The 144,179-nt window shown below is 43.5% G+C and overlaps 3 protein-coding genes and 1 long non-coding RNA gene across 10 annotated transcripts; 3 read left to right on the forward strand and 1 right to left on the reverse strand.

Annotated features, from left to right (window-relative positions):
* Positions 1-14,589: 14,589 nt before the first annotated feature.
* LOC139560273 (anion exchange protein 2-like) lies at positions 14,590-70,044 on the forward strand. Of its 2 annotated transcripts, XM_071376905.1 has the most exons (24): positions 14,590-14,967; positions 30,322-30,493; positions 41,813-41,975; positions 42,482-42,735; positions 43,326-43,471; positions 43,614-43,882; positions 51,145-51,285; positions 52,085-52,161; positions 55,295-55,475; positions 55,798-55,933; positions 56,133-56,331; positions 56,553-56,658; positions 56,947-57,131; positions 57,995-58,214; positions 58,387-58,590; positions 58,778-58,926; positions 59,265-59,459; positions 60,078-60,284; positions 60,412-60,501; positions 60,599-60,765; positions 64,939-65,192; positions 65,485-65,654; positions 66,592-66,765; positions 66,950-70,044. In XM_071376905.1, the coding sequence occupies exons 2-24, from the start codon at positions 30,425-30,427 to the stop codon at positions 67,028-67,030; spliced, it is 3,837 nt and encodes a 1,278-aa protein (XP_071233006.1). In that variant the 5' UTR covers positions 14,590-14,967; positions 30,322-30,424; the 3' UTR covers positions 67,031-70,044. The 2 variants fall into 2 exon arrangements, with proteins under 2 accessions (XP_071233006.1, XP_071233005.1); XM_071376904.1 differs by lacking the exon at positions 52,085-52,161 and having other exon boundaries at positions 14,591-14,967; positions 51,145-51,281.
* A 938-nt stretch (positions 70,045-70,982) lies between these two features.
* Positions 70,983-90,323, forward strand: LOC139560275 (nucleolar transcription factor 1-A-like). 6 transcript variants are annotated; one of them, XM_071376910.1, is made up of 20 exons: positions 70,983-71,106; positions 74,198-74,305; positions 74,693-74,874; positions 75,105-75,188; positions 75,310-75,465; positions 75,895-75,959; positions 76,161-76,281; positions 76,446-76,556; positions 77,030-77,151; positions 77,485-77,626; positions 77,879-77,920; positions 78,039-78,176; positions 79,956-80,120; positions 80,439-80,567; positions 82,043-82,128; positions 82,728-82,917; positions 83,193-83,240; positions 85,135-85,275; positions 88,504-88,599; positions 89,724-90,323. In XM_071376910.1, exons 2-20 carry the CDS (start codon positions 74,245-74,247, stop codon positions 89,808-89,810), a joined length of 2,166 nt encoding a protein of 721 aa, XP_071233011.1. In that variant the 5' UTR covers positions 70,983-71,106; positions 74,198-74,244; the 3' UTR covers positions 89,811-90,323. The 6 variants fall into 6 exon arrangements, with proteins under 6 accessions (XP_071233011.1, XP_071233009.1, XP_071233008.1 ...); XM_071376908.1 differs by having other exon boundaries at positions 71,080-71,355; XM_071376907.1 differs by lacking the exon at positions 70,983-71,106 and adding an exon at positions 71,364-71,838.
* A 441-nt stretch (positions 90,324-90,764) lies between these two features.
* Positions 90,765-119,840, reverse strand: LOC139560274 (uncharacterized). The gene is made up of 11 exons (XM_071376906.1): positions 118,948-119,840; positions 106,965-107,892; positions 105,732-106,047; positions 103,197-103,384; positions 102,930-103,078; positions 101,168-101,384; positions 96,859-97,018; positions 96,642-96,733; positions 93,756-94,380; positions 93,390-93,504; positions 90,765-92,968 (listed from the first exon to the last, which is right to left on the reverse strand). Exons 2-11 carry the CDS (start codon positions 107,848-107,850, stop codon positions 92,882-92,884), a joined length of 2,835 nt encoding a protein of 944 aa, XP_071233007.1. The 5' UTR covers positions 107,851-107,892; positions 118,948-119,840; the 3' UTR covers positions 90,765-92,881.
* On the forward strand, positions 95,509-114,614 carry LOC139560277 (uncharacterized). The gene is made up of 3 exons (XR_011671902.1): positions 95,509-95,874; positions 108,941-109,103; positions 113,392-114,614. It is a non-coding gene; the product is annotated as an uncharacterized lncRNA (long non-coding RNA).
* Positions 119,841-144,179: the final 24,339 nt, after the last annotated feature.

Raw genomic sequence — 144,179 nt, forward strand, 5'->3', positions numbered from 1 at the left:
CTGCCCTGACCTCGAGCCTGACTGCCACTCTGTACCTCCTGGACTCTGACCTTGTTATGATCTTTTGCCTGTCCACAACCTTTCTTTTGCCTACCCCTTGGACGTGTCTGTATCTGGGCCTCGCCCTGTGCCCTTATACTATTAGTAATAGGAAAAACACTCACATGTCAGAGAACTTGTGTGTGGGAATCATTTGATAACTGGGAAAGAAAACAAAAGGCTGATCATGGCCAGATCAGTGTGTGGGTTTTTCTTTTTCATTAGACAGTTAATGAGTCTAACTGTTGAAGGATACCAGATTAGACTCCTACAACTACTGTACATGCTGTCATGAAATGGATTAGTTCAAGCCCTAGCCTTGTAATGACATGCACAGGAGAGAGACATTAACAAATATCACTATCATGAGGGTATGACGAAAGCAATATTTTAAGGTTCACTTGATTTAATTTCAAAATACAAATTGAAGTAAAGTTAAAATTTGTTTGCTTCGTGTTATTTATCATCCTGATGTAATTGATATGCAGTTCAACATGATCACTACAAGGTGTCAGCGCTAGCATTTGCATTATAGTTTAGCTTTACCACATGTAAACAAAACACTAGCTAGGTCTCGTAAGGTGAGGTCGATAATGCATGCCAAGCACAAGCTAGAGGTTCATTAAAACTACAGTATGTTTCTTATTTGAAACTAAGTGGGCAATACACCTAGGTGAAATATAGTTGTGTTTTGTAGGAAGCAGACGACGAGCTAGGAGAGACAGATTGGTGAGGGGGGAGAGATAGGTTGATTGTGGGGTAATTACTGCTGCTAGCGAACTTTTGATGTAAATAATGTGGCCGTCTAACATTGGACTCATATACTAACTACATTTAGTTTAGTTATTGTTGGTTGTCGTGAGAGAAATTAATCTATCTTGCTGCTGGCTAACAAGGTAAGTTGATCTTTCTCTACCTTCACATCACGCTAGCTCTTTTGTTATTTGATGTGCTAGCCAAATGTAGCTAACACCAGCAGAGAAAACAGGAATATTAAACAGGAAATAAACGTCTGATGATTTTGTTTAGTGGATCTGGTAGCAACAAGGCCATGTGTATATATAACTCGTTTGTACATTTTTTGGGGGTTGGATCAAGAAATAGGAACGTGTCATTTTAGGAACTAGCAATTATGGCGCGATGCGGCTGGGACACCTCTTGGTTGCACGTGCATATAGAACGTGTTATTGATTTGATCATTGAAAAGGTCAATAATAATAACAATAAACGTTGGCGAGCATCCACACCAGCGGACAGTTTATCGTTCATCGTTCTGCAGTACACCCCTCAATCAACTGATCAACGCATCCTACCTGTCACAGTATACTCCCTCTCCGGCCTCTAGGTCATCAGGCTGCTGATTATCTCACACACCTGTCACCATCGTCTCACACACCTGTCACCATCGTCTCACACACCTGCGCCTCATGACACTCACCTGGACTCCATCACCTCCTTGATTATCTTCCCTATATCTGTCACTCCCCTTGGTTCTTTCCTCAGGTGTTATTGACTCTGTTTCCATGTCGGTGCTTTTCTGTTATTTTATTTATTAAAACACTCACTCCCTGAACTTGCTTCCTGACTCTCAGCGCACATCGTTACACTACCTCACGTTGTAGGCCTATTAATAAGATGGTAACGCAGCACTTTCAGTGCTTCCGGGTGAATTCATTGTCATAGTGACAACTGCAAATAATACTTAACGAATGTAATGAAAAATAACATAGAAACTCGTATTTGAATGTAACAATAAAACAACAAATGCTGTTTAGCCTGCGTATCTTTTACATCGTGTCGTTGCCTCGTTGCTCAAGTGTTTTGCAAGTGATTTCCATTTTTCTAATGGTTGTCAATTTGTTTGGATCTTCTTACTGTGTTCATCTTTGTTTGTCCTTTGTAACCATTTGCAAAGCGTCAGTGCAACGATGTTATCGTCACTGGCCCAAGTGATCACACCAACACACTTTCCTCAACCTGCTTCTCTCCACGAAAAGGCCTAGTATTAAAAAAATACAGGTCCTATAGCTCTTGTAGCCTATACGGTAGCTTTTCCTGGGATTTCATGAGAACAGGAATAGTGGCGAAGCCTGCGTCCGTAGCCTATAGCCTATTGCGCACAGGAAGAGAGAGGTTAGAGTTGTGTAACAGAAGTAAGAAGCTAAATATTAGCTAGATATTAGGCCATTCATTAGCTAAATAGTAGGGCTATAAATATTTACCTGTCAGGTGCAAGTGGAAGGAAAAAGTTAACAGATTATGAAATGGCACATCTGTGCGTTCCTCCAGGCTTCACTCGGCAGTCCCCGGGCACGCAAAGCTTGTTTTAAGACAATAACATTTTTTTTACCTAGGCTACAGCAGCATGTATTTTTATCTAGTGAGAGTCCACAATTATTGTCTAGGGCTTTAAACTGCAGTGATGTAGGCTAATTTGAATAACCATTTGAAAGCATGTTTCATTCCCGAAATAATTATCTAAGCTTGATGAGGCAACCATTTGGATCAGTAATTGGTCTTTTCTCAACAGGCCAGTCATAGTGTGTCAGGATGTATCTGCGTTAACAGATGCCATCGGAAAATATGGCCTTCTCATACTGATGGAAAATAAAACACTAGTATACAGTGCATTCAGAAAGTATTCAGACTCCTTGACCTTTTTCCACATTTTTGTTATGTTACAGCCTTATTCTAAAATGGATGAAATTGTTTTTTCCCCCCTCATCAATCTACACACAATACCACATAATGACAAAGCAAAAACAATGTTTTGCAAATTTATAATAAATAAAAAACTGGAATATCACATTTACTTAAGTATTCAGACCCTTTACTCAGTACTTTGTTGAAGCACCTGTCAGGACCCGGTGCGAGAAACAGTCACTAATAATCGTCAGAACCCAGAAGATGAGGCAGACACAGCAGTACTAGAGATGGTGGTTTAATTAAAGAACAAAATCTTCAGGCAAAGAAACTAAATCCACAATGTCCAAAAATAAAGCCAAGAGGCACAAAATGGAAATCCTCCAAAATACAAAAGAAACTCCACAAAGTGGTAAAAAACAGCAGGGAAAAACAAACCTCAAAAGACTACTCAAATAATACACAAGAACTAAACCAGAGAACCTCTGGAAAATCCAACAAGAGAAATATCTGTATAAAACAAGGCTTGGGCTGGGGCTGGGTGCTAACTTACAAACACTGAGCAAGGAACTGAGGAACACACAGGGTTTAAATACTAACAAGGGAATGACCTACAGGTGCAAACAATAATTAGAGCAAGAAAAAACAAAAGGTACAAAAAAGGTGCAATGGGGACATCTAGTGACCAAAACCCGAACAGTCTTGGCCAAAACCTGACAGCACCTTTGGCAGAGAGTCTTCGAGATTCTTCTTGGGTATGACACTACAAGCTTGGCATACCTGTATTTGGGGAGTTTCTCCCATTCCTCTCTGCAGATCACCTCAAGTTCTCAGGTTGGATGGGGAGCGTTACTGCACAGCAATTTTCAGGTCTCTCCAGAGATAATAGATCGGGTTCAAGTCCGGACTCTGGCTGGGCCACTCAAGGACATTCAGAGACTTGTCCCAAAGCTACTTCTGCGTTGTCTTGGCTGTGTGCTTAGGGTCGTTGTCCTGTTGGAAGATTAACCTTCGCCCCAGTCTGAGGTCCTGAGCGCTCTGGAGCAGGTTTTCATCAAGGATCGCTCTGCACTTTGCTCCGTTAATCTTTCCCTCAAACCTGACTAGTCTCCCAGTCCATGCCGCTGAAAAAAATCCCCACAACATGATGCTGCCACCACCATGCTTCACCGTAGGGATGGTGACAGATTTCCTCCAGGCGTGATGCTTGGCATTCTTTAGGTGCAGGCACCACAGAGCCTGTTTTCACTTTGTCATTATGAGGTATTGTATGTAGATTGCTGAGGAAAATATATATATTTAATACATTTTAGAATAAGGCCATAACGTAACAAAATGTGGAAAAAGTCAAGGGGTCTGAATACTTTCCGAATGCACTGTACCTTGATTAAATAAGTATTCAACCCCCTGAGTCAATACATGTTACAATCACCTTTGGCAGCGATTACTGAGTCTTTCTGGGTAAGTCTTTAAGAGCTTATTCTTAAAACAATTATTCAAGCTCTGTCAAGTTGGTTGTTGATCATTGCCAGACATACATTTTCAAGTCTTAGCATATTTGTTCAAGTATATTTAAGTCAAAACTGTAACTAGGCCACATTCAATGTCATCTTGGTAAGCAACTCCAGTGTATATTTGGCCTTGCGGTTTTGGTTATTGTTCTGTTGAAAGGTGAATTTGTCTCCCAGTGTCTGTTGGAAAGTAAACTGAACCAAGTTTTCCTCTAGGATTCTGCTTGTGCTTATCTGCATTCCGTTTCTTTTTTATCCTGAAAAACTCCCCAGTCCTTAATGATTACAAGCATACCCATAACGAGATGCAGCCACCACTAATGCTTGAATATATAGAGAGTGGTAAAAAGGATTTTACCTGTGCTTAGCTCTATTTCTTTTCTTTTTATCGCAGATAATACACAACTTTACATTTCTGTGTCACCAGAGGATTTTAGCTCCACGGATAAATTATTAGACCGCATTAGTGATTTAAATTCTTGGATGACTCACTACTTCATCCAGCTAAATCAAGACAAGACTGAGGTACTTATTGTTGGAGCCAAAGCAGAGAGAGAGAATCTGGCCGCACATTTTAATTCACGTCAATAAAGACAAAACACCAGGTTAAAAACCTAAGTGTTATTTTAGACACAATTTTGAATCACACATTAGGAATGTGACCAAAATAGCTTTTTACCACCTGAGGAATATTGCCAAGGTGCGGCCGTTTCTCTCTCAGGCTGATACAGAGACTCATCCATGCTTTTATTACAAGCAGGCTTGACTACTGTAATGCTCTCCTGTCTGGTCTACCCAAGAAAGCCATTGGTCAACTGCAAAACATACAGAATGCTGCAACACGGGTACTGACCAAGACCAGACGGAGAGCACACATTACACCGGTTTTAAGGTCTCTGCACTGACTGCCTGTGAGTTTTAGAATACATTTTAAGATTATTCTATTGGTTTTTAAATCAATCCATGATTGTGCACCCCAATACATGTCAGACATGCTTTTAAGTTATGTACCCAGTAGGTCCCTCAGGTCCTCTGGCACTGGCCTTTTAACTATCCCAAAGCCTAGGACCAAAAGGCATGGAGAGGCAGCCTTTAGTTACTATGCCCCCAGCCCTCTGGAATAGCCTGCCAGAGAACTTGAGGGGGGCTGAAACTGTGGACATTTATAAAAGAGATGTTAAAACACCTCTTTAGCTTTGCTTTTCCTTCGGTTGCGTTTTAGTTGTTCAGTTTGTGTCATTCTTTTTTTTTCATCTTATGCTTGTGTAGTAAATATTTCAGCTTTTACTTTCATAGAATTTTATTTGTTTTTTTCCTGTAAAGCACATTGCGTTGCATTCCATGTCTGAAATGTGCAGAATAAATAGTGTGATTTGATTAGATTATTTGTATCCCAAAAACCTAGTCCTTGCCGATGGCAAGCATACCCATAACATGATGCTGCCACCACCATGCTTGAAAATATGAAGAGGGGGTACTCAGCAAACATAATGCTTTTTATTGAGGACAAAAAGCTCATTTCTTTGCAGTATTACTTTAGTGCCTTATTGCAAACAGGATGCATGTTTTGAAATATTTATATTCTGTACAGGCTTCCTTCTTTTCACTCATTTATGTTAGTATTGTAGAGTAACTACAATGTGGGTGATTACTCCTTAGTTATCTCCGTTCACAGCCAATAAACTGTAACTTTTTTAAAATCACCATTGGCCTCATTGGCCACCTTCCTCTCTGGCAACTGGGTTAGGAAGGGCGCCTGTATCTTTGTAGTGGCTGGATGTATTGATACACCCTCCAAAGTGTAATTATTCAACATGCTCAAAGGGATATTTTGTTATTTAACTAGGCAAGTCAGTTAAGAACAAATTCTTATTTACAACAACAGCCTAGGAACGGTGAGTTAACTGCCTTGTTCTGGGGCAGAACAACAGAGTTTTACCTTGTCAGCTTGGGGATTTGATCCAGCAACCTTTCAGTTACTGCCCCAACACTCTAACCACTAGGCTACCTGCCGACCCAATGTGAGCTATTTTTTACCCATCTATCAATAGGTGCCCTTCTTTGCGAACCATTGGAAAACTTCCCTGGTCTTTGTGGTTGAATCTGTGCTTGAAATTCCCTGCTCGACTAAGGGACCTTACAGATAGTTGTATGTGTGGGGTACAGAGGTGGGGTAGTCATTTAAAAATAATTTTACAACCTCATGCTAATCACATTAGCCTACGTTAGCTCAACCGTTCCGCGGGGGGACCGATCCCGTAGAGGTTCAACACTATTATTATAGTGATTATATGCAACTTATGTGACTTGTTAAGCAGTTTTACTCCTGAACATTTCAGCTTTTTAATTTTTTATTAATTTGTAAAAATGTCTAAAAACATAACTTTGACATTGTTGGGTATTGTGTGTAGATCAGTGACACAATTTTATCAATTTTAAATGTTGTAACACCATAAAATTTGGAAAAAGTCAAGGGGTGTGAATACTTTCTGAAGGCACTGTATTCAGGAAGGTTTACCGTGCACTCTACCTCCGCTTCAATAGAACACGTTTTTGATTGGTTGTAAGTGTTTTATCGTCTGAAAAAATAGATCTGAAAGTGATCCAAAAGATAGCTCTTGTTATCGTTCTCCACTTTTTTTTTTGTAGTTATCATTGTAGTCTGAACGCTCCTGTTCACTTGAATTAGAAAGATTTGAGTTTATCTTTCTAGTTATCGTCCTTTGTGTAGACAGACGGTCCTTTAGACAAGTTGTAAATGCAACAAGTACTGATATTGCATCATATAATAGCACTCGCAGCTTTTAAAGAAAACAAACATGTTGATATTTATGGTCTGTTTACATGTACAGTATTTTAGAGGAAAATGTGTATAAAACCCATATAAACTGTATTTATAATTATATGAAAATATGTTTTGTTGACGTTAATTCTATTACACAATCACATGCATTACTTTTGTTTTCCTACTAGTAACCAAGTACAATAAAAAAGCCAGTTAAGTGGTATCACCTTCATTTTTGTTTCAATTCTCACAAGACATTATATTGGCTGATTGATATATTGTTATATATTATATATTATATTGGCTGATCACTTCTGAAGATAATTTGATGCGAAATTAAATCAACTTTGCCGAGCACTGAGGTTAGTCGTCATTTTGGCCATTTTGGTAGTGAAAATTGGTGCTTCGGTATTGTCATGCCAACACAGAGGGCGATATTCTTCACAAGTCAGCAAAAGCTGTCTTAAAGGGGCACTCCGCCCTTTTTTCAACATCATCTCCAGCACTACCGCAAAGTGTGTAAACTGCGTGTTTCTATGTTTTGTAGTCAAGAAGATAAGTATTTCCGATGACGTCATCTGGAGACATTGACGTCATCAACTGGTGTACGTGATGTGATTTAAAACCAACTATGAGCAGGAAACATTCCTTTACTTCCACACTTTAACCTACACTCTTAATATGTTGGTTAAAGAGATCTCACTTTATCCATTTTATAATTGTATTAGTAGTACAGAAGAAATTATGTTAACTCTAAAATTGATCTTGGAAAGTGTAAAGCCTTGTGAGAAAAGAATTTTTTTTAACAATGTAACGGGACATAAATAATGATGATCCATTACAAGTGTCTCTTTGAGGGCTGAGTGGTTTGTGGTTTAATAGTAATGGAGTGGAATTTAATCACACACACACACACACACACACACACACACACACACACACACACACACACACACACACACACACACACACACTTGGTGACGGAGGACGCTAAATAAACTCACAGCAAGTGAAATTGCCCTCCACATGCAAAACAGTCATTAACAGACACATACGTAAACAAAACATGCGCACCAATCCAAGGCACTGTGAGGTTATTTTACACCTGTGAGAGACCCAATAACAGCAAACACTTGATAAACCCTGTTTCCATTGAGGCCAGTCCTCCTACACTTCCTCAAAACAACCATTTGAGTGTGTGGGATGTGTGTGGTCATTGTCATGGTGTACACAATAATTTTCTTATTTTCTCCCTTCCCACAGGAGTCATAGAACTCAACACAGCGGGATCTCACAGTACTGGGAATAATCACTATTTACCTCAAGTTCATTCCTAGGGGTGTTTTTTTCTTCTTCTCGGTGTACCATTGAGCACGACAGTATGACCACGTATGGATAATAACTGTTGTGTTCTTTTTTTTTCTTCCCCTTGTGCTATCGAGTCTTCCCTTGGGAGTTAAAAGCTTACCAATTAATCCCACGCTCTTTCTCTCTCACGTACAGTTACACACATTCCCGAACCCAACCTTATATATAGTTGCCCTCTTTAGCTTTCATCAATCCTATGTGCATCACTCATTTGCCAAAGGAGAACCTCTCAGATACTGGTGTGATCTGCCGAAACCAATATCAAAAGCCTTAACAGAGAGATTCATAGGCACACCTCTTTAATTTTTTTTCTTTATAAAAAAAGTACACGACTTTGTCCGAACGACGATCCGGTTCCATAGTCTTGCATGCGGAGAAGAAAACAACGAATGAACATGTAGAGGTGAGTCTCTTGTAATCTTATAATGTGTATGATGCTAACACATTACTATATGAAGCCTTTTTTACATACAGCTTGTGACTAAGTATAGTCACCTGTCAATTCCATTGGCTATGCTACCAGTCTCAATCTCAATGGCAGTTAGCATGCTAACATGTCTTGCATCTCAAATGGACTATTTCTAAGGCTGGGATTCAATCATTTGCAGATAGTGAATTTCCAGATAGCGCTTTCAGAAGTGCATTTGATTTACACAGCAGACGGAGGGAGTTAACACTTGATATGAAGTTTGTCAGTCTGGTTGCATGCACTGGACAGCTTCTCAGCTAGGTTTGCTGTCGAAACACTATGGTACTGAAGAACTAGAACCGTTTGTCCCGTTTGTCCCTGTAGGAGAACCCTCTACAAAAGGTTCTAGATAAAAAAAACTTTTTGGTTACAAATAGAACCCTTTCAAGGGTTCTGTTTGGAACCAGCGGTTCTATGTGGAACCAAAAAGGGTTGAATATGATCCAAAAATAGTTCTATCTGGGGTTCTACAGCAGCAAACCCTTACTGACAAACCACATGAATTTCACGTGAACTTGAGAAGTGTTCTGAAAGCACATGTTTTCATGTGATCACATGTGAAGTTAAAGTGATAACATGTGACAACATGTAAAGCAACATGAAACTACACACATGAAAGCGTGAAGTGATCCAAAAACACGTTTTCACATTTCCACATGTGAAAGTTTTGGCTGAAGGGTCACATCAGGATTTCAAAATTCAATGGAGGGCTGCACAGATTTTCTTTTGACAAATTTGCAGGTCAAAATCAATTTGCGGGCCAGAAATAGTGCAGTAAACAATATTTTTTTTTACAAATATGTTTATTATCATTTCTATATACTGTAATTTCTATTTGGTTTTAGACGTTCACTAGCGGCCTGGAGTGTTTTTTTACCAAAAAGAATACTCTCCCACAGCGGGCAGGATTGAATGGGATCGCAGGCCGGATCAGGCCCACCCCTGTCCTACATGGACAATTGGTTCTATATGCCACTCTTTTTTTCTGAGTGTAGATGAAACCAAAGTGAGTCCCATAAAGGTGAACCACAGGCAGCGCAGGTTATGTTTTTCAGCTGTCCCCATAGGAGAACTATTTTTGGTTCCAGCTACAACCCTTTCGGGTTCCATGTAGAACCCTCTGTAGTTCCGCGTGGAACCCAAAGAGGGTTTTACCTGGCACGTGGAACCCAAAAGGATTCTACCTGGAACCTAAAGCATTCTACCTGCAACCAAAAAGGGTTCTTCAAAGGGTTCTCCCATGGGGGACAGCTGAAGAATCCTTTAAAGTTCTAGATATCATCTTTTTTCTAAGAGTGTGGCAGTCCTTTGAGAAAAAGTTGCTGAGTGCCTAAAATCCTTCTGGACCTATGAACAAGGAAGCTTGACCTCAGCTTTGCCTGGGATCAAACATTCACCAGCCATTCAAGAGTTTACATTAAACCCTGGTGTGGCAAAAAAAAAGTCAATTACATTGTTTTGTTGAACAGTTTGTAATGCAAAAAGAAACTAAGGAAATTGTGAAAAGATATGTGTGATTAAATACCTATTGGGCTTTTGAGGAGATGTCCATGCATTAACTCATGCTCATTGGTAAACCAAGTGCCCACCCCTTTCCTGTTTGGTACGGTAAGTAAAAAGCTGTGACGCTGAGAATTCACATCTATAATTATATTTCCATAATTCTATTTTGATTCATGTCGGAGACTATCAGGATCTCTATTGGTTATAAATGATAGTGACTCGGAACTTCTGTGATTTACTTTCCAGAGTTATAAATTCCTTCCAGAGTCATTCCAGATTTATTCTCTCTGGCTTCCCTGTTTTACACAATTTACAAGAAAGTGTATAGAAGCCCCATAACTGGTGGCTTTTATAAGAAACGTATAAATGGAGGGGATTGAGGTCTTCATTATGTTATCATATGTTAGTATCTATGGACGACCCACATTAGCATGCAAAGCTAACCAGGATCTGCTGAACAGAAAAACATTACCAGAGACAAAGAATTGTGACATTTTATCTGGTTTAAACATCCCCTCCACAGACATTATTTGTATGAATTTTCCAGCCAAGATGTACCGCCTGAGCCAATGGTTTTCCGTGAGAATATGAACGTCATTCTTCTTCTGCCATGCTGAATTGCACCGCTCCTCGTCTTTTCAAGTTTTCTTTTAAAAACCGCACTGGAGGTTGTGACTGCACGCTATTGAAACATGCTCGTTATGGAATCTGTGCATGCTTTCTTACCCTGCGCATGTATCTCAAAAAAAGTAACTTGGCAACATAGATGAGTTATTAGTATACCGTAAAACAGGAAATATTGACCATGCCTCTGCCATTTGTTTTATAGTGCGGTTGCGGATTGGAAAACGGGAATAGCCTGATTTTAGACAAAGCTTTTTGGATGTCCATGTCAGTGTTGTGGGTTTGGATAATGCCTGTTGTTTTGGTTGGTGATAGGCCTACACAGGAGATAAGTTATTATACCGTTGATTGTTTTTGAGGCTGAAGAAAAACACTGTTATTGTTCAGGCGATATGTCCAAATTGTGGGTGGAATCGTTAACTTTTTCATAAAAGCATGAAACTTGGCACACACACACAGTTTGGGGCCCTGAACATTTTCAAAAATGGAGCTATTAATTTTTTTTTTTAAAGCCACTGTGGGTAGACATTTTTCTATTCCGCCATATCCGGACAATGTAATTTCCTTCAATCTATTACATTTCATGCCCAAATCTGAATTGTGTTACTCAATGAACTGGTTTTAAATTATTTTGAGATGATTTGGGCATGAAATGTAATACATGCTAAACAGGGAAGATACATGGGGTTAGATGAGGAAGTGGTATGGAAATGCTAATATTGCTCATTGTGGTCAAGTTTAAAATACTATAACTGTTGATGAGGTTAAGTCTTTCCCCTTGGTCACACGTATTATCTAATGGAGCACCATGCCCTGACCACATTGCCCTGAGTGGCACCAGCTTGGCTCTGTCTATTACCATGGAAACCACTCTCACGGTTTAAGATTGTCCCTCATTATCACAGTTTGCGTTGGATTGATGCTCTTGTGTTGAACTGATGTGTGTGTGTTTAGGTTATGACATTGATTTATGTAATCATGGCCACTCTTTACAAGGTGAGAGAGGAGACAAACTGGTCTTTAACTAGTCAGTCAGTCATGACATCCATAAACATTGAACCCTAGATAGGCTGATGTCATAGAGCACCCCCCTCCTCCACTGGGCAAATCATCATTTCTGAATCATCATTTTTTCCCCCACATCATTTCAACCAAAAAATGTGGAAAACTGAATCAATGTGGATTACTGATTTGGATTTGCAAAAAGGTCATCAACGTAAGGGATTATTATTTATTTTTTTACCCAACATTTAACATAAATCCAATGACAAGGTGACCATGTTTGGTTGATTTCACATTAGTTGGCAATTCAATCAAATGTGTAAATCAAAACTAGACGTTGAACTGATGTCTGTTCCCAGTGGGCCTATACATCAGAATGGCACAATTTGTCAGTGATTTTAAATGATTGGAATGTCAACTAGAATTCTGATATAACTTATATAATGTACTGATATATGTGTGATATGTGATGACATCAACAGTGTTTATTATTGCTTACTATAGTAATAAAAAAAATACAATAAAAATTAAGGAAAACATTTTAAAAACTAAAACTATACTAAAAATATTATTTTTGATTGCAAAACGAACCAAAAAATCAAAATCATAAATTATGTTACATTTTTATTATTGTTTGGGGGGGGGGGGGCAAAAATCGAATGGGGTTTGCAAGCTTTTTTTGTAATGGGGTTTTCGAGCTTCTGATTCTGGGGGGTAAATGCAATGCTACCAGTAAATGGCAATGTTTCAAATAAGCCTAGTATGTGCATCAATGTCACTACCTGTCACCAGAGAGGAAGAGGCGAAGCGAGAAGATTACCTCCGCTCAAAATCTGTTCCCGCAAGATAAGAGTTGTATGAGAGAGTGTCAAATTATGCGAGGCTTATTTGATTAGATAGAGAGTAATGTTTAGGTTGTTACACATTTACTGATATAAGTGGCATAAGTGGCGTTCGGGAAAACTGTAGTTCACACGCGTATCTGCCCTCTCATTGGCTAGAATAGCTTGTCTCCTTCCGTCTGGGGACATGTATTTTTGGTTAGAGCGGTTACTTGAACGTCTTGCCAAAATACTAGATAAGTTTGCTATCACTAGCTAACAACAGGGAAGAAATCTGTCAGAGACAGTAGAGAAAGAGAGAGACCCGTAAAAAAAAATCTGATTGTGGCGGGGCCTCTGGTCTGCTTGTTGCGCTCGTCCTGCAAAGGGGGTGCCCCAGAGCGGTACGTCTCACAGGCAATATTTTTCTGGTCGGGGTAGGGGCAATAAGCAGACAATGGTTACATTCCACTGCTCAGACACTGCATGCATCAACCAATGGCTGCGTGCCACATCATTGACTGTGTCATCGATTGACATATTGCTATAACATATGATGAGGTTAGCTGATACTTAAATACTCATCCAGGCATTGTCAAATCTGTCAGGTAGTCAGCGACGTCTATGCTCTGGAATGCGGCCTAAGATTGATTTATAATTGAAACCTAACCGAACCTATGACTATATTATCTTATTACTGCCCCACGGTGGCATGAAGTGACATCCACAAACAACTCTAGCCATAGGCCTACAACACATTAATGGCTCCTAGCTTCCCACATATATAGGCTATTTTATATCCCTAACACTAAAACTGAAACAAAATAATATAAAAAACGAAATAGAAATGTGTTTTTTTTAATCAAACTGAAACGAAATAAAAACGATTAAATCAATTCTGAAAACTAAACAGAATTTCAAATAAAAATCTAAACCTATAGAAACAAAAACAAACATAAAAAATCACAAAAACTATAATAACCTTGTTTCGGACCAATGAACAAATAGGCCTGTCACATTGAGTTGACATTTGCTGTGCTCAGTTGGACTCTTTTGGGGGGGTGTCAGAAAGTTCAATAGGCGTCAAGTCATATTTAATGAAAGTGCATTTATTTCAAGTGTTGAGTCAAAACACACTTAAGATCATTCCAAAATCTATCAAATTTATGTTATATAGTTAGGTGTTTTCCTGGATGGCATCTGTTTTAGTGACCTAATGTTTCTTGTGTGTGTCATTTTATTTTATTTTTTTAAAGATAGCTTGTTCTCAGCTGCTTCACCTGGTATAGAAAAAAATGAATGAATTAACGTTTGTTTTTATACCTTTGAGTAATAGTTTTTAACTATTTCAAATCACGTTATTTTTCATTGTATATGATTTGCAAATATTTTTCTCGTGGGATAGAATCAGGATCTACTATGCATAGAACCTTGTCCACATTTTGTAAATATGTAGGTCATTGTCAGATTGTGAATTGCGGCTGTAGAGTGTCTTTTGGCATGTGTGTCACTGTGTCATGTTTCACACTGTGTTTAACAATGAGTGTGTGTGTGTGTGTGTGTGTGTGTGTGTGTGTGTGTGTGTGTGTGTGTGTGTGTGTGTGTGTGTGTGTGTGTGTGTGTGTGTGTGTGTGTGTGTGTGTGTGTGTCCCTTATTGTCGAGTCATCTCCCACGGTCACATGCTTGTCAGAGGGCTAGAGGAGGAAACCCAATCGAGGGGAATGGAAGTTGGGGGAGGGTTTGAAACCTTAGTTGGTACTCAATGGTTGCGAGTGTAGAGTGTGTGTGTGTGTCAGGGCAGAGTGTGTGTGTGTCAGGGCAGAGTGTGCGTGTGTGTTAGGGGGTGTACAGAGCCGAGCCAGTAATACAGAACCAACCAGTCTCCCTCGCTCTCTCTTGCTCTGCTTCTCTCTTCATCCCTTACACACACACTGCCTCTTCCTCTCCCTTACAGACACAATCCCTCTCCCTCTCTCCCTCTCACACACACTCCCTCTCCCTCTTCCTTACATTCACCACTCCCTCTCCCTCTCTCACACACTCCCTCTCCCTCTCACACACACTCCCTCTCCCTCTCCCTTACATTCACCACTCCCCTCTTCTCTGTGTTCTCTCCTTGCCTGTCTGAATTCACAGTGGGTTTTGACTCTGCACTACGATGTCTGCAGTTGCAGGAAGCTCTCTGCAGTGAGCACGCCGAGGTAAGCTCTGTCGGGCTCTCTCTCTCTCACACACACACACACACACACACACACACACACACACACACACACACACACACACACACACACACACACACACACACACACACACACACACACACACTCACACTCCCTCTGTTTGTGGCAGTCGAGTTCATTGTCTCCACTCACCATGATTACGTTGTTGACTGCAAGCTCACAGACACACAGCTCAGACTCCACTCACTTCTGTGACTGTCAGTAAAAAAAAAAAAAGTGTTATTCATTAACTGTAGCATCGTGAATGTTTTTCAAGTAGAGATTTGCTCCAGTTATGCTTGTTATGCTGCGGTTGAAGCCCCTCGCTGTACCTACACTTACCAGGAGAGTTGCTCTGGATAAAGGAAATTATTTAAATGTATGCATCGCCATCCCCTTATTCCCTTAAACTCTGCTGTCTTTCTCATTTTGGGTTTCGGTGTGAAGAAGAAGAAATGTCCTCTGTCCTTTGTAAATACAAGCCTCTAATAAGCAGTTGTAATGTTATCGTGTCACATAGGGAGACACAGAGGAGGGTTTTGTTAGAGTTTGGCGTGTCATTGTGTGTGAATCTGTCGCGCATGCAAGGAATTGGAGGGAGGGAGGGAGGGGGGGGGGGGGGGGTGTTCCTATCTGTTGAGTGAAGTGAAAGAAGAATAAGAAAAAATGGGAAGTGTTCCTGTATTTTTATGACTGTTTCCTGTTGGACGGTAAAACAGAATTCTCTCCGTTTTGTACCTATGAGCTCCAGCTGACTAGCTTGAGTCTGCATGAACTTTTTTGTTGAGTGAGGAGGGATTTTTTTCTTCTCTGCCATTAACACACACAACATGTACTGAGGGGGATGCGATGAAAAATCATGTCCTTATGCAGCTTTCAGTTTGTACTGAGCTCTCAATGTAGTCTTTGTCTTGTGAGGTAACACCTGTCTCTTTCGTTTCTATACATTTTCCACCAATCCCTCTATTTGTCTCTCTCTTTCTCTCTTTGAGAGGAGAGGAATGATAAGGTCTTGAGTTACAGATGGTGTCTAACCCATGATATCGGCTATTTACGGAGACTTCCAACGTTACACCTGTGTAAAGCCACATTGTGTCTTACTTCAGCAAAGGGAAATCGTTGTGAATGATAATGACCAAATCAAATGTTATTTGTCACATGCGCCGAATACAACAGGTGTAGACCTTACAGTGAAATGCTTACTGACAAACCCTTAACCAAAAATACAGTTTTAATTTAAAAAATACCTGCTAAGTAAAAAAGAAAATGTGTGGGGGCACCGGTCATTCGAGGTAATTGAGGTAATATGTACATGTAGGTGCCCAACATGTAGGTAGAGTTATTAAAGTGACTATGCATAGATAATAACGACAGAGAGTAGCAGCAGCGTAGAAGGGAGGGGGGGAATGCAAATAGTCTGGGTAGCCATTTGATTAGTTGTTCAGGAGTGTTATGGCTTTGGGGGTAGAAGCTGTTTAGAAGCCTCTTGGACCTAGACTTGGCGCTCCGGTACCACTTGCCGGGCTGTAGCAGAGAGAACAGTCTATGACTTGGGTGGCTGGAGTCATTGACAATTTTTAGGGCCTTCCTCTGACACCGCCTGGTATAGAGGTCCTGGATGGCAGGAAGCTTGGCCCCGGTGATGTACTGGGCCGTTCGCACTACCCTCTGTAGTGCCTTGCGGCCGAGCAGTTGCCATACCAGCCAGTGATGCAACCCGTCAGGATGCTCTCGATGGTGCAGCTGTAGAACCTTTTGAGGATCTGAGGACCCATGCCAAATCTTTTCAATCTCCTGAGGGGGAATAGGTTTTGTCGTGCCCTCTTCACAACTGTCTTGGTGTGCTTGGACCATGTTAGTTTGTTGGTGATGTGAACACCAAGGAACTTGAAGCTCTCAACCTGCTCCACTGCAGCCCCGTTGATGAGAATGGAGGCGTGCTCGGTCCTCCTTTTCCTGTAGTCCACAATCATCTCCTTTGTCTCGATCACGTTGAGGGAGAGGTTGTTGTCCTTGCACCACACGACCAGGTCTCTGACCTCCTCCCTATAGGCTGTCTGGTCATTGTCGGTGATCAGGCCTACCACTGTTGTGCTATCGGCAAACTTAATGATGGTGTTGGAGTCGTGCCTGGCCATGCAGTCATGAGTCAACAGGGAGTACAAGAGGGGACTGAGCACGCACCCCTGAGGGGCCCCCGTGTTGAGGATCAGCGTGGTGGATGTGTTGTTACCTACCCTTACCACCTGGGAGGGCCCGTCAGGAAGTCCAGGATCCAGTTGCAGAGGGAGGTGTTTAGTCCCAGGGTCCTTAGCTTATTGATGAGCTTTGAGGGGACTATGGTGTTGAACACTGAGCTGTAGTCAATGAATAACATTCTCACATAGATGTTCCTTTTGTCCAGGTGTGAAAGGGCAGTGTGGAGTGCAATAGAGATGGCATCATCTGTGGATCTGTTGGGGCGGTATGTAAATTGTAGTGGGTTAAGGGTTTCTGGGATAATGGTGTTGATGTGAGCCAATGACCAGCCTTTCAAAGCACTTCATGGCTACCGATGTGAGTGCTACGGGTCGTTAGTCATTTAGGCAGGTTACCTTGGTGTTCTTGGGCACAGGGACTATGTTGGTATTACAGACTCGGATAGGGAGAGGTTGAAAATGTCAGTGAAGACACTTGCCAGTTGGTCAGCGCATGCTCGGAGTTCACGTCCTGGTAAGCCGTCTCGCCCTGCGGCCTTGTGAATGTTGACCTGTTTAAAGGTCTTACTCACATTGGCTACGGAGAGCGTGATCACACAGTCGTCCGGAACAGCTGATGCTCTCATGCATGTTTCAGTGTTACTTGCCTCGAAGCGAGTATAGAAGTAATTCAGCTCGTCTGGTAGGCTCATGTCACTTCCCTTTCTAGTCTATAGACATACTAGCGTCTAGCCTCTAATTTTTGAAAATACAAACCTCTTATCTTACAAAGTTAATCTTGCCGTTATAGAATATGCTCAAATATTATAATCTAGGACCAGGTCCCTCCCCCTGTCCATGTAATTAGGATCTAAAGGGCAAAACTGGACTAGCACTCCACCTCTGAGACACTTTGAGAACACCGGCCAAGGTTACACAAACCAAAAACAAAATCAATTTTAAGCATATTTTATAACGGCAAGATTTACTTTATACATTACGTACTTATGTAAATAAGGTATTTCAGTTTTTCTTTTTTATACATTAGCAAACTTTTTTTTTTAAACTTTTTTTTTTGTTGCTTTGTCGTTATGTGGTATTGCGTGTAGATTGATGAGGGGGGGGGGGGGGGATGTAATCAATTTTAGAATAAGGTTGTAACGTAACAAAATGTAGAAAAAGTTTTAGGGTCCGAATGCACTGTAGCCCTATTGGCGCTGATCAAAAGTAATGTACTACATAGAGAATAAGGGGCAGTTTGGGATCCAGCCCAAGTTATTATAGAGGGCAAGCTAGGCCAGTCAGCTAGCTCTGATCAACTTTGACCAAACCAGGCAATGTCAATTACTCAAGATGGTGGGAATGACATGTACTGCAGACCTTATGAGGTCATGACCTTATTTTGCCAACACTATTGACCTCTATTTTGACTGGATGATGATGGGCAACGGCGTAGACCAGAGAAACACTTTGAATGAACGAGAAGGAAATGAATGGAATAGAATAGAGTTTCTAAGAGTGGTTCTCATCTGCAACCATCAAAGCAGTTGTGCTTTTCAATCCATTGCACTCATATTTAGGCCATTTTACATTCGCATCAGGGCTCACAATCCGATAGTAAGTCTGCCCCAGAGTGCCTGAATATTAGATGTGGTTTGCTGCTGAGTCACTGTCCTCTGTTACCTTGAGTCATACTGGTAAAGGAGAGGAGCCGGGGAGAAGAGAACAAAAATATATTATTCTGCGGTTTTCTATTTTCACTTCTCTTTTGTAGGCCTTCTCAGGTGTCATACATACTGACATATACTGTATACAGTGATCCCTCGCCACTTCGCGGTTCACTTATCGCGGATTCGCTATTTCGCGGATTTTCATAATGCATTTTTTTTTTTTTTTTTGTGCATTGTGCTCTGCATTCTGATTCGCTAAAAACTCACTCCCGCTTCTTGTATCAAAACATGCTACGAATTGTGCTATCATTTTGTCGTCTCGTGCAGTTATGTGTACGTACATAAAACAGCTTGGCAAATTTACATTAAGTTGGCCAGGAAGGAAGGAAGGACTAACGCTTGGTCGCTTAGCAACCATGGTGCGAATGGCCACTGAACTTAAGCGAGTAGCTGAGGAATGGGACCCTTTGATGAGCCGTTCATTACAGTTCTCCAACGTAATCGATGGTGGCATGTCGGTGTACAAGGATCTTTTTGCAAAGAAGAAAAAAGAGCGACAACAGCTGCCTATCACTATGTTCTTCTCCCGAACAAACACACCTGCACCGCGGGCTTCAGAAGAAGAGAACACTGCAGAGCGCAGTCAGGATGCAGCGGCCCAGTCTGAAGAGCAGTGAAACGGCCTACACGTGAGTCACTGTATTTGTATACATGTAATAGTTGCTAATTGTAAAAAAAAAAAAAGTTTTCTATTTCGCGGATTTCACTTATCGCGGGTCATTTTCGGAACGTAACCCCCGCGATAAACGAGGGATTACTGTATATGCTATTTAGTTGAATATAAGCCTTCTCAGGTGTCAAACATACTGAAATATATATGGTTCTATATATGCTATTTAGTTGAATATAAGCCTTCTCAGGTGTCATACATACTGAAATATACTGTATATATGCTATTTAGTTGAATATAAGCCTTCTCGGGTGTCATACATACTAAAACATTTTGTTACGTTTACAGCCTTATTCTAAAATGTATTAAAAAAAAATGTTGCTCATCAATCTACACACAATACCCCATAATTACAAAGCAACAACAGGTTTTTAGAAATTTTTGCAAACGTATTAAAAATTAAAAACAGAAATACCTTATTTACATAAGTATTCAGACCCTTTGCTATGAGACTCAAAAATAAGCTCAGGTGCATCCTGTTTCCATTGATCATCCTTGAGATGTTTCAACAACTTGATTGGAGTCCACCTGTGGTAAATTCAATTGATTGGACATGATTTGAAAAGGCACTCACCTGTCTATATAAGGTCCCACAGTTGACAGTGTATGTCAGAGCAACAACTAAGCCATGAGGTCGAAGGAATTATCTGTGGAGCTCAGAGACAGGATTGTGTCGAGATCTGGGGAAGGGTACCAAAAAATGTCTGCAGCATTGAAGGTCCCCAAGAACACAATGGCCTCCATCATTCTTAAATGGGAAAAGTTTGGAACCACCAAGACTCTTCCTTGAGCTAGCCATCCAGCCAAACTGAGCAATCGGGGGATAAGGGGTTTGTTCAGGAAGGTGCGGAGATGGAGATGGGAGAACCTTCCAAAAGGACAACCATCCCTGCAGCACTCCACCAATCAGGCTTTTATGGTAGAGTGGCCAGACGGAAGCCATTCCTCAGTAGAAAGCACATGACAGCCCACTTGGAGTTTCGCAAAAGGCACCTAAAGAACTCAGACAATGAGAAATAAGATTCTCTGGTCTGATGAAACCAAAATTGAACTCTTTGGCCTGAATGCCAAGCGTCACGTCTGGAGGAAACCTGGGACCAATCCCTATGGTGAAGCATGTGGGTGGCAGCATCATGCTGTGGGGATGTTTTTCAGCGGCAGGGACTGGAAGACTCGTCAGGATCGAGGGAAAGATGAACGGTTAACCTTGATGAAAACTTGTACCAGAGTGCTCAGGACCTCAGAATGGGGTGAAGTTTCACCTTCCAACAGGACAACGACCCTAAGCACACAACCAAGACAATGCCGGAGTGGCTTCGGGACAAGTCTCTGAATGTCCTTGAGTGGCCCAGCCAGAGCCCGGACTTGAACCCGATCTAACATCTCTGGAGGGACCTGAAAACAGCTGTGCAGTGACGCTCCCCATCCAACCTGACAGAGCTTGAGAGGATCTGCAGAGAAGAATGGGAGAAACTCCCCAAGTACACTTGTGCCAAGCTTGTAGCATCATACCCAAGAAGACTCTTGAGGCTGTAATCACTGCCAAAGGTGCTTCAATAAAGTACTGAGTAAAGTGTCTGAATACTTATGTAAATGTGATATTTCAGTTTTTTGTGGATTTGTCGAATTGTTTTTCTTTTTAATGCGTTTGAGCCAATCACTTGTGTTGTGACAAGGTAGGGGTGGTACACAGAATATAGCCCTATTTGGTAAAAGACCAAGTCCATATTATGGCAAGGACAGCTCAAATAAGCAAAGAGAAATGACAGTCCATCAGTACCTTTAGACATGAAGGTCAGTCAATATGGAAAATTGCAAGAACTTTGAAAGTTTCTTCAAGTGCAGTTCAAAAACCATCAAGCACTATGATGAAACTGGCTCTCATGAGGACTGCCACAGGAAAGGAAGACCCAGAGTTACCTCTGCTGCAGAGGATAAGTTCATTAGAGTTACAAGCCTCAGAAATTGCAGCCCAAATAAATGCTTCACAGAGTTCAAGTAACAGACACATCTCAACATCAACTACTCAGAGGAGACTGCGTGAATCAGTCCTTCATGGTCAAATTGCTGAAAAGAAACCACTACTAAAGGACACCAATAAGAAGAAGAGACTTTCTTGGGCCAAGAAACACGAGCAATGGACATTAGACTGGTGGAAATCTGTCCTTTGGTCTGATGGTACCAAATTTGAGATTTTTGGTTCCAACCGCCGTTTCTTTGTGAGATGCCGAGTAGGTGAACGGATTATCTCCGCATGTGTGGTTCCCACCGTGAAGCATGGAGGAGGAGGTATGATGTGTGGGTGTGCTTTGCTGGTGACACTGTCAGGGATTTATTTATAATTCAAAGCACACTCAACCAGCATGGCTACCACAGCATTCTGCAGCGATACGCCATTTATTCTGGTTTGCGCTTAGTGGGACTATCATTAGGTCAATCATGACCAAAACCACCCGCCACCTGAACAGCTTCTTCCCGCGCGCTTCACCAGCCGGCCACCTGGTCCATGATGGTCTTCTCGTTCATGGACTTTGCACTATCATCCTAGAACTGTACATTGCTCTTTTGCACTCTCTGCACATTCTTGTATGCACCTACCAATTTGCACTCTTCCCACGGACTGACTCTTACATATATATTTTTCCCATTACACATAATTCTTAAAAAATGTATTGTTTATACACATTGCACATGCCAAATTTATAGCTTAGTTTATAGTTTTACAGTTTAGTCTGTAGTTTTTAGTGTATTCCAGTTATTGTGTATATTCACCAGGCCAAATTCCTGGTACATGCAAATGTAAGGTGATTCTTAACTGTAAAGGAAGAAGTAAAAAACAGCACACTGGTTTACAACCTGGACTCAGGGGTAGACGTAACATAGTAAATGTAAGGTGATTCTTAACTGTAAAGGAAGAAGTAAAAAACAGCACACTGGTTTACAACCTGGACTCAGGGGTAGACGTAACATAGTAAATGTAAATCTATCTCCCTCCATTTATAATGATATGTTATGTTTTGTATGGTTGGTATTAATTTGTGCATTTCTATCATCTATTTCATATGTTAAGAAGTACAAGTTCTACAGCTGTACCATAGAGAGCATCCTGACCGGTTGCATCACCGCCTGGTATGGAAACTGCTCGGCGTCTGACTGTAAGACATACAGCCCAGTATATCACTGGGGGCCAAATTTCCTGCTGTCCAGGACCTATATACTAGGCGGTGTCAGAGGAAGGCCCCGAAAATTTTCAAAGACTCCAGTCTCCTGAGTGGCACAGTGGTCTAAGACACTGCATCTCAGTGCTAGAGGTGTCACTACAGACCCTGGTTTGTTTCCAGGCTGTATCACAACCTGCCGTGATTGGGAGTCCCATAGGGTGGCGCACAATTGGCCCAGCGTTGTAGGGGTTAGGATTTGGCCGGGGTAGACCGTCATTGTAAATAAGAATTTGTTCTTAACTGACTTGCCTACTTAAATAAAGGTTAAATTAAAAAACCAAAGTCATAGACTGTTCTCTCTACTACTGCATGACAAGCAGTACCAGAGCGTCAAGTCTAGGTCCAAAAGGCTCCTTAACAGCTTCTACCCCCAAGCCATAAGACTGCTGAACAATTAATCAAATGGCCACCTGGACTATTTTCACTTTAACCCTACCTACATGTACAAATTCCCTCGACTAACCTGTACCCCCGCATATTGACTCAGTACTGCTACCCCCTGTATATAACCTCGTTATTGTTATTTTATTCTGTTACTTTTTATATTCTATTACTTTTTTACTTTAGTTTATTTAGTAAATATTTTCATTAAGGGCTTGTAAGGAAGCATTTCATGGTATCCCTGTTGTATTCGGCACATGTGACAAATACAATTTGATTTGAATTGCAATTTGTACAATATGTTACGAATTTGCAATAAGTATGATATGTTACAAATTCATTTTTTTGTGGCTACCGTTAGCTAGGTGACTAACGCTTACGTTACCTAGGCTAAGGGGTTAGGGTTAAGGTTAGGATTTAGGTTAAAGGGTTAAGGTTAGGTGAAGGGTTAGCTAACATGCTAAGTAGTTGCAAAGTTGCTAATTAGCAAAAGTTGTCCGTGATGATATTCGAACAGGCAACCTTTGGGTTGCTAGATGTTCGTGTTTTACGCCAACTAATCCACCCGAACAACCCCCCTCCTTTCATTTTTACGTTAAGTAACCTTCTTGTCTTATGTAACCATACCAAACGTAACATATCATACTAATTTGAGAGTCCCGGATTTATATTTTCTAGTCTATGAGATCAGGCTTGCCGTCTTACCATCATGCCCTAAAATCTAAAGTAGAGTCCCTCCTGGCCTATCAAATATCTTCAGAGTACACGTCACTTTCCAACAACCTTATGTTCTGTGAATGGCTACAGTGCCAAAACTTTGATCAAGTCTGACCAAACACGTGTAGCTAGGGTCTTCTATCCATACGCTCACTAGTGTTGCATAAACAATCATCTTTTCACACACACATTTTTAACCCCATAATCCCTGGCAGGTTGCCTAACATGGACCGTGTGTAGCGCTTTGCTTCAGTAACACGGACCACCGCTTACAAATCCACACCATGGATTGACCTTAACATTCCACCGACCCACATCAACAACAAAGGCAAGAGTAGGTACAACGTGGTAATCTCCTTCATCCCTTTTGCCATTCTCATTGTTTAAATGCTGGCTGGCGAATCTGGAGCTTTTTTCCACTAAGCGCTTTTATTATTGATTTTATATTATTAATATCTGATTTATCCTTGATCCAGCAATGCTGTCCGGAGGCTTCGTATGGAGGGTGTGACATAATTGCAGAGCCTCCAGAGGCTTGCAGAGGCCAAATGGAGCTCTGTACGACGATACGGTGCGCCTCACAATGTTTTGTAACAATGCGGAGAGCTCCGTATAGTTCCGTATAGCTCCGCATTGACATGATTGGTTGACGGTAGGTGAGGGCGGGAGGTCCTGTATAAACACAAACTCACTTCCTTGACAACTTCCTTCACAACAGCCCTGCTCTGCTCCGCGAAGCGCAAGAAGAATGAAAGCCCTGACTTCTACAGAGGCCCTATCACAATAAATGCTGTACGGCCCATTGCAAAAGTCAGATTGACCGTGCAGAGTCTTTTAGCTTTTTTGCATCTATGAGGGAGGAGGTGGTGCCAGGGGTTGAGGGTCCTCGCCAGAAATAACCATGGTCCCTTTGTGTAGACTTCTGATGTCTCATTTATCAACCGTGCATACATTTCTCACTAAATTCTGGCGTACGTGGAGATTCTAGGGTTTACCTGCGTTACAAATTATTGGGATTTATCACTGTTGCACGCAACATATACGCATGTTTTCATTGATAAATCAGAAACACAGACAGTATTTGTGCGCTCATGGACTAGCATTACAACCCCACCTGCAAAACGCCCTCTATTCACCTTTTATGGTAACAAAAACGCCCTCTATTCACCTTTTATGGTAACAAAAACGCCCTCTATTCACCTTTTATGGTAACAAAAACGCCCTCTATTCACCTTTTATGGTAACAAAAACGCCCTCTATTCACCTTTTATGGTAACAAAAACGCCCTCTATTCACCTTTTATGGTAACAAAAACGCCCTCTATTCACCTTTTATGGTAACAAAAACGCCCTCTATTCACCTTTTATGGTAACAAAAACGCCCTCTATTCACCTTTTATGGTAACAAAAACGCCCTCTATTCACCTTTTATGGTAACAAAAACGCCCTCTATTCACCTTTTATGGTAACAAAAACGCCCTCTATTCACCTTTTATGGTAACAAAAACGCCCTCTATTCACCTTTTATGGTAACAAAAACGCCCTCTATTCACCTTTTATGGTAACAAAAACGACCTCTATTCACCTTTTATGGTAACAAAAACGCCCTCTATTCACCTTTTATGGTAACAAAAACGCCCTCTATTCACCTTTTATGGTAACAAAAACGCCCTCTATTCACCTTTTATGGTAACAAAAACGCCCTCATTTGCTGTACGATTTGTAGATGTTGGAACTGGGCCATGATAGTTCCTAAAAGAGAAGCGCAATGGCAAGTTTGATCACATTTCTGTAAAAGTGTGGGCAGAATGTGTTCATTTTTTGCAGTGACTTTTTCAAACTTAAAATGCATGCCGCCTATAGCGAGTGCCAAAACACTGGCCGTGCATTCTGCAACATTGATTGATTGTCTATTTGAGCCATTTAAAAGTAAATGCTTCAGCCATCACTTTTATACAGAAGATGAATTGTTGTTCAGTATTTTGTTATCAATACATAGTGTTTTATATCTTCTGCCTTGGTGGCTCCGAGATTTAATAGCCTATGATGTCGTGCTCCTACTGCACAGCATTACTGTAGCCTACCCATACTGTCAAATATTTTAAGTAGGCTACCGGTCTATTTACTTTTGAGCATGCTTGGCTATTGAGGGATGGCTAAATGGTAGCATAATATTTATCCTGCAATATATTATTTAGGCCTGTATAATAAAAGTAAAATAAACATATTAGGCTCCATGCTTCTCTGAGATCTCCTTACTAAATGTAAATGCCTTTCTGTTATCATTAGGCCCACATTTAATTTTTTTTATTTTTATTAATCTACCATTATTAGATTTCCTGTGCATCAAACCACCTCCATTTCTCCTAAGGGGACAATACAATGGATTAACCAGCATGGTCTGAGGTATACTTGGAGATGTGCACACTTTGCTGGGAAAACTGGGGCATGCTGGGTTTAGAGTCTTTTTTTGTGTGCACACACCTTTTGATAAATGAGGCCCCTTGCTCTCTGGGGCTTTAAACAGTCAAAAATAGGTCGTCAGAGATGTCAACACTTCACTTAACGCTGACATGTGCAGTATGATGCAGTTACATTGCATTGTAAAACGTGTTATAAGAATACCACTTTTTTTTAACTGAAAATTCTTAGCGAAACCTCATTATAACTGAATTTTTGTGTGTTCAAAAGAGGTTAACAGCCCCTGCCGTGGGTTCTCCAGAGGGGACTAGAAGTAAAGTCAGCTGGAAATACTTTTATGTCTTCTATAGTGTTCTTTATGATACAGAATCAGTGTGCCGGGAGCAGTATCGATTTGATATCAGGGAGGGATGGGTCATGATTTAGTCCTCAGATGGCTCTCTTCCACTTTAATGAAATGAAGGTTGAACTGAAAGGGATGATAACATAATCAGAGACAGACTGACACAAACACAGACTGCTTCTGTATGTAGGAGTAATATTGAGACTTATGTCATCCCCTTATTGCTCTCTTACGTGTGTGTGTGTGTGTGTGTGTGTGTGTGTGTGTGTGTGTGTGTGTGTGTGTGTGTGTGTGTGTGTGTGTGTGTGTGTGTGTGTGTGTGTGTGTGTGTGTGTGTGTGTGTGTGTGTGTGTGTGTGTGTGTGTGTGTGCGTGTGAAAGGGATGATAACATAATCAGAGACAGACTGACACACACACAGACTGCTTCTGTATGTAGGAGTAATATTGAGACATGTCGTCCCCTTATTGCTCTCTTACGTGTGTGTGTGTGTTAGTGTGTGCGTGTGTGTGTGTGTGTGTGCTAGTGTGTGCATGTGTGTGTGTGCGTGTGAAAGGGATGATAACGTAATCAGAGACAGACTGACACACACACACACAGACTGCTTCTGTATGTAGGAGTAATATTGAGACTTACAGTATGTCGTCCCCTTATTGCTCTCTTACGTGTGTGTGTGTGTGTTAGTGTGTGCGTGTGTGTGTGCGTGTGTGTGTGTGTGTGTGTGTGTGTGTGTGTGTGTGTGTGTGTGTGTGTGTGTGTGTGTGTGTGTGTGTGTGTGTGTGTGTGTGTGTGTGTGTGTGTGTGTGTGTGTGTGTGTGTGTGTGTGTGTGTGCATGCGTATTTGTGTGAGTCTGCCTGCTTCTGTGTCCTAGTCTTTGAGGGCTTTCAGAGTTACCCGCTTCACCATAAGATGGATAATTAAAGATGAAAGTCGTACCTCAAGCAAATGCAAACACTCTGTAGTGAGTGACGACAACATCCGCACATGAATTATGCTGTGTAATGAACTCCCCCCGTGACATCACATGATTCAGCACGTATCTGTACTGTGGATCCACCACCCCTACTCCAATATAATAATGTATGATTATCACATGTTATACATACATAATATATAAGTATCATATCATTCCCAACCAGGAAGTGTCAGAGGATACCTTTAATGAACATCCTCCATCCCGTTTCTCCTCCCCAGTTTACGGATGTACTATTTCCGAAGGCAGTAACCTTGCAGCAGTGACCTTGTTGATGTAAACCGTACTGACACTCTTATACTCCAGTGGTGAGACGGAGTATATACACTTATCACTTGAAGGAAGAGAGGGGTACATCTCAATAGTCTGAGGTGATGCCCTCTCAGTTCAGTAGATGTAACGGGTCAGGGATGAGGGATGATGAGGAGAGGAATCACCCTGTAGACTATTGAGATGCATCCATAGGAAGATATGGATATGGAGATATGGGTTCCATTTGGATTATACAAAAGTGAGAGAAACTTTAAACGAGACAAACATAATGTCAATACTTGACCTGAATTTGCATAGCATCACAATAATGGTGTGGAAAATGCTGACTGTGTCAATTTACTTACTGAAATTATTTGGGTTATACATTCGGGGGATTTCCAAGTGGACGATATGGCAACCCCACTATCTGACCACAGGCCAGGACAGGTTTTCTGCTTCCTCTCCTCATCCCTCATTCCTGACCCGTTACATCTACTGAACAGAGAGGGCATCACCTCAGACTATTGAGATAGTGGCAACCCCCACTATCTGACCACGGCCAGGACACAATCTGCCAACCCTGACCCTCAAGCGCTGCGTTGGGATGTTCCTGCGTGTCTGAACGTCATCGAAGGGAAATTTGTCAAGATATTGTCCTGTTATCTAAATACCGGGTACCAATCTGGCAACCCTGACCCTTAGTCGCTGCTTCTAAAAAGCATACACAGACTCATGATAACTGCTATATGTTATTCTCTGTTGAGGAAAAACTCTCCAACTAACAGAGAAGCTCTACACTGTTTTAAGTGTTTATGAATGTTATCTCACTTCTATCAGACATGCGAAGCAGTAAGTGAACTCGGTCAGTGTTATTGGGCTGGCACTCGCACCATTGTTTGGCGGTAATGTGACCAACTGTGCTTGGACACGGGTCAGCTTGGCACCACTGTACTGTTAGCCCACTGAGCTAAGGCCTAGGCATTCGCTCGGGGAGCTAATGTAAGTCTTCAGATCTCAGGCAAAGTTACTCATCACGTAAACCAGGTGGCCACTACCATAATAGACCATGGTAACACCAGCTAAGACCATGGTAACACCAGCTAAGACCATGGTAACACCAGCTAAGACCATGGTAACACCAGCTAAGACCATGGTAACACCAGCTAAGACCATGGTAACACCAGCTAAGACCATGGTAACACCAGCTAAGACCATGGTAACACCAGCTAAGTGTTACAAGATGCTGCCTGTCCAGCTGAATGGATTTTATCCCTCTGGAAAAATACAGCCATTGGATGTTGTGGTCTTGCCAAGGTGGATACATCCTAATCTCGTCTAACCCATTCAGAACAAGTCAATGCTTAGCAGTGTTTTCATGATGAAGCTATCACACAGGTTTTCATTATGAAGCTATCACACATGTTTTCATAATGAAACTATCACACGTTTTCATTTTAAAAAATACGCTCCCATAAACTCAGTGCTAGAGAGATTGATTGCTGTTGCTTTTTTGCCGCTGTGTTGGCCCCATTTGGAATCACAATACTGTGATTGGCGCAGCGGTCTAAGGCACTGCATCTCAGCTGTAGAGGCATCACTAAAGACCCTGGTTCGATCTCGGGCTGTATTACAACCGGCCGTGATCGGGAGTCCCATAGGGCGGCGCACAATTGGCACAGCGTCGTACGGGTTAGTGGAGGGTTTGGCCTGGGGTAGGCCGTCATTGTAAAATAAGAATTTGTTCTTAATTGACATGTTAAATAAAAGTTAAAAAATTACATCTTGTTGTTCACTCATAAGGGGTTGTCTGTAACGATGTGCGCTGAGAGTCGGGAAGCAAGTTCAGGGAGTGAGTATTTTAATAAATAAACACAACGTAATACAAAATAAGAAACACGAACAACGCACAGACATGAAACACGAACAGAAACATCTGCGGAAGGAACCAAAGGGAGTGACATATATAGGGAAGGTAATCCAGGGAAGTGATGGAGTCCAGGTGTGCGTAACGATGGTGACAGGTGTGCGCCATAACGAGCAGCCTGGTGACCTAGAGGCCGGAGAGGGAGCACACGTGATATTGTCTCATGGTCGATATGGTAAAGCCTTTAATATGGTTAGGGTCAGGACCCTGTGACCTGTCCAGGAAAAACCCTAACCCTACTTATAACTGTTATATTATTATTTTGTTAGGGCCCGACCTTTACCCTGTTCTGGTGACGTGGCCCTAAGTGTGTAAATGATATTGTGACAATTGACATTGCATATGTCATTATTATGGATTTATAATCACTATGTAGGAAGTACAATGAAGATGTTCATTGATATAATTTAAATCACTACCCAAATTAAAATGTGCATGATTGAAGAAAAAAAAGAGTGACTTAATTTACCAATATTAAATTTGATCAAGACGAACAATACAATTCCTGTCCTTTTTTTGTTGTTGCAGGTTATGCTTCTCAAAAGTCCTCTGTTGAGTCAGAAACAGAGTGAAAAGGGCTAAGGACTGCGTCACAACATACTGCCCTGACCTCGTGACCCCGCACGGAGCCATGAGTAACCCTAAGGATGCCAGCGACACCAACGTCGCCACCAACACCAAGACCGCGGTCACGTCAGCTGTGAGTTTAAAACTTTACACATTAGTTACTCTAGACCAGGGTTTCCCCAAACTCGGTCCTTGGTGACCCCAAGGGGTTCACGTTTTGGTTTTTGTCCCTAGCACTACACAGCTGACTCAAATTATCAACTAATCATCAAGCTTTGATCATTTGAATGAGCTGTATAATGTTAGGTCACAAAACAAAACATGCACCCCTTGTGGTCCCGAGGACCGAGTTTGGGAAACGGTGTTCTACACACACATTATTTGACATTTATTTATGTATTTATTTGTTGGTGTTTTTACTTATTGGTCAGGTAATGCTTACATTTCACCCAGTAGTACCTGTAAAGCCAATTTCATGCTCTATTACAAATGAATCAAAAACCAAAACCAACTACCACCCTCATTTGTATGGCTGTTTGTTGAGACTGTTCCGCTGTGTCGTGACCCCAACGAGTAAATGTGGTTGAAGTGACATCATTACAACCATTATGACATCATTTCAATCAGTTTTGCCTGCTGGGGACATGAGCCAAACCCCACTAACTAAGACCCAGTTTTGCCTGCTGGGGAAATGAGCCAAACCCGACTAACTAAGACCCAGTTTTGCCTGCTGGGACATGAGCTAAACCCCACTAACTAAGACCCAGTTTTGCCTGCTGGGACATGAGCTAAACCCCGCTAGCTAAGACCCAGTTTTGCCTGCTGGGACATGAGCTAAACCCCGCTAGTTAAGACCCAGTTTTGCCTGCTGGGACATGAGCTAAACCCCGCTAGCTAAGACCCAGTTTTGCCTGCTGGGACATGAGCTAAACCCCGCTAGCTAAGACCCAGTTTTGCCTGCTGGGACATGAGCTAAACCCCGCTAGCTAAGACCCAGTTTTGCCTGCTGGGACATGAGCTAAACCACTAAGACCCATGAAGTGTTTCATTTTTTTGGCACTGTTGGCTAGTTCCTCTCAGACATGGGTGATATGTGGTGGTACGACGCCCACACGCCAGCATTCCTGCCTAGATTTACTTATTAATACCAGCTTTGACTTAACCCCAATGCTCATATCGGGGGTGGGAGGGAGTGCTTGTGGGTGGGCGGTTAAGGTGGTCGTGATGACGCTTGCGTGACTGGGAGTATGTGTGTGTGTGTGTGTGTGTGTGTGTCTGATGAATGCAATTTCCTCCCAACACCCCCCTCTTGTCCGTTTTGATCTTTGAGGGCTGGTTGCTCTCGGTCAAACAATAGACAGCCCAAAGAATTGCAGCCCAAAGAAACACCTTTCATTACTATGGCAACCTGACGCACCTGTCAATCACTGCTGGGGTTGGTGGGGCATTACCACTCACTGGCCTTTAGCAAGGTTTTGTTTATCTTTTCTCATCGCTGCAACTCCCCAACGGGCTCGGGAGAGGCGAAGGTTGAGTCATGCGTACTTCGAAACATGACCCGCCAAACCGCGTTCCTTAACACCCGCTCGCTTAACCCGGAAGCCAGCTGTACCAATGTGTCGGAGGAAATACCGTTCAACTGACAACCGAAGTCAGCCTGCAGGCGCCTGGCCTGCCACGAAGAGTCGCTAGAGCGCGATGAGCCAAGTATATCCCCCCCGGCACAAACGCTGGGCCAATTGTGCGCCGCCCTATGGGACTCCTGGCCAGTAATGACAGAGGCTGTAGTGGCGCCGCAACACTGCAATGCAGTGCCTAAGACCGCTGCACCACTCGGGAGGCCAGAATTGAACTTTCAAAGACTGTGTGGAATACACTGCGTATATCAAACTTTAGGAACACCTTCCTGATATTGAGTTGCACCCCCTTTTTGCCCTCAGAACAGCCTGAGTTCATCGGGGCATGGACTCTACAAGGTGTCGAAAGCGTTCCACAGGGATGCTGGCCTATTTTGACTCCAATGCTTCCCACAGTTGTGTCAAGTTGGCTGGATGTCCTTTGATACACACGGGAAACTGATGAGCGTGAAAAACCCAGCAGCGTTGCAGTTCTTTAAAAAATCCAATTATTTACCCCTTTTTCATGCTATCCAATTGGTAGTTACAGTCTTGTTGCATCGCTGCAACTCCCATACGGACTCAAGGTCGAGAGCCGTGCGTCCTCTGAAACACAACCCAACCAAGCCTCACTGCTTCTTGACACATTGCCCACTTAACCCAGAAGTCAGCCGCAACAATGTGTCGGAGGAAACACCGTACACCTGGCGACCGTGTCAGCATGCACTGCGCCCAGCCCGCCACAGGAGTCGCTAGTACGCGGTGGAACAAGGACATCCCTGCCTTGCCAAGCACTCCTCTAACCCGGATGACACTGGGCCAATTGTGCGCCGCCACATGGGTTGCCGGCTGCGACAGAGCCTGGACTCGAACCCATAATCTCTAGTGGCACTGCATCGCAGTGCCTTAGACCACTGCGCCACTCAGGAGGCCCAGCACTACAGTGCTTGACAGACCGGTGTGCCTATCATCTACTACCATACCCCATTCAAAGGAACTTAAATATTTTGTCTTGCCCATTCACCCTCTGAATGGCACACATACTTAATCCATGTCTCAATTGTTTCAAGGCTTTAAAAAATCCTTATTTAACCTGTCTCCTTCCCTTCCTCTACCCTGATTGACGTGGATTTAACAAGTGACATCAATAAGGGATCATATCTTTCACCTGGATTCACCTGGTCAGTCTCTGTCATACTCGGTATATTGACTCATGTATTCATTAAATCAAGTCACAATGTCGTCCTACCAACAGTAGCCTCTATGGATACTGATTCTATAGCCAGCAGAGTACCTCACAGAGTATCTCATTAACTTAAACAAAAACATGTTTTAATGTGTGTGTCAGTGTGAGAAAAAAAATGGTCTTGTGTGTAAAATTACAAAATAATTAAAAGCTAGAGGTTTTCCAGAGCTCTAGTAATTGAACCAATGTTGTCGTTCACTCACTGTCCGTGAGTCTGTGTTCTTCAAGGAGTTACACATTAGCCGGGCTTAATGTCAGTGTTGGTGCTTGACTGGGAATGACAGTATTACCATACATCTATTTTGTCTAGGTGTTTTATGTTCCTTGTGAGGTGTGTGTTTGATTGAGAGTCACAGTTTGTTTGTCTAGTGTGTGTGTGTGTGTGTGTGTGTGTGTGTGTGTGTGTGTGTGTGTGTGTGTGTGTGTGTGTGTGTGTGTGTGTGTGTGTGTGTGTGTGCTCTGCATGCGTAGAACCCCAAGGCGGCCTGGTAATCTGCACAGAGATTACCTGCAGTCCCAAATGGCACCCTATTCCCTATATAGTGCACTACTTTTAACTAGAGCCCAATGGGCACTGGACAAAAGTACTGCACTATATAGGAAATAATGTGCCATTTGGGACTCCGGCTATGAATCTTATACGGGGTCATTTATGTCACCGGACAAGGTCTACTTCCTGTCTGGACGGACTACTCTTGTCATGTGACCAGAGGCGTTCCAAAAAACTGCCCAAACGTAGCTTTTCCCTGCTATTTTAGATTGCCCTTTTTGTTGTAATGCTCGTCATGAGCAGCTAGCGTCCTTTCGCTACGTGACTGTGACAGATAGCTGATGCTACATGGACTTCCTGCTTGAAATCAAGGTGAGTGCCCTGTGGGCTGTTCCAGACAGCTGGATCAATGAGTTACCGGCTAACTGTTCAAAATTACTAGCAACTTAATATTTAAAAAAAAATATAGACCAAAAAATGTACAAGGTATAATTGATTCGACAACCAATATCCAAATATAGCTTTCTTAATCAACCAGAAAATCTAGATTTATAACCCACAGGACACACGCTGGTTGAATCAATGTTGTTTCCACGTCAGTTCAAATAAGTGACGTTGAACCAACGTGGAAAAGACGTTGAATTGACGTCTGAGCCCAGTGGGATGTGTCTGTTTATCAGAGTTAGCTGACTAACTTAATAATTCTATGGATGTAGCCATCGGGGTGAACAACGTTGACAGAGGGAACAATAACAGTGTTCTTTCATTAAATGATTTAACTGAAACGGTTTAATAAGTAATTTCTACAAATTATTGAATGGACTTGGCACACCATCAATTCCTGATCATATGTGGAGTGGAAAAGAAAAGATTCGACAAGAAAATCACCTTGAAAATATTATATTCAACACAGTTTTGATTTCATTCTATTAAATGATTTAATCATTGCACAATTATTTATTTGTCCAGACCAGCTGTACTGAGCCCGCAATGTGATGCCAAATTCCTGTTTATATAAAACATTGATTTGCTGTTTCCAGTGAAAAATGTTGTTTCCAACCTTTAAAGCTCATACACAGTGGTCTAATCACTAAGGACTGTAGTTTAGTGAGACTCAAGGTCTCCTCCCCTACAAATGGATAACTGGATAACATACTGTAACTGGGCAAAACTGAACGTTTGTTTACAGCAACCTTCAAGATCTTCACAACACACTCATCTCAATCACGACCCAGCTAAAATCACTCAATCACTGTGAACATCACAGTAAAGACAAAAATCTATTCTAAGAATAAGTACAGTGGGGAGAACAAGTATTTGATACACTGCCGATTTTGCAGGTTTTCCTACTTACAAAGCATGTAGAGGTCTGTAATTTTTATCATAGGTACACTTCAACTGTGAGAGACGGAATCTAAAACAAAAATCCAGAAAATCACATTGTATGATTTTTAAATAATTAATTTGCATTTTATTGCATGACATAAGTATTTGATCACCTACCAACCAGTAAGAATTCCGGCTCTCACAGACCTGTTAGTTTTTCTTTAAGAAGCCCTCCTGTTCTCCACTCATTACCTGTATTAACTGCACCTGTTTGAACTCGTTACCTGTATAAAAGACACCTGTCCACACACTCAATCAAACAGATTCCAACCTCTCCACAATGGCCAAGACCAGAGAGCTGTGTAAGGACATCAGGGATAAAATTGTAGACCTGCACAAGGCTGGGATGGGCTACAGGACAATAGCCAAGCAGCTTGGTGAGAAGGCAACAACTGTTGGCACAATTATTAGAAAATGGAAGAAGTTCAAGATGACGGTCAATCACCCTCGGTCTGGGGCTCCATGCAAGATCTCACCTCGTGGGGCATCAATGATCATGAGGAAGGTGAGGGATCAGCCCAGAACTACACGGCAGGACCTGGTCAATGACCTGAAGAGAGCTGGGACCACAGTCTCAAAGAAAACCATTAGTAACAGACTACGCCGTCATGGATTAAAATCCTGCAGCGCACGCAAGGTCCCCCTGCTTAAGCCAGTGCATGTCCAGGCCTGTCTGAAGTTTGCCAATGACCATCTGGATGATCCAGAGGAGGAATGGGAGAAGGTCATGTGGTCTGATGAGACAAAAATAGAGCTTTTTGGTCTAAATCCACTCGCCGTGTTTGGAGGAAGAAGAAGTATGAGTACAACCCCAAGAACACCATCCCAACCGTGAAGCATGGAGGTGGAAACATCATTCTTTGGGGATGCTTTTCTGCAAAGGGGACAGGACGACTGCACCGTATTGAGGGGAGGATGGATGGGGCCATGTATCGCGAGATCTTGGCCAACAACCTCCTTCCCTCAGTAAGAGCATTGAAGATGGGTCGTGGCTGGGTCTTCCAGCATGACAACGACACGAAACACACAGCCATGGCAACTAAGGAGTGGCTCCGTAAGAAGCATCTCAAGGTCCTGGAGTGGCCTAGCCAGTCTCCAGACCTGAACCCAATAGAAAATCTTTGGAGGGAGCTGAAAGTCCGTATTGCCCAGCGACAGCCCCGAAACCTGAAGGATCTGGAGAAGATCTGTAGGGAGGAGTGGGCCAAAATCCCTGCTGCAGTGTGTGCAAACCTAGTCAAGAACTACAGGAAACGTATGATCTCTGTAATTGCAAACAAAGGTTTCTGTACCAAATATTAAGTTCTGCTTTTCTGATGTATCAAATACTTATGTCATGCAATAAAATGCAAATTAATTACTTAAAAATCATACAATGTGATTTTCTGGATTTTTGTTTTAGATTCCGTCTCTCATAGTTGAAGTGTACCTATGATAAAAATTACAGACCTCTACATGCTTTGTAAGTAGGAAAACCTGCAAAATCGGCAGTGTATCAAATACTTGTTCTCCCCACTGTATATCAGGATAGTTGAACGTGAAGATTACCACAACCCTTCTCAATCAAAAGGGGTTTTAGTCCGTATTTATGTGGTTAACATTGTGTTACAAAAAATGATAACCCGGGAATTGGAATAACATCACGGATTGGACCCCAACACACCGCAGGGGGAGAAAAGGCCACGAAAGATTCAGACGCAGTTACATAACACCACAGCAGACTCTTAAAACCACCTGGGTTTCCCAACACAGCAGGTCAAACCAAATGTCTCTGCCTTTGGTGGGAAAATGAACAGCAACACAGCCTAGAGTTTCAAATCTTAGTGAGCAAAGTAGCTGTTGACTATGCTTTTGATTCATAGGTACATCAGGTATCTGGGGGGTGGCAGATAGCCTACTAGTTAGGGCATTGGGCCAGTAACAGAAAGGTTGCTGGATCGAATCCCCGAGCTGACAAGTTAAAAATCTGCCGTTCTGTCCCTGAACAAGGCAGTTCACCCACTGTTACCCCAGTAGGCTGTCATTGTAAATAAGAATCTGTTCTTAACTGACTTGCCTAGTTAAATAAAGGTTAAATAAAATAAAAACATTAAAGAAATATGCATGTATTCACTAAGATACAAGTTGGGACAACTGTAGGTTACAATATACAACAAATGATGTAGATGCCAGCCAACCAGCGAAATCAAATATATCAAGTTATCACGTGACTGTAGTAGCAGTGCCTGCCTTTCATAAAGGATGGACTATTTATAATACAGAGACAATTCAATAGCAAGTCCCAGGAGGCCATTCCATTTCTATGCTAAATGTAACGCTACACAGCCATTCCTCAGTGTTATAGCTCTCTGGCTTTCTTTAAAACTCCTTCGGGATCGGTGTCCCGTCCACGGGACGGTTGAGCTAACGTAGGCTAATGCGATTAGCATGAGGTTGTAAGTAACAAGAAAACCTCCCAGGACATAGACATATCGGATAGTGTCAGAAAGCTTAAATTCTTGTTAGTCTACTGTCCAATTTACAGTAGCTATTACAGTGAAAGAATACCATGATGTTGTTTGAGGAGATTGCACAATTTTGAACATGAAAAGTTATTCATAAACAAACTAGGCACATTTGGGCAGTCTTGAGACACATTTTTGAACAGAAATGCAATGGTTCATTGGATCAGTCTAAAACTTTGCACATACACTGCTGCCATCTAGTGGCCAACATCTGAATTGCAACTGGGCTGGAATAGTACATTATGGCATTTCTCTTGCATTTCAAAGATGATGGTACAAAAAAATACAAAATAATAGTTTTTTTTGTATTATCTTTTACCGGGTCTATTGTGTTATATTCTCCTACATTCCTTTCACATTTCCACAAACTTCGAAGTGTTTCCTTTCAAATGGTATCAAGAATATGCATATCCTTCCTTCAGGGCCTGAGCTACAGGCAGTTAATGGGGCAGATCCAGCTAATATCATATTTACTTAACTGTAGAAGACTAGTCCATTACAGCTAATATCATATCTACTTAACCAACAGTGCAGTTCAAGAAGAATAAAACATTTACCATGTAGACTAAAATAAAAAGTAATAATAAAAAGTAACACAATAAGAATAACAATAACGAGGCTATATACAGGGGACACCGGTACCGAGTCAGTGTGCGAGGGTACAGGCTAGTTGAGGTAATCTGTACGTGTAGGTGGGTGCGAAGTGACCATGCATAGGTAACAAACAAACAGCGAGTAGCAGCAGTGTGCAAAAGGGATGTGTTTGCTCCATAAAAATAAATACATGTGGTAGTCACCTTACAGTCTGTGGCTTTAAATTGAACCCCAAATAGTGTTGAAATATTTTTCTCGTAGATATTGTATGTAAAAAGAAGGTGTAGGTGAGGTGGGTGACGTTCAAGAGGAGAGTAGAAATTATCAAGCAAAACAAGAGATTAATCCGTGAGCTAGTATTCAACAGATTTAATAGGTTGTTTAAGCAAGAGTTTTTTGACCTCTATTGGAGTCAGGTGTTACTGATTTAAATTAAATGAGACACATTAGTGTGTGTGTGTGTGTGTGCACGCACTGTGATGACTGTTTTTTAATCATTCTTCAGACACTTTTTCTATATGTGTGCTGTAGTATAGTTGTACGATATTAAGATATTTACTTAAGTAGCACTAGTAATTAGGTCTCGTATGATTTGGACTGTTCACTTTTGTGACCTTTTCATAATTGACCTGTAGTATCACTCAGCTGTTTTAAGATTCCCCTGATGCAAGCATCTGAAATGATATTGCAAATGGAAATGTCAAGCTCTGAGCAGATGAAAAATGTGACTGTTGTCCCGTCCCTGAGGAGCTGTGTCATGAAACAAGATGGCTGCTTAATAGGGGACCTGAGGTTAATCCTTTGTGACGTGGAAACGTTTATTGTTGTGAGGATGTGGTCTGTTGATTTATCTTAGGACTCACTGCTCAGAGAGGGCATTGCTGAATCACAGGAAACAACTTTTACTTTCACTCACTGAGTACCTGCCCGAAGGCTGATATACTGTGTGTAGCTATGCTAGCATTAGCTCAATGGTACCATACCTTTTGCATTTGCGATTGTGGCTCTGGTTAGCATTAATATTACGATGACTAACCCTTGCATTTTGGGTATTTGTTTCTCCCCTATAGATTGTGCTATGTGTTTGAGACTATGTTTGATTAAGTCAAACTCGTATTAGCATAGATTGTGGCCTATTTGATAGAGGTTTCTTTTGTCCTGTATTTAAAATAAAATAAAAACTTATGAAGGTAAAATGTCTAAACGACACCAACCTAAGTAACAAAAGGATGCAGGCTTGAGCTCAAACTAAGTGAACCAATGTCTCCTTGACTTTTCCCTTCCTTTTATCTAACCTCGTAGCCTTAACACAAAGAGACAAAACCTCAGAGACACTACTGTTTATGTAGCCATGGGGGTTGCGTTAACCCGAAGGAGGCTAGCCCTGGGCCTGTATTCATAAAGTTCTTCAAATTAGCTGATCTAGGATCATCTGTCCATGTAATATTATTTATTATGATCTAACAGGCAAAAACTCCTACTTTGCGAATATGAACCCTGGCATCGGCGGGGCAATATTTCCCCTGCTACCCAGAGGTGGGCCTCCTCTGAAAACAAACTCTGTTGGATGAACCAAAAGCACGCGAGCCACCAGTGAATCCTTGTGATAACATCCCCTAAGTTCTATCCTTATCAATTACGTCCCACAGGCAGCAGGGGGCTGTAGCCTCCACCCTCAGCCCCGTTGTCAGAACATAAGTCAGTTTACTGTTCATGGGGGTGATCTGGTTCAGTTTCATAGCGTTTCATAACATTTCAAACTGTTTGTTTGAATAGGGACAGATACAATTAAAACATTGACACATTGAATACACAATCAGCCAGAGATGCATTGCATCATGACCCTTTAAGCATATGCTAATGTGCATTGTTGTCTCTAAGATGAGAATGATAGGTTTGTATCTGGTCATCACTGTTTTCTTAAATGGTTTTTATGGAAGTACTTAGTCTCATAATGATGCGGTTGACTTGTTAAGATCTTGATATTGTTTACAGGTTGGAAGTACAGTGCTTGGTTAAATACAGCCTATGAATTTTATATATATTATTTTAGTAGAGGGCAACATTTAAAAACATATTTTTATTTAACTTGGCAAGTCAGTGGCAGACTTTGTTGTTTTGTTACCACTTTACCTGCATTTTATTTTATTTATATATTTTTTTACCTTGATTTAACTAGGCAAGTCAGTTAAAAACTTCTTCAGGATTGGTGGGTCCCCCTGCGGGACGGTTGAGCTAACGTAGGCTAATATGATTAGCATGAGGTTTGTAAGTAACAAGAACATTTCCCAGGACATAGACATATCTGATATTGGCAGAAAGCTTAAATTCTTGTTAATAAATCTTCTTCAGGATGGGTGTGTCCCCGGCGGGATGGTTGAGCGAATGTAGGCTAATGCGATTAGCATGAGGTTGTAAGTAACAAGAACATTTCCCAGGACATAGACATATCTGATATTGGCAGAAAGCTTAAATTCTTGTTAATCTAACTGCACTGTCCAATTTACAGTAGCTATTACAGTGAAAGAATACCATGCTATTGTTTGAGGAGAGTACACCGTTTTGAACATGAAAAGTTATTAATAAACAAATTAGGCACATTTGGGCAGACTTGATACAAAAAATTTAGCAGAAATGCAATGGTTCATTGGATCAGGCTAAAACTTTGCACATACACTGCTGCCATCTAGTGGACAATATCTAAATTGCACCTGTGCCGGAATAATACATTACGGCCTTTCTCTTGCATTTCAAAGATGATGGTACAAAAAAATACAAAAAAGGTTGGTTTTTTCTTTGTATTATCTTTTACCAGATCTAATGTGTTATATTCTCCTACATTCCTTTCACATTTCCACAAACTTCAAAGTGTTTCCTTTCAAATGGTACCAAGAAAATGCATATCCTTGCTTCAGTGCCTGAGCTACAGGCAGTTAGATTTGGGTATGTCATTTTAGGCGAAAATTGAAAAAAAAGCCCATGTGTGTTTTAATATATAGGAAATTTAGGAGTGGATGATGATATGTCTTTGTTGGTACTATAAGTTTGATACAGCAATGGCCCTGGTACAATATGTATATATATATATATATATATATATATATATATATATATATATATTGCAATGAAATGCAGTACTTGAAGTAGTATCAAGTCAGTCACCTGGCATGTACCAGTGACTTTGTCTCCCCCTAGTGGTGTCTATGATGCCATGCACTTTGCACTTCCATGTCTACCAATCATATCCTCTAGCCTTAAAACTTCATTCTGGACCTCGAAGCCAGTTCCACTGAATTTTTTTCATGGTTCCCCTCTAATCAGGGACTGATTTATACCTGGGACAGCAGGTGTGTGCAATTAATTATCAGGTAGAACAGAAAACCAGCAGGCTCCAGACCTCGTAGGGTAAATTTGAATACCCCGGCTCTATAGCATAGCACATGAGCAGTTTAATGACGATGCACATTTACTGTGAGCAATTATGCAATTGGCATGCCTTTTCTTGAATGTCCTAACAAAAAGTTGCTCTAGATGTAATATAATGTAATTGTAAATCCGTGCTGAAATCATCACTAACCTCTATCCACCCATACCCTCCTCCCCCCACCGCCGCTAGCCGGTCCAGCCGCCGCCCTCTCCTCGGCGGATTGACGATGACGAGGACGAAGAGCGGGACCTGAACAAGACCCTGGGAGTGCAACGGTTCCAGCAGATCCTCCACCCGCCGGCCCGTGGACCACCAGAGAAGCACCGGGCCTATAACGAGGAGGACTTTGAGTGTGAGCCACCCACCGCTGATTTAGCCTAGTTACCTCTCACATCTATTCAATCACAGTTTCATGCAGTGACCATGTAGGGCTATGTAATTACATTGTGTTTGAAAATATCCTGCATAGACAGAGACAAATGTGGCAAATGTGTGTTCGCTTAATATGCACATCCCTGCCAGTTAAATACCATAGGACTTGGATAGGGAGCCATCTTCTCTATGATAAAATCAGATAAAATCAAAATGTATTTATCACGTGCGCCGAATACAACTGGTGTACTGTAGACCTTAAAGTGAAACGCTTACTTACAAGCCCTTAACCAACAATGCTGTTCAAGAAATAACAAACATTTACTCCAGTCATTCTCCTGACCCTGTGGAAATGACCACACTACTGTGGGTTCTGTTTGTCTTTACTACGTTGACCCTGTGGAAATGACCACACTACTGTAGGTTCTGTTTGTCTTTACTACCTTGTTTGCGTTTGACATCAGTCATATCGATCAATGTCTCCAGACCACCGCCACTCCTCTCATCACATCCACCACCCGCTGTCCAAACTTCCCCCGGAGGGGAAGAAGAAGAAGAGCAACAAGAGGAAGAAGGGAACGGGACGGAGAAGAGGATCTGGGGCCGGAGGAGCTCCCACCATAGAGGAGGACGAGGAGGAAGAGGATGTGGAGGAAGAGTCCTACAGCCAGTACGATGGAGAGGGAGGGCAGACCACCACACCTGATACAGACATGGACACGCAAAACGAGGATGTGCAGGTGGAGTCACAAGCTTATAATGGTTTATACAGTACAAAGGGTATACACGCCATACATACTGAACACACGCACACTATAAGACACACACGCACCCTATAAGACACACACACACACACACACACACACACACACACACACACTATAAGACACGCACACACACACACACACACACACACACTATAAGACACACACACACACACACACACACACACACACACACACACACACACACACACACACACACACACACACACACACTATAAGACACGCACACACACACACACACACACACACACACACACACACACACACACACACACACACACACACACACACACACACACACACACACACACACACACACACACACACACACACACACACACACACACACACCCACACACTACACACACACACACACACACACACACACACACACACACACACACACACACACACACACACACACACACACACACACACACACTATAAGACACGCACACACACACACTCTAAGACGCACACTCAGCTCCTTTCCTTTTGAATAGGTCGTCTTCTTCCTCATTGACCCTAGTCTGTCCTTTCTGTAGTTCTTTGTGTCTGAGGATGACTTTGCCAGTGCCACTCCTACTCCCACGCCAAGCCAGCCTGGCAGTGACAGCTTTCCCAGACGCCTCACCATCGTACCCGAGACTGCCCTGGGCACCGACCTGCCAGAGGACGCCACACCTACTGAGTGAGCAACACACACATGCACAGACTGATATAGCAATACACACAATCACACATACTGTACATACAAACATTAATACAAATTCACACAGAGCCTCTGTCTGTATATCTGTCTGTCTCTCTGCATGTCATTGCCATGGTACCAGTAAGCCAGTGGACTCGGTGTCGGCCCCTCACAAAGGGAGGAACGGCCTGTCCTCCGGCCCCTCCCGGGAGTCCCCCAGCCCCTCCACATGGGGTTCCATACCTCCCTCCTCCAGAGCACCGCCCCCTGGTGGTAGCCGCAGCTACGACCTGCAGGAGCGCCGGCGCTCGGGCAACATGACGTGTGGGCTGCAGGAGCATCACCAACGCCAGGCCACTGACGACAGCGAGGCCCAGATGCTGGGGTCCGCCGACCTGGATGGGATCAAAAGTAAGTACCAATCAATCAGTCAGTCAATCAACAAATCAATCACTTTTTTCCGACCTTGAACCGACCTTGAACTGACCTTGAACCGACCTTGATTTCAATGACTACACAGAGGGATGATTCCCATTTCACTGTGACATCATATAAGGATTTAATGACTAAACTATTAACTTTGTTTTTTTAACATGTTTTAATAACTAAACTATTACCTTTGGTACCTGTGAAATGTTTTAATGACTAAACTATTAACCTTGCTCCTGTGACATCATTTCAATGACGAAACAGGGGATTCATTTTAGTATTACTACGACACCATTGCAGCACCATTTTAATGACTTTACAGGAGACTAACGTTATACATTACTGTGACATCATTGTAGCATTATTTCCATGACTTCACCTGGGATTAACTTTGATATTACTGTGACATCATAGCAGCATTCCCATGACTACACAGGAGATGAATGTTAAATATACTGTGACATCATAGCAGATCTTCCTTGAAAACATAGTTGGATTAACTTTTATATAACTTCAGATTTTACCATGACATCACTTTAGCATCCCTACATATGGCTATCATCATTATGACAATTTTTTCATTTCTGATAACACTTTACTGTGACATCATTATATGGCATTAATATGAGACCATGCAAGCGAATTACAAATTATTTTTGATATACAGTGCCTAGCGAAAGTCTACACATCTATTGCACCGTCTTCAACATTTTCTGCCTTAGAATTTTTATTTCAAAATGGATTCCATCTTTTTTTATGTAATCCACAACCTACTCCACATTTTCAAAGGGAAAGAAAATTATAGAAAGTTCCAAAAATATATTTAAAAAAATAACCTGAAGATGTTAATACGTGGTACCTTTGGCATTACAGCTGTGAATCATTTTGAATAATATTCTACCAACTTTGTCCTACAACACAACTATGGGGCGTCGTACTCTCGCAAATCACGCCTGACACGGCCAATGAAATTCGCTGAAAGTCACGCCTTCCACAGGTGATAACCCCGAGGCTCGGATTAATTCCTTCCAATTCTTCAGCTCTTCACCTCAAACGATTCATGCCACAAAAAAAAAAAAAATTGTGCCAACTAAACTGTCCCTTTGTCGTAGAGCGTGCTCACCCCCTGAATATTGTGTGCTGGAGTTTGCATTTGTTTTGCTAGTTTCCTAACTACAAACCAATGACTTATTCTTTGGATTGCTTGCCCTGGCTGTAGCAATGAGTCAGATGGCTAACGCGACCGAAACGACGAAGGCTAACAAGCCAGGTTTGGATTCGCGACCATGCCCAGATAAATAAAAAGATACCCACGATTGTTGTTTTGTACGTCTCGGCTCGGTGCATGCTCTGGCTGCCATCGCTCTAATCAGTCAATCAGACGGTGTCAGTAACAGTGGCTTGCCCGCGGCTGGCACTGTTCTCCTAGTCCACGGCGCAGGTTCTCTTGACAATCGTGTAGCATTCTTGAGGGGGTTGGTGTTTCCGATAGTGACTTCTTCTCCCGGGTGCCCGAGTCTGAGTTGTGGGACGCGGAGATGGATTGGGTCTTTGGTCGGAGCAAATGTCTTGTCTGCCTCGGCGGTAGTTGCCCCCGCTCATCCCGGCATTCTCCCGGCGTTATAGCAACTCCTGTTGGAGGGAATGGAGAAAGCGGGGCTTGTGTGTACTTCTGATGAGGAAGAATCCCCCAACCCCCAGAGTGAGGGGCCTTAGCATAGGTCTGAGCGATCAATCAAATTTCAATCAAATTTATTTATAAAGCCCTTCTTACATCAGCTAATGTCACAAAGTGCTGTACAGAAACCCAGCCTAAAACACCAAACAGCAAGCAATGCAGGTGTAGAAGCACGGTGGCTAGGGAAAAACTCCCTAGAAAGGCCAGAACCTAGGAAGAAACCTAGAGAGGACCCAGGCTATGAGGGGTGGCCAGTCCTCTTCTGGCTGTGGAGGGTGGAGATTATAACAGAACATGGCCAAGATGTTCAAATGTTCATAGGTGACCAGCAGGGTCAAATAATAATAATCACAGTGGTTGTCGAGGGTGCAACAGGTCAGCACCTCAGGAGTAAATGTCAGTTGGCTTTTCATAGCCAATCATTCAGAGTATCTCTACCGCTCCTGCTGTCTCTAGAGAGTTGAAAACAGCAGGTCTGGGACAGGTAGCACGTCTGGTGAACAGGTCAGGGTTCCATAGACGCAGGCAGAACAGTTGTAACTGGAGCAGCAGCACGGCCAGGTGGACTGGGGCGGGCAAGGAGTCATCAGGCCAGGTAGTCCTGAGGCATGGTCCTAGGGCTCAGGTCCTCTGAGAGAGAGAAAGAAAGAGAGAAAGAGAGAGAGAATTAGAAAGAGCATACTTAAATTCACACAGGACACTGGATAAGACAGGAGAAATGCTCCAGATATAACAGACTGACCCTAGCCCCCCGACACATAAACTACTGCAGCATAAATACTGGAGGCTGAGACAGGAGGGGTCAGGAGACACTGTGGCCCCATCCAACAATACCCCCGGACAGGGCCAAACAGGCAGGATATAACCCCTCACACTTTTCAGCGATCAGTGCGCCCCTCCACAAAAACATTACTGTGACAACAGTTCCCCCACGTTTGGTTACTGCTAAACGGGATACCATGTCAGCCATTGCCAGAGCCCCTTGTGCACATAAGGGGGCTTCATGCAGGCTATACAGTCTTGTTGAACGCTTGTCCATGTTTAAACCCCTAGAGTTGATTGACACAATTTAAGTAACATAATTTTAAAAATCCCATCAGAATCCCTCAGTTTAAGCTAGAGATATGTTTTTTTGCATTAGATGCATCTCAATCCACCACATCCGCCAATATCGCACTTCTGCATCTGCGGTGAAAGGTGGCTATGAAAAGCTGTCTGTCAAGTTGCTAGCTGTGCCACTAGAGATCCTGGTTCGAGTCCAGGCTCTATCGCAGCCGGCCGCGACTGGGATACGCATGGGGCGGCGCACAATTGGCCCAGCGTCGTCCGGGTTAGGGGAGGGTTTGGCCGGCACGGATGTCCTTGTCCCATCGCGCTCTAGCGACTCCTGTGGGGGGCCGAGCGCATGCACGCTGACACGGTCGCTAGATGTACAGTGTGTCCTCTGACACATTGGTGTGGCTGGCTTCCGGGTTAAGTGGGCATTGTGTCAAGGATCAGTGCAGCTTGGTTGGGTTGTGTTTCGGAGGACGCATGGCTTTCGCCCTTTGCCATTCCCGAGTCCGTACGGGAGTTGCAGCAATGAGACAAGACTGTAACTACCAATTGGATAGCACGAAATTGGAGAGAGAAATAGGTAAAAGTAATAAAAAAAACAGACCATGAAACATCCCGAAAATCGGTCTACAAACTATTAGGACCACTCTATGGACAACGGGAGACTCTCACAAACACGATTCCTTTGTTTTCGGGCACCAAAGCTCCCAACGCCTGCCACTTAAACGCATACAGTCCTCCTTGATTATCCTCGGCCAGAGTTTTGGGGTCTGTGGTCTTGGCTACTAATCGTCTGCAACAGCGTATGCATTTAAGCGGCAGGCGTTGGAGTTTTGATGCCATAATAAAATAATTTATAAAGGAATAATAAAGGAATCCTTTTCAGAGGGAACATTTGAATGTTCCTACAGGAGCAGGGTTATTCATTATCCACTTTGAAAGTGTATATGGTGTCTATGTCAGTGCGTCATGTAGGAATTGATGGCTTGTGACCTGGCGGTGAGGTTCCTAAAAGGGTGTGCGCTGTCCTCAGACTTGTTTCTAGACCTATCGCGCTCCCACTTTGGATATTAGCTTTGGTTTTGGATGCTCTGTGTGAAGCCCCTTTGAACCACTGGAGTCTGTGGATCTGAAGATCCTCTCCTACAAAAAAAAAACTCCTCGCTCGTGGCTTTGGCCTCGGCTAAACACGTTGGGGATCTCCACCCGTTATCCATACACCCTTCCTGTATGTTGTGTCCTAATGCCGGCCTTTGTTCCAATGGTCATGACTATGTCCTATAGGTCTCGAGCTTTGAGCTATTGCCCGTTTCGCCTCCTCCATTTGCTTCTGAGAATCAATGGCGGTTACATGCCCTGTGTCCAGTACGAGCTTTACGAGCTTACATTAAGCGGACCTGGGATATCTGGTTAAGTGACCAGCTTCTTGTCTGTTTTGTTAATCCAGCTTGAAGGCAGGGCACTCTCTAAACAGCGTCTATCCCACTGGATTATGGAAGCTATCTTCCTGGCATAGAGCAGAAATAGGTAAGGGTTAACTAACCGTGTACGCTCCCACTCCACCAGGGGTCCGGCAGCGTCTTGGGCCGTTATTGAAAGGGTTAACAGTAGGGGATATTTGTGCTGTGCGCAACTTCACACTTTTTGAGAGGTTTCATTGCTTGGATGTCACTGTTCCCAGTGTAGCCCACACAGCGTGTTTACAGCTGGGCCAGGATCAGAGTCATTAGGCTGCACACGGTGTGCACAACACCCAGACTACAGCATCTTGCGAGTTGGAGGTCTGGGTGGTCTGCCATGGGCCATTTTCATTTGGTATTTGTTGGGGCCGGATTTTAATTTCCCCCCATAGTTGTGTTGTACCGAGAGTACTGACTGAATTGGAACGTAACGTTACGACTATAACTATTTTTCCCTGAAGGAAACGAGGCACCTCGCCGCCCAGTTTTGGGCTCTCGGTGAAGAGCGATACTGATATAAAGGAATGAATCCGTGCCACGGGGTTATCGCCTGTGGAAAGAGCCTTGTCAGGCCTGATTTTGAGTTCTTCAATCGAAGCCGAGAAAGAACGACTTCTCCATAGTTGTGTTGTATCTCGTTTCCCTCCGGGGAACAGTAGTCATAAAGTTACGTTTATTCACCAGAGTGATGTCCTATTTTTGTTCATCAAATATAACCTTAAAATCTTTGTTAGGGAGCGGTAATTCGGTGGCAAATTAAGGTTGCAATTGAGATCAGCAAAAAGTACATTTATTTGCCGTGTTGTCTTGCAATGTTACTTGTTGCTAACCGAATGGATGATATGGAGTGGACTATTTAACACAGGCTTGCTTCTTTTCACTTTGTCATACAGGCCAATATCAAGTTTATTTTATTTTATATAGCCCTTCGTACATCAGCTAATATCTCGAAGTGCTGTACAGAAACCCAGCCTAAAACCCCAAACAGCAAGCAATGCAGGTGTAGAAGCACGGTGGCTAGGAAAAACTCCCTAGAAAGGCCAAAACTTAGGAAGAAACCTAGAGAGGAACCAGGCCACAATAATGTGGAGTAAATGCAATGTTGTTGATCCCTTTGTATTTTCAAGTATTGTGGTGGCAGCATCATGTTATGGGTATGCTTGTCACCATCAGGGACTTGGGAGTTTGTCCGTATCAAAATAAATTTGAAAAGAAGCAAAGCCCAGCTAAAAAGTTAGAGGAAAACCTGCCATAGTCTTCTGAAAACCCTGGGATAGAGTTCATTTTTTTTCTGTGGGCCAATTACTCAACGTTTTATACCAAAGATACACCATAACTGCTTTCCAAGAGGTGCTGAGTGGTCCACTCTGTTCTTACTGAAATGTGCTTGAAAACAGAAACAAGGTTTTAATATTGTTGTCCATCAATGATTCCCAACCAAATTTACTGAGCGTCAGCAATTTTGACAAAAGCAATGGATGTATGTTGCCCTAAGAGTTGTGCAAGGTTGGAAGAATATTCTTCAAATTATTAACAGCTATAATGGCTGCCAAATGGGCTTCCACCAGGTATTAACTCTGGGGTGTGAAGACATACACAATCAATACATCTTCACTTAATTCCTTTAAAAAATGTTTAAATAAAGGTACATTTTTTTATTTTTTAACCTTTATTTAACATGGTGGAATTACTCAGATTTTAACCTATTAATTTATTAGATATCTCGTAAACATCACTTTGGCTGTATGTTAAGGTATTTGTTAAGGAGTTGTCCACTTTAATGGACAACTCATCCAAATGATATCACCTCTAGGGAAAATGAAAGAAAAACTGAAATAAAGCTGTGACCAATAAAAGTTTTTTATGTCTGTCCTTACCCTGATGAAAAGCTTACAAAACCCTAATATTTAGAGACAAAAAGCCTATTCTTCACAGTCAATTTGCATTTGTTATCTTAAATCTGAGCCCAATATGGAATTGATTGTTCTGTGTACAGGCAAACAAGGCTGTCCATCCCACTGTGCACCGTCGGAATGTGAGCATTTTCAAAGAGCCCAAAGCTGCCCACCACTGTACTACTTTCCCAGTTTTGCATTGTTTGGTTCATGTTCAGATAAAAGTGTGTGTGTGTGTGTGTGTGGTGTGTGTGCGTGTGTGTGTGATGTGTGCTCATCCGTCATTCTTTGGAAAACAATCATTCATTTTGCCCCAAAGTGAAGCAAGGTTTGTTGCTGTGTTCTGAAAGTCAAAAGGTTGCAACTGCGCCCTTTCTTTGTGTCAGAGGAAAGATTTTTGTAAGTATCCATGATATAATATACAATTAAATTATTATGAGATTGTTATAATTTATAATACTATACGTTTGATTATCTTTTCTTTGGGTTTGACTGCCTGTTTAAAGTTCTTGCATTTATTTGCAAGTTTGTAATTCAGATCTACTGATCTAAATGTTTGTTTCAATGGTTAGTCGTGATCTTAGTTTGATAGCCATGAATCTGCCTCTATTTGAGCTATGAGAAGTGAGTAAAAAACCAAAACAATAAGTCGGCTAGTTAATAAGGGTGGAGTTGGTCTTGATTCACTAGTCTCACACACCATGAGTCCTTGGAAAGCTTTCCTATTGTTAAAGCCAATCCTGAAATGTTGTTTTCACGAAAAGTACTCCCGTGGGAATCTGAGTGTGTTCTCACCGGGATTATTAAAACACACTGCAGCGGGCAAAACCAGCTGCAAATGACGTTAATCTGATGTCTTTTGTGACGTGATGGTCATTTGTATTCTGATTGTAAAAAAAAAAAGGATGTTTTTAAGACATCATTTTAGTGACCAGAAAATTACATCTTTAACTGTTTGTAATCTGGTCAGATAACATCCAAAATATGACGTCTTTCTCAGACAGTTTGATGTTGTCATAAAAAAAAAAAATATTTGTCTGATCTGATGACTTAACAAACAGAAAATCAGTTTGGGACCAGAAAATGACTCTCTCTCTCTATTTTTCTCTTTCCATCTCTCTTTCTCTCTGTCCCCACTCCCCATGTCCCCTTTAGGCCACAGGTTCGAGGATGTGCCTGCGGTTCGCCGTCACCTGGTCAGGAAGAGCAACAAGGGTCAGGTGGTACACATCAACAAGGACCACAAGGAGCCTAGTGCCCGCAGCCGCAAGTTGGATCGTACCCCACATGAGGTGGGTACTAGGGGGGGGCGAAGGGTACTGGTTTATATGGCCCAATTCCACATTTCTTTCCTTGCTTGAACATCCATTTGGTAGACACGGTGGCAGTATTTGTTGTTTTGCTACCACTTTACCTGCATTTTTTTATTTAACCTGGCAAGTCAGTTAAGAACAAATTCTTATTTACAATGACTGCCTACCCCGGCCAAACCCTAACCCGGATGATGCTGGGACAATTGTGCGCCGTCCTATGGGACTCCAAATCACGGCCGGTTGTGAAACAGCCTGGAATCGAACCAGGGTCTGTAGTGACACCTCTAGCATTGAGATGCAGTGTCTTAGGTCCATCATACAGTAGACATATATGACACTGTCATATGCTATTACACGTTGATTCGACCCCCTACTGAGATGTAGGCCAGTAGAATTACTGCTGGTTACAAGTAACAGGCACTGACGTGTGAGTAGCACATGTCAAGTCGTTATTATGATGAGAGTTTGGTTTTAAGAAGTCAATGTGTCACCTGTACTTCAACTCCCTGCTTTGGTACATAGGTCAGTTAGGGAAAGGTGGGAGAGAAAGACAGAGACGTTAGAAATGAATGAAGGGACAACTTTCACACGCCACAAGAAAAAAGAGGAGAGGTAACACGACACAAGGGGGCTCTAAGAGGTAAGCCAGGGAGTTAAGTTTGTTGTATTAGGGTAACCAGGTAAAGTTCACTCTCTTCTGTGTCTGTGTGTGTGTGTGTGTAAGGTAAGGCTGCTCTGTCAGATTTGTCAGTATCTCTGCTTCTCGCTCACCCAGCCAGTAGTTGCGTATCGATCCACATCTCTGTTGGACAGAATGGTTCGCTTGGAGTTCGTGGGTCGTATGGCACGGCACCAGAAGGTAGGGTGGTTTTGGACTAGCACAACACGGTTTTAGCCTAGGTCACTTTGGACTTGCCGTATTAGCCTTCAGATAGAAGTTTAAGTAACTGTGCAGTCAAAATCTAACACCATGCCTATACAGCATGGTGTGTTTGTAAGGGGGAAACCTAGTCAGTTGTACAACTGAATGCATTCAACTGAAATGTGTCTTCCACATTTAACCTGGGGGCTGCCATAATCAACATCTTCAGCCTTCGGGGAAGAGGGGGTTAAACTGCCTTGCTCAGGGACAGAACAACACATTTTTACCTTGTCAGCTCAGGGATTTGATCCAGCAACCTTCTGGTTACTGGCCCAATGCTCTAACCACTAAGCTACCTGCAGAGAGTTGATGCTTGCTGGATACATGTCTTAATATCTTCATGCACCTGTCCTAAGTTCATTGGAACATAGTCTGGTTGATACAACACTTCAGGATTCACAGCAATAATGATAGAAATGCAAGTATAGTCTAATGTGCACATTTTTGGGGGGTTATGTTACACATGAGTAGGAAGTCACCTAAAATGGGAAAATGTGTGTGTGTGCGCGTGTGTGATTCTCGTTGTGCCAATATTGAATTTTAAAAGCCTGTTATATTAAATGATGTGCCCTTTAATATAAAGCACATGGACGTTTAAAAAAAAATCTGATTTCCCAAGTGGCGCAGCGGTCTGAAGGCACTGTATCTCAGTGCAAGAGGCGTCACTAAAGTCCCTGGTTTGAATCCAGGCTGTATCACATCTGGCAGTGATTGGGAGTCCCATAGGGCGGTGCACAATTGGCCCAGCGTCTTCTGGGTTTGGCCGGGGTAGGCTGTCATTGTAAATAAAAATGTGTTCTTAACTGACTTGCCTAGTTTATATAAAGGTTCAATTAAAATAAATAAATAAAGACTTGCCAAAAATCTTCATTTTGACATGTCCTTCGTCATGTTTTTCTGATTTTAACCTCCTTAACCCCAACATTTCTCCTAAGTTTGCACCATCATTGTAAAACCCTAGTTATTTTTGTTGCTTTGACAAAGTCCTTTCTAAAGATGATAATTTATTTAATGTGATTAGTAATTAATTTACATCTGTCCGTAATTTTAAGGTCGATCTTCTTTTAATTTTTTTTTTTTTTTTTACATATAATAGTCAAATCATAGTGTAAAAGCAGGTCAGCTGCTTCTACTGTACTCTTTTTTGCAATTTTCTGGTGTTTTGTGGTGGAAAACTGCATCGAGCATTACACGGCAACCCTGTTACCCATAGATAGATAACCTAGAAATGTTGTAACAATTAAAATATATATATATATACAGTATAATAAAAACTGTTATTTAAAATTTAGTGAAGCTTGCATTCAGTTGCCCCTTCTTGAAATGGTGAAAATATGTTTTTATGAAGTTGAACATGTGCTCTTTATGACAGATTGTTAAAATCAATTTAAGAAAAATGTAATTATACTACCTAAAAATGCACTCTATTGGTGGAATGACCCATATGACTGCATGCAGAAAACCCTCTCACAGACCTTCTCACAGGCTCTCAACTTGATATACATGATGACCTGCTGATGAGCCATCAAGGGTTTTCCATTGTATTCAAACTGTTTAGGTAGGTTAAAAGACTCCCAGAACATTCATACCTGACCCAATGGACAATCAGCAAGCAGTTGTCTGGACATCACAGCGTTGTGGAAGTGATCAGAAAAGTAAACGTTTACACAGTTGCAATGTTTTATAAAACCAATATATATATCAATATATATTTTCCAAATCGGTGCCCATGACAAATAAAGAACTATTCTATTGTATAATAATAATAATAATGAATAATAATAATTTATTACAATTTTAAAGCATTTTTCATTATACAGAATAATCTCAAAGTGCATAAAATAAAACAAATATGTATATATATTTTTTTGTCAGTTGTTGACAAAGAACAATGCTGACGTTACACGTGACAAGGGCACCAAGGAGCACAGATATCAACAGAAAGCCTTCCTAAGAGTCTGTGGTGCCTTCAGGTGGTCCGGGAGGGCATTCCAGAGGTTAGGGGGGGGTTGAGCTGAAAGCCCGATCCCCCGAAGAGCGGAGCTTGGTCCTGGTGGCGTGGAGGAGCAGGTTATTGCTTGACCTGACGGTGGGGGTGGGGTTATGGAGGGAGAGCAGTTCTTTGAGATAAGGAGGGGCATTGCCACGAATACACTACAAAGTCAACAGGAGGGGTTTGAATTCATTCCTGAATGAGACAGGGAGCCAGTGCAGAGATGCCAGGATGGGGGTGATGTGATGGTGTTGAGACGGGGAGCCAGTGCAGAGATGCCAGGATGGGTGTCACTCTCACCAGGATCCTGGCAGGGCTGTTCTGGATGTATTGGAGCTTCTGGAGACACCTGCCAGGGTTCTCGATGAAGAGGGTGTTGCAGTAGTCCAAGGGGGAGCATGTACAGAACAAACAGGATGGGGTCCAAGAACAGATCCTTGTGGGACACTGCAGGTGACGTGGTGGGAGCGGGACTTGGACCCACCTAACGACCCATACTCAGTCCTGTCTAAGAGGTAGGAGTGGAAACAGCTCAGAGCTGGTCCAGATAGTCTGTTGTGTCCCGGAGGCGCTTCAGGAGGATGGGATGGTCGACAGTGTCAAACGCTGCGCTCATGTCCAGGAGGATCAGAGGACAGGGAGAGCCTGCATCAGCCGCCATCGGCAGGTCGTTGGTGACCCTGAGTAGGGCCTGTTTCAGTGCTGTAGGCCGGCTGGAAACCTGAATGGAACTTCAGAAATTGGTTGTTCTGATTGAGATGGTCTCGGAGCTGCACAGCAAACACTTTTTCCAACACTTTGGAGAGAAAGAGAAGATTAGATATTTGCCTGTAATTAGCCCGCACTTCCGGGTCCAGGGTGGGCTTCTTCAGAAGAGGGCTGATGACAGCGGTCTTAAATGCAGGTGGGACACTGCCAGATTGGAGGGAGTGGTTATCAATCTGGGTTGCTAGAGGGCTGAGTGCAGAGGTGCATGATTGGAGCAGAGCTGTTGGAACAGGATCCAAGTTACAAGAGGAGGTTTTCATTATGGAGATAGTTTTCTATATTATATGGTATGTGTGACCTCTCTTCCAGGTGTTTGTAGAGCTAAACGAGCTGGTGATGGATAAGAACCAGGAGTTGCAGTGGCGGGAGACGGCTCGCTGGATCAAGTTTGAGGAGGACGTGGAGGAGGAAACGGACCGTTGGGGAAAACCCCACGTCGCCTCGCTCTCCTTCCGTAGTCTCCTGGAGCTCCGAAAGACCATCTCCCACGGTGAGAGAAAGAGGGGAGAGTGAGGGAACAAAGGGAGGGAAGGTAGGATGAGTGAGGAATAGAAGGGGGAGGAGGGAGAGAAGGAGTTGGGAATAGAAGGTGTGGGAGAAGGAGTTGGGAATAGAAGGGGAGGGGGGGGGGTTGGGAAAGGAGAGGAGAGGGTGAAAGAGAGAGGTGAGAGGGGGAGGTAGAAAAAGTACAGATGAAGGGAGAGATTGGGGAGGAAGGGAAGAAAATGGGGAATAAAAAAAGGGATGGACAAAGGCAAGAAAACAAAATAGTTAGTTGTGTTAAATGGAAACTTTGGGGGGTTGTTCTTTAGGTGCGGTGCTGCTGGACTTGAAGCAGAAGACCTTGCCTGGCATCGCCCATCAGGTGGTGGAGCAGATGATCATCTCTGATCAGATCAAAGTAGAGGACCGGGCCAATGTCCTCAGAGCCCTACTACTCAAACACAGGTACGTCTCTCCTCTAGCTGTCTATGATCCGCCTGCTACCCTGCTACGTACATTCTGTCACTAACATAGACACACGGTACATATTCACAGTGTTTATTTACATCATTTGTCACTTCTCAAACTCAGGTATTACTTGGGTTATACTACACAAACTCAGTTCAGCCGTTCTCTCTCTCTCTCTCCTCCTCTCTACCCGCAGTCACCCGAGCGACGAGAAGGAACACAGCTCTTTCACGCGGAACATCTCTGCCGCCAGCCTGGTCTCACTGATGGTGAACCACCAAAACAGCAGCAACCACACAGGCCAAGCCGAGCCCTCTGTGACTGACCCCCTCATGGATGGAGGAGGGGCTGCCGGCACCCTCACAGACTCCCGCATCGACATGGAGAAGAGCGAGGTCTTGGAAGTGTGGATGTGTCTTTGTGTCTCTGTGTACGGAATGTTTGTGTGTCTGAGCGTTTTTGCAAGCTCTGTGTATTAGTGTGTTGTTTGAGTTGTGTTTGTGGTCTGTGTGTATTCATCTTTGCCCTCTTGTCTTTGGGTGAGTGCTTTGTGTTTTTTTTTTTTGTCTGAATGTGTGCGTGTTGTTGGTGTCTAAACTCCAGTGTTCATCTACAGAAGGACAATCCTCCCATATTGGGCATGCACAGATCCAAGTCCAAGCATGAGCTCAAGTTGCTGGAGAAGATTCCGGAAAATGCAGAGGCCACTGTCGTCCTCGTAGGTGCGCCTTGCTATTTCACTCACATTTCCTGCTATGAGGCAGACGTTCCCACATTGGTGGGAGAGCCGATAGTGTCAATTATGGTAGATTAACATTTCGTTGTTGTTATTAATATCTGTATTAAAGCGTGAATTTTTGCATGATCCTCCATTAGGATTTTGCTTCAATTGTACTCTAGTCTAACACACCGGATCTGAAAGTGAAAAGCCCCACTGAGTCGGATAGTCCGATCATCCTAAATTCAATAATCCATCAAGTTCAATTAAATGTAATAACTGTCTCCCGCAGGCGCCGTGGCCTTCCTGGAGCAGCCTTCCATGGCGTTTGTGCGTCTGCAGGAAGCCGTCCTGCTGGAGTCCGTGCTGGAGGTTCCTGTTCCTGTGCGTTTCCTCTTCCTCCTCATGGGCCCGCCCATCGCCAACATTGACTACCACCAGATTGGCCGCTCCATCTCCACACTTATGTCTGACAAGGCGAGTTAACCGTTTGGTGACCCATAACTGCCCTGTTGTGGATCAGTTGGTTAAAGTGTTGTGTGACCCATACTGCCCTGTTGTGGATCAGTTGGTTAAACTGTTGTGTGACCCATACTGCCCTGTTGTGGATCAGTTGGTTAAACTGTTGTGTGACCCATACTGCCCTGTTGTGGATCAGTTGGTTAAACTGTTGTCTGACCCATACTGCCCTGTTGTGGATCAGTTGGTTAAACTGTTGTCTGACCCATACTGCCCTGTTGTGGATCAGTTGGTTAAACTGTTGTGTGACCCATACTGCCCTGTTGTGGATCAGTTGGTTAAACTGTTGTGTGACCCATACTGCCCTGTTGTGGATCAGTTGGTTAAACTGTTGTGTGACCCATACTGCCCTGTTGTGGATCAGTTGGTTAAACTGTTGTGTGACCCATACTTCCCCACATGTGGCTCAGTTGGTTATAGCGTGATACTAGCAACACCAAGGTCGTGGGTTGAACTCCCACAGGGAGCACATACACATACAACAAAAACGATGCAGTCACTCTCCTGTAGATCACTTTGAATAAAAGCATCTGCTAAGTGGCGTATCGTTACTGTCTGATGAAAACCTTGGAACAATTTTTTACAAATGTTCATTATTTTACGTCTATTGAAAGCAGTAACTCCCCTCAATGTACTCTGAACATTTCATGACACTAGGACTAAGAAATGTATCCTAAATAGCTTCTGAAGTTTGGTGATTGTATGTTCGTTAATGGTCAAATATGGCCGTTTTTTTTCCATTTCCTGAAAAGTTTCTGTTTTGGAGATAAGAGATTTTCATCAGACAGCAACGATATATTATTGTTATCATTTTACCACAGCACTTCCATGAGGCGGCATACTTGGCGGACGAGCGGCAGGACCTGCTGAATGCCATCAACAGCTTCCTGGACTGCAGCATCGTGCTGCCGCCGTCTGAAGTGGGTGGCGAAGAGCTGCTGCGCTCAGTGGCCCGCTTCCAGAGAGAGATGCTCCGCAAGAGAGAGGAGCAGCAGGGCAAGGAGCTCAAGGTCAAAGAGCCAAAGAGCCCAAAGGATAAAGGTAATAGAGACAGGCATACACAGATATACATACGTATACTACAAAGGAACAGGAGGGAAAACTACAGACCAAAAGCCCAAAGATGCCATGGCCAAGGGTGATAAAGACACATACTGAAGGAAAGAGCTTGAGGGATGACCCCCAAATAACCCTTTCCTTCTCTCTCCCTCAGCTCTGCAGGCGCCCTTCAAACCTGGGGTCGACCCTCTGCGCCGTTCAGGCCGCCTGTTTGGGGGTCTGATCCGCGACGCCGCACGGCGCTACCCCAAATATGCCAGTGACTTACGTGACGCGCTCAACCCCCAGTGCATGGCCGCCATCATATTCATCTACTTCGCTGCCCTGTCGCCCGCCGTCACCTTCGGAGGACTACTGGGTCAGTCAGTCGTCAGTCAACCATTGGGGGAGGGAAGTCAGGGAGACAGTTAAAAAGAAGAGGGACAAAATTGGAGCACTGACGGAAAAAAAATGTATGAATCGAAATTAAGCTAAAAAGAGGGATAGAGTATATTGGTAGTCATATCATTTTGAGTTGGTATTCACTTCCTCTTCTTCTTCTCTAGGTGAGAAAACAGGGGGGTTGATTGGCGTGTCGGAGCTGATCATCGCCACGGCAATGCAGGGGGTTATATTCTCTCTCCTTGGGGCGCAGCCTCTCCTTGTGGTGGGCTTCTCTGGACCTCTGCTGGTGTTTGAGGAGGCCTTCTACTCGGTGAGCAACTAGCCTAATTCTTCCTAACTCCCCCTTCTCCCCAAATTGGGCACTTGTTCACTCACCTGGCAAGAATTTACAAAGAATTAACTGGTTGCAAAATCCCTAAGAGTTTTCTTTCTTTTTCTTTTTTTACAAATCCCGTTTAGAGGAGTTAAAGGATTCCTTTCCTTCCTAATTCCAAAAATTCTTCAACTGAAAAAAAAATGATACAAATTTGGGGAAGTTTCTGGAAATGTGCAACCCTAGCTGGTGTAAGGAATATGGTTAAATGTGAGCATGATAATGACGTTTTCTGAACATCACCCAACATTTTGTCTCGTGTTTCTGTCATGCAGTTCTGCAATGCCAATGACATGGAGTATCTGACGGGCCGGGTATGGATTGGCTTCTGGCTGGTGCTCATCGTTGTCCTCATAGTGGCCTTCGAGGGAAGCTTCCTGGTCCGCTTCGTGTCGCGCTTCACCCAGGAGATCTTCTCCTTCCTCATCTCCCTCATCTTCATCTACGAGACCTTCTCCAAACTGGGCAAGGTGAGGTTGGAAAGAAGAGCGCCCATAAACAATGGGCTGGAGCTGATTGGGTTAGATTGTCCACTGGCTAACAAGTTTGCCATTCATAGCTAGCATAGATGCAGTAACGAGGTCAATGGAACTCAACCAAAACAATAGAAATGCCATGGAAAAGCGTGGGGGAAAGATGCCGAAGGGGGAAAGATCCCGAATCTCCTCGTTGCCCCTCAGCAAAAGAAGTTACAATACATCAATCATGACGGATTTGACGAATATCCACTTTGTTAGATCAGATTGGTTGAATGTGTGCCAATCCGACATCCTTCTTATCCCCACGGTCTATGTTCCATTGACCTCTTTACCGCATCTATACCGTTGCATGCATTATGACACCGTCGAGAGCATTTGAAACTGAGGTCATCTACAACACACCTGACACAGATGTCATAGTGCAGGAAGGTATGAGACTCATAAGAAAACTGTCTGCCTGTTTGTTTGTTTGTTTGTTTGTTTGTTTCTGTCTGTCTGTCTGTCTGTCTGTCTGTCTGTCTGTCTGTCTGTCTGTCTGTCTGTCTGTCTGTCTGTCTGTCTGTCTGTCTGTCTGTCTGTCTGTGTCTGTCTGAATGAAAACCGACCCAGATCTTTCAAGAGCATCCTCTTCAACGCTGTTACCTAGTCAACGGCACATGGACGTCATCATCATGCAACCACACTGTGGTCGACGTGCCTGACAAGGTGGTAGGAGAGCCCAACACAGCCCTTCTGACACTGGTGCTCATGTCTGGAACCTTCTTCATTGCATTCTACCTGCGCAAGTTCAAGAACAGCGCCTTCTTCCCTGGCAAGGTAAGTACAGACCAGAGTCATACAGTGTTGGCCAAGGAAGAAAAAAAAAGTATTATTCAAAGTGCTTTGACAACTTGTGGCAGTAAGCAACCATATCATATTCAATCCGACATGTTCTGTGTCTCAGCTCCGTAGGATGATTGGAGACTTCGGGGTTCCCATCTCGATTCTCATCATGGTGTTGGTGGACTACAGCATAAAAGACACCTACACCCAGGTGAAATATAGGTCACGATCAAATATAAAGAGAGTCCAATCAGAAGTGAGAATAGCCCAGGCTGACCTTTTCCCGTTGACCCCCTCCCCCTATACAGAAGCTGAGCGTGCCCACAGGCTTCTCGGTGACCAGTCCTGAGAAGCGGGGGTGGCTGATCCCCCCGCTGGGCTCCGACGGCCAGTTCCCTATCTGGATGATGGGTGCTAGCATCCTACCCGCCCTGCTCGTTTTCATCCTTATCTTCATGGAGACGCAGATCACCACGTAAGAAACCCCTTTAACCCCTCACCTCTGCAACCCCATCTTACATACAGTATTATAGAGCAATTGTTTTTTTTATATAAATAATGGAGCCAATGTGTGACATTGGCGTCAACATTTCAAAATGGTTTGAAACAAACATAAAAAAGGATTTTCATGCAGTTCCACATGTGTACTTAGAGGAATACAAGTGAATATATATGTGAATCGGCCCATAACTCCACCAATACAACCACATAGGCCTAGGACTATACATCCTTTAAGCAGGGTTCATACAGACATTGAAGTTCACAGAAGTAGAAATAAAACGTTGGTTTCTTTTACAGAAACAAAGCATGTCTGACTTTTGTGAATAAAACATTTGTTTTACTCCAGGCACCATTGGGGCTCATTGGGGTTCCCTAGTGGTGCAGCGATCTAAGGCACTGCATCTCAGTGCTAGAGGCATCACTACAGACCCTGGTTCGATTCCAGGCTGTATCACAACAGGCCGTGATTGGGAGTCCCATAGGGCGGCGCACAATTGTCCCAGCGTCGTCCGGATTAGGGTTTGGCCGGGCTAGGCTGTCATTGTAAATAAGATTTTCTTCTTAACTGACTTGCCTAGTTAAATAAAGGTAAAGGGTCTCAATTGGGCTACCCTGAATAAATACAAGTAACAAATTAAATAGGAAGGACATTGTCCAGGCCATTTTTATGTCTATTTTATATTATGGAGATATTATCTATATGCATGCAGCAGCAACTACACTTAAACCACTTGATGCTGTATTACTGGTGATGGTTCTAGAACTCACCATTGGGCCCTTAGGCTTATTACTGGTGATGGTTCTAGAACTCACCATTGGGCCCTTAGGTTTATTACTGGTGATGGTTCTAGAACTCACCATTGGGCCCTTAGGTTTATTACTGGTGATGGTTCTAGAACTCACCATTGGGCCCTTAGGCTTATTACTGGTGATGGTTCTAGAACTCACCATTGGGCCCTTAGGTTTATTACTGGTGATGGTTCTAGAACTCACCATTGGGCCCTTAGGTTTATTACTGGTGATGGTTCTAGAACTCACCATTGGGCCCTTAGGTTTATTACTGGTGATGGTTCTAGAACTCACCATTGGGCCCTTAGGCTTATTACTGGTGATGGTTCTAGAACTCACCATTGTTCCCTTAGGTTTATTACTGGTAATGGTTCTAGAACTCACCATTGGGCCCATAGGTTCAACTTCAGCGAGCAGGCCTTTCTAATCGACCTGGCCCGGGTATCCTGGAAGGATATAGACCTCACCCCTTCAGTAGACGTTTCCTGGTTATTCTTTAAAAATGCCATCCTCACCATCTTAAATAAGCATGCCCCATTCAGGAAATTTAGAACCAGGAACAGATTGGTTCTCTCCAGACCTGACTGCCCTTAACCAACACAAAAACATCCTGTGGCTTTCTGCATTAGCCTCGAACAGGCCCCTTGAAATGCAACTTTTCAAGCAAGTTAGAAACCAATATACACAGGCAGTTAGAAAAGCCAAGGCTAGCTTTTTCAAGCAGAAATTTGCTTCCTGCAACACAAACTCAAAAAAGTTCTGGGACATTGTAAAGTCCATGGAGAATAAGAGCACCTTCTCCCAGCTGCCCACTGCACTGAGGATAGGAAACTCTGTCACCACCGATAAATCCACTATAATTGAGAATTTCAATAAGCAGTTTTCTACGGCTGGCCATGCTTTTCACCTGGCTACCCCTACCCCGGTCAACTGCCCGGCACCCCCCACAGCAACTCGCCCAAGCCTTCCCCATTTCTCCTTCTCCCAAATCCAGTCAGCTGATGTTCTGAAAGAGCTGCAAAATCTGGACCCCCACAAATCAGCCAGGCTAGACAATATGGACCCTATCTTTCTAAAATGATCTGCTGAAATTGTTGCAACCCCTATTACTAGCCTGTTCAACCTCTCTTTCGTGTCGTCTGAGATTCCCAAAGATTGGAAAGCAGCTGCGGTCATCCCCCTCTTCAAAGGGGGGGACACTCTTGACCCAAACTGCTACAGACCTATATCTATCCTACCCTGCCTTTCTAAGGTCTTCGAAAGCCAAGTTAACAAACAGATCACCGACCATTTCGAATCCCACCGTACCTTCTCCGCTATGCAATCTGGTTTCAGAGCTGGTCATGGGTGCACCTCAGCCACGCTCAAGGTCCTAAACAATATCTTAACCGCCATCGATAAGAAACAATACTGTGCAGCCGTATTCATTGACCTGGCCAAGGCTTTCGACTCTGTCAATCACCACATCCTCATCAGCAGACTCAACAGCCTTGGTTTCTCAAATGATTGCCTCGCCTGGTTCACCAACTACTTCTCCGACAGAGTTCAGTGTGTCAAATCTGAGGGCCTGTTGTCCGGGCCTCTGGCAGTCTCTATGGGGGTTCCACAGGGTTCAATTCTTGGGCCGACTCTCTTCTCTGTATACATCAATGATATCACTCTTGCTGCTGGTGATTCTGATCCACCTCTACTCAGACGACACCATTCTGTATACTTCTGGCCCTTCTTTGGACACTGTTACCTAACCTCCAGATGAGCTGCAATGCCATACAACTCTCCTTCCGTTGCCTCCTCCTGCTCTTAAATGCAAGTAAAACAAAATGCATGCTCTTCAACCAATCGCTGCCCGCACCTGCCCTCCCGTCCAGCATCACTACTCTGGACGGTTCTGACTTAGAATATGTGGACAACTACAAATACCTAGGTGTCTGGTTAGACTGTAAACTCTCCTTCCAGACTCACGTTAAGCATCTCCAATCCAAACTTAAATCGGCTTCCTATTTCGCAACAAAGCATCCTTCACTCATGCTGCCAAACTTACCCTTGTAAAACTGACCATCCTACTAATGTCATTTACAAAATAGACTCCAACACTCTACTCAACAAATTGGATGCAGTCTATCACAGTGCCATCCGTTTTGTCACCAAAGCCCCATATACTACCCACCACTGCGACCTGTACGCTCTCGTTGGCTGGCCCTCGCTTCATACTCGTCGCCAAACCCACTGGCTCCAGGTCATCTCAAGACCCTGCTAGGTAAAGTCCCGCCTTATCTGGTCACCATAGCAGCACCCACCCGTAGCACGCGTTCCAGCAGGTATATCTCACTTGTCACCCCCAAAGCCAATTCCTCCTTGGCCGCCTCTCCTTCCAGTTCTCTGCTGCCATTGACTAGAACGAACTACAAGAATCTCTGAAACTGGAAACACTTATCTCCCTCACTAGCTTTAAGCACCAGCTGTCAGAGCAGCTCACAGATCACTGCACCTGTACATAGCACATCTATAAATAGCCCAAACAACTACCTCTTCCCCTACTGTATTTATTTATTTTGCTCCTTTGCACCCCATTATTTCTACTTTGCACACTCATCTACTGTCAAATCTACCATTCCAGTGTTTTAATTGCTATATTGTATTTACTTCGCCACCATGGCCTATTTATTGCCTTTACCTCCCTTATCTCACCTCATTTGCCCACATTGTAAATAGACTTATTTTTCTACTGTATTATTGACTGTATGTTTGTTTTACTCCATGTGTAACTCTGTGTTGTTATATGTGTCGAACTGCTTTGCTTTATCTTGCCTACCTGGTTAAATAAAGGTGAAATAAATAAAAATTAAAAATAATCAAAATAAATAGGTTTATTACTGGTGATGGTTATAGAACACACCACTGGGCCCTTAGGTTTATTACTGGGAATGGTTATAGAACTCACCATTGTGTTTTGTTTATCTACAAAGCATCATGTAGAAACTTCCTATGTACTGGTATCTATCGTCATTAATTTAATTTAGACTTACAAATGACCAAACCTGGTCTCAGGCTCCGCCTCCACAGAGTTGGGTAAAGCTGCTTTAAGTTATATTTAACTAGGCTAACTAAAGGTTAAATAAAAAATAAAAAATATATATGCATAAAAAGATAGTAGATTTTGGGAGAGAGAGATTGAGTGAAGGAGAGAAAGAGTGAGGAGAGAGCGAGATGCGTTGTATTAGGGTCTTTCTATGAACAAGGGTACCAGTGAGGATTTCCTACACTGGACAACTTGTTACAGGTGTTGATATATCTCTTCTTCACTTCCCCTTTTTCTTCTCCGCACTCTCTTTGCTCTCTCTTTCTTTCCATCCGTCAGGCTGATAGTCTGTAAGAAGGAGCGGATGCTGTTGAAGGGCTCCGGCTTCCACCTGGACCTGCTCATCATTGTGGCCATAGGTGGGGTTTCAGCCCTCTTCGGCCTGCCCTGGTTGGCCGCCGCCACCGTGCGTTCTGTCACCCACACCAACGCCCTTACCGTCATGAGCAAGGCGGTGGCCCCCGGCGATAAGCCCCGTATCCAGGAAGTGAAAGAGCAGAGGGTGACGGGCTTCTTCGTGGCTCTGTTCGTTGGTAGGCATGACCCCTCTAATTTAGGGACCAGGCTTAAATCGAGATCAGGGTTGCAAAATTCCAGAAACTTTCCCAAAATTCACAGGTTTTCCAAAAAAACTGTTTGGAGGATTCCGCAGGAATCAGGAGGGAATCAGCAGGGAGAGGATCCTCCAACTGAGAAACCGCCAACCAGGATTTCTGAAAGACCTGGGAAGTTTGGAAACGGTTCTGAAGTTTTGCCACCCGAGACACATGCCGGAATGTAAATGTGTGTTCATTTCCAAAGGAAAAACTCTCTTCTCATGTCTAGGTTTGTCCATTGTGATCGGAGATCTCCTGCGCCAAATTCCCATCGCCGTGCTCTTTGGGATTTTCCTCTACATGGGTGTCATGTCCCTCAACGGTATCCAGCTCACCGAGCGCATGCTGCTGCTGCTTATGCCCCCCAAGTATCATCCTGACCACACCTATGTCCGCAAGGTCAGTACTGCAAAACCCCAACCACGCCCCAACACCCCAAATGCTGTGCTGCAGCAAAACTTTATTTCATACAACACTGGTTTTATCTTGTAAAAGTGAATTTGGGATCTAAAGGGAAGGATTCTACTGCTGCTATTGCTACTGCTACTACTATTATTACTGCTGTTACTATTGCAACTACTACTGCTACTACTGCTACTACTACTACTGCTACTACTACAACTGATACCACTACTACTACAACTGATACCACTACTACTACAACTGATACCACTACTACAACTGATACCACTACTACTACTACTACAACTGACACCACTACTACTACTACTACTAAAACAACTGATACTACTACAACTGATACCACTACTACTACTACAACTGATACCACTACTACTACTACAACTGATACTACTACTACTACTAAAACAACTGATACTACTACTACTACAACTGATACTACTACTACTACTACAACTGATACCACTACTACTACTACAACTGATACTACTACTACAACTGATACCACTACTACAACTGATACTACTACTACTACTACTACTACAACTGATACTACTACAACTGATACCACTACAACTGATACTACTACTACAACTGATACCACTACTACAACTGATACCACTACTGCTACTGATACTACTACTACTACAACTGACACCACTACTACTACAACTGATACTACTACTACAACTGATACCACTACTACAACTGATACTACTACAACTACAACTGCTACTACTACTACTACAACTGATACCACAACTACAACTGATACTACTACTAGTACTACTACAACTGATACTACTACTACAACTGATACTACTACTACAACTGATACCACTACTACAACTGATACTACTACTACTACTACTACTACAACTCCTCCTACTGATACTCTCATATGTGTGTGTTCCAGGTGAGGACCCTGCGGATGCACCTGTTCACAGCGATTCAGCTGGTGTGTCTTGCGGCTCTGTGGGCGGTCATGTCCACCGCGGCCTCGTTGGCCTTCCCCTTCGTTCTCATCCTCACCGTGCCCGTCAAATGGTTCCTGCTGCCCCGCATCTTCACCACACGCGAGATGCAGTGTGTAAGTCTAACCGCATGGATACACGCACACACACACACAGTCTAGCACTGTTGCTTAAAGTAATTGGGGTTTTATTGGTTTTCTTATAGAGTTGGATGTTGCTTCGGGGGCCTTTGCCTTGGAAATAACCCTGGTCATAACCTTTAACCTTGACTTTTACCCCTGGTCTCTCTTTGTGTCTTAGTTGGATGCAGACGACGCAGAACCTAAGTTTGATGAGAGGGAGGGACAGGATGAGTACACAGAGATGCACATGCCTGTATAATGATTGGTTGGGGCCAACGTGATGAACATCCTGCTGACCAATAGGCACCCAAGTCCTATACTCCAGGAAGTTGCTCCTAACCCACCAAATCCTTTGTTTGTTAACCTGATATTTTATAAACGCACCACTGATGGTTTGAACGGTTTTATTTGTATTTTATTGAATTATTTAGTTTTTAGAGTCCCAACTCCCAAATCATGTTTTTTTTTGGTCTGTTTTTACTATTTTGCTTTTCGGAAGGTGGATATATACTTCTAAATTGTTTTAGTCATCGTTACAATGTTGAATCGTGTTTTTATGTATCTTTAGGGTATTGTGGGGTTTGTTTTAATTTCAGGTGGGAGTTGGATTTGCTATGTGTCAAAGTAAAGGATTGGTGTCCACATAAAAGCTGCTGTTTGCCATTGTAGTGTAAACCCCCCCTGAGAAGCCTATATTCAGCGCCTATTCAAGACTTCTGGTGATAGCAGATATGAATTATTTCTGGTTTACAGTGTCTTCTGTTTGTTTCTGTGGTGGCGTTATCACATATGCTATGTGGCTATGCAAGTTGGTTATGATGATATACGGTCTGTTACAGTGTAATCAAGCACGCCAAAGAGTTCTGGTTGTGTCTCAGTAAGTTTGTTTTAGAATCGGGTACAGTGGGTAAGTGATTGAACGTTGTTGTCTTCTAGAGGACAGGGTCTGTTCAGGTGTGGTGGGGTGGGGGGGTGTTTACAGGGGTATGATACATTAAGAATAGACATCTGTTATACTGTTGTTTAAAGAGCAACTGCCCCTAAAAACCAACTTCTCATTTAGAAAACTTCCTATATGGCATCAGTATGAGTCAGAAACATTTATTCTACTGTCAAGATTTACTACAAAGTGTAAATAGGATCATTTTGGTCATGAAGTCAGTCTAGTGCAAAACTGAGTTTTGCAAGACTTGTGGTCATGACTGCATCACAATGTAAATGAATGTTGGGTTTGTTTCAATCCTGCTGGCAGCCCACAAGCAATCATCAATTCCGAGAGTAGCTGCACGTGACCCGGTCTTAATGCCTGTGGTAAATTTGGGCTGACTTTGGATATTCCTATGGGGCTAGTTAGGGACCATGGTAAATGACACAATGTATATGGGACATTATGTTAAAATTCCAATAGTTCCACATTTCAATGACTTAAAAACCTCAAACCAACTATAAATTGTAGAAATTCATATACAAATATTGAAAGCATTTAATGAGAACTAAAAGGTGTGCAACATTTACATTGTGTAATTTATTGACGGCCCCTAACTAGCCCCGGAGATAGGCTATCCAAAGTCAAACCAATTTTGTCACTGTCGCACACCAGCCAGCTGAAGCTAATTTGCTAAATAAGTCTTCCTACCTGTGAACACACACACACACGAGACACCCACATCAGACCACACCCCAAAACCAACTTGAGGTTTAAATTCAGTCTCGGCGGCTAGTATTTCTTACGGAACCTAATGTAAAATGAGGCCAAATTAGGAAGTGCAGTTACCCTTTAAAAGCAGCCCTCATTCAAACGGATTCATTACTTGCAATTGAATGAATACAGGCCTAGCAATAAAGTAGCACTACAGTACCCCTGGTGTATATTTGGGATGGTACATGGCGGAAGTCTTCATTTGGCAATCTTTGCCTCAGGAAGTTAACGTGTCCAAATGTTTTCCCCTTATCCTGTAGGACTGACAAACACTGTATATTTTTTGAAGAGCACATACTGAAAGTGACTTTCGACCCGACCCTTTGCTGCTTAGATCTCACCACTGTGCTTTTTCCAAACATGTTTTAAAGATGTTTGGTCCCATTACATAAATCGTCCATCATACCTGTATACACTACATACCACTTTTAAGTGAGTCACTTGATTTTCACTGCCATGCACTCCTACCGTAGTCATGTAGTCTTTACCTCTCCACCCATGTCTCTTGACTCCATTTAACTGTAGTAAATGCCTACTATGTATTTTGTATATGGAACCTTGTCTTGTTCCAGAGTATGATTATGGCCTTCCATGCTTTATCTACATATGACGACCAGCTATGTGATTGTGCCTGAAAGAGTTAAAGCGACATTCACTACAAAATCGGCGTGATCTGAAAGCACCAATGTGAAAATGCAATCAGTTATTAAACCAACTGAGCTATCCATCATCTTTGGGAGGGAAATCACATGACGTTTCAATTGTGTACTACAGTTTTGAGTATGATTATGACTTTAATGTACAGTCACCAAAAAGTCGGGAGACATTCTATTCCATACAAATTAAGGCATTTGTAAGTATGTATGCGCATCTATTTACTTAGGGCCCAGTAGGTACTCATGTCTATTAACCCAATAAGGCTAGTCCATTCATAACTGCTGTTTCCATCTTAAAATGTCACTGAATGTGTTGTAACAACACATGCAGCCATAATCAAAGTTATTGATATTATGTTTACTTTTTACCACATTAAAGTTAAACCACATGCAATACAGTTGTTTGCAAGTATTCCAAAAGTAACGCAGTAGGAACACTGTGTCTCGTTGAATCACTGCAAATGAAGAGCACTGGATGCCTTGTATGTGTTTGTTATCATGTGGTCCCCCCCCCCTAAATAAATTGCCTCTGTTGCAGATTTGCTAGCATCCAGAAATATGCTAAAATATTAACTCATGTTCTCTCACATTGTATTATTCTTTTTTTTTAATTTTTTTAACTGCAAATATTATAGCATTTTATATTTCAAATCTATTGTTGACATGCAGGGATGTAGAAATGAGATTGAGAAGTAAAGAAGAAATAAAATATATTATACAAGTATATCCATATATTTTCGTAGGACTCAATCATGGTTCAAGTGCTTTCGGGCTTTAGCTACATTGCAATATGTTAAAAATAAACAATCTTCCTTGCTCTAGCCTTGCCAAGTTTGTAGAATTAGAGCTTTAGCTGATTGTAAATGTTATTTTTTTTATATATATATGTACAAATAAATGAAGCTTAATAAACTGAAACAGATGTGTGTAAAAGTTGTTTTTTCTTTACAATTTTCAAGGCGGGCAGTAGGTAGCCTAGTGGTTAGAGCGTAGGGCCAGTAACTAAAAGGTTGTTGGATTGAATCCCTGAGCTGATAAGGTAAAAATTGGTTACTGTTTCCTGGTAGGCTGTCTTAACTGACTTGCCTAGTAAAAAAAGAAAAGACAGGATGTGTCTGTCCCTGTACAAAAGTGTTTGTAAAGGCAGATACCTGAACATTTAAAGTGGATATATGTATTTTATATTCATTTAACTAGGCAAGTCAGTTGAGGACAAATTCTTATTTACAATGACAGCCTACACCGGCCAACGCTGGGCCAATTGTACGCCGCCCTATGAGACTCCCAATCACGGACGGTTGTGATACAGCCTGTATATATAGGCTATACATTATGTATTGTACACATTCTTGTCATAACCATACATGATGTATCACCTAAACTCCCATAAAGGAAATGTGTATCAGTCACTGCTTGCATGTGAAAGTTTGAAATAAAAAGTATAATGAGTGCATGGCAAATAAAACGGGATGATCATAGAAAGAATAGGTTCATCATCTTTAATTACATTGCCTACTGCTGGGTACCGCTACATGTAGGCCTATAAATTGCTCAACAGTCACCAGCTCAGCTTTTTCACGTGACACACCACAGGCCACAGCCTATCCTGATAGGCCTACAGTTGTGCCGCGTTCATATAATGTCGGAAACTCGGAAATGTCTGAATTGCATACTCGTAGTATGATATAGATATATGATATAGGTACCTGCGTTTCCCACTTGGGAAGTATCAGAACCGACCAATTGGAAGCTCTGCGCTAATAACTGACTTTAATTTGAACTCAGAAGTCCCGAGTTTCCAACATGACATGAACGCGGCCTTATTATTACATTCCAGTTTCAAATAGATGAGGGATTGCAGTGAAGGGCCGTCTCCTCCTTTCCTCGTCTATTGGCCAGTTTCACTTAATTCCACAGCAGTGAAATGTGCGTGACGGCTGTGTTGTTAGCCCACATGAAAGGGAGACAGGGAAAAGTAATGTATGTCCGCGGCCTATTGTCATTTCAGATTATGGATAGGCATTAGCAAACAAGAGTTTAGATATTTGCAGGACACATTGCTTGCTAGTGCTACAGTAGAGCTACACTACCTGAACGTTTCATTTATTTCCTCATGCGTTTCGATTCCGAGCCTTGGATGAAACTAGTTATTGTCCATCCCTGGATCTCTCAAATCACACTGTAGTTCGTTTTCTGAGGCCCTGTAATTCCTGGAAACCTGTGGATAGGGTAGGCTAATCGGTTTAGCACTTCATGGACACTGCTAAAATGAAGGGGGTGGCGGATAAATGTCTAGCTAGAATTAAGTATATTATTTAATAATCTCTTGATAATCTCTATAAGAATGAAAGACAGTCATGAATTGTCTACACATTTTTAAATTGATAAATTGTGTAAACTAAATGCGCTATTCATTAAAGATAAATTACAGCATCACGACCAAGCTATTTCTTATGAAATACTGCCGTATGTTTTTAGTTTCAGCCTCCGCCTTTGTCTCCTTCTTTCTCGCATGTTTTTACTTGGAGTTCCTCCCCCTGCGGCGCTGGGCGGAGTTTCATACCGAACAAGACGCTCCTTTTGTCGGATCCGTTCCGACCTGACTCCCCGGGGTTTACGGCTGAAAAAACGACACTTAAAACAGCCCTAAAATAATTAAACACGAATACCTTGATTTGTAGTAACAACGCTGGTTTCTAACTACCACGAAAGGTGAGTGAAAAGTTGTGTTTTGATGGCGTTAAACGCGATTTTTAAGTCGTGTCTCCCCGAGTCTTTATAACATTCATGGCGGCTCTGCAGTGAGAGCTTTGGGGCGAAAGCAAGCAGATGCGTTCGCTCGCGTATCTGTTTTTCATCAAGTTCTAGCTTTATAAGCATTTCTGAACTTTTCACTTACTGCTTTTGGTAGTTATAGAACCACATTGACAGTTAAATGCAATCTCCTCCAAATTATAACATTTAAAAAACGACTTTTCACAAATTTACGATTTAGACTATGCTACAAAATGCACGTGCACTATACACATCCAGTCTGCTAATAGTGCATTGAGTCTACAGTGGTTTTCTTGTCAATTTACTTAGTGTAACATATAGAAAAATGTGTTTGGTAGCCAGTTTTCATGCCAGCGGAAGCTGCGTTTTGACTCCTGCCTGAATAAGGGCGCCATTACTGGGGTAGCAGGCAAAGAACGGTCGGTGTTCCCAAGACAAACTTAGAAGGCTGTAGCCTTGATTCAAAATAGAAAGACATTAAAATAGTAATGCCACGGCCCCTCGAAATATGTGAATGCAGTCTGATGAGCGTAGCATTTTATGTTTTCATAGTTTTAGGCTGTGAAATACTCACAGGATTGTTATCGGTAGATGTATAGATGGATGCGACAATTTTTTTAATGCAATGTAACGTTAGGCCTATTTTCTTTAAGTTTGCAATATCTGTTTTTCCCGAAGTTTGACCTTGTGAGCGGGCCACGATGACACTACACCGAGAAAGCGACGCCTCGGTCGGGTGCACAGCTGCGCCACAGCTTGGGGGAAGCGGGCGGGGGCAGGCGCGCATTTTCTGGCAGTTCGATTCAGCCCTCCGCCACGGAATGTTCACGCGTTCTATTCCCTTGTCTAGAACGCTCCCTTTATCCTATAAATTTAGGCCTATTATCTAGCCTAGGCTATTTTATGGGGTTTCGTATCACCCCATGTGGGAAAGGGGAAAATATCTTAATTTAAAAAAAATACGTAGGCTACATTTGTTGTTTGAGACAGTTGTGGATGTATTTATGTAGCCTTGTCAAGTAGCCTAGGCTAAGACTAATTGGATAAGGCACAACTGTCAGATTGTTCAGCGGCAGGAGTGGTGTTTTGACCGGTACCTGGTGACGTTTTGCGGCCGAGCGGTCCCCAATGTTGACACTTTTTTACAAATATGCACTCAAACCTGAAAACAAAAATGTTTGATTTAGGTCTAATCGTGTAACTTAATCATTGGGCTATGCCTTAACTATACGTAGGGTTTTAAGTTGCCTGGTGCAATATCTATCGACCGACACAGTCGCGGTTAGTTAGCCTATCTAGGCTATGCAGTTCAGGGGTATAGGCCTCATGAAAAGAAGCTGAAAAGGCCAACGGCTGCCGCGGAACTATGCGCCCCCGAAACTATGCGCCCCCGAGATGACTGAATCCCCTTTGCGTCCCACTTGGTACAGGGACCGTGCGTTTCTCAAATTATGCATTATTCATTTTCAGAACATACCGCAAAAATTAATAAAGTACGGTTGCATATAGCGCTCATTTGGACTATATTAGCCTACAGTAAATAGCCTATAGGCCTAGGCTATTATAAGCGCCTTGACGCGCTCCTGTCTACCGGGTGACAGGCGAGGGGTTGGCAGGCACACAGCACTTGCGTCTCACGTCCGGAGTCGAGACCGAGGCTTCGAATTTGGAAACGCCCGTGTTTGGATTGCTGGGCTCAGCACTAACTCACATTTTTAAAGATACTCTGTTCTAGGTTATTTCAACGCTTATTTTAAGCTGTAGCATTTTATCAATTGCTCAGTTGACAAGCGAACAACTTCAGCTTGCTCTCACCGCGCCATCACTTCGGTACGCTATCCAACACAGTGAAAGGTCAGCTGCGCTTGGCTCGCTTTGATAATAACGTTTCCGAAAAGCAGCAATCTCCAAACGAATTAATATGATGTATCCATTCGGCTGTCGTTCAAAAACAACACGATGAAACAATAAATGGATCGGTCCTCTCGGTAAATCGTATTGTGTGCCACTCTTTCCAGAAGTACACGATGTTCCCTCATATGGGGAAAGGATGGGTAGACTTGGGCGGAGCATCCGCATGACCGACTTTTCCTGTATCAGAAATACACGTGTCGCTATTTTGTGTTAAAAGTGTAGCTTTTGAAAACTTATTTAGCATAGGCTGTAGCTCAAAGACAATTATCTCCTTGCTATTTCCACTTTTAGCCATAGTTAATTTGTTTATAATAGGAGTTTTTTTTTTCTAAAGTCGGGACAGACAGGACCCTAAATATTTGATGCATTTGTGGTTGTCCAGAATCTCTAGAAAGCCGGGTCAGTTGAGCTGCCCACAGACGCTGCACCATGAACGGCAGCAGCAGTGTGTCCTCTGCCTCCCAGACCATCCAGATAAAAACAGAACCAGGTGGGGGTACATAACCAAAACCACCCCTTCATCAACCACAAGATGTAGTATTTCTTCTAATTTTGTGGATCCTTCCATTATGTGTGTCCCAATTGCATGTAAATGTCTGATTTCTTGGTGTATTCTTGCCCTTTAAAGTTGTATAGGTGGTAGCCTATGGGTTTCTCAGTCAGGATAATTGAGGTGTTAAATTCTGGTTGACTATTGAAAGATCAGTGTTTTTTTTGTCTGTTGACATTTTACTTAGATTTGTCTGACAGTTTATCTATTCTGGGGTCAGCTTGAGGTTGATTGTGTCTAATAAAAAAGGCTAAACAAAACAACACACCTGCTCTTTGATGTTGCTTGATGGATGTGTGTGCGGTTGTGTGATTGTCTATGCTCCAGTTGTGGATACATGGAGTAAGGAGGACTGCCTCACTCTTTTGGAGAGAATTCGGAGCCTGTTGCCTGATGGTGATGCCATGAAATACAAGACCACCGAGTCCCACTTTGACTGGGAGAAGGTCTGCTTCGGAGGCTTCACCGGCGACATGTGCAAACAGAAGTGGGCGAAGGTGTCCACCGAGGTTAGCCAATTACAAGTCACAATTTTAGCCAATCACAACAGCCGAAAAATCATTTTTCTGTTTTGAATCTGTGGAGGGAAGTGTCACAAATTACAGAAAGCAATGTCTGTAGCCTCTTTTTCTACTGGGAATATTTTACTGTTGCGAAATGAAACACGGCACCATGAAAAAAAAATGTTTACAACATAATTTCAGGTTAGGCCTTAATCCATTTAATACTATGTGTTCAGGTGCGGAAGTTTAGGACTATGACCGAGCTCATAGTTGATGCCATTGAGTTTGTGAAGAACCCTTACAAAGGGAAGAAATTGAAGGTAAGCAATCAGGTTTTACTTTGTACCCATGAAATGTCACAAAATGCTAGGGTTATACTTGTCAAGCTCACGTCTTCTACCATACAAATGACCATTGTTTTTTTGTTTTCCACCCTTTTAGACACACCCAGACTTCCCAAAGAAACCCCTTACACCGTATTTCCGGTTCTTCATGGAGAAGCGAGCCAAGTATGCCAAGATCCACCCGGAGATGAGCAACCTTGACCTCACCAAGATTCTGTCCAAGAAATACAAGGAACTCCCAGAAAAGAAAAAGGTGATGGTCAAGTCTACCATGCTGTTTCCTTATGCCTTTGGGATAATCTTTATTTAATTCAAAGGCAGAGCCCAAATCTGTACATAACATTACTGTATAGAAAACAGAGAGTGGTTTGTGACTAGACAACTACCTGAACCAATTACTTACTTTTCTTGCTTCTGAATTGATAGCTCTCTTCTTCAATTAAAATAATAAATCATTTAACCTTTTATTTAACTAGGCAAGTCAGTTAAGAACAAACTCTTATGTACAATGACGGCCTACTCCGGCCAAACCCGGATGACGCTGGGCCAATTGTGCGCCGCCCTATGGGACTCCCAATCACGGCCGGATGCGATACAGCCTGGATGTATCACATGGGAGTAATTCTGTTAGTTTTTCAGTTAATAACTAATTGAGTGAGGGTTATTCTCTGTTACCCAACAGCAAAAGTACATCACAGAGTTTCAGCGAGAGAAGGAGTCCTTTGAGAAAAATATGGCCCGATTCAAGTGAGTGGCATTTTCTGTCTCGTTGAAGCCAGCCTTCAGTGGCCAAATTAGCTTCATCTGCTGAATAACAAGCAACACTTTCCAAAAACTGACACATTTTCCTTGAAAAGAACCCAAGTGATCACTTTCCCTCTATCTGTTGGTTGAAAGGGTATACCACCCATATACAGCTGCCTTAACGTCTTTGCTCTTGTTACCCAGAGAGGACTACCCGGAGTTGATAGAAGAAAGAAAGAAGTCGGACCTCCCTGAGAAGCCCAAGACGCCCCAGCAGCTGTGGTACAACCACGAGAAGAAGACATACATGAAGCTCCACCCTGATGTGAGTTGTGTGCAGTGGAACCCGCCCCGCCAAGTCTGGGATTTCACAAAATGAAACTGTCAAGTGTTGTGCTTCCTTGAATTTACCCTAAAAAAAGAAAATGTCCCCTTTTGGAATTCTTTGTGGTGAATGATGAATGCCATTCCTTTCTCTGGGGTTACCAGGTGAGCCAGAAGGAGCTGAAGGAAGCTCTGAGGAGACAGTGGTCCCAGCTGTCAGACAAGAAGAGACTTAAGTGGATCAGCAAGGCCCTGGAGCTGCAGAAAGACTATGCGGTAAGAGGTTTGGTGTGAAGGGGTGCCGGAGTTCAGAGGATTCGTACATTTTCAAAAGGATAGCGCCTCAAGACACAACTCGGTAATCCTATACAATTCTCCCCCCCCCCCCCCCCCCCTGGTAGAAGAAACAAGCAAATTTGCCACTTTGTATGTGATATACACTGCCTAGAGAGTAAGGCTGTGTTTACAAGTTTCATTAATTGGTCTTTTGTTCAATCAGATCAGCTCTGAAAAAGATCTGATGTGATTGGTCAAAAGACCAATTATTGGAAAGTAGATCAGAATTGGTCTGCCTGTGTAAACGCAGCCTTGCAAGCACATTCTAAATAAATAGTATTTCATACCCTTTTTGTGGAAGTACCGCACAATCAAAAACTTTTTTTTTTTTTAAATTAAAGGCTTGATGAGGAGAAAATGTCTAAATTTTTTATTGTCACCCAAAAAGTTTGAATCCATGGTTATCTCTACAGGGTTGTATGAGAGTCTACCAAGAGGCCCATCCAGACGCTGAAGAGCACGTCAAGTCCGTCCTCACCAAAGCCGAGCGGCAGCTCAAGGACAAGTTCGACGGCAGGCCAACCAAACCACCGCCGTAAGTTGCTTGATCGGAGTCGCACAATATTCTTTCAATAAAATAATATAAGTGGAGAGGGACTGAGGTGGGGCTCACACCCCCATGATCATCATGTGATCTAGTATCAGCAGAGATACCAGACTTTGGCACAGCCTCTTGACAGTTCTGAAAAGACCAAAGGGTATTTTGGCCCTTAGGCATTTTGTTTCTCAGAGATTTATGGATTGGAGATCCTTATGCAAACAGTAGCTCTTGGTTTCTCAGTGACAACATCTGTTGAGTTTTTTTTTAAAGATCTTTGTCGTTGAACTCTATAGCGCTGAACTAGGTTCTTGGCTTTTCGGTCTTCAGGAACGGTTACTCCCTATACTGTGCCGAGCTGATGGTGAACATGAAGGATGTTCCCAGTACGGAGCGTATGGTGCTGTGCAGTAAGCAGTGGAAGGTGATGACGCAGAAGGAGAAGGACATGTTTCAGAAACGCTGCGAGCAGGTCAGTCTTGTTCAGCTCCGTTCAAAGGGGGAAATGCAATGAATCACCAGTATTTTCTCTATGTCGTAGACCGGCCCAGCACAGCATCCTTAATAGGCGCTTTAATTATTTTGGCCTCTATAGGTTTCAATATGTAATGTGAAGGTTTGAAAGGGTTTTGGTTTGGTGAGCCATGATGAAAGTTTTTTATTTTTGTCATTCATTAATCGTATCAATGCTCTTTCACCCCTGTGCTGGTGTGTCTCACTACAGAAAAAGAAGCAGTACGAAATTGACCTACAGAGGTTTCTCGAGGTAAGTAGAACGGAATATACCCATAGTACTGTAGTACATATCACACTACACATTCTTGGCTGACCTGAGTTTTAGTAGTGGAAGTCTGGCAGCCTACATGTCGGTTCTCTTTCTCCAGAGTCTCCCGGAGGAGGAGAGGGACCGGGTGATGACGGAGGAGAAGCTGGGGGGCTCGCGGCTGGGCATGGGGGGTGTTGGCAGCCCTCACAGATCCAAGTCCCCGTCCGCCAAGGTGGGTCTCACAAAACTACAACAGGTATGTCACCACCCTTTCAGCCACAAGGTGGGCTTTCTGTTAGGTTACAGTGAAGCTGGGCTATGGCTTTCTGTTAGGTTACAGTGAAGCTGGGCTATGGCTTTCTGTTAGGTAGGGCTGTGGTAGTTGTGAAATTTTGTCAGCCGGTGATTGTCAAGCAAATAACTGCCAGTCTCAAGGTAATTGACCATTTAATTAACATAAACACATTTAGCACCTCCTGGCTTCCATACAAGCCACAGGTGCAGACCTTTGGAACGTCTACATTTTTAAAAGTCTAATAAATAAATGTAATATAGCCTACCCCATCACAATAAATCCACTATTTATTTTAGACAGGTCTAAAGAAATGTAGTCAATTAGCATACTCTGAGTTGTCCTTATGTTAGGCCCTGATCTGGCTATGCCATATGGCTGTGGGCTACACTAGTTCATTTAGCATGCAAGATTTGCTTAGAATTCCATGGAATTATTTTATAGTATGAAGAATACTATTGAACATAAAGTAAAGTAGAAACTATATTTTCTCCAAACTATTTCAGAGGGAGTGCACACACGTGTGCTATTTTGTTGAGCGGTTAAAGAAACAGGTCCTCCTATATGCTTAATTTAGAGTTATTTATGCAACTTCAGTTGTGATATGTTTTGATTTTCTTGCACAGGCTGCACACATTTCATCAGTCTCTCATTAAAAATTTCACAAGCGCTTGATAATGCCTCGAATTTCGCGGCAGCATCCCCCTAGTGTGGTCGTAATGCCCTCTAAAATCCATGCCTTTTGTGGCCGTTGTGCTGCATGATGCGATTCTAATGACGATTTAAAAAAAAAAAAAAGTTGCATGAAAGGCATATGCTGGGTATCATTCACAAGCGATAATATTGTCACCCATCAGACTATTCTTCATTTAATCTGGTCTTTACATAAACTTAATGTGTGAAATTAGTTTTGATTTAGGTGCATGATAATGGTCCATTCTGTCTCAGAACCGGGGCAGGAGAAAAAAATACATGTAATCGTTGCACTTAAATAGCGAATTTCTGTGGTTCATTTTCATCCCAGCCAGGTAGGCTACACTCCTGTTGTAAAACAAAGTGATGTGCTTAATATTAGGATAGTTGATAAAAAAATATTGTAGGTCTAGCCTATAGAAAGCTGATGGGGTACTCCTCTTTTTAAGAGGCCATCAAAACTCTGTTTTCTCACGCAATTGCATAGCCTATAGAAATGTTGTGCAACATGAGCTCATGGGCTCTCATGAAGTGTTTAATTCGATTTTCGATTGCATTGATGTCAGAGTGATTAGAGGGACAATAGAGTGCTGAGTACCAGGCAGTTAGAAAGTTTGGTAGGCTACTAATGACAATCAGCAGCTTGGAGAAGCCTAATTACCGTGACTAAACGGCCACGTGAAATTTGACTGCGGTCACGACTGGTGACAGCCGCTGTGGCGGTAATACAGTCACCGTAACAGCCCTACTGTTAGGTTACAGTGAAGATGGGCTATGTCTTTCTGTACACCTTCACTGTAACCTATGACTTGCTAAGCTACAGTGAAAATTTGGCACCTGGTCAGTCACTGGGAAGGTTTTCTAACTATTTCATATGTTTGGGTCAACATCACATTTTATTGGTCAGATTTAGCAGATGTTATTGTGGGTGTAGTAGATGTTTGAGCTATGTCACCTGTTAAGATTTTACGTTTTAAAGGTATACTAGGTACACAATGTATATGCCACCTGCGTTGACACCAGGTCTGTCTCTGTATGGGATTCCTTCAGGAGCGCTGCTGTCGCGAAGCTGAGCAAGGGCACTGGGCGCACTCCGGCCTGACGGCGAAAGAGAAGCGCAACGGCAAGAAGAGGACCAAACTCCCTGAGACACCCAAGACTGCCGAGGAGATGTGGCAACAAGGCGTCGTAGGAGACTACCTGGCCAAGTTCAGGGTGAGAAAGAGGGAACTATTATGATTTTATCTTAATTAATATAGGGCCATATTCATTTTTATAGTTCTCTATCTGGTTTTAGTGTTTCACATTTAGATTGAAGTAGTTGTTTTCTAACAACTCAACAAAACCATATATTCTTGTACAAACACTGTGTACTGTGGCGGGTCAAATTAAATTGGCTCGTGGGCCAGTTGTGGCGCGCAGACCACCGGTTGAAGTCCCATGCTGTACAGCATCTAGGAATGCACTTTTTAATCCGTACAGTACTAAAGTGAAAAATAAAAAACGTATGTGTTCCATGTCTTCTGGTTACAGAGTGACCGTAAGAAGACCCAGAATGCCATGGAGTCAGCCTGGAAGGCCATGGAGAAGAAGGAGAAGATCCCTTGGATCAAAAAGGCGGCTGAAGACCAGAAGCGATACGAGGTTCAGTACCGGCCCGTGGTCAGTGACCAGACGTTTTGACCGCTGTCTTCTCCAGTTGTGCTGAAGAAATGTCAAAATGTTGGTCGCCCTCCCCACCTTCTGCTCCTCCCCATTCCTGTGTCCCCCACCCTCCTCCAAGCCACCTCCTCCCCATTCCTTCCTGCCCCCTACCCTCCTCCCCATTCCTCCCAATTCCTACCCTCCTCCCGCCCCCTACCCTCTTCCAAGCCACCTCTCCTCCCCATTCCTACCCTCCTCCCCATTCCTACCCTCCTCCAAGCCACCTCTCCTTCCCGCCCCCTACCCTCTTCCAAGCCACCCCTCTTCCCCATCCCTCCACGTAAAAAATCATCTGTCCTCGGTTGCAACACTCACTACCGTGTTCTAAACTGCCTCTGGAAGCAACGTCAGCACAAGAAGTGTTCATTGGGAGCTTCATGAAATGGGTTTTCATGGCGACGCAGCCGCACGCACACACGCCTAAGATCACCATGTGCAATGCCAAGAGTCGGCTGGGGTGGTGTAAAGCTCGCTGCCATTGGACTCTGGAGCAGTGGATACGCCTTCTCTGGAGTGATGAATCATGCTTCACCATCTGGCAGTCCGACGGACTAATCTGGGTTTGGCGGATGCCAGGAGAACGCTACCTACCCCAATGCATAGTGCCAACTGTAAAGTTTGGTGAAGGAGGAATAATGGTCTGGGGCTGTTTTTTCATGGTTTGTGCTAGGCCCCTTAGCGCCAGTGAAGGGAAATCTTAACAATACAGCATACAATGACATTCTAGATGATTCTGTGCATCCAACTTTTTGGCAACAGTTTGGGGAAGGCCCTTTCCTGTTTCAGCATGACAATGCCCCCGTGCACAAACGAGGTCCATACAGAAATGGTTTGTCGAGATCGGCGTAGAAAAACTTGACTGGCCTGCACAGAGTCCTGACCTCAACCCCATCGAACACCTTTGGGATGAATTGGAATGCCGACTGCGAGCCAGGCCTAATCGCCTGACCTCACTAATGCTCTTGTGGCTGAATGGAAGCAAGTCCCCACAACAATGTTCCAACATCTAGTGGAAAGCCTTCCCAGAAGAGCGGAGGCTGTTATAGCAGCAAAGAGGGGGGGAGGGGGGCGGCAATGCCATATTAATGCCCATGGAATGAGATGTTTGAGCAGGTGTCCACATACTTTCGGTCATGTAGTGTGTGTGTGTTCGGTGTTGGAATATGTAATGTGTGTGTGTGTGTGTGTATATATAATGAGGATCCAATCAACAGTCCCTGTGTTTTTGATGTGTGTAATTTTCATGAGCCATATACCATTACCCATATGTTTTGACATGGGTTAAATATGGCAAGTACTTCCAAATACTTGATCGTCACTTGATTTAAATTTGTCCCTATAAAATGGAATCCTTTTGAAAGTATTTGACATGTACAGTACACCCAGGTCTGATGCGTTGTTGTTGTGTGTGGGGAACTGTACTTGTCCTGCAGAGGGAATTGTTAGAGATGAGAACAGCCCAGGCAGGAGCAGGCCAGAGGAAACCCAAGTTTGAAGGGGAGCCCAGGAAGCCACCTGTGTGAGTAACTACACAATGACCCTGGAGTGTTATCGATGTTACTGGTCTATTTTTGTCATATGGCGTCTTTGTTTATCCTGGCCCATATTATTTATTTATCTTTTCACTTTTCTCCATCCTATTATCTACGTCTCTGCGCCCCCCCCCTCCCCCTCCAAATGTCCTCTGCTTTACACTGCCCTAAATGTCCTCTGCTTTACACTGCCCCAAATGTCCTCTGCTTTACACTGCCCCAAATGTCCTCTGCTTTACACCGCCCCAAATGTCCTCTGCTTTACACCGCCCCAAATGTCCTCTGCTTTACACCGCCCCAAATGTCCTCTGCTTTACACCGCCCCAAATGTCCTCTGCTTTACACCGCCCCAAATGTCCTCTGCTTTCCTTTGCTCATTTTTCATGTATTTGTTCACCACCTTAAATCGGACACGTTAAGCCTAGAAGATCCTAGGCTATTTACTACTACCGTTTGTGTTGCTGACTGTTAGTATGAATGTGTACATTTTATTTAGATGGGCCTATGCCATTAGTTTGCTCATGGCTTGCAGTTTTATATTGACTGCTATGTGGGTATAATTAAACCTCTGTCTCTGTGTGTGCAGGAGCGGCTACCAGATGTTCTCCCAGGAGCTGCTGACCAACGGCGAGCTGAATCACTTCAGCCTGAAGGAGCGGATGGTGGAGATCGGCAAGCGCTGGCACAAGCTCAGCCAGAGTCACAAGGACAAGTACAAGAAGTTGGTGGAGGAACTGCAGATTGAGTACAAGGCCGAGCTGGAGGCCTGGGTCAAGGTAAGGGCCATAGGTAAAATAATTTATTTCTTAGGCATCTTTCTGAAATGTGGACACCCAAATGTGGCTTGCCTCAAAATAATCAAATAAACATTTAAAATATCAAACGCGTCACAGAAGGAGACAGTGGTACACAAGGCGCGTACTCCGAACCTATGCATTGTATTCGTTAAAAAAAGCATTAAATAGTTAAATAATAGATACAATGTTAGCGACAGCACCTTTTGGAAGAAATCAGTCTTGTAATTTCTTCCCCCTTTGTCTGTCCCCTTCAGTCTCTCTCTCCCCAGGAGCGAGCGATTTATAAAGAGTTCTCCACCACGGTGAGTTTCACGCTGTCAAATACGCATGGTGTTGTGTTCTTGACACTGACTCAACGCAGCACTTCATATTACAATGCCCTTCACACTCATGCTATATGTTTTATTCTACATTCACATTCCATGGCTATAGGTACTCTTTTCTCTGTAGCTGGAGTTCTTAAAACCTGACACCAAATACATTTGTCAATTTAAATTGGCTTTATCTGACTTTGTAGCCTGATATGACTGCCTTAGTGAATATCTGTATTCACAAGCTGGCATCCAGCATAACTGCATATAAACTCAGCAAAAAAAAAAGAAACGTCCTCTCACTGTCAACTGCGTTTATTTTCAGAAAAGTTAACACGTGTATGAACATAACAAGATTCAACAACTGAGACATAACCTGAACAAGTTCCACGGACATGTGACTAACAGAAATTGAATAATGTGTCCCTGAACAAAGGGGGGGGGGGGTCAAAATCAAAAGTAACAGTCATTATCTGGTGTGGCCACCAGCTGCATTAAGTATTGCAGTTCATCTCCTCATGGACTGCACCAGATTTGCCAGTTATTGCTGTGAGATGTTACCCCACTCTTCCACAAAAGGCATCTGCTAGTTCCTGGACATTTCTGGGGGGAATGGCCCTAGCCCTCACCCTCTGATCCAACAGGTCCCAGATGTGCTCAATGGGATTGAGATCCGGGCTCTTGACTGTCCAAGGCAGAACACTGACATTCCTGTCTTGCAGGAAATGACACACAGAACGAGCAGTATGGCTGGTGGCATTGTCATGCTGGAGGGTCATGTCAGGATGAGCCTGCAGGAAGGGTACCACATGAGGTAGGAGGATGTCTTCCCTGTAACGCACAGCGTTGAGATTGTCTGCAATGACAACAAGCTCAGTCCGATGATGCTGTGACACACCGCCCCAGACCATGATGGACCCTCCACCTCCAAATCGATCCCGCTCCAGAGTACAGGCCTTGGTGTAAAGCTCATTCCTTCGACGATAAACGCAAATCCGACCATCACCCCTGGTGAGACAAAACCGCGACTCGTCAGTGAAGAGCACTTTTTTCCAGTACTGTCTGGTGCAGCGACGGTGGGTTTGTGCCCATAGGCGACGTTGTTGCCGGTGATGTCTGGTGAGGACCTGCCTTACAACAGACCTACAAGCCCTCAGTCCAGCCTCTCTCAGCCTATTGCGCACAGTCTGAGCACTGAGGGAGGGATTGTGCGTTCCTGGTGTAACTCGGGCAGTTGTTGTTGCCATCCTGTACCTGTCCTGCTCTGATGTACCGATCCTGTACAGCTGTTGTTACACGTGGTCTGCCACTGCGAGGACGATCAGCAGTCCGTCCTGTAGCACGGTCTTAGGCGTCTCACAGTACAGACATTGCAATTTATTGCCCTGGCCACATCTGCAGTCCTCATGCCTCCTTGCAGCATGCCTAAGGCACGTTCACGCAGATGAGCAGGGACCCTGGGCAGCTTTCTTTTGGTGTTTTTCAGAGTCAGTAGAAAGGCATCTTTAGTGTCCTAAGTTTTTATAACTGTGACCTTAATTGCCTACCGTCAGTAAGCTGTTAGTGTCTTAACGACCGTTCCACAGGTGCATGTTCATTAATTGTTTATGGTTCATTGAACAAGCATGGGAAACAGTGTTTAAACCCTTTACAATGAAGATATGTGGATTTTTACAAATTATCTTTGAAAGACAGGGTCCTGAAAAAGGGATGTTTCTTTTTTTGCTGCGTTTACATGGAAACAGAACATCATCCTATTAACATCTAGCTACTAATCATCAATGCTTTGAGCTTGAAACTTGATTGTGTGCTTGTCTTATACCCCTCCATCTTTCCTGCCCATTATCCCTCCCTCATTCCCTCTCCACCTCACCCCTTCATGCAGAAACGGCGGAGCACCACCAAGGCGCGGGGGGGCCCGGGGGCTAAGGTTCGCGTGACTGCAGTGAAGGGGAAGGCGGTAGGTGCCAGAGCCGCAGCAGCAGGGGTCGGGGGGGGCAAGCGGGCCATGGCGTACCGGGCCAAGGTAACCGTGCCGTTCTCGCCGGACTGCTTCCCTCTCTCACACACAGACACACACACACTAATGCACTCTGATTTTGAAGTGGTGGCATGGATGTGGGCGCTGTGTGTGTGGTCCTGACATTTTTACGGTGATTTTACGTCTTAACGTGCTTATGTTCGTTTTAACCTGTTATGTCCGGGTGGTTGTCTTATGTGTATTCCATGTGCTGTTGTAAGCAAGGGTTGGAACCGGTTCATGGAAAATAATGAAATAATTTGAGGAACAGAACCGAAAGTAATCTATCCTGTTCCGGAACAAAACTGTTATTTTAAAAGCACAGTTAATAACATTAGTTGACGTTCCGGGAGAAGAATGGATTCACTTTATCAATGCTAGTTAAGGATACTATAGTTATCACGTTTCACATTGGATTTATTAACTACAAAAAAGTAAGATGCTTTTAATTCTAGTCCTGCTCTGCACACACACAAGCTTGTTAGTTAGCGAACGTTTGCTCTGGTCCAACGTTAAACCAACTTTGAATGTCTTTGAACTTCCAAGTTCCTCCATAGAAGCCACTCCTCCGTAGGTATAATTCTGTGGGCCTAATTCAGATAATGCACGTCATAACAACAAGATGCCTAGCGCTTCATGCCCAGCGCTCTCCCTTACACAAGCCAACTCTCTGAAGTTAAAAGACATTCAAAGTTCCTCCATAGAAGCCGCTCCTCCGTAGGTATAATATAACAAGATACCTAGCGCTTCAAGGCAGCACAATGTGTTTGTCTTTCATTGTGATTAAACCATGCTGTTACGGCAAAATGCTATTTCCCGACTTTCCTATACCGATTTTTAAATCGCATACCCGCTCCACAGCAAGCAGCTCTGTCCTCACTGATTGGTGAAGTAATTTAATGTCAGTTTGAAATGTACATATCAATCTATACTTACAGTACCAGTCAAAAGTTTTTCTTTACTATTTTCTACGTTGTAGAATAATAGTGACGACATCAACTATGAAATAACACATATGGAATCATGTAGTAACAAAGTGTTAAACAAATCTAAATATACTTGAGATATTTAAGTAATCAAAGTAGCCACCCTTTGCCTTGATGACAGCTTTGCATTCTCTCAACCACCTTCACCTGGAATGCTTTTCCAACAGTCTTGAAGGAGTTCCCACATATGCTGAGCACTTGTTGGCTGCTTTTCCTTCACTCTGCGGTCCAAACCATCTTTATTGGGTTGAGGTTGGGTGATTATGGAGGCAGGTCATCTGATGCAGCACTCATCACTGTCCTTCTCAGTCAAATGCCCCAAGCAAGTCTCTTCTTCTTATTGGTGTCCTTTTAGTAGTGGTTTATTTGCAGCAATTTGACCATAATATGGACTGTTCTTGTCGTAATATGGACTTGGTCTTTTACCAGATAGAGCCATCGTCTGTATACCACCCCTACCTTGTCACAACACAACTGATTGGCTCAAACGCATTAAGAAGAAAATAAATTCCACAAATTAAGGCACACCTGTTAATTGAAATGCATTCCTGGTGACTACCTCATGAAGCTGGTTGAGAGAATGCAAAGTTGGCAAAGGGTGGCTGCTTTGAAGAATCTCAAATATATTTTCCATATGTGTTATTTCATAGTTTTGATGTCTTGACTATTATTCTACAATGTAGAAAATAGTAAATGAAAAACCTTTGCATGAGTAGGTGTGACTGGTACTGAATGTATATTACGATTTTCCGATTTCGAACGGGTTCAGAACTTTATTTTGCTGATTGGAAGAGTGGAATGGAATAATAGTTCTCGTTCAGAACTTTATTTTGCTGGTTGGAACGGAATGAGAAACATAATGGTTCTCGTTCAGAACGATTGGAGAATGAAGGTTCCAACCTCTGGTTATGTAGCGCCTTCAGAAAGTATTCAGACCCCTTGACTTCATCCGCATTTTGTTACTTTACAGCCTTATTGTAAAATGGATTGAATAGTTTCCCCTACCCCTCCCTCAGTCTACACACAATAATGACAAAGCAAGTTATTTTTGCTAATTTATTAACCACCCTGGAAATATGACATTTACTAAAGTATTCAGACCCTTTAGTCAGTACTTTGTTGACGCAGTGATTACAGCCTTGAGTCTTCTTGGGTATGATGCTACAAGCTTGGCACACCTGTATTTGGAGAGTTTCTCCCATTTCTTCTCTGCAGATCCCCGCAAGCTCTGTCAGGTTGAATGGGGAGCGTTGTTGCTCAGCTATTTTCAGGTCTCTCCAGAGATGTTTGATCGGGTTCAAGTCCAGGCTCTGGCTGGGCCAATCAAGGACTTTCAGCCACTCCTGCGTTGTATTGACTGTGTGCTTAGGGTTGTCCTGTTGGAAGGTGAATCTTCGCCCCAGAAGTCCTGAGTGCTCGGGAGCAGGTTTTCATCAAGGAATCCTCTGTATCCCATCTTTCCCTTGATCCTGTCTCCCAGTCCCTACCGCTGAGGAGGCCTGATTGGCGGAGTGCTGCAGAGATGGTTGTCCTTCTGAAAGGTTATCCCATCTCCACAGAGGAACTCTAGAGCAGGTTCACCTCCCTGACCAAGGCCCTTCTCCCTCGATTGCTCAGTTTGGCCAGGCGGCCAGCTCTAGGAAGAGTCTTGGTGGTTCCTGACTTATTCCTTTTGATAATGATGGTCGTTCTATTCTTAGGGACCTTCAATGCTGCAAAACAATTACGGTACCCTTCACTACATCTGTGCCTCGACACAATCCTGTCTCGGAGCTCTACGGACAATTCCTTCGACCTCATGGCTTGGTTTTTGCTCTGAGATGCACTGTCAACTGCAGACAGGTGTGCCTTTCCAAATCATGTTTAATCAATTGAATTGACCACAGGTGGACTCCAATCAAGTTGTAGAAATGGAATGAATGGAAACGGGATGCACCTGAGCTCAATTTCGAGTCTCATAGTAAAGGGACTGTATACTTATGTAAATAAGGTATGTTTTTTTTATTTAATACATTTGCGAACGTTTGCTCTCATCTTCTACATAAAAATGTGGGCTGAAACATTTCTAAACCTGTTTTCGCTTTGTCATTATTGGGTATTGTGTGTAGATTGAGGGGATTAAAAAAAATCTATTTTAGAATAAGGCTGTAACGTAACAATGTAGGGAAGGGGTCTGAACACTTTCCGAATGCACAACGTTCTGTAAACGGGTGAGTCTGCAGTAGAGGCGTGACCCTGTGCTCTACAGCAGGATACGTCCGACTCAGACGACGATGACAAGACGGACTCGTCAGACTCTGACGACGATGAAGAATCATCCGGCAGCTCCGACAGCGAAGATGATGTGAGTTTTCCAAGCCAGGGGTCATCCGCACTATGCTTTAGTGTAGACTTGGGTCAAATACATTAAGCTTAATTTACCTCCAGTGTACATCTGATCAGTTCCATTGTACTGGGCAAACCACATCAAAAGCTGCACAAGTATTTGACCCAGCTGTTGTCCTGTCCCTGTCCTCTAGAATGTCCCAGCTGTTGTCCTGTCCCTGTCCTCTAGAATGACCCAGCTGTTATCTTGTCCTCTAGAATGACCCAGCTGTTCTCCTGTCTCTGTCCTCTAGAATGTCCCAGCTGTTGTCATGTCCCTGTCCTCTAGAATGACCCAGCTGTTGCCCTGTCCTCTACAATGACCCAGCTGTTCTGTCTCTGTTCTCTAGAATGACCCAGCTGTTCTGTCTCTGTCCTCTAGAATGACCCAGCTGTTCTGTCTCTGTCCTCTAGAATGACCCAGCTGTTCTGTCTCTGTCCTCTAGAATGACCCAGCTGTTCTCTAGAATGACCCAGCTGTTCTGTCTCTGTCCTCTAGAATGACCCAGCTGTTCTGTCTCTGTTCTCTAGAATGACCCAGCTGTTCTGTCTCTGTTCTCTAGAATGACCCAGCTGTTCTGTCTCTGTTCTCTAGAATGACCCAGCTGTTCTGTCTCTGTTCTCTAGAATGACCCAGCTGTTCTGTCTCTGTTCTCTAGAATGACCCAGCTGTTCTGTCTCTGTTCTCTAGAATGACCCAGCTGTTCTGTCCCTGTTCTCTAGAATGACCCAGCTGTTCTCTAGAATGACCCAGCTGTTCTCTAGAATGACCCAGCTGTTCTGTCTCTGTTCTCTAGAATGACCCAGCTGTTCTGTCTCTGTTCTCTAGAATGACCCAGCTGTTCTGTCTCTGTTCTCTAGAATGACCCAGCTGTTCTGTCTCTGTTCTCTAGAATGACCCAGCTGTTCTGTCTCTGTTCTCTAGAATGACCCAGCTGTTCTGTCTCTGTTCTCTAGAATGACCCAGCTGTTCTGTCTCTGTTCTCTAGAATGACCCAGCTGTTCTGTCCCTGTTCTCTAGAATGACCCAGCTGTTCTCTAGAATGACCCAGCTGTTCTGTCTCTGTTCTCTAGAATGACCCAGCTGTTCTCTCTGTTCTCTAGAATGACGATGACCATGATGACGACGACCAATCGGAGGGCTCCAGCAGCTCTTCCTCAGAGGACAGCAGTGACTCAGACACAGACTAGCCCCCCCCCCCCAAAAGAGGAGGGTCTGTGCGGGACACGCTTCCTCGTGAGTCAGGAGCAGTCATGGTGGCGTCATCAAAACGCTTGCACGTTGGCTCCTCCCACCTCTTTGTCACAAGGAGAAATGAGAGACAGAGAATAAATAAACGGAGGAGTCTTGCTCCACCTCCAGTTGTTGACCCGGAGGACTTTTATTCAAACGGGACGAGGTCTCTTTTACAGGGCTTTGTTACGTGTTCAAAAATATAATTTTTTTTGCCTTTATATAGGTGTTATTATGAACTTGTTGCAACATTTTCATTCTTTTTTAAACTTTGAGAAAGACATTTTAAACTTAAGCCGATGAGTTTTTTTTTTTGAACAAGTCTGACTTGGAGGGGCATATTGAGGAGTTTGCCGTTTTTTTGTCCATGGGTCTCTGACAGTCCGTGCAGAGGGGAGGACCGTTGCTGCTTTCCCTCCATTGAAACATCTGGTCAAACCCTCCAATAAAATGCACTTTTTTCTCTTGTATTCTGTGTGATTTCAATCATTTTGATTTATTTTGTACTGGATATCATTTAAATGTAAGAGAGAGGTATGCTCAGCTCTGTCACTTATGGTTTGTTAGGCTGCCATTTTGGCGGTCTATTTCATATTTTTATGAAGGGATGATCCACTCAGAATACAGCCATTTTTTTTTCTCAATGACCTTGGCTGTAATCAATTCCCCAATAGCTGTATGTATTTTGCTTAAAGTTTAGCAACGTATTCCTTTCTGAAGAATGTGTCTGCATAAGATTTGAGGTCTCTATTGCAGGTAAGGCCACTTCTGAATTCTGTCAGTGATTTCACTCCAACAGCTTTCCATTTTCAAGACTTTATACAAATCAAATTTAAATGATAATTTTGTTGTCTTTGTGAATTATACTACCAAAATGGATATTTTCATAAATATTTCACGACAGACATTGCTTTTTTTTTTTTCATTCTTTTAATATTTTTCCATCCTTCTTTCCCCAAACACACTCACATCCTCTGTACCAGCGGCATTATACCAATAAATAAATACTAACTCGACCACCTGCGCATAATACATTTATACAACCTATCACATCATTTTGTAAGGATCCATAGGCTAATGCATTCATTAATATATTACACACAGGTGACTCAGTTACCCTTGTCTATATCTGAAAGGCTCCATAAACCGAGCAAAGACAATGCACCCAGTAATACTGGGGTGGATTTACATCACATAAGCCATTTCTGCTTTACCACACAGTTTTTAAACACAGTTCCAAGTGTTTGGGGTCATGTACAAAGCTAATGGACTCATATTTGTATCGCTTAGAAATGAAATGTTTCACCGTATGACACAATCACCTCATTCAAACGGAAATTAGGTCAGGGTACGATTTCAAATACCACTGATGGGGACCAACGGAAGGTTTTCAGAGAGACTATCCACTTGTCTTTTTCATAGCAATTCTTTGGGACCTTCCAATAAAATTCTCAAATTTAAACTAACCTGGGGCCTCATTTATCAAATGTGTGTATGCACACACAAAAAGACACCCTTGCATGTGCCACTTTCTCCCTGTAAAGATATACATTTGAATTTGCGGGAAAGTACAGCTCAGACCATGTGTACGTCTGGTGGTTAATCAACTGTATTGCACACACATTGTTCTTATGGGGAAATGGTGGTTTTGATGCACAGGAATTTTAATGGTATATTAAAACAAAAACGTGGTCCTAATGATAACACAGATGCATTTAGTATGGGGATCTCAGAGAAGCATGGAGCCTAATATGTTTATTTTACTTTTATTAAATAGGCCTAAATCATATATTGCAGGACATCTCTCCTTTTCTGACTGGTTTATTCCTGCTGCACAACTAATTAGGATACCATTTATCCATCGCTCATTCAATAGCAAAGCAGTATGGGTAGTCTACAGTAATGCTGTGCTGTAGGAGCACGACATCATAGCCTATTAAATCTCAGTGTTTTATATCTTCTGCCTTGGTGGCTCTATGTATTGATAAAATAAAATATCGAACAATTCATCTTCTACATAAAAATGTGGGCTGAAACATTTACTATTAAAATTGCTCAAATAGACAATGTTGCATAATGCACGGCCACGGCATTTTTTAGTTTGAAAAAGTCACTTCTGTAGAGAGAATGTGTTCATCTCTTGCAACAATTTATCTCCACGTACGCCAGAATTGAGCGAGATAAATGAGGTCCCAGGTATCTAGCAATTCCCTCCTGGAAAACTTTTGTTTCATTGTCAATGCAGTTGGTGGGAACTCACACATTCCTCTCTGAATACAGTCATTCATTAAAAATGTCACAAGTGAAGTGGCAAAGACAAAACAAAGAGACAAAGTTGATGTCGGACTTCGCGCTGCTTTGTTCTGGACACCGAAAAAGCCATTCCAGCATTCACAAAAAATATATAAAACACATTAACTAGATTTATACATTTTCATCCCTCATTAAACATCCTACATACGGTGCACCAGTATTAGAAAACACAATGAAGAAGCCCCGTTTGTTTGTCCTGTATGAACAGTCATGCGTTACAACTGGAGTTAAATAGAAAATTACACCCCCCCCCCTGCCTCTCCCTCAAACACCACCAGAACATTGTCATCTCTGTATGACTATAATAATTATAACATCTTATTCCCCCACACAAAACCATGATTAAAACTACAACTATAGAAAAAAATAAAACTGTTTTGTCATGCTACTGTAATACACTAGGAACAGTACGTAGGCAAGATGGTATCTCGTTATTGTCACTTCACAACCGTTCTTGACCAAGTGTGGCAACATGATACTAGACATGTCATCAACTGGGTATATGGCTCGTTGCAAATAGCCTGGCGCCATTTTGATGAATGCAAGAGCAAAATTGCACACAAAAAAAAAAAACCTCTAGCTTTAGACTTTGACCAGGGTTTGTTCTCTACCCCAAACCACCCCCTTTCCCCAATCCCACCAACAACCCCCTGTCATATCCCAAGCAGTCGCAATGGCTTACGTACGCACACACACACACTCAAGTCTTTTGTTGTCATAAGGGGACCTCCAGGAGCTTTTTGTGGAGGTACTGCTTCACCTCTTCTATGCCATTCAGCTTCTCCAGCTCGTGATAGGGCAGCTGCGGAAGAGGAACAAGAGGATAGAGAAAACCCAGGGAGAGATGAGTTAAACTAACAGTGGTACGTACTACCTTATTTGGGCACAGTGGACCGTTAGTTGTCCCTGGTCCCAATTAAAAAGCGTAATTGGATGATTGTAATGGAGTTAAGGGAAGACTGAAATGTGGTTGTAAGCAGTGGAGGCTGTTGAGGGGAGGACGGCTCATAATAATGTCTGGAACGGAGCAAATGGAATGGCATCAAACCGTGTGTTTGATACCATTCCACATCTTCCTCGCCAGCCATTACCACGAGCCCGTCCTCCCCAATAAAAGGTGCCACCAACCTCCTGTGGTTGTAAGATTGTTGGGAAAAAAATGATATTTTAATTTTTAAAAATGTGGTTGAAAAATGGTTGTATGTATGATGGTAATGGCTCACCTGCAGAATGACGTATCCCAGGAGCAACAGATGACGGTCCCTCATGGCTCGGGAGCCCACCAGCACCTCAGAGTTGTGACAGTAGTGCCACTTGTCATTCACCGACATGACCACTCTGAAAAGAAGAAAGTTGTATTTCGCAATTAAATAGTTATTTCTCTATTTTGAAATAAATGACGAAAGACGGTAGAAAAATACCGGTGTCTGCCATGAAGACGAGTCAGACTTCCCAGCAAAACGATCTTTCTGTAAGTTATTTGCTAGCTAGCATTGCTCCACCAAAGAAGCATACTCAAGTGCTTCGTAGTTGGGTAGTATGTATAAAATGACTAACTACACAGATTTGGGGATTCCATCAGCACCGACCTCTTAACTTGCCGCTGGTCCCCCACTGCCCTCTCTGTGTCGGTTCGATCGGCCGGGTGCAGCTGAAGTGACGAGGTGGGCCCCACGTCCCCGGCCAACCCCTCATAGAAGACAGGGAGCTCGCAGTCGGGCCCTGGCACCCCTCCCTCGTCCTCCAGGATCTTCCCAATAGAGAACTGGAAAAGAGAAACAGGAGCAGCTGTGGTGGATCCTCCTACCCCGGAGGCCATTGGCTGGGCCAGGCTGTCAGAGGGAGGGCTGCTGAGCGTGGAGCTGTCCTGGCTCTCCAGCGAGTGCTCCTTGGCCAGGCTGGAGTAGTAGTCAGCAGGCGTGTAGTAAGTGTTGTAGTCAAGTGGGCCCCCGCCGTTAGGGGCTGCCCTCTGGACCGAGGCAGGGTTTGCCCCACGCTGCATGTGTTGTGGCAGGAGGGTTACCGACTCGTCCCCTCCGACGGGTCGCTGGTCCCCCCCTTCCTCTAGTGGGGCGAAGGGGGAGAACTTTTGAAAGTCTGAGGTGAGGGCTGTCACGGCCACGGATCCCTCTGGGGCTTTGTGGGTAACACCTTGGGAGGCCCCTGCCTGGATAGGGAGAACCTGGCCAGAACCGTTAATCCACAGCAGGAAGTCTACAAAGGAATGGGAATATACAGGAGGTTTAGGGTTGCAACATTTAACCTTTATTTAACTTTTATTTATTTTATTTATTTTACCGTTATTTTACCAGGTAAGTTGACTGAGAACACATTCTCATTTGCAGCAACGACCTGGGGAATAGTTACAGGGGAGAGGAGGGGGATGAATGAGCCAATTGTAAACTGGGGATTATTAGGTGACCGTGATGGTTGAGGGCCAGATTGGGAATTTAGCCAGGACACCGGGGTTAACACCCCTACTCTTACAATAAGTGCCATGGGATCTTTAATGACCTCAGAGAGTCAGGACACCCGTTTAACGTCCCATCCGAAAGACGGCACCCTACACAGAGCAGTGTCCCCAATCACTGCCCTGGGGCATTGGGATCTTTGTTTAGACCAGAGGAAAGAGTGCCTCCTACTGGCCCTCCAACACCACTTCCAGCAGCACCTGGTCTCCCATCCAGGGACTGACCAGGACCAACCCTGCTTAGCTTCAGAAGCAAGCCAGCAGTGGTATGCAGGGTGGTATGCTGCTGGCATCTCTCCCTCTGCTCTCTCTCTCGCCCTCCCTCTGCTCTCTCTCTCTCCCTCTGCTCTCTCCCTGAACTAAGCAAGTCTGTTAACAAATTCTTATTTACAATGACGGCCTACACCACAAACCCGGACGACACTGAGCCAATTGTACACCGCCCTATGGGACTCCCAATCACGGCCGGTTGTGATACAGCCTGTATTTGAACCAGGGTGTCTTGTAGTGACACCTCAAGCGCTGAGATGCAGTGTCTTAGACCGCTGCGCCACTCGGGAGCCCCATTTGACAGTAATCGTATAATTATGAAGAGAAGTAAAAAAAAAAAGCTTTTCTTCATGACATGTTACTCTGATGTTTCCTCCATCAGCTGTCTGATGCCTGAATGATCTATTTTTCATAATCTCTCTGACAGACAAACACACTCCCTTTAAAAACGCCTTAAAAGTTAAAAGAAAAAATATTTATTTTTTTTAAGTTACAAAACTTAAAACTTCCTTGGTTCTCTATAGAACTTTCAGATCTTATGAGAAAATCAGGCCTGGGCCAAGGCTAGAAAAACACTCTGTTGCTGGTTGGCAGCTTGTCAGGCAATTGAGAAATAGATCGACTTCCTCAATCATGATGTAAGTTTCGTCAACATCCAGTAAAATCTTTGTAAAATTTAAAAAAATACAAAAAGAGGGGCAGAACTCTAAATCATTCAGTCAATATTAATTCTGGTTATCGACTATGGAGATATCGTCCATATGAATGCAGCTACTACTGTATTGAAGCCATTGGACACAGGTTATCATAGTGCTTTATTGCAGCCGATGTGTACTCAACCTATCATTGCATATTTTATCAAGAAAGTAGGCTGGGCCTCTTTGAAGGCTTGCGCTCTTTTTTTTATCAATAAAGCCATCTTGGATAAACTTCAGCCATACCTTACATCATTGTTAACCTTCAGACAGGTAAGTTACCAGACCCGGACTCAGGGATGGCTAACCCTGGAGATTGATCCCTTCAATCTCAACCGAATAGGTAAATCTGCTTTTCGCTTGTCTCATGTGGAATGATCTCCAAAAACTCCTTAAAAGCTGGTGAAGTTGGTGCCTCTAGGGTAATTCAAGCGGATGTTAGAGGTCCTTTTACTGAACAATGTGTTTTCATATGATTGTTTAGCGTTTCCTGTTTCATGTGAAGTGTAATTGACGTGTGTATAGATGTTTTTAATTAACCTTTATTTAACTAGGGAAGTCAGTTAACAAATTCTTATTTACAATGACGGCCTACCACGGCCAAACCTGAACGACGCTGGTCCAATTGTGCGCCACCCTATGGGACTCCCAATCGCAGGCCGGATGTGATACAGCCTGGATTCGAACCAGGGACTGTAGTGACGCTTCTTGCACTGAGATGCAGTGCCTCAGACCGCTGCGCCACTCGGGAGCCCATAGACATGTAGAGTGTAATTGCCGTGTGTATAGATATGTAGAGTGTAATTGTTGTTTATCGATGTGTTCACACAAGGCTCATCTGCGAAAGAGCATAGTCTCAGCATGACTCCCAGCTTAAATAAAATGTTTTCCCTAATCTTCCTCAAGTTTTTGTAATTGTACAACCCCAAAGAGGTTACAGTACTACAGAATGATATATACACCATTGTGTTCAGTAACAGTGCGATATCTTAAGAGTGGCCTTTGAACAAACACCAGAGCGTGTGTTAAATCCAATGTACCTGTGTAATAACCAGGGGCCAGAACCTCGTCTTGTTTGTAGCCATGCTCTCCAACCAACTGTCTGAGGGCTTCAGCAACAAGACCCTTGTAGCTGAAACACACATACTTTGAGATTCACAGGGAATTTGCAATGAAAAAAGGCAGACATAATTCAACTTTCAAAATCGAAGACAACTTACAGTTAGTCAACTAATCACCCCTAGTACTGCACCGTACCTGTATTTGCGGTTGACCTCATCAGCAGTCAGCGCGTGGTCAAACATGAGCACCTTGTGCGTGTCCTGGAGCCGTGGACCAGTGTAGTCCCTGTACTCCAGCTCCACCGCCGCGTCCAACAGAGACAGGTAGCGACGCACGATCAGAGCGTAAGGACTGTCTACAAATGGGGGAACAATAAAAATCGACGGAAACAAGGACATGAGCGGGAGCAACGGTCAAACATGTCCTAACGTGAAAATTAAGCACATCGGAGTGAGTTGAGGTATGTGGCGGTAATATTCAACTTCATGCATCAAATGTGTGTGTGTGTATAATATATATATATATATATATATACAGTGGGGAGAACAAGTATTTGATACACTGCCGATTTTGCAGGTTTTCCTACTTACAAAGCATGTAGAGGTCTGTAATTTTTATCATAGGTACACTTTAACTGTGAGAGACGGAATCTAAAACAAAAATCCAGAAAATCACATTGTATGATTTTTAAGTAATTAATTTGCATTTTATTGCATGACATAAGTATTTGATCACCTACCAACCAGTAAGAATTCCGGCTCTCACAGACCTGTTAGTTTTTCTTTAAGAAGCCCTCCTGTTCTCCACTCATTACCTGTATTAACTGCAACTGTTTGAACTCGTTACCTGTATAAAAGACACCTGTCCACACACTCAATCAAACAGACTCCAACCTCTCCACAATGGCAAAGACCAGAGAGCTGTGTAAGGACATCAGGGATAAAATTGTAGACCTACACAAGGCTGGGATGGGCTACAGGACAATAGGCAAGCAGCTTGGTGAGAAGGCAACAACTGTTGGTGCAATTATTAGAAAATGGAAGAAGTTCAAGATGACGGTCAATCACCCTCGGTCTGGGGCTCCATGCAAGATCTCACCTCGTGGGGCATCAATGATCATGAGGAAGGTGAGGGATCAGCCCAGAACTACACGGCAGGACCTGGTCAATGACCGGAAGAGAGCTGGGACCACAGTCTCAAAGAAAACCATTAGTAACACACTACGCCGTCATGGATTAAAATCCTGCAGCGCACGCAAGGTCCCCCTGCTCAAGCCAGCGCATGTCCAGGCCCGTCTGAAGTTTGCCAATGACCATCTGGATGATCCAGAGGAGGAATGGGAGAAGGTCATGTGGTCTGATGAGACAAAAATAGAGCTTTTTGGTCTAAACTCCACTCGCCGTGTTTGGAGGAAGAAGAAGGATGAGTACAACCCCAAGAACACCATCCCAACCGTGAAGCATGGAGGTGGAAACATCATTCTTTGGGGATGCTTTTCTGCAAAGGGGACAGGACGACTCTACCGTATTGAGGGGAGGATGGATGGGGCCATGTATCGCGAGATCTTGGCCAACAACCTCCTTCCCTCAGTAAGAGCATTGAAGATGGGTCGTGGCTGGGTCTTCCAGCATGACAACGACTCGAAACAGACAGCCAGGGCAACTAAGGAGTGCCTCCGTAAGAAGCATCTCAAGGTCCTGGAGTGGCCTAGCCAGTCTCCAGACCTGAACCCAATAGAAAATCTTTGGAGGGAGCTGAAAGTCCGTATTGCCCAGCGACAGCCCCGAAACCTGAAAGATCTGGAGAAGGTCTGTATGGAGGAGTGGGCCAAAATCCCTGCTGCAGTGTGTGCAAACCTGGTCAAGAACTACAGGAAACGTATGATCTCTGTAATTGCAAACAAAGGTTTCTGTACCAAATATTAAGTTCTGCTTTTCTGATGTATCAAATACTTATGTCATGCAATAAAATGCAAATTAATTACTTAAAAATCATACAATGTGATTTTCTGGATTTTTGTTTTAGATTCCGACTCTCACAGTAGAAGTGTACCTATGATAAAAATGACAGACCTCTACGTGCTTTGTAAGTAGGAAAACCTGCAAAATCGGCAGTGTATCAAATACTTGTTCTCCCCACTGTATATATATATACATATATATATACATACATATATATATATACATACACACACACGTACGTATGTATGTATGTATTTATGTATGTGTACATATTCAGACCTTGACTTTTTCCACATTTAGTTACGTTACAGCCTTATTCTAAAATTGATTAAATAGGTTTTTCCCCCTCAATCTACACATAATACCCCATAATGAGAAATCCAAAACTAAAATATCACATTTACATAAGTATTCAGACCCTTTACTCAGTACCTTGTTGAAGCACCTTTGGCAGTGATTACAGCCTCAAGTCTTCTTGGGTATGACACTACAAGCTTGGCACACCTGTATTTGGAGAGTTTCTCCCATTCTTCTCTGCAGATCCTCTCAAGCGCTGTCAGGTTGGATGGGGAGCGTCGTTGCACAGCTGTTTTCAGGTCTCTCCAGAGATGTTCGATCGGGTTCAAGTCTGGGTTTTGGCTGGGCCACTCAAGGACATTCAGAGACTTGTCCCGAAGCCACTCCTGCATTGTCTTGGCTGTGCGGAGCAGGTTTTCATCAAGGATCTCGCTGTACTTTTCTTCGTTCATCTTTGCCTCGATCCTGACTAGTCTCCCTGCTACTGAAAAACATCCCCCACAGCATGATGCCGCCAGGTTTCCTCCAGACGTGACACTGGCATTAAGGCCAAATAGTTCAATCTTGGTTTCATCAGACCAGAGCATCTTGTTTCTCATGGTCTGATAGTTTTTAGGTGCCTTTTGGCAAACTCCAAGTGGGCTGTCATGTGCCTTTTACTGAGGAGTGGCTTCTGTCTGGCCACGCTACCATATATGCCTGATTGGTGGAGTGCTGCAGAGATGGGAGAACCTTCCAGAAGGACAACCATCTCCACAGAGGAACTCTAGAGCTCTGTCCGTGACCATCGGGATCTTGGTCACATCCCTGACCAAGGCCCTTCTCCCCAATTGCTCCATTTGGCTGGACGGCCAGCTCTAGGAAGAGCCTTGGTGGTTCCAAACTTATTCCATTTAAGAATGATGGAGGCCACTGTGTTCTTAGGGACCTTCAATGCTGCAGAAATGTTTTGGTACCCTTCCCCAGATCTGTGCGTCGGCACAATCCTGTCTCGGAGCGCTACGGACAATTCCTTCAACCTCATGACTTGGTTTTTACTCTGAAATGCAATGTCAACTGTGGGACTTCATATAGACAGGTATGTGCCTTTCCAAATCATGTCCAATCAATTGAATTTACCACAGGTGGACTCCAATCAAGTTGTAGAAACAGCTCAAGGATGATCAATGGAAACAAGATGCACATGAGCTCAATTTCGAGTCTCATAGCAATACTTATGTAAATAAGGTATGTTCATTTTTTTTTTTTTTATCCATTTGCTAAAATTAAAAATGGGGTATTGTGTGTTGATTGCTGAGGAATTGTTTTTATTCAAGCCATTTTAGAATAAGGCTGTAACGTAACAAAATGTGGAAAAAGTCAAGGGGCCTGAATACTTTCCGACGGCACTGTATATATAAATTTATATCAGCAGATGTCAAAGTGACATACAGAAACCCAGCCTAAAAACCCAAACAGTAAGCAATGCAGATATAGAAGCACGGTGGCTAGGAAAAACTCCCTAGAAAGGAAGAAACCTAGATACAATCTCCACCCCTCAAAGCCTTAAGAGTTCATGGCCATTAAGACCAGACTGTTCTTTAATTAGTCATGTAAACAGTACTCTGCTTATCTTAAATTGGCGTACGGTCATAATCGAAGTAAGCATACACCGATTAAAACATCTAGATATTGGATTTTTTGTTGTTGTGTGAATTATTGTAAAAAAATATATATCTAAAACAAATTGAGTTCCAGCTGTGTATCTGTTCTGTGCATATGCTAGCGGGACCAGCACGAGGCTCTGTCTTTTGCGCTAGTGAAGTGAGTACGGAAAACGTGAAAGTTTGCACGTTAGAAATAGTTCACATACAAATGCTGTGTCCCAACTCATAACCAAATATGCTTCCCAAAAATAACATGGTCGCTGTGGTTGAACGTTTATTTTGATTGGTGATTTTCTGCATTTATCAGTGTCATCAGGTAGCCTGATCTCAGATGTGTCCATGGAAACAGAATTTTTAGGGAAATCGTTTTCTTGAAAAGCATGAAAAACATTTTAAATCAAACTATTATCTTAATCTGAATCTGAATATTCAAAATAATCGTATTATTGAACGCATGTAAACATACTCCTTAGTTATTTATTTGGCTTGAGGTTTATTGTGTCTACTGAAAGTGTCTACTGAAAGGGGCCAGTCGAAAAACAAAAGAAACATAGCTGCTCTTTGATGTTGCTTGATCGCTGTGTGCGTCTCCCCACTTACTGGTGACGTTGCTGATGAAGGCGGTGGAGAAGACCTTGTGCAGCACCAGGCCAGGGAAGTGACCCAGCTGGAACAGGGACATGAGGATGTTGACTGTGGCTAGCGGGGAGCTCAGGGCCTTTAGCTCCAGCACCACTTCCAGCTTGGAGAAGAACTGGACCTCGTTGGACGGGCGGTAGCTCATCCGGCTGAAGGGGAACACAAGCTTTTGGATTACCTTGTGGAGAAAAAAAGAAGAAGAGAGAAACCCATTATCATGATATTACCAAGCATTATGATACTAATTACTAAGTATCGCACGCGATAACTGCTTTAAATCAAACCCATATCAACCGCATTTTCCCACCAGAGACGTGTTTCCACCAAATTGACTTGTTGCGGATAATAACTTTTGTGGTTAAATTCCCATGTGCCGGGTTTCTGTCGCATTTTCAACTCTACTGATTGTTTTGTCACAAAAAAAATGCTGCGTTATAAAGTTTAAAGACTCAATCATGGACACTCTTACTGACAGTTGGCTGCTTTGCGTGATGCATTGTTGTCTATACCTTCTTGCCCTATGTGCTGTTGTCTGTGCCCAACAATGTTTTGTGCTTCTGCCATGTTGTAGTCATGTGGTGTTGCTACCATGCTGTGTTGTCGTCTTAGGTCTCTCTTTATGTAGTGTTGTGTTGTCTTTCTTGTCGTGATGTGTTTGTCCTATATTTTTAATACCAACCCCCATCCCTGCAGGATTCCTTTTGCCTTTTGGTAGGCCGTCATTGTAAATAAGAATTTGTTCTTAACTGACTTGCCTAGTTAAATAAAGGTGAAATAAAAAAATAAAATGGGCCCACTCTGGTCTTTGTACCAGTGGAGGATCCTCAGAGGAGGAAAGGGTGGACCATCCTCCTCAGTGAACTTCAGAAACATAGTGAAAGTTTAGATAAAACTATACTAAACACATTCACATCACCCAATAATTATTAAAGCACACTGTTTTGCAATGAAGGTCTACAGTAGCCTCAACAGCACTCTGTAGGGTAGCACCATGGTGCAGCCGGAGGACAGCTAGCTTCCATTCTCCTCTGGGTACATGGACTACAATACAAAACCTAGGAGGCTCATGGTTCTCACCCCCTTCCATAGACTTACACAGTAATTATGACAACTTCCGGAGGACGTCCTCCAACCAATCAGAGCTCTTGCAGCATGAACTGATATGTTGTCCACCCAATCAAAGGATCAGAGAATAAATCTAGTACTGGAAGCATAGGCTACAGCTAGCTAACTGCATGCTTTCCCGAGTCGTAGGGGGAGGGCCACACAGCATATTATCGCGTAACTCCCAAGTTGACTTCGTATGATGGTAGTATATCAATATTTGCGCATATAGTTTCCACCTCAATTTCTTACATAATTAATTTTATCGATACAAAAAGACCACCTTGTCAAACGTATTTTGTTTTGTTTCAATCAGGTCTTTCGTGACATGTTTATCCAACATGTACTTTACTCGCATAAAAAAGGTTGGATGGAAACCTGGTTATTTAGCTTCTACTATGGCGTAGCGGCCATCCTTTACACTCTAGAATGCCTTTCAAACCAATCAGAAACAAGAATTCAACAATGCCATGTTATAAGAACCCATAATGTGTGTAAATAAACATCTAATTTCAGGCGTAATAGCCTTCATAATAACCAACAAACACAGTGTACCCGAGTCGCTCAACAGCTGTTTAAACTAATGACAGAGATTTTGTAGATGAGTGTGCCACCTTACCTTGCTATCCAGGTATTCTCCCTTCTTGACCAGGAAATCAGCGATGGTGTCGAGGAGTCGAGTCTCCCTGAGCCGGTGGCGGGCGATGTATTTGGCAATGAGGGCCATGGTGTATGGGGTTATGCTGTCCACTTTTTTAGGCAGCTCCTCTATTAGGAAAAGACAAGAAGGTTATCTTGGGAATGATAAGAAAGATGGAGAAACCGACAGATTAAAAAACAGCTGTCAGAGAATGGCAGAGGAGCAGAGAGGAGAAGAAAAACTCACCAGCCAGGCTGCACACAAACCTCTCCTGTCTGTTCTGGTAGAATAGGTGGGAGCTGAAGATAATCTCCAGGCTCTTGTTACTAGCCTCACGTACGCATGTAGCCAGCATCTCGTCCAGCAGCGCCATCTCCTGGTCGCGCACGCCACTTACGCTAGCCAGTGTGTGCTTGACCAGTCGGAGGATCTTCCTGTTGGTAGGTTGTGCGGGACAATGGTTTGGAATTTGGTATCATGACAACGTTCATTATCGCGATATTACCAAGTATCGTGATACTAATTATATTGAACAAAAATATAAAAACGCAACATGTAAAGTGTTGGTCCCATGTTTCATGAGCTGAAATAAAAGATCTCTGAAATTTTGCATATGCACAGAAAGCTAATTTCTTTACATTCTTTGGCACAAATTTGTTCATGTCCCTGTGAGCATTTCTAATTTGCCAAAGGCACATGACAGTCCACTTGGAGTTCGCCAAAAGGCACCCAAAGACTATCAGACCATGAGAAACAAGATTCTCTGGTCTGATAAAACCAAGATGGAATGTATTAGCCTGAATGCCAAGCGTCACGTCTGGATGAAACCTGGCAAGATCCCTACCGTGAAGCATGGTGGTGGCAGTATCATCCTGTGGGGATGTTTTTCAGTGGCAGGGACTGGGAGACTAGTCAGGATCGAGGCAAAGATGAACGGAGCAAAGTACAGAGATCCTTGATGAAAACCTGCTCCACACAGCCAAGACAATGCAGGAGTGGCTTCGGGACAAGTCTCTGAATGTTCTTGAGTGGCCCAGCCAGAACCTGATCGAACATCTCTGGAGAGACCTGAAAATAGCTGTGCAACGACACTCCCCATCCAACCTGACAGAGATTGAGGATCTGCAGAGAAGAATGGGCGAAACTCCCCGAATACAGGTGTGCCAAGCTTGTAGCGTCATACCCAAGAAGACTCGAGGCTGTAATCGCTGCCAAAAGGTGCTTCAACAAAGTACTGAGTAAAGGGTCTGAATACTTGTATAAATGAGATATCAGTTTTTGATTTGTAATAAATTAGCAAAAAAAAAATTTAAAACAGTTTTTGCTTCATCATTATGGGGTATTGTGTGTAGATTGATGAGAAAAAAAACAATTGAATCCATTTTAGAATGAGGCTGTAACGTAACAAAATGTGGAATAAGTCAAGGGGTCTGAATACTTTCAGAATACACTGTAGTTTTAGAGAACTTGGCAGTACTTCCAACCGGCCTCACAACCGCAGACAAGGTGTAACGATGCAAGCTAAGGACCTCAACGTGTGGTTTCGCCAGCGGGAACTGATGAAACTGAAGAAAATCTTCAGTTGTGCAAACCCACAAAGTGTCAGAAACCGTCTCAGGGAAGTTAACCCTGGTGAGGACGCGTGCACGTCGTCCTCACCAGGGTATTCACCTGACTGCAGTTTGGCGTCGTAACGAACTTCAGTGGGCAAATGCTCACCTTTGATGGCCACTGGCACGCTGGAGAAATATGCTCTTCACAGATGAATCGCGGTTTCAACTGTACCGGGCAGACGTGTGGGCGAGCGGTTTTCTGATGTCAACGTTGTGAACAAAGTGCCCCATGGTGGCGGTGGGGTTATGGTATGGGCAGGCATAAACTACGGACAATGAACAATTACATTTTATCAATGGCAATTTGAATGGGCTGATATTTTGATGAGATCCTAAGGCCCATTGTCGTGCCATTCATTCGCCTTTATCACGTCACGTTTCAGCATGATAACGCACAGCCCCATGTCGCAAAGATCTGTACCCAATTCCTTGAGGCTGAAAATGTCCCAGTTCTTCCATGGCCTGCACACTCAGACATGTCACCCATTGAGCATGTTTGGGATGCTCTTGATCGACAGCGTGTTCCAGTTCCCGCCAATATCCAGCAACTTCGCACAGTCATTGAAGAGGAGCGGGACAACATTCCACAGGCCACAATCAATAGCATGCGAATAAGATGTGTCACACTGCGTGAGGTAAATGGTGGTCACACCAGATACTGACTGTTTTTTTCTCCACACCCCTACCTTTATTTTTAAAGGTATCTGTGACCAACAGTTGCATATCTGTATTCCCAGTTATGTGAAATCCATTAGGGCCTAATAAAATGTATTTTCAATTGACTGATTTCCTTATATGAACTGTAACTCACTCAATTCTTTGAAATCGTTGCATGTTGCATTTATATTTTTTGTTCAGTGTACTAAGTATCTCCATAACTGTTTTCTAATCACAATAACTGACATTTAAAATTACACTCAGGAACAGATCACACCGAGATTGTGTTCAGTAAACAAAAATGGGATAAAAGGTTTTTAAAACTGAGGTAGAACCTCTGTAAGGCATATGCAATAAGAATACTAAATTGTTATTTTTTAAAACATTTCCTCCATTTATGACTATCGAGAGTGACCCAGTTGTACTGCTTAACTCGCATTTCCTCTACTTGGATGGCCTCTTACAAACAAGAGAACCACGAATGGGTAATCAACCATCATCCCAACCCTACCTGTTGGCCAGGAGCTGTTCCGGGTTGGGTGGTACATTGGCCACGATCTCGGCCGTCGCATCGTCGCTGGATTGCAGCAAGCGCCACTTGAGGCGGTAGTAGGAGAGCAGCAGGAAGAGGGTCTGCGGGTGGCGCTCCCGCTCCAGGTTCTTCTCCAAGCCCGTCAGGCAGGCCTCGGTGAGCGGGTGCTGGCTGCTGGGGTGCAGCTTCATGCTGGAGCTGAACACCATGGACACGTCCTTCTGGTTAAACTGGCCCAGTCGTGATTGGGACTCAGCCTCCAGCACCTGCACCACCCGCGAGTCGCTGGGAAGGCCTGGGGGAGGAGGCGGGAGGTTTAGGGTTTATTTGGTTTACCTAATTTCTTTTTTTCAAGGAATGTAAGTCAGTTTAATATTCCAGACAAGTGCAATCAGGTTTGTTATATGTACACACATTATTTTCATATCTATACGAAACCAAGTGAATACACGTATAAAGTAGTAGATGCCATTTCACAATGTTCACATATCATACATAATATAAAATGCAATGAACTAAAAACACCTGCTGATTATACACTAGCAATATGAAAAAGGTAACTTTCACACTCCCAACAAATCCAAGTAAGGTATAGGAAACAGAGCTGCCTCCATGAGATCACCTAGACTCACCTAGGGCAGCCACAGATCACCTAGACTCACCCAGGGCAGCCACAGATCACCTAGACTCACCCAGGGCAGCCACAGATCACCTAGACTCACCTAGTGCAGGCACAGATCACCTAGACTCACCCAGTGCAGCCACAGATCACCTAGACTCACCCAGTGCAGCCACAGATCACCTAGACTCACCTAGTGCAGCCACAGATCACCTAGACTCACCTAGTGCAGCCACAGATCACCTAGACTCACCTAGTGCAGCCACAGATCACCTAGACTCACCTAGTGCAGCCACAGATCACCTAGACTCACCTAGTGCAGCCACAGATCACCTAGACTCACCTAGTGCAACCACAGATCACCTAGTCTCACCTAGTGCAGCCACAGATCACCTAGACTCACCTAGTGCAGCCACAGATCACCTAGTCTCACCTAGTGCAGCCACAGATCACCTAGTCTCACCCAGTGCAGCCACAGATCACCTAGACTCACCTAGTGCAGCCACAGATCACCTAGACTCACCTAGTGCAGCCACAGATCACCTAGTGCAGCCACAGATCACCTAGTGCAGCCACAGATCACCTAGACTCACCTAATGCTGCCACAGCGTACAGGCAGTTGACGATGCTGAAGTTGTCAAACTTGGCACAGTCCCTCACAATGGAGTCGCACAGCGTCTGGAAGTCCTGGTGCTCCAGGATCTGTCGACCTTCATTCGCCACTCTTTCTCCTCCACCGACCCCGGGAGAGGGAACCAGGGCTGCCTCCGAGCCACCTCTGCCGCCGCCCCCTCCTCCTCCTCCAACCCCAGCCCCGGCCTGTAGTAGCTGGCCGATCTTCTGCAGGGCGATGGGGTAATGGTTGTGTGAAATCTTGCCTGGGTTCTGTGTCACCCAGCGCAGCACCTCGTCCGCTCTCCGCGAGCGTTCGATCAGCCTCTTCATGGTGAAGAAGGTGTCGTAGCTCATCTTCTCATGGATGAAGTTCCACGTCTTCTTGTTGTTGCCGGCGGCGCCAACAGTGCCGCGGTGGTGCAGGTGGGCGTGCGTCTGGTAGTGGGGGTGCGGGGGGAGGGGTGGAGGCGGAGGAGGGGCCAGGTGCGGGTGGGGATGGTAGTGCTGCTGGTGGTGGTGGTGACTGTGGAAGTGGGGCCCACGGTGAGGGTCAGGGCGCCCCTGGTAGACAGGCGGGTAGCTGGGAGGTGGAGGGGGCACGTGGTGGGGATGTTGGTGTGGTGGGAGAGGGTGGTGGTGGGGGTGGTTCTCCAGCATGGGCAGTCCTCCAACCCCCAGGCCCGGCCGGCGTCCAGGCTTTCCTCCACCACCACCACCACCTACTGCGCTGTACAGCCGGGTAGTGTACATGCCGGCGAGGGCGAGAGCGAGGACGCTAAGGCGGCAGGCGTGTCGCTGGCAGAGGGGCGAAGGGATTATGCTTTCGCAGCTCAGGAGGCCTGGGCTGGAGGACAGCCACAGCATACTACACAGGCTAGTACACCCCTGAGGCACTGCAGACTACACCTACAGGGAGAGAGGAAGGGAGGGAAGAGGGGTGGGAAAGGGAAAGAATTTACTAAACAAAACACACATTCCAAATGAGAATCCGTGTGAGAATCCCTGGAGATTCCCATTGTACACACACACACACACCTACACACACACACACACACACACACACACACACACACACACACACACACACACACCTAATTGCAAAGCAGTACAGTGACATCAAGTAAATGATTCAAACACAGCACAGGAAACAAGAAGAGAGACATTAATGAAAACAAATAGGCTACATTGAGATGAAAACCTTCCTTGAAGGCTGTTCAGACCAAGATCAAACTCGATTGAGGATGTCAGGATGGCCTGACTGGATTCAGTTCCTCCAGATCTGTGCGTCTTCATCAGATGGCATGTTCACATTCTTCATGTTTGGCTACACGCTCATCTCGTCTTTCCCTGTTGCTCCAATTTTGCCTTTAGTTTACGGGATTCACCTCACTAACGGTAGCGCCCTTTTCATCAGCCTCTCTCGCTCTGTCCGGAAAGATTTCCTCCTCCGCCACCAAAGCAGTACCGATCAAGTCTGACTACTGCATTCGGATGGTCAGATGTCATAATGCTTTGCAATGACGAGCGCATTTGATTTTGTACATTAATCTAGCATCTCACGTGTAGGGTTTTCCACAAATGCTTCCAACGTAAAGTCCATGGCTTTATTTTTTATTAGCCTGTGTGTTCATGCAACTTTCAAAATGATTCCACAAACTCTAATAACCTCTCAGGGTGGATGTCAGTGACTCTAGTCACCTAGTCTGAAGCTCTGCTGTGCCAAGATATTGGAGTGTTCAAAATACACTTTTTGTGGTAGAGCGACTATCATACTCATGGGAAACTAAATCCCGGACGAACACCCATTTCCCAGCAAGAAAAACAAATAATGTGTCACTGACAACAACCAAAACAGGTGGGTTTTTAGGAGAGGTTCTGAATAGACACTCATGTGGGTGTCCACTGAAAGCAACAAGTGGAACTGAATTTGATCCTTTGTTCGTACCCCCCGCAGGGCAATTGAACTTAACGCAGAGGCTGCTCCAAGACACCGCCAGCGGAGAAGAGGTAATCGGAGTGGACTTCTAGTCCAACTCAGGAGGCGTCCACACCATCCACCGCTTCCGAGTATATTACTCGCAAATGTTCAGTCCCTGGACAATAAAGTAGAGCTCAGGGTAAGGATCTCCTTCCACAGAGACATCAGGGACAGTAACATTCTCCGTTTCACAGGAACATGGCTCTCTCTGGATATACTGTCCCCGGCCATGCAACCAGCTGGGTTCAGTAAATAGTGCAGACAGGAATAAAGAACTCTCCGGGAAGAAGAAGAAAGGCCATGGTGTATGTTTCATGATTAACTACTCCTGGTGTGAATGTGATAATGTACAGGAACTAAAGACCTTTTGTTCACCCGACCTAGAATACATCACAATCAAATGCCGACCGTATTACCTCCCAAGAGAATTCTCTTAACTTGATTATTCACGTCATTCTTTGCGCGTGGACATTGAAATAGAAGATAGTAAGAATGAACAGAGTGCATAGTAACTTGTGAATTTACAAAACGCTCAACACCTGTTGAATATGGCCAGTGTCAGTATACTCCCCCCCCCAAAAAAAAACGTAATTAAATTGTTGCCAGCAGCACAGTTAGTCAACAAAGATCTGAATAGCATGAAAACAGCCTAACCAGCTCTGCTAGGGCGGGTAAAATGGTCAGAGTGAGGTGTTCTCTCATGTGTCCGGAAGTAACTAGCCAACGTTAGCCAGTTGGCAGCCAAGCTAGCCCCACAATGAAATAGGGTGCAGGCCAGGCAGCAGGCTGTTAGCCAACCTGCCAGCTTAGTGGAGTCTGCCAATAGCACAGTCAGTGTAGTCAGCTCAGCCATACCCATTGAGACTGTGTCTGTGCCTCGACCTAGGTTGGGCAAAACTAAACATGGCGGTGTTCGCCTTAGCAATCTTATTAGGATAAAGACCTCCTCCATTCCTGCCATCATTGAAAGAGATCGTGATACCTCACATCTCAAAATAGGGTTACTTAATGTTAGATCCCTCACTTCAAAGGCAGTCATAGTCAATGAACTAATCACTGATCATAATCTTGATGTGATTGGCCTGACTGAAACATGGCTTAAGCCTGATGAATTTACTGTGTTAAATGAGGCCTCACCTCCTGGTTACACTAGTGACCATATCCCCCGTGCATCCCGCAAAGGCGGAGGTGTTGCTAACATTTACGATAGCAAATTTCAATTTACAAAAAAAAAAATGGCGTTTTCGTCTTTTGAGCTTCTAGTCATGAAATCTATGCAGCCTACTCAATCACTTTTTATAGCTACTGTTTACAGGCCTCCTGGGCCATATACAGCGTTCCTCTCTGAGTTTCCTGAATTCCTATCAGACCTTGTAGTCATAGCAGATCATATTCTAATTTTTGGTGATTTTAATATTCACATGGAGAAGTCCACAGACCCACTCCAAAAGTCTTTCGGAGCCATTATCGACTCAGTGGGTTTTGTCCAACATGTCTCTGGACCTACTCACTGCCACAGTCATACTCTGGACCTAGTTTTGTCCCATGGAATAAATGTTGTAGATCTTAATGTTTTTCCACATAATCCTGGACTATCGGACCACCATTTTATTACGTTTGCAATCGCAACAAATAATCTGCTCAGACCCCAACCAAGGAGCATCAAAAGTCGTGCTATAAATTCTCAGACAACACAAAAATTCCTTGATGCCCTTCCAGACTCCTTCTGCCTACCCAAGGACGTCAGAGGACAAAAATCAGTTAACCACCTAACTGAGGAACTCAATTTAACCTTGCGCAATACCCTAGATGCAGTTGCACCCCTAAAAACGAAAAACATTTGTCATAAGAAACTAGCTCCCTGGTATACAGAAAATACCCGAGCTTTGAAGCAAGCTTCCAGGAAATTGGAACGGAAATGGCGCCACACCAAACTGGAAGTCTTCCGACTAGCTTGGAAAGACAGTACCGTGCAGTACCGAAGAGCCCTCACTGCTGCTCGCTCATCCTACTTTTCCAACTTAATCGAGGAAAATAAGAACAATCCAAAATTTCTTTTTGATACTGTTGCGAAACTAACTAAAAAGCAGCATTCCCCAAGAGAGGATGGCTTTCACTTCAGCAGTAATAAATTCATGAACTTCTTTGAGGAAAAGATCATGACCATTAGAAAGCAAATTACGGACTCCTCTTTGAATCTGCGTATTCCTCCAGGGCTTAGCTGTCCTGGATCTGCACAGCTCTGCGAGGGCCTGGGATCGGGAGAGACACTTAAGTGTTTTAGTACTATATCTCTTGACACAATGATGAAAATAATCATGGCCTCTAAACCTTCAAGCTGCATACTGGATCCTATTCCTACTAAACTGCTGAAGGAGCTGCTTCCTGTGCTTGGCCCTCCTATGTTGAACATAATAAACAGCTCTCTATCCACCGGATGTGTACCAAACTCACTAAAAGTGGCAGTGATAAAGCCTCTCTTGAAAAAGCCAAACCTTGACCCGGAAAATATAAAAAACTATCGGCCTATATCGAATCTTCCATTCCTCTCAAAGATTTTAGAAAAAGCTGTTGCGCAGCAACTCACTGCCTTTCTGAAGACAAATAATGTATACGAAATGCTTCAGTCTGGTTTTAGACCCCATCATAGCACTGAGACTGCACTTGTGAAGGTGGTAAATGACCTTTTAATGGCGTCAGACCGAGGCTCTGCATCTGTCCTCGTGCTACTAGACCTTAGTGCTGCCTTTGACACCATCGATCACCACATTCTTTTGGAGAGACTGGAAACCCAAATTGGTCTACACGGACAAGTTCTGGCCTGGTTTAGATCTTACCTGTCGGAAAGATATCAGTTTGTCTCTGTGAATGGTCTGTCCTCTGACAAATCAACTGTACATTTCGGTGTTCCTCAAGGTTCCGTTTTAGGACCACTATTGTTTTCACTATATATTTTACCTCTTGGGGATGTTATTCGAAAACATAATGTTAACTTTCACTGCTATGCGGATGACACACAGCTGTACATTTCAATGAAACATGGTGAAGCCCCAAAATTGCCCTCGCTAGAAGCCTGTGTTTCAGACATAAGGAAGTGGATGGCTGAAAACCTTCTACTTTTAAACTCGGACAAAACAGAGATGCTTGTTCTAGGTCCCAAGAAACAAAGAGATCTTCTGTTAAATCTGACAATTCATCTTGATGGTTGTAAAGTCGTCTCAAATAAAACTGTGAAGGACCTCGGCGTTACTCTTGACCCTGATCTCTCTTTTGACGAACATATCAAGACTGTTTCAAGGACAGCTTTTTTCCATCTACGTAACATTGCAAAAATCAGAAATTTTCTGTCCAAAAATGATGCAGAAAAATTAATCCATGCATTTGTTACTTCTAGGTTAGACTACTGCAATGCTCTACTTTCCGGCTACCCGGATAAAGCACTAAATAAACTTCAGTTAGTGCTAAATACGGCTGCTAGAATCCTGACTAGAACCAAGAAATTTGATCATATTACTCCAGTGCTAGCTTCCCTACACTGGCTTCCTGTTAAGGCAAGGGCTGATTTCAAGGTTTTACTGTTAACCTATAAAGCGTTACATGGGCTTGCTCCTACCTATCTTTCCGAGTTGGTCCTGCCGTACATACCAATACGTACGCTACGGTCACAAGACGCAGGCCTCCTAATTGTCCCTAGAATTTCTAAGCAAACAGCGGGAGGCAGGGCTTTCTCCTATAGATCTCCATTTTTATGGAACAGTCTGCCTACCCATGTGAGAGACGCAGACTCGGTCTCAACCTTTAAGTCTTTACTGAAGACTTATCTCTTCAGTAGGTCATATGATTGAGTGTAGCCTGGCCCAGGAGTGTGAAGGTGAACGGAAAGGCTCTGGAGCAACGAACCGCCCTTGCTGTCTCTGCCAGGCCGGTTCCCCTCTCTCCACTGGGATTCTCTGCCTCTAACCCTGTTACAGGGGCTGAGTCACTGGCTTGCTGGTGCTCTTTCATGCCGTCCCTAGGAGGGGTGCGTCACTTGAGTGGGTTGAGTTACTGACGTGATCTTCCTGTCTGGGTTGGCGCCCCCCCTTGGTTTGTGCTGTGGTGGAGACCTTTGTGGGCTATACTCGGCCTTGTCTCAGGATTGTAAGTTGGTGGTTGAGGATTTCCCTCTAGTGGTGCGGGGGCTGTGCTTTGGCAAAGTGGGTGGGGTTATATCCTTCCTATTTGGCCCTGTCCGGGGGTTTCTTCGGATGGGGCCACAGTGTCTCCTGACCGCTCCTGTCTCAGCCTCCAGTATTTATGCTGCAGTAGTTTGTGTCGGGGGGCTAGGGTCAGTTGGTTACCTGGAGTACTTCTCCTGTCTTATCCAGTGTCCTGTGTGAATTTAAGTATGCTCTCTCTAATTCTCTCGTTCTCTCTTTCTCTCTGAGAACCTGAGCCCTAGGACCATACGTCAGGACTACCGGGCATGATGACACCTCGCTGTCCCCAGTCCGCCTGGCCTTGCTGCTATTCCAGTTTCAACTGTTCTGCCTGTGGTTACGGAACCCCTACCTGTCCCAGACCTGCTGTTTTCAACTCTTAATGATCGGCTATGAAAAGCCAACTGAGATTTATTCCTGATTATTATTTGACCATGCTTGTCATTTATGAACATTTTGAAAATCTTGGCTCTCTCTAATTTTCTCCTTCTCTCTTTCTTTCTCTCGGAGGACCTGAGCCCTAGGACCATACGTCGGGACTACCGGCCGTGGTGACTCCTTGCTGTCCCCAGTCCGCCTGGCCTTGCTGCTATTCCAGTTTCAACTGTTCTGCCTGCGGTTATGGAACCCCTACCTGTCCCAGACCTGCTGTTTTCAACTCTTAATGATCGGCTATGAAAAGCCAACTGAGATTTATTCCTGATTATTATTTGACCATGCTTGTCATTTATGGAAATTTTGAAAATCTTGGCTCTCTCTAATTTTCTCCTTCTCTCTTTCTTTCTCTCGGAGGACCTGGGCCCTAGGACCATGCGTCGGGACTGCCGCCCGTGGTGACTCCTTGCTGTCCCCAGTCCGCCTGGCCTTGCTGCTATTCCAGTTTCAGCTGTTCTGCCTGCGGTTATGGAACCGCCACCTGTCCCAGACCTGTTGTTTTTCAACTCTTGATGATCGGCTATGAAAAGCCAACTGAAAATTATTCATGATTATTATTTGACCATGCTTGTCACTTATGAACATTTTTGAACATCTTGGCATAGTTCTGTTATAATCTCCACCCGGCACAGCCAGAAGAGGACTGGCCACCCCTCATAGCCTGGTTCCTCTCTAGGTTTCTTCCTAGGTTTTGGCCTTTCTAGGGAGTTTTTCCTAGCCACCGTGCTTCTACACCTGCATTACTAGCTGTTTGGGGTTTTAGGCTGGGTGTCTGTACAGCACTTCGAGATATTAGCTGATGTACGAAGGGCTATATAAAATAAAATTGATTGATTGATTGATTGTAAGGTCAGAACGCTCGGATCAACCCTACTCCTCAGCCAGAGTGCGCTCTGAACTCGCCGAGAGCGAAACGATCAGAATTTACAAACACAACCGAAATCGTAAAATGTGTAGCTAGTCATTTGTTATGCTAACAAACTAGCAAGAGGTTGCATAGAAACAACATCAACTTCCAGTAGACAGGTAAAGCTCTGGTACGCGCAAATGAAACGATACCGTTCGTTTACAGTATACTAAAATGAACTAATAGTATATACTCATTAAGTATGTAGTATACAGTATGGGTTATCAAAAAGAAAAGTGGACCAAGGCACTCTTCATATAATAAAATAAAGTGCCTTTATTTGTGTGGCATGTTCAATTAATTTAAAAAAAAACTTTATTTCCAATGAACATGCCATAGAAATGAAGGCATTAAAATGTATTATACGAAGAGTGCCTTGGTCCTTCTTTTTGATAACCAATTTACCCCTTTTAAAAAAGAGCACCTTCTGTCTACCAAAATCTACTATTGTGTACCTTAGCAACGCTTCCCTTCCTCTTTTTTTCTACATGTTAGTATGAGTATTTGAAGACAGCTATGGAATCACTGGTCACTTTAATAATGTGTACATACCGTTTTACTTGTTTCATATATATACCGTATTTTAGTCCTAATATTTATATATTTTTTAATTCCGTTCTTTTACTTTTAGATGTGTGTATTAGTAATGCACCGACATGACATTTTTGGCCGATACCGATATCCGATAATTTCCTTGCCAAAAAAAATTAAACGTACCGATATTTACAATTTTAGCGGCCTTTTCATCATTCTAATACAGTTAAATAGTTACACACACAAAGACGCAGCGGTCTAAGGCACTGCATCTCAGTGCAAGAGAAGTCACTACAGTCCCTGGTTCGAATTCAGGCTGTATCACATCCGGCCGTGATTGGGATACCCACAGCGCGGGACACAATTGGCCCAGCGTCGTCCGGGCTGTCATTGTAAATAAGAACTTGTTAACTGACTTGCCTAGTTAAATAAAGGTTACACACACACCAAAAAGTTATTTGGTTGGCATTTACGTATGTCCCCATTACCAGTAAAACATAATCAAAACCCATTTCTTTCACTTGCTGTGCTGTTTCGTTGTTAATTTGTTCAGTAGTTTCATTCCCAACCAGGATTTCTATGGAACACCGTTTGGGTCTTTGCGTGTCAAAAAAGATACACGTCAAATAACACTATTTGACATGTCAAATAATACGACATCTGTTTCAGTAGCTATAGTTAGCTAGCTAACTATATAGCTAGGTGTCATCTAAAAATAACCCTAATTTATAAGACAGTTCTTATTTGATTAATGATGGTCGGACCCATCTATGTGAAACTAGCCACAATAAGGATTAGCAACAATTGTGGAATTTGCGGTTAGCCTTCAAAATAAAAGTATGGCATAATTCTACTATGTATTCATTTGCATTACTGTCAATGACATACTTTTATTTTGAAGGCAAACCGCAAATTCCACTATTGTGACTAATCCTTATTGTGACTAGCTTCACAACACATGGTGCGGTTGAGCCTCACTAGCCAGATGAAGCTAGCTGGCTGCTTATAACATTTGGCCAACAGGGTTAAGTTGCTGACTAGCTATTTTCATGAACTGAAGTTCAATAGGCGAACAACAAGTGGCAACCTAGCTAATACTTACAAGGATTCCTAAATCATTGCTAAGAATAATGAAAATGACTGCAGGTTTACTGGTCATTGTTTTCAGGCTGGTTGTATTGGTGCTAGTTAGGTACCAAGCTAAAGCTAGCTACCCCAGAAGTTGCGGTCAAACAAATTATGCTTTATTACCAACGCGGTATTGTAAACACATCTATTGTGGCCAGTGTTTGCAGACTTTTTTGTACAACTTTGACAGTGTTACTGTATCTTTTTTGACATGCAAATACACAAACGGCGTTCCATAGTATGCATGTCGTGAAGCTAATAGCAGTGACGCTATTACTGTGCAACTATTGTAGGGAAACATCTGAAAAATAACGCACTTGGTAGTGTGTACCGGTGCTCGACCAGTCGGCGAAAGCCAACGTCACCCACAACAGAGAACAGTTGATTGTCAAGGGCAATGAATTACATTATCTTGGCTTTAATGGATTTCACCTTTGAGTTGTCTCGCTGAAATATTGTTACTCTTTCAAATGACTGCTCGATCCACACAGCAGACGTCGGTTTTGCACATCGGGGCGTTAAACTAGACATCGGCTGATACCGATGTTAGCATTTTTTAGCTAATATCGGCTGATTCCGATATGTTAACCAATATATCGTGCATCCCTAGTGTGTATTGTTGTGAATTGTTAGATTTCGCTACACCCGTAATAACATCTGATAAAATATAGGTATGTGACCAATACAATTTGATTTGAAAAGACATCCACAAAAATTTCCCAAGAGGCAAACAAAAGAACACACACCAAACTTAGACAGGAAGAAAATCTAAAAGTTGAGCAAAATGAAAACAGGGATGAGCAGACAAAGGAATGTTTTTCTAGAACTCAAATAGGGAGCACCAACTAAAAAGTGTTGACCCTGCACATCTCTCAAGACAACTGGAGCACTGGGCCATCCACTTAAATAGCACCTGGGCCAGCTCAGGTGAAACACCTTCCCGACTAATGAGATGGACAAGCCAGCACAGGTGTAACACATACTGACTAACGAGATGACACCCTATGTGCTATACATGATAAAAGGTCCAACCTCAACATAAACGGAAAAACCTGTAACACCTGCCATTTGTTCATTGCAATAATGAGGTCAGACTGAGTTTAGTCTGATATATGGGAGGCTTCACTGACAAAATGAGGTGAGTTATGGGATCTGTCCCAAATAGGCCCCCTTTTCTTTATGTAGTGTACTTCTTTTGACCAGGGCAACACAGAATTGGGGTGCCATTTGGGATGCACACATGGAGTACAACGATAAACCTTCCAACTCAGACAGTGCAGGACTAGGCTGTGGGCTAAGAGACTAATTCTATCGACCATAGACTAGTCTGCAGACTCTACACTCACAACAGGTCACAGGTAGCCTGCAGCTAGAGGGGGAGATGGTGAATCCCTCTAAAACAAAGAATGGGGATGAGGAAGGGGAGACCTCAAGAACCGTTCTGAAAATTGGTTAGCATACACCTGATTGGTGTCACCACCACACCAACTAGACATGTTTGTTAAATGTTTTGTAGTGTGAAAATGTAGGCTACAATCAAGAAAAAGGCAAAATAAAATCTATAAATTGTATTTGTCACATGCGCCGAATACATCAGATGTAGACCTTCCCGTGAAATGCTTACTTATAAGCCCTTAACCCACAATGCACTAAAATAGCCTTTAACAACAAGGCTAAATAGTACTATGTCAATGTAAGGGGGTACAGGTTAGTTAAGGTAATATGTACAAGTAGGTAGGGGTAAAGTGATTATGTATAAATAACCGGCGAGTAGCAGCAGCGTAAAAAAAAGGGGTGGGTCAACAGTCCGGTAGCCATTTGATTAGCTGTTCAGCAGTCTTATGTCCTTTGTGTTCACTAATTGGTCAACGAGAGAAACTGTCAACTTTATAATCTGTCATAGGCAAGTACTACTTCTAATATTTCTGGAGGTAGTCTTAATCCTAAAAGTATGCTACGTCCAAATATACTGATTATAGCTGATCATTAAACATGTTGACAGGGCTGTCTCTTTAGTTGGGCCTAGAATAGAGTATTCAGTTACACTGCAGTAATGTTAGTTGGGTACACACGTACTGAGTCAGTAAAAAAAATCCCATTCCCATACCCAACCTCCCCTGAAGTAAATTTGAACAGGTAACTAACCAATTTGCCCTTCAACATAAGGAATGTTCACTCAACCTTTGACGATTATCCTAAACTAACTACTAATGCCATTGCTAGTTGAGCTATCCTGAAGACAAACACCCTATCCAGAAATCCAAACGTAGGATAATGCAGCGTAGTGCTATCTAGCATGTTTTAGTAAACTAGTTAGCTAACGTTACAGTATGTGTAGCTAGCCTTGTTAGCAGTAGGACGCTAAATGTCAAACTGAACTGGCATAACGTAAGCTAGTTAACTAAACTGCAAATCTAAAATAAATCAAAGTCAAGTTGCATTTATCACATGCGCCGAATAGAACTTGTTATGCCAGTGAAATGTGTATACCTGTTAACGTTAGTTGCAAATAACGCTGGGTAAATCATTCAAATTAGTTAGCTACATAACATTTCCACTGATACTTGCTAACACTACTAGCAGGAAAATATGCCATTGGCAACAAGTGTCTAGGGCCGGGGGCATTTCAGGTAGTGCTGTAAGAATAGTAGCTATTAGCTAGGACAGCTACAAGGCGTCAGCTGGCCCAGCTACGTAACCATCGAATGGCTTCATATAAAAAGCAATGGGTTAATATGGTAACAAGCTAGCTACAATGACAATCACGAACATGTACTTACATGTTTGTCAACGCAAGAGGAATATCCAGATGGGTGGTGCCGTGAGTAGCCAACGGGGAGCAATGACAGTCTGTCATCTGACGGTGACACTCCCAAGAAGTTAGCGAAACATAGGAGTGACAGCCAGCCCGTCAATAAAACGTTCACTATATCGGTTGACCATTTAACAAATGTAATTAGCTAGTTAATCGTGGAATAATACATTGTAATAGTTCATATGTCATGGACGTCCATGCAATGACACAATTTTTTTGCAAACTGTCTGACCTAGCTAACGTTAGTAGGCTAGGTTTCAATTCGACTCGCTCTGTCCTCTCTATCCAGCAGCAGGAGCGGACATGGGTTGGTGTTATTGACAATGCGTTTGACTTGTTCACACTGACAGAAGTATTCTTTGCCCTGGTAGCTCGGACGCACCTATACCGGAAATAGTTTTAAAACGATTGATGGCATTTGCCGCAAGAACTGTATTCGGTTCCCCGTCCTCTCATTCTTCACTAGCCGCACTGGTGTCGGCCATCTTCCCAGCATGCAACTTTTTGGTCTTCTTCTGTTGATGGCTTTGCCAACATTTGGTTCACTACAGCAAAGATTATGGAAATACTGACAAGATGCATTTCTCTCCGCCCTAACAATGGGAGTCGTTGCCCAGTGGGCTGTCTAGCTCCCGCCCATCCTTTCTTTGGATTGGTGGATGTATTATTATTATCACCCTCTTTTGAATATTCGATTAGGATTATTGACGTCAACCGCATGTATTCAAGGGAGAGATGCAATCCTACTAGCCATCTCGAAACAACGCTGATAAGTGTTTTTTCTCATAGTTACCAGGATGTCACGTGTTCTACTTATATCAGTACACTCGTAACAACTTAAACATTAAGACATTTCTATTCGATTAAATAAACCTCACATAGCAAATGTTTTGTTGCTCAAATTCGACACTCATTGACCTCGTTTGATTGACAAAACGAAAAACGCCACTTGCTGGATGGAGGCCGAGTTAGGCCTCTCTTCCTCTGATCACAGCCACCTACTGGGCTGGAGGGTCTACTTGTGCTTTTCCGGCAGACTTGAGGCAAAGATTTTTTCAAAACTACCTCAAGATTGACCAGAGCCTGTCGTTTCCATTGGGAGCAAATTAACCATAGTGGGAAGAACAAACAAGGAGGTGGGCAGAGCCAACCACGAGCTAGTGAGAGCCTATTGGCCGCTCTTGCATTTATTTGCATATTTCCATTAGGGAACGCCTACTTCCCCTAAACAACGCCCTTTTTTATACTTTGGCAAAGGGTAGTACACTCTTTTACATTACAGTTTTGTAAACAGAAAACTGTATGGAGACCAAATGTCTGTCAATCGATCTTGCTCCATCTTCTCCTCTTGCTGGCCACTGGGCTTCCTCTCATCACCATATTTCGTAGTGAGTGGAAACGCTAACCTTATGGTTCACATTTATACATGTGGTTAAATATGTCTCATTGTTCTATCTGAGGCACTTCTTTGGTGTATATAATGGGGTTCGCAACAATTTGAATTGAAATAAAGTAACCCAGAAATGTATGCACAAAAAAGCATATTTCTCAAATTTTGTGCACAAATTTGTTTACTTCCCTGAGCATTTTATCCTTTAAGATAATCCATCCACCTGACAGGTGTGGCAAATCAATAAACTGATTAAACAGCATGATCATTACAGGTGCGCTTTGTGCTGGAGACAATAAAAGGCCACTCTAAAAATGTGCAGTTTTATCACGCAACACAATGGCCTCAAGTTGAGGGAACGTGCAATTGGCATGATGACAACAGGAATGTCCACCAGAGCATTTCCATGTTAATTGCTCTACCATAAACCGCCTCCACTGTCATTTTAGAGAATTTGGCAGTACTACATGATTCCATGTGTGTTATTTCATAGTTTGTCTACACTATTATTCTACAATGTAAAATAAAGAAAAACCCTTGAATGAGTAGGTGTCCAAACTTTTGACTGGAACTATATATATATATTACCCACCCGCACAGGTGGCGAAATGCACAAGTATACTGAACAGAAACGCAATAAATCAGGCCGTAATCTATGGATTACACATGTCTGGGCAGAGGCGTGGGCCTGGGAGGGCATAGATCCACCCACTGGGGAGCCAGGACCAGCCAATCAAAATGGCTTTATTATAGACAAATAATCCTCAGCACCACCCCTCGCCTCTGACAATCCTGCAGGTGAAGAAGCCGGATGTGGAGGTCCTGGGCTGGTGTGATTACACATGGTCTGCGTTTGTGAGGCCGGGATCCCGAGTGGCGCAAGGCACTGCATCTCCGTGCTAGAGGCATCACTACATGCTTTATCACAAACTGCCGTGATTAGGAGTACCATAGGGCGGCACACAATTGGCCCAGCGTTCTCCGGGTTACGGTTTGGCCGGGGTAGGCCATCATTACTTTAAGATATGAAGGTCAGTCAATGCGGAAAGCGCAGACACAAAAACCATCAAGCGCTATGAGGAAACTGGCTCTCATAAGGACCACCACAGGAAAGGAAAACCCAGAGTTACCTCTGCTGCAGAGGATAAGTTCATTAGTTACCAGCCTCAGAAATTTTCTCATTCTCCGTACGGGTCAAGCGACATGCATTAATTACTCCTGGAATGCCTAAGATACTGATTTCCAATGTCCAACCGGGACGCCAGAGAACACCTTTTACCGATGCCCGCTCCGAAAATCAAAGCTTTCCACTTTTTAATTGTTAAAAACAAATTATTATTTACAATGACAGCCTACTGGGGATCAGTGGGTTAACTGCCATGTTCAGGGTCAGAACGACCTTTTTACCTTGTCAGCACGGTGATTCAATCCAGCAACCTTTCAGTTACTGGCCCAACGCTCTAACCACTAGGCTAATTTGCAAGCCAGAATACATGCTCCTTTTGCCCTTTAGATATCAACTCCATACCACTCCTGGTTACTTTTGACTGCATCCAATTTTCCCAGCGCCGCCTTCACAAGGTTTTACCAAATGAACATCCTTGTCAAAAAAAAGTACTCCAACAAGTGACGATTCACACATTTTCCACAACAATTTTAGCCCTTTTTGTTCCATTATTGGATTTCACTGTTGTCCGTCCACCCATCCTTCTCACTAACTGTACTCGACACACTTTCAGCTTCAAACAACACTTCTGCTTCCGCCATCTCAACCTCCTTCCCTCCGGCACTCGCCAAGCTCTACCGACCGACTAGAGGCTCTATTGTGTATTGCTTTCTTTCTCAGGTCGGCGTGCAAATTACACATCTAAGTCTCACACTTTGACAACTTTGTTCCTAGGGCAGCTCTGCCTTGGGATAGAAGGAATACGATTGGCTTGCTCATGTCAATGGGCGGAGTTACCACGTTCGCAGCACTAGTGCTTGCTACTACGAACTTACCAACGGGTAAGCTACTCAAAATTACTTTTATCTACAACCAATCTTACAATGCTAACTATGCACTGACTAATACAACAATATCTAGCTGATATTAGCTTGATAGGTGGGTCGTCAATCCATGTAGCTATCTGTTAGGTAGATTGTTAGTAACTGTCTCCCTCAGCTGGGTCAATCACTGTCAAATAGAGAAGTAATTTGTTTAATATGATGTACATTCAATAAACCCCTACTGCCCCCTGTCTCGAGGGTAGTCCCTGACTCCCTTGTTGCTCCTGCCCCAGTTACTGCTGTTAGTTTAGTCCCTGACTCCCTTGCTGTCGCTGGGGTAGCCTCTCACCCCCTTGTTGACCCTCTGTTGCACTGCTCGGGCCGTGTCTCTTAAGTTATGCTGCAAAAGTCATAGAAATGCCGTCTGGTCGTAGTTCCCTTTCTATTGGCCCCTGCAGCTCCTGTTTTTTTTTGTTGACCTTGTGTTCTGTTACTGTTTCTCCTCACTGTCTGAGGGGCACCTGAGCCCCTCATAACTACGGAAGATACCAGTTTCCCAAATTCTGCCTGGCTTGATTGTGTCCCTCTTTCCCCATGGTGCTGCTTGGACACCGTGTCCGTCTATCCTTGTCTCTAACTGAAATGTTCAGGTAATTGATGACAGATTGACAATTCTCACATTAAATCATGCCAAAGGGAGTTTTCATGTACAGTTGAAGTTTACATACACTTAGGTTGGAGTCATTAAAACTCGTTTTTCAACCACTCCACAAATTTCTTGTTAACGAACTATAGTTTTGGCAAGTTGGTTAGGACATCTACTTTGTGCATGACACAAGTCATTTTTCACAGACAAATTTATTTCACTTAATTCACTGTATCACAACTCCAGTGGGTCAGATGTTTACATACACTAAGTTGACTGTGCCTTTAAACAGCTTGGAAAATTCCACAAAATTATGTTACGGCTTTAGAAGCTTCCGATAGGCTAATTGACATCATTTGAGTCAATTGGAGGTGCACCTGTGGATGTATTTCAAGGCGTGCCATTTTACTTGACATCATGGGAAAATCAGCCAAGACCTCAGAAAAGATTTTGTAGAACTCCAAGTCTGGTTCATCCTTGGGAGCAATTGAAGGTACCACGTTCATCTGTACAAACACCATGGGACCACGTAGCCGTCATACCGCTCAGGAAGGAGACGTGTTCTGTCTCCTAGAGATGAACGTACTTTGGTGCAAATCAATCCCAGAACAGCAAAAGAACCTTGTGAAGATGCTGGAGGAAATGGGTACAAAAGTATCCATATCCACAGTAAAACGAGTCCTATATCGACATGAAAGGCCGCTCAGCAAGGAAGAAGCCACTGCTCCAAAACCGCCATTAAAAAAAGCCAGACTACGGTTTGCAACTGCACATGGGGACAAAGATAAGACATTTCTCCAAAAAGTACAATGGTCTGATGAAATAGAACTGTTTGGCCATAATGACCATCGTCATGTTTGGAAGAAAAAGGGGCTTGCAAGCCGAAGAACACCATCCCAACCGTGTAGCACGGGGGTGGCAGCATCATGTTGTGGGGGTGCTTTGCTGCAGGAGGACTGGTGCACTTCACAAAATGAGATGGCATCATGAGGTTGTCAAATTATGTGGATATATTGAAGCAACATTTCAAGACATCAGTCAGGAAGTTAAAACTTGGTCGCAAATGGGTCTTCCAAATGGACAATGACCCCAAGCACACTTATGGCTTAAGGACAACAAAGTCAAGGTATTGGAGTGGCCATCACAAAGCACTGACCCCAATCCAATAGAAAATTTGTAGGCAGTACTGAAAAAGCGTGTGCGAGCAAGGAGGCCTACAAACCTGACTCAGTTACACCAGCTGTCAGGAGGAATGGGCCAAAATTCACCCAACTTATTGTGGAAGGCTACCCGACACGCTTGAACCAAGTTAAACAATTTAAAGGCAATGCTACACTCAATTAGTATTTGGTATGTAAACTTCTGACCCACTGGGAATGTGATGAAAGAAATAAAAGCTGAAATAAATCACTCGCTACTATTATTCTGACATTTCATTCTTAAAATAGTGGTGATCCTAACTGACCTAAGACAGGGAAGTTTTACTAGGATTAAATGTCAAGAATTGTGAAACCTGAGTAAATGTATTTGGCTAAGGTGTATGTAAACTTCCGACTTCAACTGTAGCTGTTTTGCTGGGTGATAAACACCTTCACCCTAACCCTCCCCGTACGCTAATACACCACAAGCACAGGGCCACGCCTATGTTGTAATTATGTAATACTTTACTCAGTTAAATCACTCCCATAAAATAGTTATGGTCACTAACTTTCAACTTTTGATGTACCAGGCTTAGCTATATGTACAATTGGCTAGGTACAAGGTGGTCTACATAAATTGCATTTATGTAGACACCGCACCACCATTGTCAGCTGAAATTTGAATATGTCAAGTAGTGAAAGACATGCAAAGTCTAAATGACATACCTACTAGTCTAGACGAATTAGCTCCTTTGGGACAAACAAATGTACTACATTTTAGGAAAATTCAGATGCATTCTTCAATGTACGTAGCATAAAAAGCAAACATCTCTCTCACCAGCACATTGCCGCCCTGACATGCGTAAGACCAAGATGCTTTACTTAGAGCAAAGGACACAGTCCTGTCCTTCACCTAACATACATATACCTTTTTTTTTGGCCCAATAGCTGTACAGCAATGGCTGCAGACTTTAATTCAAAGAAGGATTATACTGTATATTATGTATAATTCTTAGTGCAGAGTTGGAGATAATCCAAGATGACAAAAATGAGTGATACACACCTAATTGGGCAAATAGGTCAAGGTCTAAAATTTGGCCGAATGACACACGTGCTCGGTCCACTCAGTGCCAAACTGTACTACTTGCAAAAATATTATTGGAAAATAAATGTATTGTTCTTTTTAAATTTAATATATCAAAATGTTTAAGACCAATTTCTCCATGTGGTTACAAGTTAGGAATGTGACCATTTATTGTGTGGACATCATTGCTCGCACTGACCTTCTGCTTTTGGGTGGTCAAATGACTGACATGCCTTAGCTTCTGCAAACATTCTGGAAGGTACAGTTGTTACTGTTTAACCTATCCACAAACAATAACTTCACCAACATGACAAGAGGTCAATGACCACAGGTTTAATATATGGAAGGGGTGATGGCGGTATGTCTCCATCTGAGGCTGGTGGGAGGAGCTTTAGGAGGACGGGTTTACTGTAATGGCATGAATGGAACAGTCAAACGTGGTTTCCATATGTTTGATACCATTCCATTTTTCCATTCCAGCCATTGAGCCTCCTATAAATCAAATTTTATTTAGCTAAAAATAGATAAACAGCGAGTAGCAACAATGTAAAAAAAGGTGGTCAAAGCCAATAGTCTGGGTAGCCATTTGATGAACTGTTTAGCAGTCTTATGGCTTGGGGGGTAGAAGCTGTTGTGTAGCCTTTTAGACCTAGACTTTGCCATGCGGTAGCAGAGAGAACAGTCTGACTTGGGTGGCTGGTGATCATTTTTAGGGCCTTCCTCTGACACCGCCTGGTATAGAGGTCGTGGATGGCAGGAAGCTTGGCCCCAGTGATGTTCTGGGCCGTTCGCACTACCCTCTGTAGCGCCTTGCAGTTGCCATACCAAGTGGTGATGCAACTAGTCAGGATGTTCTTGATGGTGCAGTTGTAGAACCTTTTTGAGGATCTAAGCCAAATAAATATTTTCATTCTCCTGAGGGGGGAATAGGAATTGTTATGCCCTCTTCACTACTATCTTGGTGTCCACATCACTAACAAACTCATTGTCCAAACACACCAAGGAACTTAAAGTTCTCGAACCACTCCACTGCAGCCCCGTAGATTTGAATGGCGGTGTGCTCGGCCTTCCTTTTCCTGTAGTCCACAATTAGCCCCTTTGTCTTGCTCACGCTGAGGGAGAGGTTGTTGTCCTGGCACCACACTGCCAGGTCTCTGTCCTGCTCCCTATAGGCTGTCCCATCATTGTCGGTGATCAGGTCTACCATCGTTGTCGTCTGTAAACTTGATGGTTTTGGAGTCGTGGGTGAACAGGAAGTACAGAAGGGGACTAAGCACGCACACCTGAGGGGTCCCTGTGTTAAGGATCAGTGTGGCAGATGTGTTGCCCACCCTTACCACCTGGGGGTGGGCCGTCAGGAAGTCCAGTTGCAGAAGGTGTTTAGTCCCAGGGTCCTTAGCTTAGTGATGAGCTTTGTGGGCACTGTAGTGTTGAACACTGAGTTGCAGTCAACGAACAGAATTCTCATGTAGGTGTTCATTTTGTCCAGTTGGGAACGGGCAGTGTGGAGTGCAACAGAGATTGCGTTATCTGTTGGGGCAGTATGAAAATTGTAGTGGGTCTAGGGTTTCCAGGATGATTGTGTTGTGACCCATGACCAGCCTTTCAAAGCACTTCATGGCTACAGACGTTATTAATTTAGGCAGGTTACCTTCGTTTCCTTGGGCATAGGGACTATGGTGGTCTGCTTGAAAAATGTAGGTATTATAGACCCGGTCAGGGAGAGGCTAAAAATGTCAGTGAAGACACTTGCCAGGCGGTCAGTGGATGCGTCCTGGTAATCCGTCTGGCCTTGTGAATGTTGATCCGTTTAAAGATCTTTCTCACATTAGCTATGGTGAGCGTGATCACACAGATGTCCAGAACAGCTAGTGCTCTCATGCATGATTCAGTGTTGCTTGCCTAGAAGCTAGCATAGAAGGCATTAGCTGGTCTGGTAGGCTCGCGTCACTGGACAGCTCCCTGCCACATCCGACGAGCGTCCGAGCTGGTGTAGTAGGATTCAATCTTAGTCTTGTATTGACGCTTTGCTTGTTCATTGGAGGGCATAGCAGGATTTCTTATAAGCGTCCGGATTAGTGTCCCGCTCTTTGAAAGCGGCAGCTCTAGACTTTAGCTCAGTACAGATGTTGCCTGTAATCCATGGCTTCTGGTTGGGATATGTACGTACGGTCACTGAGGGGACGACGTCGTCAATGCACTTATTGATGAAGCATACTCTTCAATGTCATCGGATGAATCCCGGAACATATTCCAGTCTGTGCTAGCCAAATAGTTCTGTAGCTTAGCATCCGTGTCATCTGACCACTTCCTGCATTAGTTTTTACTTGTAAGCAGGAATCATAGAATTATGGTCAGATTTGCCAAATGGAGGGTGAGGGAGAGCTTTGTACGCATCTGTATGTGTGGAGTAAAGGTGGTCGAGTTTATTTTTATTTAGGTTGCACATGTGACATGCTGGTAGAAATCCGGTAAAACAGAAGTTTTCCTGCATTAAAGTCCCCGGCCACTAGGAGTGCCGCTTCTGGGTGAGCATTATCTTGTTTGTGGTCTCAGTGCCTGCATCGGTTTGTGGTGGTAAATAGACAGCTATAAAAATATAGATAACTCTTGGTAAATAGTGTGGTCTACAGCTTATCATGAGGTACTTTACGAGCAAAACCTCAAGACTTATTTAACACTAGATTGTGCACCAGCTGTTATTTATAAATAGACAGACCACCACCCCTTACCGTTGTTTGCTGTTCTGTCTTGCCGATGCACAGGAAACCAACTGTATATAATCCATGTTCTCGTTCAGCCACGACTTAATGCCACGATGGATTTAATGTCACGTTGGTATGATAGTCTCGAAGGGATTTCATCCAGTTCATTCTCCATTGATTGCACGTTCGCGGGTAGGACAGATGGTAAAGGTGGATTATCCACTTGCAGATGAATACTCTGCGGCCCCTGTATCGGCATCTCCTCAGGCGAATGACGAGGATTTGGGTCTGGTCCGGGAGGAGCCGTAAATCTTTCGCCTTTGATTCATTAAAAACTGACAGATTATGGGGATTTTACTATTGTGCTAATTAGATCTCCTCGGGGCATGGACCTTAGGGGGTTGTCCGAGCTGAGGAATCGCTGTTCTGATGTCCAGAAGGTGTTTTCAGTCGTAAGAGATGGTGGCAGAAACAATGTGAAAAAAAACACAGAATAGCATGATTGGTTAGAGGCCTGTAAAACGGCAGCCATCCTCTTCGGCTCCCATCCTTGTATTGCAGTCAAGGTTGTGGGGTAAATACTATGTCTCTATAAAAGTTTTTCATTACACATTTCCATCCACAGTTTTTATGCAAGTAATGTCATTCGGTACAATTTTATTAAAACTGACAGATTTGTTCGTTCGTCATGTTGTCGTTAAAATTCATAAATTGAGAAATATGAGCAAACATTGATTTAATAACTGACAGAAGCACTAAAAAAGGACCTGATGGAAGATTCTCCCCCAGTCTCAATCTACACCCCCCCCCCACCCCCCCGTGGGCAGTAAGGCCATGGTATGAGGAATTAACAGACATTGTGCCCAAACAAGGAGAAGTACAACACCAGATCCTCGAGACGCAGAGTGGTTGCAGGTACTGAAAAAACTGAAACTAGAAGGAAGCGGTGAAATGTGCGTTGCAAAAATGTAAATGTGTGCAGACAGCAGTGAGGGTTGACTGGGTCCCGAAAAGAGTATATAAGGAGAATGCCTTCATTTATAGGGTGTGGTAGTGCGACTTGACTTATCACTGAACTCGTGATACTTCAAACTATCATCAACCTAAAAGGTATTATCTGGCTTTCATACTCTAGAACAATTGTATCTTTTGACTTCTGATTTATGAATGAGACATATTGAGTCGACTACCCCATACACCCCTCGCGCTGAATATATCCACCAAATTGGAGTGGATGAAGGGCGTAGTCGGTGCTATGAAGGGTGTTGCTCTCGAACCGTCTCTTCACTAATTAGTAAATCATAGTGCGACTTCTAGTAGGAGAAACATCTGAATTTCATACTCTAGAACAATTGTACCTTTAAAAAAAAAAAATTATCCCCTTTTCTCCCCAATTTTCGTGGTATCCAATCGCTAGTAATTACTATCTTGTCTCATCGCTACAACTCCCGTACAGGCTCGGGAGAGACGAAGGTCGAAAGCCACGCGTCCTCCGAAGCACAACCCAACCAAGCCGCACTGCTTCTTAACACAGCGCGCCTCCAACCCGGAAGCCAGCCGCACCAATGTGTCGGAGGAAACACCGTGCACCTGGCCCCCTTGGTTAGCGCACACTGCGCCCGGCCCGCCACAGGAGTCGCTGGAGTGCGATGAGACAAGGATATCCCTACCGGCCAAACCCTCCCTAACCCGGACGACGCTAGCCCAATTGTGCGTCGCCCCACGGACCTCCCGGTTGTGACCGGCTGCGACAGAGCCTGGGCGCGAACCCAGAGACTCTGGTGGCGCAGCTAGCACTGCGATGCAGTGCCCTAGACCACTGCGCCACCCGGGAGGCCCACAATTGTACCTTTTGGGCGAGACCTACTGTGTCAAGTACACCGTACACTCTCAGTGGTGTTACACAGGGTCTTGAACTACGATAGCAGTCTTGTTACTAATCAGAAAAAAATATACAAAAAGGTCATGGTACAACTTCTAGCAGGAGGAACAGATTCTGAAGTGATTGGCTAAACCGGTAGAGCAATTGTGAGTTGAAGAACATACTCTCCGGGACCCAACCAAGTCAACCGACGTTAAGGTAATTAACTGCTTGTTGTACTACATAGATAAGGCATTGAGTTTCAAGTGTTTTGATTATTGATGGTTCATTGGAAAGACGTAAAGAAACTGTAATGACGTGTATAACTGTGTGCTTTGCAAACATTGAATAAAAAGTAGAAGCTCGGTCTAAAGCCCTGTGGGAGAAAACGCCTCCGACACTCCCACATATAGGGAAATAAGCCTGGTTTCTACACAAAAGACCATATAATGGTTTGGACAGAATACTCATTTTACTGTAACAAGTATCCTCTATATTAATATTCAAGTAGTATTAGTCGACGGACAGACTATAAATCGTAACTAAGTCATAGCTTGCGTGAGTCTAGATATAGGAGCATACAAAGGGAAAGTGAGAAGGTTCTCCAAGTCTGGTTTAATATTGTCTAAGATCCCGAAAAACGCCTAACGGCACCACAATAAGGCTAATCTCCGAATAAAGGGCAGGATACCTAACCAGGTCAGTCCGGCGGACCTGTGAGTCACCTGTTAGCCGGGTGACATAAGAACTTGAGTGAGACGAATTAGGTCACTCGACGGGGGTACCTCAATGGTCTTATAGCAAAATCCCCTACCGCGACAACCATATTGACGTAAACTTGGAGTCACGTTATGATATGGTGTGTGTGTGGTCCTCAAACTACAACTCAAGAAACCATGCAGTTTATTCGGCTACAGATTAAATAAATTATGAACTTCACGGCTAGTCTACATGATAAGAGTGCGAATATTTTTATTTGTCAAACGGCAGTCAAGCACCAATCATGTCACCAGAATAAGACCTTCATGATTTCACATACTATGGATAATTTTTGTTTGCGTTTTAATGTTATGATCTATATATAGGAATAGCATACACAATGATCACTCAATCAAATAAGGACAAAGTAACCACTATCCTCCCATTGAAATAAATATGTTTTTGTCTGCATATTTTGAGGAACGCAGATGTTCTAGAATGCTTTCAGCTCTCTGTATTAAACTACTTTCTCTGTGTCACAATACTGCCAGTTCCATGTTCTGACAGAATGCACAACAAAAACTTATCCCAGTACTGACTTGCATTGTTCACGAGTCTCTCATCTAATCCAAATCAAGTGATCACGAGTCTAAGTCATTTTCTTTGAGGCTGAAATGCGACTCGAGTTTCCATCTCTGGTATGCACTGATGAGCTAGCAGATCCTCTGACTTGCTGAGAGCAGTAAAAGTGTAGCTATACAAATGCACTAATCCAAACCAGTCTGCAAATTAAATGTAATGTGTTCTAGCTTAAACTATGGAAGGGAATAGGGTTCCATAGTCAGAATAATTAGTACAACATTTAAAGTGTGACTGGGATGACCTGTAAAACGTAGGCTCACTGATAGTGTGCATTGATTGCAGTTGTCTCATGAGCTGCACGACACAAAATTCAAGCTACTATCAATATTGATGCTGCACTAAACCAATTAACGTCCACATACAGACAATAATACTGTCAAATCACCATGATAGGCACCATCTCCTGCTCGTAGTATATGTATGCTAGCCTAGCATGGGCTACTCATCCTTGTATGGACTAGGGATGATTCTCCATGATGGGGTGTGTTCATGGAGAGCACCGGCTTTACCCGAAAGCTGGTCTTGGGAACAAACAAGTTGGCTATATAACAAGTGCTCAGCATACGTGGGAATTCCTTCAAGACTGTTGGAAAAGCATTCCAGGTGAAACTGATTGCAAACTCTGGGCCTTTTCTCAAAGCTGTCATCAAGGCAAAGGGTGGCTATTTGAAGAATCTCAAATATATTTTGATTACTACGTTATTTCATAGTTTGTCTTCACTATTATTCTACAATGTAGAAAATAGTAAAAATAAAGAAAAACCCTGGAATGAGTAGGTGTTCTAAAACTTTTGACCGGTAGTGTATGTTTTTTATTTAACGAGGCAAGTCCGTTAAGAACAAATTCTTATTTCCAATGACAACTGTCTTGTTTTGCACGCTTTGTACAAAATAATAAAATGCAGTACTACAGGATATTTCTTAACGTAGCTCTTTATTAGCTAGCTATAACTGGCATGTTCACGTATCGCCAACCAGGATCAAACTGACCATCACCTAACCATTTGGGTGGTCTTACCCAATCATAGCACAGTATGATATGGCGGTAAAATGCATCCAATTGTAATTCAGTATGTTTACATATGAATATTACATCCACCTTTTAAATAAAAATGTTTACATATTCTAAGCGTTTCTTTTGAAAACATGCTCTGCAGTTTGAACTCAAGGTAAGTAACCATTTATATTGCATACTATACCAACTGAATCAACAGACTCTGAAACAATAATCCAACATACTGTTACTTTTCAAACAAGGGATTCTCAGCAACTCAGCTTTCACTGTAGAAATAACATCTTAACATTTCAAACAAATACAATACCAAAGCATTAAGTGAACTTTCAATAACAAGTTAACAGTCTGGAACTTTTAGGGCAGCGATCCGCCTACACCCTTTGACATTTCACAGGTCTAGGACAGCTCTGGGCTTGACCTCTCTTCCTGACCTTGTGCGATATGATGCTGAGCATGCTTCTGTGTCAGTCAACAGTTCTTGTGGTGTTGCAGGTAAGTATGGTGTATGTTGTACTGTGTGTGTGTGTTTTAGTTTTATTATCACGTTCTCTTTCAAGGGAACAGTTCATCTCATCAGTGTGTTGTTCTTTTGTGTTCAGTAGGTGACGGCGATTGCGGCGGTACACTGCTCCTTCTGCGGCGCGGATATGAACGTTCAGTGTCAGCTGGCTGGATGACAACTGCTGGCTTCCAGAGGCCATGCTCCTGGATTCTAACTGACTCTCCGTCGATCAGTGGTGGCAGTGGTCTAGCTGACCTGTCGTAGTATCGCTTTTGTTGTTGTTGTCTCTGTGCACGTTTTTCATGCATTTCCTTGTAGCTGACGACCTCAGGTTGCAGCTGCTGGTTGGTGCTGGGAAGGATTGAGCAAAGTCTGCGGCTCAACAGCTGGGCTGGTGATTTGAAGTTGTCAACTGGAGTGTTGCGGTATTCAAGGAGACTGAGGTAGGGGTCTCTCGTCTGCTTTATCCATGAGTGATTTAGCAATCTGCACAGATTTTTCAGCAAGGCTATTACTTTGAGGGTAATGCGTAAACTCCCATGCTTTTGTGAAGGATTCAAACTCATTTGATTTGTAACAGGGCCCATTGTCAGATATTAAAGTCTCTACAATGCCATGCCTGGCAAAGGCTGCTTTCAGCTTGTGTATCACAGCTGCAGATGTGGTGCTGTGAAGCTTGTCGAGTTCGTAGTATCTGCTGTAGTAGTCCACTGTTACGATGTAGTCCTCGTTGTTCCAAGTAAACAGATCGGTTGCCACGACCTGCCAGGGTCGGTCTGGGATACAGTGAGGTAACATTGGCTCTTTGGTGTTTGAGGGGCGTCGTTCAAGACATATGGCGCATTTACCAACAATGTCCTCTATTTGTTTGCACATTCCGGGCCAAAACAAAATGTCCCGTGCTCTCTGTTTGCACTTTTCCATGCCCATGTGTCCAGCATGGATCTTTGTGAAAATCTCTTCTCTGAGACTGGTAGGAATAATGATTTTCTCTCCTTTGAAAATTATTCCATTGATCTGTGATGGTTCATCACGATGGTTCCAGAATTCTGAGACGCTCTGAGGACATCCTCTCCTCAGGCCATCCATCCTGTATGACTTTCCTCAGCTGTGTGAGTTGTGAGTCCTTTTCGGTTTCTGCTTGGATCTCCTTCACTTTTGTGTCACTAACTGGTAAGTTGCTGTACACAGTGTGCACTTGCATGTCCATGCCTTCACTGAGGCTGCTGTCCTTATAGGTAAGAAACTTCCTTGGAGAGTGTGTCTGCGACAGGGATGTCTTTGCCTGGACGGTGAGTGATTGTGAAGTCGTATTTTTGTAGTTGAAGGATCATTCTCTGTAGCCTTGGCGGGGCTGCGGCTAGTGGTTTCCTCATAATTGACTCAAGGGGCTTGTGGTCGGATTCCACAATGACTTGTCGTCCATATATGTACTGATGGAAACATTTACACCCGAACAGAATGGCGTAGAGCTCCTTTTCAATTTGAGCGTAGTTGATTTCACAGTCTGTGAGATTTGGAAGCGTAGCCGATGGGCTTTCCTTCTTGCAGTAGCACTGCACCTAGTCCATACTTCGACGCGTCCACTTGGAGTCTGAGCTTTTTGTCGGGGTCGTAGTAGGCCAGGATTGGTTCTGGTTTTCTCGTGATCAAGTCTTTCATATTCTGGAAAGCAATGTCGTGTTGCTTGTCCCAGAGAAACCCACTGGACTGCTTTAGCAGTTGACGCAGGGGTGCATTAGCATTGGAGAGGCTGGGTGCGAACTTGGCTAAGTAGTTGACCATGCCAAGCACTGTTTCCAGCTCTGCACGGTTCTTTGGTGGCTCCATTTCTTTTATGGCTAAGATCTTCTGTGGATCTGGCTTGATTCCAGTCGCTGTGAGAAGATGTCCGAAGTAGCTGACCTCTGTAGCGCCGACTGTGCTCTTCTCGGGGTTGAGCCGGACTCCTCTCTCGCGGGACCTTTGCAGCATCGCGCGGAGGTTTCGGTCGTGCTCCTCTTTGGTTCGACCATAGACAAGGATGTCGCCCACAATTGCCACAACTCCGTCGAGGCCTTCGTACACTTCGTCGATCTTTCGCTGAAACTCGTCTTGGGCTGAGAATCCCAAAAAGCAGGCGACGGAACCTGTAGCGTCCAAACGGTGTGTTGAATGTTGTGAACTTAGATTACTTCTGTGAGCTTGATAGCCCAGTAGCCTGATCTAGCGTCCATGACACTGAAGTAGTGTGCTCCCGCTAGCTTGTGTGTGATGCCATCTAGCGTCGGTAAAGGATAATGGGGGCGTTTGATAGCCTTGTTCAAGTCTCTTGGGTCGAGACATACTCTGAGCTTGCCTGTGCGTGGTTTCTCCACCACCACCAAGGCGTTTACCCAGTCAGTCGGTTCTGTAACCTTGGTGACTATGTCAGATTGCTCCATGCTCTCCAACTCTTTCTTCAGACGGGCACGGAGAGCAAGGGGAATCTTTCTCGGTGGGTAGACCACAGGGATTGCGTCTGGGTCAAGGTGAATGGTACATTCTCCTGGGAATAATCCTATTCCTGTAAAAAAAATCTGCAAACTCCTCCAGTACATTGTCTGTCTCTACTGGTGCTGTCACTGATAAAACTAGCTTGATGAGGTCCATGTCTAAACATGCCTTAAGACCTAGCACTGCAGGTATTTGCATTTGAAAGTGCATGTGCCTTTTACTGGGAGCTGTTCACCACCATAACCAGTCAGTCTGCGCGTGGTGGGCTGTAGCTCGCACTCAGATGTCAAGCTACGGTACTTATTCAGAGGAATAATGTTTACTTGTGCACCAGTGTCTAGTTTGAACTTTAGCTCTGTGCCTTGTGTTCCTATCTCAATGTCAGCAAAGGCTTGCTCTGTCTCTGATATGACTTTTCTGTGTCACTGAATCAATAAACAGTTCATCAGCGTTTGACTCTTTGATTGACATTTCATCTTCACTCACTGTGTGTACTGTTTTTCCACGGTAAGCTCTGCACACTTTTGCAAAGTGATTCTATTTTCCACATTTAGTACACTGTTTGCCTTTAGCTGGGCAATTTCCTTGTTTGCCATGCACTTTGTATCCACAATATCCACATGTTTAGAGTCTGTCTCTCCTTTCTAAAACGCGCTCTCTGCGCACCGGAGGTGTGCTTTGATGTCTGCCTGACTTGTTCACGTGATGCGCTCTGCTGCTGGACGAAATGGTTTTCATCGGAGCCTGTGCTAGCTCGTGAGATCTGGCCAGCGTTACCTCAGACCCAACATTCAAAAGTTTCTCACTCGCGGTGAGTATTCCAAATACAATACGGTCCCTGACCATCTCATCCTTGTTTGCATAATCAGTCTTTCACAAGCAGACGCAGTTCTGTCACAAACTGTTCAAAAGACTCGCTAGCTCCCTGTACTTTCTCATGGAATTTGTACCTAGCGAAAATCGTATTGGTCTTCGGCACGACATATGCTTCAAAACGATCGTAGTATGTTTTCAGTACCTTTTGATTCAGCCTCAGTAAGTGTTGTAAATATCTCTTCCTTTTTCACCAATCCAGAGGAGCAGGTAGCTACACTTTTCCTCTTCTCTTTCCTTCAGAGGACCCGTGAACATGAGCTCCACATGCTGTTTGTACTTGCGCCATGCGTCGGGTAAGTTTGTAGACTCCCAGTCCATTCGAGGTGAAGGAACTCCAGAAAAATCCACCTTTTAAGACCTTTTACTCTGACACCATGTCTTGTTTTGCACAAAATAATAAAATGCAGTACTACAGGATATTTCTTAACGTAGCTCTTTATTAGCTAGCTATAACTGGCATGTTCACGTATCGCCAACCAGGATCAAACTGACCATCACCTAACCGTTTGGGTGGTCTTAACCAATCATAGCACAGTATGATATGGCGGTAAAATGCATCCAATTATAATTCGGTATGTTTACACATGAATATTACAACAACCTAAGGTTGCTGTCTTTTTCTGTGGATAAACCAACTAGGCTCATAATTTAACATTTTTATTTACAGATGGAATACAAGTTCAAGGCACATGAAAGTTCACATGTTCCAGAAGGCATTTCGATAAATAAAAAAAGTGCGTTCAAATGTCTCTGCTGTGAAAGTAGTGACCCACGACATACATTAGTGACTCGTTTCAGGAAACTAGGCGTATGTCATGGCTAAGCAGCAGTCTACTGAAAAGCTCGTCTCAGTCTTCTGCTATATAACCATGTATGCCTTTTCTATTCCAATTTCAGTCAGGCAAATGCAACGTTATCATGCTCCGATAGCCAATATGAACTGAATCCATGCTATCAGGACCCTTCAGCGGGCAGTCTGCTCAGAGGCTGTCCGTATGATGGCTTTATGGGTTCTTCACTAAATGTTCCTTAACTTTTTTTTAATCATACATGATCTCTTAAAATGTGTTTGCATGATGGACTCTCACATGTTAAACATACTCTTAAAAACCCCTAGATGAAAGAATTAGCATGGAACATCAGGTCGTCACCACCAGAACTAACACTGCTTTGCCCTCTCTCTTTCATGTTATGCTGCTTGCATGCTGAACATGGGCAGTACCTGGTGAACCTCTGTTCAACATTGATGCAGTGACAGAAGATGGCCCAAAATAAAATTAGTTCACGTTATGGGAACGGTGTTGTTTCGGCTCGTACAATATTTTGTTAGAGGCAGTCTGTCATGGCTTTCTATGGGTGGAATATACTTCGTATTCATTTCTATTTAATCGTTGCATGATCTCACGATTTCTGACACTCACCTGTTCACCGTGTTGGTAAAGTATTCTTAAACTGATAGGAAGGGTAAAGAGAGTCCAGTGGTAATTGCTCAAACTAACACTGCTTTCTGTCCCGTTTCATGTTACGCCACCTGCAATGGCGACCACTGGCCGGGCGATCCATTATCTATCGGTGTGGAAAACCAATGACGAAATACTGGTTTGTGTCACGGCTCCGTCTATGCCAACGCTGTGTGCTGATCTCCTGAGCTATACGCAGCCCATTCATTTCACGTCGGTGCTGCTTCAATATCTGTCCTTGCGTCCGAAAGCTATATTAGATTAAATGCAAAGGAGATTTTGGATGCCCAAAAGTGAGTTAGTTCATCTGCGAGTTCCATGCCTTTTATATAGTTCGCTATGTCGGCGTTCAGCCCACGGGTCAATAGCATTGCTTTAGTGGTTCTCGTAATAAAGTTCAGTGCATTACCTACAGCTGGTTGGCTGGGTGCATATTGCTTGTTAGAGTAGATACATCATGTAGGCACACAGACAATTAGGCTACTTGTATAGTTCAGTGAGAGCACCCGGCGTGTGTGGGTCTCTAGGGCGGCTGGGTTCACTCTGCTACGTTGGCAAGGGGTGTGGATCAGAAAACCAGTCAGTATCTGGTGTCACCACCATTTGCCTCATGCAGTGCAACACAGCTCCTTCGCATAGAGTTGATCAGGGTGTTGATTGTAGAATGTTGTCCCACTCTTCAATGGCTATGCAACGTTGCTGGATATTGGCGGAAACTAGAACAAGCTGTCGATCCAGAGCATCCCAAACATGCTCAATCGGTGACATGTCTGAGTATGCAGGCCATGGAAGAACTGGGACATTCTCAGCTTCCAGGAATTGTGTACAGATCCTTGCGACATGGGGCCATGGATTAACATGAGGTGATGGCGGCGGATAAATAGCACGACAATGGGCCTCAGGATCTCGTCATGTTATCTCTGTGCATTCAGATCGATAACATGCAATTATGTTCGTTGTCCGTAGCTTATGCCTTCCCTTACCATAACCCCACCGCCACCATGAAGCACTCGGTTCACAACGTTGACATCATCAAACCGCTTCCTTACACAACGCCATACATGCCATCTGCCCGGTACAGTTGAAACTGGGATTCATCCATGAAGAGCACACTTCTCCAGCATACCAGTGGCCATCGAAGGTGAACATCTGCAAATCAGGTCAAGACCCTGGGCCCTCATTTAACAATGTTGCGTACGAACATTTCTAAGCAATGTGTGGGATTTATCAATTTGTACTTGAATGTGCGTAAATTTTACGCACACCTCTAACCATGCGTACCCACAACACATTGTGGTAGAAAAGTCAAACTGCTAGTGAAATACCATCACCAAATGGAGAAGGGATTGACATACTGGAACAAATCAAACTATGAAGAAAGATTAATACATGAATAGTTTATTTTATCGACATTTAAGCTAGTAATAGTTCTCTCGGGTGCTATCGAATTCATAAATATGAAACTTATTTTAAGCCTAATTGAATAATAAAGTAAATTAGAAAGAGTTGAATGTAAGGTTGGAGGCAATTTAGTTAAACAATATAAAAAGGCAAACTCTTGCATTGCTGGAGGATCTGGCACAAGCTGCATTATGCGTGTTTTCAATGACAGTGCAGATTGTTTTGCTGAGAGCAATGCTTGGCTTATTAGTAGATTTTGTTTCCCAAGGCATATTTTATTGTATCTCTGCAACCAACTCTCTCTAGTATTAGAAAGGGAGACGAAACGCACCAAGTCCTATCCACCCTTGGAATATTCCAGCAGGAGATTGCAGATTGATCTGGCATTTCACAACCAACCATGAGACGAATATTGCCTGCAGTCCTTCATGGCATTATTTCATTGACCCCACAATACATAGTTTCCATACACTGCTGTGCAACAGGACAGAGTGAAAAGGGTTTTCCATACCATAGCTGGATTTCTCAATGTCATTGGAGCAATTGACTGCACCGTCATGAACAAATTCAACTTTGTCAACAGAAAAGGTTTCCATTCTGTCAATGTGCAGGTCATCTGTGATTCACATTTGACTTTGTTGAATGTAGTGGCCAGGTGGAAGACACGATTCATTCATTGTGCAGAACAGTTCAGTCGGGCCTTAACCTCCAGGAAGGAGCTGTTGAGGATGGATGGTGTGGCGGATGAATCAGAATTAGTTTGGTAAAATAGATAATTATGCAAGATACTTGTCATTAGAATGTATCCCTTTGGACTCTAGTGTTGGCAGTTGCACTTTTCCCTCAGCTAGGGTTCAGTCACTTGGGGCCCAGAGAGGGGAGAGGTCAGGCTTGTCTTTCACATGTCCCTGGTGCTATGCAGAATATCAGAAAGGGAAGAGGACAGAATGGAACATTGCCTTCATATGTGAATGTGTCTTTACCTATTCTTAAACTATGTGAAGGGATGGCGTGATTAATGGGGAACCAATTACTTGTCTCCACAATGTCTGTGCGCCAGTCACTCACTCCTTTCCCATTGGGGGGAGGTGTATGGCAGTGTCTGGAACCATTGTATGGCCTCTCTGATCTTACCCTGGGATAGTGTATGACCTAGAGGCTCACTCCCCTCAGTGAGCTTGTCCAGGAGTGGGTTTACTTGAGATGGGAGTATCTAGAGTTGACAATTGATGTTTTTGTACTATGAAGTACCAGGAACGAGATTAGAACCTCGTCTTAGGGACCAAACTGAACGAGCATTCGCTATAAATTATATCTGGCTATGGGATACTCCTCTCTCAAGTAAAAGTCTATCTTTGTGAACAGTTCCTAAATATCTGGTTTGTCATGTCAAGGGGGGTGGATCTTTGCTATAACAGATCTCAGTAGCCATTGTGTTGACACTCAACGGTTCATTAGAAATGGCGAATCGTTGAATGTCAAGTGCTAATGCAAAGCGCTTATTATTAAAGATGTAGTTTTAAGTATAATTTCTGTATTACCAAATGAGAGACAAACTTCACACACCAGTCAGAGTTAAACACCACAATGGCTTATTAGTAAGTGACTTATGTTTTATTTGCCATGTTAGACCTCTACTGGGAAACAATATCTGACTGTTGTGCTAATAACTGCAGGAGATCGGGGCTACCCATTAAACATGGCTGACTCCTCACAAACCCCTCAAACCAACCAGAGGCAAGGTACAATCAAGCCCACCGCACACACAACAGTGGAGCACACCATAGGCCTGCTGAAGGGCATTGGCTGTGCTTGTCTGGGACAGGAAGCACACTGCAATACCAGCCTAGCAAAGTTTGCCTCTGAAATGACATTCCTTCAAATGCCATTTACGTGAATGTAATACAATGTGCAAATTCCTTTTTAGGGTTTTCTACATTGTCAAGGCTTGCAGTGTGCTCCACGACATTGCAATCAAAAATGGCATTCCACTGAATAATCCACCCAGACCTGACGGGGAATGCGTTTCCCACCACCCATAGCTCTGGCACTGAGGACAAGAGTCAATATCATACAACGGTTTTAGGCATCTGTTCTTCCAAGTATTGTAATCAAATCGACAAGGAAAACACATTTTACATAGCACCAGAATTTGTCTCACATGTTTGACACAATCAACAAGTTCTTTCAATGATTGATTTCTCTTTCTCAGGCCTTTGCGTACGTCCTCCAGCTGCTGTTCGAGTCCAAGAATTGATGTGTTGTTTCAGGACTGCGTCAGTCAAGACATGCGGCGCAGCTGAAGCGCTAGCCAAAAAGGACACCCTTCTGGTAAGGCCTGGGAATGGCTGAGGGGTTCAGGCAAATAACCCACATTTTTGAAGATTTCATAGTAATTAAATTTAAAGTTTTGAATCCGGTGTCGTTTTGCGTGTCTATTCATATTCCATGGCACACATCTAATTTTAACAGCTGGTCCCGTGTGGCTCAGTTGGTAGAGCATGGCGCTTGCAACGCCAGGGTTGTGGGTTCATTCCCCACGGGGGGACCAGGATGAATATGTATGAACTTTCCAATTTGTAAGTCGCTCTGGATAAGAGCGTCTGCTAAATGACTTAAATGTAAAATGTAAATGTAAACAGCTAATATTTCAATGGCAATAAATAGATATGCTGATAGCGGGCAACCCTGTTTTACTGCTCTAGATAGTTTAAAACTTTCTGAGATGTAGCCATTATTTTACACCTAGGGTCACTATACATAATTTTGACCCATTTTATATATAAACTCCAATTGTACTTTATCAAAAGCCTTTTCAAAACCAGGCCTGGTTTCCCCGATATTTCATAGTATTCGTCTCCAATGTATCGTCCATATAAAAAAACCTGTCTGATTAGGATGAATAATATCTGACAACCTTTTTAATTCTATGCGCCAAGCATTTAGCTAGGATTTTTGCATCACAACACTGAAGTGTAAGAGGCCTCCAATCTTTATATGTACCACCTTGATCCTTTCTCAGTAATAATGAAATCAGACATTGTTGCGTGTCCAATAATCAACCATTTATATAGGAGTGCTAAAACATGCTAATAATGGACGGTAGATCTCCAGGAAGAGGGTTGGGCAGCCCTGGGCTAAATAAATGTCCTTTTGCCAGCTCAAAACGCTAACATCCAAAAAGTGGATAATGGAACAATAATTGTAACAAAGAATGTGGGGAGCTATGGAAAACAAATATAATATTGCTTTTCATTTTGTGACGTCAATTACAACTGGGAAAATATATACCCTTTGTCAAGTTTCCATCCAATATGAAAAGTGAGTGTTAAGATAGGAATGTGATTTTATAAAATCAAATGTATTTATAGCCCTTCTTACATCAGCTGATATTTCAAAGTGCTGTACAGAAACCCAGCCTAAAACCCCAAACAGCAAGCAATGCAGGTGTAGAAGCACGGTGGCTTGGGAAAAACCCCCTAGAAAGGCCAAAACCTAGAGAGGAACCAGGCTATGAGGGGTGGCCAGTCTTCTTCTGGCTGTGCCGGGTGGAGATTATAATAGTCGAGGGTGCAGCAAGTCAGCACCTCAGGAGTAAATGTCAGTTGGCTTTTCATAGCTGAACATTAAGAGTATCTCTACCGCTCCTGCTGTCTCTAGAGAGTTGAAAACAGCAGGTCTGGGACAGGGTTCCATAGCCGCAGGCAGAACAGTTGAAACTGGAGCAGCAGCATTTGCACATTAATTAGCCACGCCCCGAGTGAGGTCAGAGAACTTGTCAGCATGACGGAACGCCCCTTTTGACCAAGAGTGCATAAAGGCTTGGAAGAGAAATCAACGTTAAGCCAGGAAACGTGATGGCAGAGAGCTACACGTTTGAAGTGGTTGAAACGTTCAACCTCAACACGAGGTGCTGGAAATTAACTTACCTACCTGACCAGGACACTGCCAGACTGCAGCTGCGCGTGTAAAGTTAGAGAGGAAAACTCCTCTCAGACAATCACACCCCCCCCCATGTTGTAACAAGGCGTCATATCTTCAGTCCACTAGGGACCTTTGTCTCATGTAAAGGGTGTATGGTTATTCAGTTAGCTAGTAAATAATTAAACCAATTGGTGTAGTACTGAATCATAAGCAAGTCTGGGGTTTTTGCAGATGCATGAGGTAATAATTAAGATGACTATCAATGTAATAGATATACCTACGAGTTTAATTCTGGAAATGGTAACTCTTTAAACAACTTCTTCCGGTGGTGCCCCAAATCCTAATGTAAGGGCCGATGCTGGAGATGAGAAGCAGGTACGGGGTGTCAACATTTAATTTGGAACGGACATGCGTCAGCACCGAGGAACAGCTGGGGAACTGACAAATATAGGGGAGGTAATAAAACAGGTGATTGAGTCCAGTAATTTGCTGATGCGCGTGACGAGGGAAGCAGGTGTGCGTAACGATGGTGGCAGGAGTGCCCAGTGCTGGGCAGCCTAGCGCCCTCGAGCGCCAGGGGGATAGAGCGGGAGCAGGCATGACAGTACCTACCCCTTCTAGGGGTGCCACCTGGGGCGTGGGAGCCTGGAGATTCGGTTGAGGTGTGACAGCCTGACAATCCCGTTGGGACGTGGGAAACTGGTGAGCCAGCTGAGGCATAAATACTTGACGATCCGGCTGAGTCCTGACTTGGGATGGGCACCTGCCGAGCCAACCAGGGCAAGGAAACCTCTTCAGCCGGCTAGGGCATGGAAGCCCGACAATCTAGCTAAGCCACCCCCAGCTCCATCGGCGGTAGCCCCCTGGACCCGACGTCACCACCAACCAAAAAGCCAGCACTCGCCGCTGCTGCATTCTGTAAAGACCGACACTGAAAATGAGAAGCAGGTACGGAGAGTCAACATTTAATTTGGAAATGACATAGAACAGCGTCACCACAAGGACATACAATAATTCATGCAGCAGCAGGGAACAGACAAATATAGGAGAGGTAATAAAAACAGGAGATTGGTTCCCAATCAGAGGCAGCTGTTTATCGTTGTCTCTGATTGGGGATCATATTTAGGCAGCCATTTCCCCATTGTGCTTTGTGGGATCTTGACTATGTATAGTTGCCTGTGAGCACTATTGTAGCTTCACGTTTTATTGTTTTTTCTTTGAGTTTCTCTTCAAAATAAAGAGGATGGAAAACATACCACGCTGCATCTTGGTCCACTCCTTGTGACAGCGTGACACCTAATGAGTTAATTGTTACATGATTCATTTAAAAATCGGGTAACAATTAAACAGTTAGTGGATTCAATAAATAACAGTCAGATTAATTAAGGT

The sequence above is a fragment of the Salvelinus alpinus genome, chromosome 30, assembly GCF_045679555.1.
Source record: "Salvelinus alpinus chromosome 30, SLU_Salpinus.1, whole genome shotgun sequence".
NCBI lineage: Eukaryota > Metazoa > Chordata > Actinopteri > Salmoniformes > Salmonidae > Salvelinus > Salvelinus alpinus.

Excerpts from the sequence above, each read along its gene's own strand:
- LOC139560273 (XM_071376905.1), top strand. The coding sequence starts at position 30,425 with ATGAGTAACCCTAAGGATGCCAGCGACACCAACGTCGCCACCAACACC. Across the intron at positions 43,883-51,144 it reads CGACCTGGATGGGATCAAAA|GCCACAGGTTCGAGGATGTG; the intron begins GTAAGTACCAAT and ends TGTCCCCTTTAG. Across the intron at positions 56,332-56,552 it reads TCGACATGGAGAAGAGCGAG|AAGGACAATCCTCCCATATT; the intron begins GTCTTGGAAGTG and ends GTTCATCTACAG.
- LOC139560275 (XM_071376910.1), top strand. The coding sequence starts at position 74,245 with ATGAACGGCAGCAGCAGTGTGTCCTCTGCCTCCCAGACCATCCAGATA. Across the intron at positions 77,627-77,878 it reads TTCAGAAACGCTGCGAGCAG|AAAAAGAAGCAGTACGAAAT; the intron begins GTCAGTCTTGTT and ends GTCTCACTACAG. Across the intron at positions 82,129-82,727 it reads GAGCCCAGGAAGCCACCTGT|GAGCGGCTACCAGATGTTCT; the intron begins GTGAGTAACTAC and ends CTGTGTGTGCAG.
- LOC139560274 (XM_071376906.1), bottom strand. The coding sequence starts at position 107,850 with ATGCTGTGGCTGTCCTCCAGCCCAGGCCTCCTGAGCTGCGAAAGCATA. Across the intron at positions 106,048-106,964 it reads GTACGCTGTGGCAGCATTAG|GCCTTCCCAGCGACTCGCGG; the intron begins GTGAGTCTAGGT and ends CTCCTCCCCCAG. Across the intron at positions 103,079-103,196 it reads GTTTGTGTGCAGCCTGGCTG|AGGAGCTGCCTAAAAAAGTG; the intron begins GTGAGTTTTTCT and ends TTTTCCTAATAG.